The following is a 144,179-nucleotide window of genomic DNA, read 5'->3' on the forward strand; positions in this document are numbered from 1 at the left end:
CCAGTATGTCTCATTATTGCACCACAGGGGGCTGAAACACACACATCAGGATGGTGAAATACACACACACATGCAAATCATAGATAATTAAAGTGAGTAATAATGACAGGCACGCACAAGCAAATCAAATATCTTGTTGTTCACGTGTATCTACACACGCACACGCACACACACACACACACACACACACACACACACACACACACACACACACACACACGCAGCTGCACAGGATTGATGACTGACAGGAAAACTCTGGAGGAAAAAAAGGTCTAAAAAGTGAGACAGCATGAAGGCTTTGTAGATTTATGTATGAAGACAGACACAAAAACAGAGAACATGGAATCTGCAGCAAAATGGAAACTAAATAAATAGGAAACAGTGACATATCAGATTAGCTTTAAAGTTTGTTTGCATGTGGTCAGAAATCTCAAAATGATTCCCATGATGTTATTGACAGAGCTCTTTTTCTGCTTCACACATAAATGCAAATAACTTAAACTGCATAATCAATTTTTCATGAGTAAATTTCTTCTTTAAGACATTTACTAATAATACTTTTATTATTTATGTGTGCTGAAATCACCAAAATAACCCAATGAAAATACATAAATAAATGGCCTGTATTTGTATAGCGCTTTTCTAGTCCCTAAGGACCCCAAAGCGCTTTACACAACCAGTCATCCACCCATTCACACACTGGTGATGGCAAGCTACATTGTAGCCACAGCCACCCTGGGGCGCACTGACAGAGGCGAGGCTGCCGGACACTGGTGCCACCGGGCCCTCTGACCACCACCAGTAGGCAACGGGTGAAGTGTCTTGCCCAAGGACACAACGACCAAGACTGTCCGAGCCGGGGCTCGAACCGGCAATCTTCCGATTACAAGGTGAACTCCCAACTCTTGAACCACAATCGTAAATAAAAGAACACTTTTTAATCAGAGTGTAGCATCAAGCCAGTTACACTTCTGGGATATTGATTGATAATTACTGTATTTGTCTCAAATTTCCTTGAGATTGGTCCGCCCATTAAGGAGAAGATTGGGTACATACAGATATGTATACATACAATCATGATAGCAAAAGATAATTATTACTTATACTAGTTATTGCTTATTATTAATCATAACCCAGAATGACTTTCTTCACATTGTAGCTGCATTTGCACTGCAATCTTTCCCACTGCTTTAAAACTTTCCACTGTTAAAGCACACACAGGGGTTCGTTGTGGGTTTCAGTTAAAATGTGGACTGAGAAACAACACAAACCTTAATGATTTTATTAAATGTAAGGATTCAGTTGCAAGATTTCATCAACTCAAACATTTCCTCTGATTGACAGCTAAAAACAAGTACATGCAAAATCATTGTGACTGTAGCTGTCATGGTCTAGGCTGTGCCTCTTCCTCTTTCCTGTTTCCTATTTTCCCTGTTTGTCTTGTTTTCTCTGTCCTGTTTGTCTCTCTTGCGCTTTCTCATATTTGAGCCATTCTCCAGTCAAGCCCTGCTGTATTTATACAAAGCTTTACTGTTTATTCCCTTCAAGAGCTCTCATTGCCTGCCAGCCTGGTTGTAGCACACTGGCTAACTTTATCTTATTTGGAGCTGTGTTTTATATACCAGTCCTGAAATCCACTGGTTCTCTGTGTTTAGTGCTTCAGTGTTTGCCTTGCTCTACCCAGTTTGCCAGCCATCAGCCAGGCTGACACCACACCTCATTTCTACCTTGAAAAAATGTTCTAAACCTCTTAACTCTACCTTTCAATAACATTATTTTTTGAGGTGTTAGTGGTCCAAAAGTATTAACTACACTTAACAGTAAATTTTTATTTTATTCTTCTTCTATCATTTATTTGTTTCTACCAATGCACAAAGTGTAGCACACAGCACATCCCTTTTAATACAGCATTTTCCAGCATCAGCTAGGAACAAAGGGACTAATATTCATCCAAGTAAAGAAACTTGAGGATGCATGCATCCTTAGCAGTTGATGCTCCGAAAACTTGGCATACCACTAGCTTTTGATTTTTTTTCCATGCAAGAAAGGAATGATGTATGGATGAACAGCTTGCCAAGCTATTCAATCCATTTAGATACAATGACGTGAAAGATCCCAGCACATTATCAAGGTGGAAAACTAATTTAACCATGCAATTCTGACTGTGCTGCCTGAGACCTAATGTGGTTTTCGCATGTCATATATCATATCATGGCTACTCTCCTGGTGCTAACAAACTGCTTTCCTGTCATCCAGCTGTTGCTAGTCTTGTGAAATATTCAGATATTTTTTGTTAAATTGTTAAAGTAGATTTAATTTGAAAATATATATATATTTGTAATTTCTGTTAATTTCTTCTCTTGTGGCATTTTTTCCAGTCACATATAAGGATACTACTTTGGCACCAGTGAGAGACACATGAAAGATAAAAAAAAAGAACTGGGACAGTCAATCAAATGTTTTCACACTTCACAAGCATACAGCTAAAGATAAAATGGCGTAAAAGCATACAGGCTTTGATGTGACCATACTGTACTGGCTCTAAAGTCCTGGTGTGGGGGTGGAGATGGGGTCACTGTCAGAGGTAGAGCTTGTGTTCACACGATGACAAATTGTCTCTCCAGCACACTGCGTGTTCATGCAGTGTCACTCATTTGTCTCCTGAACGCTGCCCACACAGACACACGCCCATGCTGTTAGGTCCCGAGACAGCCTTGATTGTGTGTGTGGGTGCATGTGTATGTGTGTCACTATAATCTAATGGCTATATCGACCTAAAGGCCAAGGACACCGCAGCTCTCCCCACCTAAACCAAATGGCTTCTTAATAGGTGGTACTTTTCCTTCTTCCTTTCATCCAGAGCCGTTACCTCTCTCCTTTCCATCTACCGATGATCTCCTCTCATTTTAAGATTAAAGAAAAGAGGATTGCCCCTCCTTTTCTTAATCTCCTCAATTTCTGCATAATCGTCTCTTCTTAAAGTTCTGTATAAGTTAAAAAGGAAAGACGTGGGGAGTGAAAGCTGGAGATCTCCATGTTGTTAAGGTACTAAAGCACACACTCCTACACAAACATTCACACCATACACGCAATTTAAAGAAGTGTCCGGTCAAATCTGCACTTCCTTTATGCGGGAGATAAAACAAGGGCTGAACTTTTTAAGCTTAACCCGACAGAGCTGCACGACAACACAAAATATGCAAATCTATCTGATCAGTCACCAAACCTGCTGGATCCTAGGAACGATGTAAGAATAGCAGAGGTAACTGTCCTGTGGATACACCACGAGTGAGTGGGTGCAGTTTATCCTGCCTTGGGCACACTTCACTCAGCCTTCTCCCTGGGCTAAACCAAATGGAGTATTTTCAGTACGGTAAGAAACCATCAGGCAGGGGCAGACAACTGCCTGTGATCCCAAGTCAGTGTGTGGCCCCGGAGGGCTGATAGAATTTAAACTGAAGCAGTGACAATGTGCAAAATTTGCAATGACACAAGGAGAGACCTGACCTAGCCAAAGAGTCACATCTGATTCTACACACTCCCATTGCAAGTGGCTATAATGATTCTGTTTAAATACGCTTAATGATAACAATGAAAGCCACTCAGTGAAAATATATGGGAGCAATGGGAGTTAAAAAAAGGAAGAAGAAAAAAAGAAGAGGAGGAAACAAAGCAACACAGTGCTGAATGGAGCCGATAACAATGATTAAATATAATGCTAAATGCTAAATTGCTGCTGCTCTGGTTTTAAATGTGGTGACACAACGGACATCACTTTACTTCTTTTGTATACTCTGATGTTTAACATTACTTGAGTGAGCCCAGCTCTGCTGGCCGTGACTTGACCGAGTTGAGAGCACAGTATTTTTGTTTGTGTTAGATTATTTCTGACATAATGGTGATGACATTGGTTGGAGGGAGCCCCTGTGAAATTTTGCCCTTGGACTATAGAGAATTGCCGCTGACTAGACTGTCAGAGATGATAATTATGGAAATATTCATGTGTACAAAATGGTTTGTGTGAGTCGTCTGTATGAACCCTACAGTGCATGCTTGTAGTTTCTTAATGAGACCGCTGGAGTTGGTTTTATATTTCTTGACAGCCTAGGAATATTTCTAGATATACTGTACAGTGAAGCAGTGCTGAAAATTATAATACTGCAGGCCACAAGCAAAACCACAAATTGATGTGCAAGGTCTGATGTGCCTTATTGGCTTATAGGTCTTATGTTTTCCTTTATAATAGCAATTTGCTCCAACACAGCAGAACTCTGGTTTGACAGATGAACATGCATAACCACGTGTTGCTCCCGACCTGAGGTACCACCTTGGATTTTGTACATTATGGACCCTTCCTCTAAAAACTTCTGTTTGCTTGTAGCCAATAGCTAGTAGCTGGTAATTTCTCATCACCAGAAATGATCCTCAACATGAAAGTTGGATCAGTTTGACACAGAAATTGATATTTGCTTATTGCCCAAGTCTGAGATGAAAGTGGCTCAGAGATGCAAACAGAGATAAGCTGGAAGGGGAAATCAGACTAATTTTGTCTTTTACAACTTCAGAAAGAATTTACTTACAGTTGTATATTTTAGTGTCTGTGTTTCAGTAACTACAATATAAAGTGCTGCAAAAAGATATTAGCCCTTTACATGATATATTAGCTTTTTTGCATATTTGATGATTTTTTGATACCTAATTGTTTTCAGATCAAACAAATGTTAATATAAAACAAAGATAACCAGAGTAAATGATGAATTCTGTTTTCAAAGGCAAAAAGCTACCAACCAAAAGAGTAATTGCCCTCTAAACCTAATAACTGGTTGAGCCGCCCTTAGCAGCAAGAACTACAATAAAGTATTTGTGATAACTGCCAATGAGTCTTTCACATCACTCCTCTTTGCTAAATTGTTTTAATTCAGCCACACTGGAGGGGGTTTTGAGCGCGAACAGCTTGTTTAAGGTCACACCAAAACTAATCAATTGAAATTAAGTCTGAGTTTTGAATAGGTCACTCCAAAACCTTTATTTTGTTTTGGCTTTTTTTGAGTCCATCTTCTTTTTGGTTACCAGTGGTTTTGTTCTTGAGCTTTTTGTTCAGTCTCTTATTGTCGTATCATGAAAAAGTGACCTTAACTGAGGCAAGTTAATGGTAAATGGACTGGTTCTTATATAGTGATTTTCTACTCTACCATGTCTCATTTACTAATTCATACACACACTCGTACAATCACTTCTTTCCAAAAGTGCTTTCTGTCAGTTGGATGAATGAATCAGGAGAAATCAGCCCAGACTAGAGCAGCCAGGGATCAAACTGTCAACCTTCCAGTAAGTAGATGACCTGATCTATCTCCAGAGCTACAGCCACCCAAAGTGAGGCCTGCAATTCTTTTGAAACTCATTTTTTACATAGAGCCATGTAGATAATAAATGAAATCATCATTTAAAAATCATGTTTTTCAGTTACCTTTATTATCTTTGTTTCTTTGATGATCGGAAACATCAAGTGGGACAAATGTGCAAAAGAAAGGGGGCGAGTACTTTTTCACTATATTGATATGGTGTAGCTGTCTGTACCCTACAGACCAGCTTTCATCATATTTATACTGGCAACTTGAAGAAAGTCTCTGAAGTCCTCCAACCACCATCAGCGGCTAGGTGCTGCACCACCAGAGGAAAACAGTCATCTGTTGTCTTCACAGGTTGTTAATTAATTTCAGGATGGGGTCTAATCAGTAAAGTCTCCTGCGTAAATTCTTCACTCTCATGCATTTTCACTCACACACTAACAAACTTTGGTGTGACATCTCGAGGATGTGAAAATCTCATTTATACAACTTTGGTTTTAATAGCACAGTACTTATTTTTCCTTCTGAATTTTCTGCACCAGGACACACGGATCAATGAACTGAAATTTTGATCATGTTTTTTGTGACATGTTCAAGTCCAGGGCCTTACGGTGCTTTACTACAAAACAATTTATAAAGCGATAAGCTATAAAGTGAAAAGTGGTGTTTTTGTTGCGATAAATAACTGGCGGGCAATAACTTACAAGAAAATTGCTCTGTCAAAAATCCATCATAGATAAGCAGGAAAGGAATTGTTTTAAAGGATTTCATTTAGCAGGGTAGGAAAACAGAAGAATAACATTGCGCAGAAACACTTCTCAGATACTGAGTCCTGTCCACCACTGCACAACAGCCCGCACAGATGAAAGGTTACACAAAATGAAGAGATGGTAGTTTGCAACAGACAAATGTAGCTTAGGTTGAGCTCCTCGAAACGAAGCCCTATTTAAACTGGTAAGTTATACTTAGCGACTGTTTCTTAGCAGGCTAATGATAGCTCATGTTTATTTATCTCTTTTCTCTGGAATCTATTCATCTACAGAAGGCTGTTGTTTTACTGTGAAAGAGACTGTTTGGTGAAAGATTAAAACAGGTGGCACAACCACAACTGCTATCACATTTCCTAAAACCTGTGATTTTTTTCATCTCCTTATCTCCATTTTTGTCTTTTAAATTGCAATTATATGCCTAGATGTGTTTTATTAATGTGAGAGCAGGCCTCTCTTTCTTTGTATCAGTGGAAAGCTGCCATGTGCCTGCTTGGACAGAGCACTAGCTAACGACTCCATGTGTGGGCCTCTTAGGCACTGTGCAAAGCTGGAGAGAACCTTTTAGAGCACCTGGTGTCTGAAAGGCTCAAAAGTCTCATCCAGAGCTTGGAAAAAGTGTAAATACACTCAAGACGCACTCAAAGAGGATTGAGGCGCAAAGTAGGGTAAAATCCATTCAATCAGATGGTGAAAAGCTTCTTTTTCTGTACTGTAACTACGTCAGGAAGTGGCTGCTTGGAAGCACCATCTGTGGGGTTTGGCTCATCGGTCCCCTGTGATACTGGTAGATGAAATTAGTTGCTGTTCTACCTGTCTCGTTAAAGTGACAGGACTGAAAAAGCCCCTAGTGATTTCAGCACGAACATACAGATAGCAGACAACCCGCTGTAGCCTTAATGATCTCAGTGGGATCTGCATGGCTGAGAGAACAGTGTGAATGGCAGCAGAGGATAGTGTGAAACCTTTGTAGCAATGATTAATTTATCAGTTAGTTCACAGACACTTGTTGGATTTCTACCTGTTACTGCTAATTGTCCTACTTTTGCAAATAAACTCTAAGTCATTCTTTTTCACAACTTTCAAAATGATGACACAGATGCATTAATGCCACCTCTGGAAATAAGATGGGCCAACTCTCATTTAAATGTAGCCTAGAAACAAAAAGTAAAGTATGGACTTTGCCTAATTCTCCCATCTTTAGCTGTTTTCAGGCATGTCATGAGAATCGAGTCTGCATTTTAGCCCAGGGAAGTTTAACTACACATTTAATCCCTGTGATAGTTTAATATAAGAAAAAAAAGTGCAGTTCCAGCAGTCTGCCCCTGATTTTTTCCTTCACATTGTCTAAAGCTGTCTAAGGGGCCAAATTGGAGTTTTAGGAAGGCTAATTCTGTCCCCCGAGCCTCATGTTTAGGGTGAAGGGTGGTGTCTATAGGGTGCAGGAGCTAAGATAAGATGCATTGCTCCCACAAATTTGTTGTCAGTCCTGTTCATTACAGAAGAGGATTAGGGTGACTGAAAAAAAAATGTGGTGGTAGGGGTGGCTGTGATCATTAGGAATTTCATTTTCAGGATTCTGATTAAAAAAATTCCAAATTCAGACTTTTTTCTGAGAAAATTTTCCAAAAGACCCCACTGGCCCAAATCCTCTTCCGCAGTTCTTACATCTCCTGTATCTAATGCCTATAGAAGTTTAGGGATGCGATGGATGCTTACTGACTGCTCACCTGTAACTGACAAAGAAAGCAACAGCAACATCCTTAAATGGGAACTCTGGTTCATTTCAGCCACATCACTGCAACCATTTCTCAGCTTTTGAGGTTTGCACAAAAGTAAAAGGAAAAAGGTTACACGAGGTCTTTCTTTTGACTTTCCTTGTTTTTTCTTGCTGTTGATGAAGTCATCACAGGCCAACCTAGATCCAGCCTTAGTGTTAATCTAGACTGTACAAACACTGGAAATACTACATGCAACTGTTGCAGTTTATGTCAAACAACAAGGCAAGTCTTTACAAATTCAGTCACACTGCCTTTAATGCATCCGTAACCTGTTCGCTCGGACAGCTGATTCCTGCAAATTACACCAGGTGGACCTCGACTGTGTTCAATTCATGTTTCGCACCGAGCACCGATTCCACTAATAGTTTATCGACTGTGATGACGTGACTTCAGGCTACACATACAACCTTGAGGAGCACAGCTGTTATTAGGAAATATGGCCTACCATGTGTGACATCAGCCACCGCAGTGCTTCCCATTTCAAGGACATTGTAGGACAAGTGGGGTGTTTCTGGGTTTTTTGGGTTTTGTTTGGTTTTTTTTAGGTGTTTTGCTCCCAAAAAAGAAACAAAGAAAAAATGGAAGGAAGGATAAGCCAACCACCTGAGAGAGGAGGGGAGATTGTCATTCAGCAGGCGTCTGATGACTGTCAGGCAGTTCTCCTCCACTGCAGATGTGACGCAAACATACACTCCTCTTTCTCTTCTCTCCGCTGTGTCATCCTCCTCCCCGTCCTCCCCTCTGCTCCCTCTTCCTCTCCTTTCCTCTCCTCATTTCCTCTCCTTGTCTCGCCTGCTGTTTTCTTACCCTGCACGCCTCTGCTTACTCTCTGGGCATTTCTCTTCCTCTTTCTCCTTTTATTTATTTATTTATTTACCTCTCTGGCCTCCCACATTCCAGTTTTAGCCCTTCTTTTTTTTTCCTCTTTCCATCCTCTCAGTGGAGATGAGTGGGTGGAGTGAAGCATTGTGCCCTGGAGATTGTTGTGCCATCCGCTTTTCAGACGGGCCAGACTTTGTGTGCATGAGTGTGTGTACTTGAAGAGCCCTCACACAACAAGAAAAATGGACATTCCCTTTTATTCAGGCTTAAATAAACGATCTGAGTTATTGCTTCATCACTGTTGTCCTACAAATATATAAATCTTATTTAGACAATGACAGCTTATTTTCTGTTTCTCTGCCTCTCCCGCAATTCTTGATTTTGTGTCCAGACATTTTTCTTTTTGTTTTCTTTTCGTTTCGGACCTAATTATTGCTCACGACCGGCCTTTTTCTCCTCACACTTCTTTCCATGTCAGCTCGGAATGAAAAATATCGCTCTCTCGCTCTCTACATTTCCTCGTATTTTCTCACTTACTCCTCATCTTCAACCCCTCCTCCTCCTCCTCTTTGGCCATTTTTAGACAGCAAATCCCATCCTCTGCTACACTACATCTCTGAGTGCCTGAGTATGTCTAAGTTCTACATGTTTTTTCAGAGATAGTAAAAGACACACACATTAAAAAACAAAACACAACAAAACATCATCCACCAAATCAAGATCACGGTAGCCTCCTCAATAAATATTTAACCTCAAGTCTTATTTACACATCTGGAAAAGGGAAAAAGGTAAGCGATGCCCATTTTCCAGCGGAATAATTGGTTTTACACAGTGGTTAGCTTATTGGTAGAGGGAAAAATAGATGGAATATGGGAAATTGTAGGGAGAACTGTACCCACTTAGCAGTTTTTCGTAACCGTATGAAAGATTTGTTTTGCTGTTTTTCAGGTCACTGGGCTTGTTTAGTGTGTGAGCCTGAAGGCGAGTTTGTTGTCTTTTTTTTTTCTTCAGGTGAGCTGCTTTATTTGTTTTTGATTTTTTTGTTTTTTTTAGAGAGATGCCTTCAAGACACATCAGAAGTCTCACCTTGGAGGATGAACTGTTGCTTCACAGCTTCTTGGATTTTTATATGAGTCTGTGTTTCTGTTGGAGTTTTATTATTGCACAGTTTGAAGGTCTGAAGTGCTTCATTCCTGTTTTGAGCTCGGAGTTTGATTTCAGGTGATACTGTGGAGCTCTAATTTTTGCTCTGTTCTCATGTCTGGTATTGAATCTTTGGTCTGTGTTCAGTTTCTATTTTGAGCTCCATGTTTTTTCCCAAGTTGAATCCCTCTTTGCTCATTACTCTGTCGCATGTTTATGCCTTTGTCCTCTGGTGTTCCCTTGTCTCTGTGTTCATGATTAGTGGAGATCTTTTTATCCTTTTTTAGTTATATGTCTTTAGGCTTGTTTCCTGTTTTACTTTGACAGATGGTTTCTCTAGGGTCTCGCTTCCTGTCTGTCTTCCCCTGATGGTTCAGATTGTGAGCACCTGTGTCTTATTCCTCCAGCTGTATCCCTAATCAGCCTTCTGTGTCTGTATATACGGCATCCTCCCCGCGTCTTATGTTGTAGCATCTGTTGAGTTACCCTCAGTGTGTGCTGTCCTGAGGGGTACACTACAAACAAAGTTCAACACAGCCTCAAAGTTCAACAAAACCCTTGCAGGTTTTTGAACAAATCCATGAGCGCTTCTTACTAGAGAAATTATCACATTATGATGATGATAAAATGGCAATAAACTAACATAAAAATATATGCAGGCAAGAGGTTAATACAGCAGAAAATTGTTAATGTCAGGATTTAGCACATAGAGCAGTACGATAAACATTTCATGTCTCAGAGCTGCTGTTATTTCTAATGTGATGGCTACATATTAGAGCTCTGAAACTGGTTACATTTAAACTTGTTACAGTCCCATATAACGGAGCTGTGGAAACCAGTTTGTCGCAGCTCAAAGTAGAAAAATAAAAGCTGCTGCACTAGCAGCTGCTGTAAAAGAGACTTAACTACAGATTAGGACCAGGTATGAAAATATTTGTACATTTTCTGCATCACCAACTGAATACATACACATTCAAGTGTTAATGTGATACACAGTTTGCACATATAAATTCATATAAATATATAAATACCTATAGGACAGAATCAACATCACAGTTAAAATAGGCTGTAAATAAAAGAATGAAAATGTGGCTCTTTCCACAGATTTTAAATCAAAACTCTAAACATAACCTGTTATTGACCAGGTTGTGTGTTTTGCATAAGTTACCATGGCGATTTAGCCAATATTTTCAAAGCACAGATTTCACAAAAATCTCTAACTTTAAGCCATTAATCTCACTTTGTAGTTCCACCCTCTGTTCGCTTTTCTTTTTTACAACACCTTGAGTGTTAAAAAAGAAGTGACATGAATGTTCCTGAAGAAAACACACTGTGAACTCTAACTGCTGAAAACTTTTATGATGGGTCACAGCTAGCTACACACACACCAGTGTGATCTTACACACACAAGTTGGCTCAGTTGGATATAAATAAAAGCTTCAGCTCTATGAGACAATAATCTTGAAAAGCAGCAAGATTTAAATTAGGATTGAGCAGGAACTAAACAAAAAGCAGCAAGAGGACATTCACGTTTGAGAAAGTGCTGGAAACATAGATAAGGCAGGTATAGTTGCTATAGCTCACAAAGCGCAAATAGACTGTTATGTATGTATGACACAGCTGACACTGAAGCCAAGACTGTAGAGAAGACATCACTATTTATACATATAAGGGTAATCAGGAATAGGACACAGCAGTGTAACAAGACGCAGGTGAAAATAATCAAGGACAATGAAACAGGAAGAGGACGTGAAACTCAGAAAGTACCAAAATAAAACAGGAAGCGAGAACTGTAGCTAAATGAGCAGTTTACACAAGAGGAAGTGACAGTAGATATGGAGAGAATAAAATACCATATATTAAAATCACCGCCAATCATTGCCATACATGACAGCGGCACAGCTCCATGACTGTCATACATAGCTTGCCGAAGTGTTATAAAATGTCATAAAAAATTAGGGATTACTTTTTCTTGAACGCACATTTAAACACATATAAGTTTAAAGATTCTTTTGTTTTCAGCAGGCATGAATTCATATTTTCTCTTTTAAAAATATACAATGGGCATTTATTTGCTGGGTGTATATTGTCATAAGAATCAGATACAAGAACTGAAGCTACAACACGCAGATGCAGAATTCAGAATGGCACCTTAATACATATATTTATGTCATTACTTTCTAGTTAAAGTGCAACTAATATAACATTTTATCTAGGCCCAAATATGTCATACAATCTGAGATGAAGATCAAATGTACGCATGGTAGAAAATCATTTTACACTGAAATATCACTGATGTAAAAAATAGGTTTTCTTTGAAGTATTGTAATGATCTCTACTGGCCTCATAACAGGGGGCAGTCACACACCAGAGTCCAAACTAAGTCAGTCTGACTGCACAATTAGTGAGTCCAGAATGGTTTGTAATTAAAAATAAATTAAATGAGATACGTGTAAACAAAGCAGCTTCACACTATGAAAAACTGAGCAAAGGGAGCCCTGCTGTACAGTAAGGTGATAAATGCAGTTTTAATGTAACTCTGAAAAATAAACCACAAGCTGGTGCACAGAAAAGATGGTTATTAGAGGATGCATCACTGCATGAAGTGGTGTTTCTTTATTTTACATTGTAAATACTATCATGTGCTCCTAAATAGTCAGGGTACTGTTAGGGCTGACATACCAATTATCACCTATCACAGACCGTATTGGTCAGGTGTAGTGGGCATGTGTGAGTCTTTGTCTTCTCATTCATCCCTCCATCAGGAGTCTTGACAAGGTCCATGTATCACTTAGCCCCAGGTTGTCAGGCCCTTCCCATAAGCCACTGCTGCCTGGAAGATTAATGACTGTCGTAATCTTACACTTAGATACTGCTAATAGGTGAGACTGCAGATAGTGTTTTGCCCCACACTGACGAGGTAATGAATTCTTCATTGTTTTGGAACATTTTAGAGGCAAATTAGACACCTGTAACTAACAGGTTCCCTTTATCTGCTGATTTCATTTGTTTTTGCTGTCTAATTGAAAAAAGGAAAAATGTTAAAGTTATGAATAAATGATAAATACTTCATCTTGACTCCTGACTCAATAAACATTTTGGTTTTAGATACATTCAATACTTTGTGTGTTATCCAAAGAAATGTCATTCTCTTTTCCCTTCAAGTCAGAAAGAAAATTAATGAGTCCATCGACAGACGGACATCTGTTGGACACATCTGTTCAGCACGCTGACCTCAGAGATGGAAGAAAAAGTCCTTCAAAGAATTTTGAGCAAAACTTGTGAACAGGTTTGGGATGCACTTGTGATTAGAGGCTCGGTGGGTTGCATCTTTAAAAAATAAATGCGGAAAAGAGTGAATATGCTCGTCTTTCCCTCAAATGCATCTGTCAAGGTTCCACATGGCAACACATTCAAAGCTAATCTGTTTCAGAGGCAGTGGGTCATAACAAAAAACTCTGTATTGCATGAAGATAATATGGTGATTCTGTACCTTTCAGAAACAAATTCACATTTTATTTCCTGAAATAAAGTAGCCTCTACTCTTTACTCACAACAGTAAGCTTTTATTCTTTTTTATCACCAGTTCCAGCAGGTTTATGTTTAGTGTTCTTGAGTTGTAATGATTTTTTTTTAGCCATGCTACTGGAATGTTTCTGTGAAGGGCAATGTAGGTTTAGAACTGAATATATTGACAGCTATGGGGTGGACTGCCAGAATATTTTGTGTATATAAGAAAAATGAAACTTATATTGCAGTGCTTTGAACTTGCATTTTTTTCCCTCTAATGGCTAACAGACAGCAGCTCCTTGAGTGTGCAAAAAAAGTCTGATTGACTTGGCTAACCTGCAGTTTTTACCAATACTAACACCTCAAGTAAAAATGTGTTCTCTTTTCAAAAAGGAGATCAGAGTGGGCGCGAATGATGACACAAGCATCGCACTTTTTGGCCTTACAGGAAAGGGTGTTGAAAAGGAGGCTCTGGCTGACAGTTGGACTTCAGATAGAGGAGAAATATGCAGGCTCCATCTTGGCCATGGAACAGTGGGCAAGGTTTTCACAGTCTCCCAGATGACTGAGGAGGCATGGGAGTTCACCAGGCCAGTCTACACGTGTTTTGTGGACTCAGAGCAAAACCTATGACTGTGCTCCCAGAGATATTTGAGGAATCTGAGGCGTCTGCACAAACAAAGTGTGCCAACCTGTTCCGACCTGAATATGAGCAATAGTGTCTTCTCAGTTATTTGGAGGTAATCACATAAATGAATACTTATTAGACACTTACTAAGTTAAGCATTTGGATGCAATGAGCTCATTAGTTATTCCATAAGGACTTTTATGCTGGGAGCGCTGACACTCGGTGGTTCAATATGAAGCTATTAAGCATGTTTATGATGCTGTGGATTATACTCATTGTTAGAAACCATAATCTCTCCAGTATGAGCGCCAATTACCTTGACATAAATGAGGATGGCCATTTTGCCATTTTAGGTTACTCTTTCTTTCCGTTTTCTGCTCGAGTGAACTCAGACAGCACTCAATTAAGCGCAGACATGCTATATGTGTGCTGGTAGTACAGAGAGCTGTGTCAGATAGTAATTCTAAGAAATAGACATATACATGATGTAACTCTCCTCTCCTGCCATTCAGATGCGCTGTCAAACGTGCTGGGGGTTTGATTTACCTTTGATTCTTCTTACTTTTCTTTAAGGCAAGAAAACACCTGCTCTTCAGTGCCTCCTCTAATTGAAAGTCTATTGTCACATGCGCACGCAGACAGATGTCACACTTTTACTGGGTTTACAATATATGAATATATTTAGGCAGGATCAGTGGTAAGAGGGATTCTTGACTTTTCCTCATGGTTTTGTGGGTGCGTTTGATTTCCTCAAAAAAGCTATTAATTAACTAATTAATTTGAAATAGTTTTTGCAGGGTTCATATTAAAAGGTATAAGTTTATCATAACCCACAAATAACCACAAATAACCAAGGACCTGCTGAGGTTGTGCTTGACTCACAGATTGCAGGTTGCAAAGTACTGATCGTACCAGAGCATTCAGCTATGAAGTGGCGTGATGGTGAAAGCCTAAATTGCAGTTCTTCACAGAAAAACTTCAGAAGAGGTTTATGTTGTCTGAAGGTCTCCAGTCTGCTGTGTGCACTGAAGTATATATTCTCTTTGAACCCTCAGTTTTTTACCACGACGAATAACAGCACGTCACTGACTTTGTTTTATTATTGACAAACTAAAGGTGAACTGAGGCTGTCTCTAGTTAATATTTCTGTAACATTGTTTGTACTTTCATTAATTTAATTAGAAAAATTTCAAAGGAGGCCAATTCTCCACAGAAGCATCTGAAAACAACCTGTGTGTATTAAAAAATATCAGATGCAGGTTCTCCTACAAACAAACAACAACAACAAAAAAACAGGCATAAATTGTTGTTTTCAAAGTTCTGAGCAAGAAGCAGGTTGCACACTAAAGTAGACTGTTGCTGCATCCATAGGAAATAAGAGTGTAATGAAAAACACATGATTACATCAGAAAGTGTGACAAAAGTGTGTGCATTCACACAATGCCATAGAAGGAAATACTTCAGCAGTGGTCTTAGAGAGACAATTGTTGCTGTCCAATCTGGGAAAGGTTATGAAGCCATTTCTAAACAATTTGAAATCCATCATCCTACTGTGTGAAAGATTATTCACAAGTGGAAGGCATTCAAGACAGCTGCCTATCTTGCCAGGAGTGGACATTTCAGCAAATTCACTCTAAACTCTGACCATGAAATGCTCAGAGAAACTACAAAAAAAGGAAAAGAAAAAAAAGAGTATAAAAAGCCCAAGAGCTACATCTCAGACTGTACCGGCCTCAGATTGGATGTTAAATGTTAAACTTCGTGGCAGTAAAATTAGAAAAAGACTGGAAGGAAGGAGGAGCTCCCAGTGTTGCAATAGTCCAAAGTCCAGACCTCGACCCCAATGAAATGCTGTGGTGACCCTGAAGAAAATGCTTGCAGATCTCTACGAGTTGAAACAACATTGTAAAGAAGAGTGGGCGAAAACGCCTCAACGGTGTTGTAAGAGACTGATAAAGTGCAGCTTAAAGTGGTTCTGTGTCTACTGAATCATAGGCTGTACTTAATTTCCAGACACTGCATCTGATTTTTGGCTTTGCTGTTAAATACTGTAAATAATGTGTAATATCACATGTTGCTCTTCATCTGAATTTTGCTCATTTTTATCATAGTTTAGAATACAGGGTGCAAGACATGAAGCAGAAAACCACTCTGAAATCACACAGACTGTAACTTCAGGTTGCTTTGGATAGTAATGTGCCAAATTAATGCTATATAAGAGTCATTGCATTACTACTGCTTACTAGTAGGTAACAGGAAGAAATAAACGTGAGAACTTGCATTGTTTTCACTGTGGTTGCAAAAAACCTATTTATACTGTGAGGCTCTAAAAATCATTCAATTTTAGGGTAAACGTGAGATTAAAGTTAAGATCAGGCAGGCACTGCAAGTCTAAAGAAAAACAATTTAAGTGAATGCAATGTCCTCTGTTGTAATGGAAAAATGACCGTGTGTGTGTGTGTGTGTGTGTGTGTGTGTGTGTGTGTGTGTGTGTGTACGTTTCACTGATGGATCTGAGAATGTCTCAAAAGTTCAGACAGTGCTCGAGGCTCGCTGTCTCATGTCGAGCAACATCAGACTGACGGTTTCTCACTCACACACTGGGAAGAAGGATGGAGAGCAAATGGCACAATGATATGTTTATTGAGAGGCTTTGGATAATAGAAAAGGTGACGGCTGCTGCTGGAATGTCACAATAATTGACCAAAAAAACCCCAAAAAATTTAAAAAAAAAAGAAGAAAAAAAAGATCATAGACATCAACACCCTTATCTAGAGACGCACGCGCACGCACGCACAGTCATTCATACACAAACATTCTTCACCTCCACTCCAATCACTCCAGAGAGAGAGAGAGAGAGAGAGAGAGAAATCTTATCAATGCACAGGACAAGACGGTATCACAAGTTCTACGAGTTAATTTCTACATGAAAAAATTCACAGTTAACACATCGGCGAGGGAGTTTTCTTTTTTAGGCACAGCAAAAGCAATAAGATGTTCATCTCAACAACAACGAAATAATGATAAAAATAAAACATTCCACACATTTCAATAAAAACTCAGGGGGCCCAGGTGCACTGAATGTTTACAATGGATTTGAGGTGGGAAATGTCTTCGATTTGCAGCCTCCAGGGGCTCAATTGAAAGGTCACTCTCACAACAAAGGAGAAAACAGTTTAGGGGTGTATGCAATAAAGGATAAACGACACTAGAATGTGGCTTCTTTTAACTGGAATAGTACCAGAGTAAGGACTCAGTTCATCTGGTTTTACCCCCTGTTTACATCTTTATATCACGTCATATAGAGTGGTGTGAAAAAGTGCCTGCTTTCTGATTTCTGATTTTTTGGTATGCTCATCATACTTAAATGTTTCAGATCATCAAACAAATTGAAATATTAGACCAAGATAATAATAATAATGTATACTTTATTGATCTCCATGGGGAAATTCCTCTCTGCATTTAACCCGTTCACTCAGTGAAGCAGTGGGCAGGCACTGGGCGCTCGGGGAGCAGTGTGTAGGGACGGTACCTTGCTCAGGGTAGCCGTTCAGTGGATTCGAATCCTCAACCTTCTGATCATGGGGCCACCAATCTACCTACTGAGCTATCCCTGCCCCCCCCCCCAAGATGATACAAGTAAACACAAAATGTAGTTTCTAAATGAAGGTGTTTATTAAGGGAAAAAAAATCCAAACCTACATGGTCCTGTGTGAAAAAGTGATTGCCCCACCTTGTTAAATCACGATTTAGCTGTAATTAACCACGTTTTACAAAGTTGAGTGTAGTTTCACTGCTAGACTAAGGCTTATTTACTGCCAGACCTGGTGAATCAAGAAATCCCTTAGATTGAACCTGTCTGACAAATGGTGAGAGCCATTATCCACACCTGGAGAAAACCTGGAACTGGGGGGGATTTCCCAGGAGTGGCCAGCCTACCACAGTTACACCATCCAGGAGGTCACAAAAGAACCCGGAACAAGAACCAAAGAACTGCAGACCTCACTTGCCTCAGTTAAAGTCAGTGGTCATGACTCCACCATAAGAAAGAGACTGGGCAAAAATGGTCTGCATAGAGTTCCAAGACGAAAACCACTCCTGAGGAAAAGGAACATAAATGGGTTCTGCAGCAGGACAATGATCCAAAACACACCAGCTCCACCTCTGAATAGCTTAAGAAAGACAAAATGAAAACTTTGGAGTGGCCCAGTCAAAGCCCTGACTGAATCCGATTGAGATGCTGCGGCATGACCTTAAAAAAGCAGCTTGTGCTTGAACTACAAATGTTCAAAATTCAAAATTCCTCCACAGCGTTGTAAAATTCTCATTACCAGTTATCGCAAACGTTTGACTGTAGATTGCTGCTGCTAAGGGTTATTATGTTTAGGGGGCAATCACTTTTTCACACAGGGCCATGTAGGTTTGGAATTTTTTCCCTTTAATAATAAAACACTTTCATTAGGAAACTGCATTTTGTGTTTACTTGTGTTAACTTTGTCTACTATTTAAATTTGTTTGATTATCTAAAACATTTAAGTGTGACAAACATACAAAAACATTGGAAATCAGCAAGGGAAAAAACACTTTTTCACACCAGTGCAAATATACACATTTAAGATTTTGCAGAACTTGGGACTGGAACATTTAATATAAATGTGATCCCAGGTTGTTCAGAGGAATGGCTATTTTTAATCTACAAATGTCTTCACTGGTCTCCTCCAACGCTTTGAAACGATCATATACGAGTAAATAACACACAGATAATATCACAGACAGTTACTGGAGCTGTTGTTCTTTTTCTATATTTGCAAATCAAGTTCAGAAAGTTCACCGTGTTGTCGTGTCTGTGTAGAATGCTTCAGGAGGACGCTAAATACCGTATATAACCGGGTAATCAGTGATAATTTAGCAGTCACTTCTGCACGTCGACACGATAAGCACACTGAGACAGATCCGTGCGTGTTTTCTCCTTTCGTCTTTGGAAAACCTTGTGCTGAGATAGAAGGGAGAGTCTGTGACATTCCCCCACTCGCCCTTTCCAGCTAAAATACATCTACTGTAGCAGCTGGACTGAGAAAAACACGGTAGCTCTTTGACAGGATGTATGTCATATTGTAGCCTTGAATTCTTTCAATGAGCGCCACTGAGTGGATAGGCTGGTGTTTTTATTTGTGTGAACGGAAGCATGTGCATTTTATATCTATATATCTATATATAGAGAGCTATATAGATGTATAGATATGCACTAGGTTTGGCTGTTTGTTATTTACCTTACAGTGGCCAAAGGCAACCACACAGTCAAACAAAGGAAGCACTGAGGCAATAAACTGTTTTCAAGCAGCCTGAAAAACAATACAACACTCAAAAGACTGAGCAATATTGCTGGTATTTAGAGTCAGCTCACACACAATTGCTAATCTAGAAAAAAAAAACCCTGTGATGTTTGCTTTAAAATTATATTTTAATTTCTAATCAGAATAAGCCTCTCTTATGGGATGTAAACTTTGATGAGTTGTCTTGGAGTTATGGTGCCTTCACATCATATCAGAGTCCGTGTCACACCCTGATAGTTATAATAACTACGACCGGAAGGCGTTCCTTTTATTTTTTCTGTCATTTTTTCATCCCCTCAAAATTTTTCTCCCACAATTCAGCGTATTTGACTTGGCACCGGATAATAATAGATACTGAATACCTGGAAGCCAGATGAATACAGATGGCTTCCTCATCTCAGCCAAATGTATCAGTCAAAACTAATAAATTCCAAATGTAACGGCTTCAGTATTATACCGTCAGTATTTGTGATGCTCATAGGGCCGACTGCCACGAGATTGTGAATCCTCGCAAAGTCCTGGGAATCTTAAAGAGGGTTTTTTAGCATAATGCCTCCCTTCAAAGTGCAGGTTCCTGCGCATTTTTGCAACCTTTGTCAACTCATATATTCAAATATTCATAAGATATTAGGCAGATATTTGGGTTAGGGTGACACATCATCGGTAGATATATCACATGAAACAAAAAGCCCAACACACTTATGAATAACATAAACCAAAAATGACTTTATAAGATGACAAGGATGGGGCAAATACGCCTTTATTTTTTCCCCTTGTAAATTTAGACTGTCGTCTGATTTAGCGGTGGCGGCAGCGGGGGTCAGTCTGTCCTACAAATTCTCTGAAGGACGATTTTTTCGTCTCTGAATTGAGACAAATACTTAAACTTCTTGATAAAACAGCGAGAATCACATTAAATTTAACCATTTAAGCAATGAGTGCCTTAAAGCTGATGTCTTTTTCCTTTATGCATTTTCTTCCATTACACTTTGTTCCTATTCTTCATGTCTGACTCTGTACCACTGGCTGAATTAGCTACCACAGTGATACTATTGCTTCACATGCGGCAGATCATAATGAATGCTGGATGCGAACTGGCTTTATTCAAAGCAACAACGTACACATACACTACAGCGATGACTTGTGGTTAAGGATTTTAGCCAAAACTTAATTAATTTGAGATAACACTTTTCATCCCCACAGCTAAAACATGTTAATCACAGTGGAGATGGCATTAAGTGTGTCTTTGTATGTGTGTGTAAGAGTGTGTGAGCATGTTCCTGCATCACAGACAGACGTGTTTATTTGCTGTGCGCTTGTTTGGATAAGCCTATGCCTGGATGTACTGCTTCCAATGTTTCTGAGTGAGTGTCTGTGTGTGTGTGTCAGCTCAGCAGATGGAGTTTGATTCTCACTACTGGGAAATCTCAATCCCACAATGCACTGGGAGCGGCGCCAAATGAGGAAGAGGCAGTAGCAGCAGCAATGAGGAACTAATCACAGTTTGAATGCTGAAAAAATGTGCTTTCCCCTCTCTCGCATTCCTTCTCGTTGCAGTTCCTCCGGGGTTAGCCATTGTTGTGCTATCCATCAGCATGAATTGGGTCTATACATGAGTTAATTCTTAGCTTGTGTGCATAATACATGCACACGTATCACAGACACAGAAAAAAGCGATTAGCACAGATCACAAAGGAAAACGGTGACAAAATGAATTTGAGGTCGGTTCCCAAACCTTTTTTTTTTCTCATTTTTTTGAGCAGACAACCAGAAACAGCTGGAAATTCCGCTTTAGAAATAACAGCATAAAAATTCACAGCAACTCAACCAAACGTTTCATCACTCTTGGGTCGAAGGGGAATCATTCCAAATTTAGGCTTACTTTTATCTGAAATATCTCACTTTTTTTTAAACCTCTTCCCAAATCCCCCTAGCAGTCAAAAGGAACATCTTTTGTTGGGTTACTGCGCGCCGGAGAGAGGAAAGAGGAGACGATGATGGATTCTTAGCTTTTCAGCTAAATTCACGTCTGTAAAAACATCTACTCATGCAACTACAACCAGCAGTTAACATGATGATTCAATAGTAACCAATAAAAACAAAGTGCTCCCAGTAAAAGAGGCCGGATGGCAATACGATCTGAGAAATCGCAGTGATGTGTCAACGCAAACTGATGACATCACATTCCCTTGCCACAGCAAGGCAGGATCAGATCAGATCATTGTCGTGGTGTATAAATGTGTGTGTACTGTATGTGCGCGTATGCTAGGGTTTGACCAATATGTTATTTTGTTGCCAAAATTAAGCTTTTGGATTATTTTACTGGAATTTTTTGTTGATGTGAAAAAGCTTCCAAGAGGAATTTAGTTATTGTGGGCCGGACTAATTGAAAAATCCAAGTAAGGTTTGTATCATAGCAGATGACTGATTCTCTGATACGCGATCAGGGAATCAAACTCGTCATATCATTGGTGGGTGCCATTAACTGATATCTGACTAGATGGCGCCAACAGCGACTCCCTGCTATCCATGACAGCAAAATGACATATAGCTACAACCCTAGAGTGTGGTTGTGTGTGTGTGCAAATATGTTTGCTTGCTCACAGTGAAAAGCAAAAAAAGCATCTTCCATCCCCTGTAGCCCTTCTTTGGCAGGTCTGGAAAATACGAAAAATAAAAATAAAAAAAACCCTAAAAGAAAGAGGTCTTTGCTCTCTAAACCACCAATCACAGTCCAGCACTGGATTATGACACTCGTAACAAATTGCTAGCAACGCCCTGATGTGAAGTATGAAAAAAAAAAAAGGGAGGAGAGAATGGCTGGCCACCCTGAATATAGGGTCTTTTTTATCTGATGTTGTCAAATGGGTTTAGTCCTGTTGGTCATCCTTGTGTCATGCTAGTGGAGGTTCAGCAACTGGAGGCTGATTTCCCATAGGCTCACTTGCAGCTGGGGATCAAAGGTCAGCGGTGTTGTCATCTCCCTGCACCCATTGGCCCAGTAACCTCCTCCACAATCTCCCTCCAGAGCAGGTGACAGAGCAGCAGAGAGCACAGTGGTAGCGCCCTCTTCAGGAGTCTAGGGACAAACACATAAACACAATTAAAAATGTAAAGAGCTCCTGCATATAAAATATATAAAGAAAAAAACTGGAATGGATGACAAGATCAACAACAACCTATCCTTACGAAGACAAAAAAATGTGCCTAAGTGTGTGTGTGGGCACGGATGAAAGAGTAGGGCTAATGTCACTGTGTGTTAGCATCACTGAAAGGAAGGCTCAGGGTAAGTGCATGTGTGTGTGTGTGTGTGTGTTTTCATGGGTGAGCGTACGCTTGAGAGCGCTGGTGTTGATGCATTTTAACAATGATCTCAGTGTCAGCAGTGAGACCAGCAGCAGGTTTCTGAGCAGAGAGAGGATCACAACCTGAAAGCTTTAACAGCACACTTGAATACTTGTGTATGCAGTACGTGAATGCTGTCTGTGATGTGTGTATGCTGTACTACTGTGCAATAATTTCAGACATCAATTTTAATTGTTCTTCTAAATGAATTATCATTTTGCTTGAAGGGCTGAATTTTTAAGTACAAAAAAAAGGGGGGGGGGGGGGGGGTATTGGCAAGCAAAACGTGTTCTTCATAATTCATTTTGCTGTCTGTAGTTAAAAAGTCTCTCCATCCACGTAGGAGTTTTAGTACAGAAAGACAACAGCAACAACAAAAACCCCCAACTCTTTCTGTGATTGGGGGGAGGGGCAATGGTTTCCATGGCAGTAGGATGCTTGATGGTAGGGCCATTTTAAAGTATGCAGATGACACGGTCATTGACAGTCTTTTACATACACGGAAAGGAAAACCAGCCATAAACATGCTATTGAGCACTTTGTCAGGTGGTGTAAAGATTGTTATCTCCAGCTCAACATATTGAAAACCCAGAAAATAATTGCGGATTTCAGGAAAAAATTCCAGGACATCTGATTCCACAAACATTAAGGGTCAAACCAAGGAATGTGTCCCTACAAATATCTGGGGACTATTATTGATTCAAGCTTGAATTTGACAATAAACTTCTTGAACCTCGAATCTTGAAAAAGGGTCATCAAGGTCCTTCTTTCATATTGATAAGACCATTATCACAATATTTTTTTAAAATCTTTTATTGAGTCAGTTTTATCTTTTTCTTTGGTGTCATGGTGACCTGTCTTTGAAGGACAGGAACAAACTGAGTCAAACTGTAAACTGGTCAGGGCAGCTGATTGGTAAATTGCAGCTTAGCCTAGAGTCGATGTATACCAGACAGTTGCAGAGGATGGCTGTTACGGCCCTAGCTGGGCCTCCTCCTGAAGGTGCCTGTGTGGGTGTGTCCCACCACCTCTTCTGCCTGAGGTGCCACCTTTCCCTGTTACACAGCTGACTCACATCAGTAATTAAAAGTATTTAAGCCCAGGGAAAGGTGAGCTCTGGGCCAGAGTGCAGTTGCAGCTAGTGAGCTGTGTGTGGTTGTGGTGTTTGCAGCTAGTGAGCTGTGTGTGGTTGTGGTGTTTGCAGCTAGTGAGCTGTGTGTGTTTGTGAGTGGTTACAGCTAGTGAGCTGTGTTATTGTGGTTTGCAGCTAGTGAGCTACTCTCTTTCTTTTTGGCTTACGTTTTACTTTATTGACCAACGCCTGAGTTTTGTTTGTTTTCTTAAATGGTGATAGCGGCTTGTCATGTACACTGCTCTTAAATGATGATTCCCATCCCCTGTGGGATTTTCAGCTTTTCCAGAGGGAAAAAGCTGAAAAGCTATTGCAAATTGTGCACTTAATTTGAATGTATTTATTAATTTATTACATTTTTTGGCCTTTTTATAGTATTATATATTATTAGTTTAGGAGTTTGAAGGGTTATTATTAGTTTGGGGGTTTGAAGGTGTGGTTTTATTGAAGCCTGGAGAATGCTCTCTTTCCCTCTGTATGTGGAGCCAGTGTGTCCAGTGTCTGCGTTTGATGTCTGGTTGATGGGTTGCCTGCTCTTTTAACTGCAAAAGAAATCTACCTAAGGGCATCAATAAAGGAACCTGAACCTTCTCATACCAGCTCATCTATTGCTTTGTTGTTCACCACTTCACTGCTTTACTCTCATGGATGCTGCATTTTTGTTGCCATTATTACTTCCTCTGAATATTGATTGTGCCGCACTCTCAGAAATTGTACTAGGTTCATTGACTTTCAATATGGGAAATGGGAAATAGGTACAGCAATTTACTGAAAGATGGAAATACAGTATAAAATGCAAAAACAGACTTTGCACAATTCTAATGAACTCAAAAGTCAGTATTTGCAAACTCTATCTTCATTCTTTAATATACAACTGAATTTTTGTGAATACGCCAAGTATTCGTTAATAGTCTATCTACCAGAATTCTAAGAAAAAAGTCCGAATTCTGAGATTAAGGTCAGTATTCTGGTAAAAAAGAATTTTGAGGAAAAAAGTCAGAATTCTGAGATTAAAGTTAGAATTCTGACTTTTTTCTCAGAATTCTGGAAAAGAAAAAAAAAAAGATGTGCCCACTTTTTTTTTTTTTTTTTTTTTTTTTTTTTTTCCCGGTGGCCCTAATCCTCTTCTGTGGGTATAAGGTCTGGCCAGCGTTCAAAGAAAAACTCTGAAAAACCTTCAGAAAGCCTAGAGAACTATTGCTCAAGACCACTCAAACCTGTATATTTTTTTCAATAGTCAGCAGGGGGCACCTCCTCTTGTTTCAAAAAGACTTCCAACTAAATAAATGCCTATTAGAAAATGACCCACGGTTCCTTTCCTCTGTGACCTCCATGGATCTGACTTTGTTTTTGTGATTTAGGATCAAGTACGCTGTCCTCTTTCAATGTTATATGTTATAAAGCAGGGGCTAAAGTGGGCTATTAATTAAATCAGTTTAATATAAAATACTCTCTACTGACTTTTCATATGCTGCAACCTGCCATTGCTTCCAGCTAACGACGTGGAGATAGTTAAATACGAGGAAAATCATGACACCTGACAGTTTGTCTACACCCTCAAAACATCCATTTTCCTTTTCCTCCTTGGGATGAATTCATGGTGTAGATTGCTGTCATGGTACCTAAACATCCTACTAGTGCTAAAAAAGAGAACCGTGCATAAACAGTGGCAGATAATTTAAAATGCAACTTTTCAAACAGCTCAACAAATATCAACAGACACAGTTTGCAACACTGAGACGGATGTTTCAGACGGGTGTTTTTTAAAATAAGACATTGGCTGTACACCTGATGTGATGCTGATCAGAATATCACAAAGTTAAATTCAGTTGGCTAAATCAACAAAGAGCAGTAAAGTAGCACCTGTCAGCTGATCACAGCCTCTACACAAAGAAAAATCTAATAGTGGTCAAATAAAGTGACGTATTTCTACATCACACTGTGCTCTTCATTTAACAACCTGCTTCTACGTATTTTCCCGATGTGGCACCATTACACCCAATCTTAGGGCAAAATCCAACTTTAATCCCCGAGTTTAAAATAAAAAGGTGTTGTAAAAGGCAAAATAAAAGTGTGTGTGTTAGTTAATAATTACATGGACTATTTCACATGATAATAAGTTTGCATACTGTATGTGGGGCAAAACTATTCCAAAGGTTGTGCTCACAGGCAAATGTGACAACTGTGGCTTGGGGCTCAAACATGCACACATATCTTCTTCCATTAAATCTCAGGGACATTAACAGCAGCCTGGGGTCAGTGCTTTAAGTTATGCAAAGAAGGCTTTAAAATGTAACACAATGTGAAGAGGCTGGAGTTTTAGTAGCACTTCCACTTTTCAGCAGGGTGGATGGACTGTGTGTGTGTGTGTGTGTCTGTTTCATCTCATAATAAAATCTGTAGAGTGCCCACAGTCAAGTTTGTAGGTTCACATCTAACAGTTTTAACGTTTACAGATTTCCAGTTCCAAAACCTCACAACGCAGAATAAACTGCAACTCAAGAGTTGAGGAAACACTTAAATTATCCAGGGTTGCTATCTTGTTGTTACAAGCTATTCTTCTAACAATAAAATAATTTGAAGATCAATCACTGTGATCATTCTGTGATACAGTGTGAACAGTATAAAATGCATTTACATTATGCACATGTCAACTATATTTGATCTGAACCGTACATTGTGTGCTACTTCTCTACAAGGTGAATATTACAGTTGGGACACAACAGAAAATGCAGAGCCGTGTTTTACCCTGAAGAGCAGGCGAGCGATGACACTTTGTGCCAGATGGAGGGGTGTCCAGAGGTGGCGGTAGAGTGTGGTATCCACCATGCCGGGATCCACGGCACATGAACTCACTTGGAAACCTCCACTCTGCATCTCTTGGTGGAGGTGGAAACTGAATAACACCTGGGCCAGCTTGCTCTGACAGTAAGCAGCATGTGAGGAGTAAGATTGGCTGAATACAGAGAGAGCAAGAAAGAATGTCAATTATTATCCTCCCTATGAAAAAGCCCCTTATTAAAGTAAGAAACTTTTAACACAGCTTTTCCAAAAATCTGATTAAATTATATTAATTCACTTACAAATTACTAACAAACTACATTCCTCAAAACAAAAAAACGTAATTAATTAATAAAATATTAATAATTCTGTCCTCAACTATATAATGTGTGTAGTATGATAGAAGCTTAAAATTATTATTTAAATAACATAATATATTTATAATGTCCCCGAAACTTAACAAGGGTATTATAAATGTTATGCTAGGCTTTTGGACTAAAAGAAGTCTGTACTGAGTTAAATCAGCATTTGAGTTTAAGACCTTGGATATTAAACACCAATATGTCTATGTAACGACATGATGACGATATTCAGGCTGTTAATACATCTTGACAGCAGTGTTGAGAGCTGGAGCGATACTGAGCCAACTGGAACCAACAGTTGTCCACTTGTGCCAAACTGAGATGTGTAATACTGATCTCAGCATAAAGAAGGCAGGTGAGCACAATACACAAGGATGTGAACCGCTCTTCTTAAAGAATATCGAAGGACTGACTTTATCTTTTTTAATAAAGCGCTTAATGTGAATGTCACACATCATTAAATATGGTTGTGGCTCAATAGTAAATGGCTGATAACCACCAAACACTAAAGTGTAAAATTAATGACCACTGTGACAATAGCAATTACATGAAATGACTCAGTTTGCATCTGAAGCAAGCATTTTTAAAGTCTATATATCATTTTAACTATTTATTAGTTTATTATTTGTTATTAACTTCAGGTATTGTGTGCATCAGATGCATGTCTTTGGACATGTGCGTCTTTGTGTTTGTGTGTACCTACCGGCTATTCAGGTCATTTAGTCTGATCTGTCCGATGCAGTGAGCTGAGGATGAGACATTGACCACACGAGAGACATGACCCGATTTCCCAGAATCCTTCAGTGTATCCAGGAGTAGCCAGGTCAAAAGGAAGTGTCCCAGGTAGTTCACACCGAAGTGCTGCTCAAATCCATCCTCCGTACGCCCCTCAGGAACCAGCATAACACCCGCTTGACACACACATCCACACAAACACACACAAATATTTGATACACAAAAAAATGCATTTTAGTATTTCAAATGTGAATTTAATTCAAATGCTACAAGACTAATTTAACATTTTACATAAAAAAGTAATAGAGATAAAACACAAAAAACGCAAAGGTTAAAGTGAAACCCATACATCAGTCAGTAATTTCTCTAACTAGTCTCTGTAAAGCAGCGTGTGCTCTTCATTTAACAACCTGCTTCTGTTTCACTAGTGCATAAATGTGAACTGCAGCAAACACCCTCTTTAGGCTATATTTCTTAAAAAAATAAAAAGAAGCTGACAGCAGAGCATACCTGTGAGCTGTTGAGGGTTTAAAAAATAGTTCTATCAATATCAAATATGGCTTATATCATTAATAGTCCAAAGTTACATTCATTTAAGTTTAATCAGACACACCTGGAACATGACAGCTGTTTTCAATGAGGGAATACTTGAGCTTAGTATATACAGTATCCAAGGATGCGTGCAGAACATTTCACAGTGTGACTGGATCTGTGTGTAATTCTCCCTTTAAATTTAGCCAGGTGACTGCGTTGAAATTACACAGCTGCGCAGAGGCTTTCTACTTCTCTCAATAAATATTTGATAAACTTTGTGCAGAGTCCGGCTGCACGCTCACAGAACACAAGGACAGAACACAAAGACTCACCATTATTGACCAAAATATTTAGCGGCAGGTCCCGTTCTCTGAAGCTCTGGGCGAACTGACGTACAGACTGCAATGAAGCCAAGTCCAGTTTCTTGAACTCCACTGCAATGGACACACACACACACACACACACACACACACACACACACACACACACGCATCAGAGCCATTATAAATGGATTAATCCTCCACGACACTTTGCCGGTAAGACATCAAAGAGTGTATTAATCATCTTCTCCAGCGGGCTTGGTGGATTCCTACACTGCAACACTAACAGCACTTCCATTGCTCCATCACATTATAACAAACCTAATATTCCCACCAGAACTCTATCAAAGCTCAGCACATTGTTATATCAGATCTAATATGTGATAAGACACAGGTAAGAGATCAGCTTGTCTCATCAGAACATGAAGGGGGACTGCTGGCTTTAGTAAGCTCAAGTGTCTGCACGCTCACAGAAACACTGATTTAAAAAAGCTTGACAAACCGAGCTTTCCTGGAATATATAAAATTTTAAGTAATAAAATAATAATAAAATTCTCAAATCTGTTCATCAAAAAGGGATATGTCATTCTGTTTGGGGTTTGATCAACGAGACCTACTTTTTCCACGGTCAAAGCTCTGTGGCTCCAAACACAAAGTTACCTCAGCATCCCTTACTAAATGGCCAGCCAGGTAACAAACCTGTGACATCACACCTTAACTAAACCACTGAGATACCCAAGGTGCTGCAGGGTTTATTGTAAAATAGTAACAGACTGGTGACAAATTAAAGGAACAAGAGCCCCTCCAATGAGAGCATCTTGTGGCTCTGCTATGCTGTGAGGGATATTTTGCTTGCACAGTTTAGGTCCACTTGTCCTTTAGAGGGAAATCAATACAAATCTGTTCTGACTGATCACCTTTCTCCCATGCTGAAGCCTTCTATTCTGATGGGAGAAGGATCATTTTTTCCCAGGATGACAATATATTCCACGGGGTATTAAAGGTCATTGAACGTGTTGATTACGAAAAAAATGTCAAATGTATGATATGACTTTGAAAGCCCACAGGTGTCAACCCAAGTGAGCACTATGCAGGAGAATTTGAAATATATTAGACAACATTTTCCACCACCATCAACATCAAAATGCCAAATGAGCTGTTTTGATCTGCACAGTACCATGAAAATGTTCATCAAATATGCATTCAAGAATCTCTTCAGGCTAAAGAAGCCATTTAACTGCCCTGATTAAAAGTTCTACTGCTTTTTATTCTGCACTTGAACAGATACCATAATGAGGCATATATGACTGTCATGCAATGTATTAAATAGTGCAAAATCTCTGTATAGTAACACCTTTTTAAAGGTGGGTAATATAGAAGTGACCCCTAGTGGTCACTTCTCTTGTTTATCGGGAACAGTTTTATGTTGTCTTTCCCAGTTTTTGTGGTGCTTCTGCTTCATTTAATGGTGCAAAAACAAAAAAATAAATAAACTTTCTTCTTTTTTACAGACTCTACATTTGTAGAATGACCTTCCCACTGCAGACACGACTGCTGACTCACTTCTAATCTTCAGCAGCAAATTGAAATCTCATTCCAGCAAGAAATGTTTTAAATTGTTCTTTAACCCTCCAACATCCTCTGTGTGCATTTCTCAGCACTTCTAGATGGGAAATATTCTTGAAAAGTAAACAATCCTGTTCTATTAAATGCTAAAACAGAAATCCTATTTTGGGTTCACTGGCTTAAAGCAACAGAGAAATGAGTTGATCACAGAAATGTGACACCCAAAATATACACAAAAACGAATACATTACTCTAATAGCAAAGTAATATATACTAGTGCTCCCATCACATTATTGTTTTTCTTACTCTGCAGACTCATAACTCTACATGGCTGAAATTGTTTTGCATTTTTTGTTGCCAGTGGAATCCATCATGTCTCTTTTTATCTTTGTGTAAACGTAAATTTTAAAAAATGACCCTCTATTAATTTTAAGGTATTAATGCAAAATTATCAGGAAATATGTCGTCCTTAGCAGGTCTTTATTTTAGGTAAATACCTAACCTTAACACATGGCATATTACTGTGTGTCATTCATTTGAACAAACTAAGCCAAAATGCAGAAGCAGTGTGCGGAAAAACTAAGTTAACCCCCTGATTCAAAAGCCTGCAGAACATCTTTAGCAGCAATAACTTAAGGTCATTGTTTTCTGGACTTTACAACGCTGTTTTATGTCATTGAGGTTTGCAGGCATTTATTAGGTTTTTAAGCTCCCACCATAGCAAACAGCAGATGAGCAAAATAGTAAAACATCTTCTTTCATTGAGGTGATCACATTTTCTGCTCATCAATTAATTAAGTGCATCTGATTAGAAGTGCCTGGCTGCTACTTACCTTCTTAATTTGGATGGAAACAGAATCGGGGTTAGATAATAAATAAATCATGACATGGTGTAACAGGCCGTCTTTTATACTTCATTTGAGGTTGTATTGATCTAATTTTAAGACTAGCTAAGGACAGATTGTGTTTTTATTATATCTTGAGATATATAAGATATATAAGCCTATGATTACAGTGAGAATTTGAAAGTAGAAGCTTACACATTCTGACAAGCAAGACTCAAGCTGCATGAAGCCTCAGGATTATTCACATGGTTTGGCCTTGCATTTTTTAATAGCACTGTCAAATTATATCCCTCAATTCAAAGTAAAGCCTTGTGCCTTTCAAATATCTATAAAATAATATATTGTTTCCTTTAGAACTCAAGTAAGCCTCTAACGTCTCAAATATAATGGACAAAGACAGGAGGAGGACAGAGAGAGCACAGGGAGGACGAGTTGATGGAACTGATAAAGAAAAGGGCTGCTGAGACAGATGAGAGTGCAGCTGTTCCTGATGAAGGTCTGATAGCAGTCTTATCTCCAAGCCACGCTACTCACCTCCTGCTGACTGTGTGTGTCTGAGAGAAAAAAAACGAAAGAAAGGAAGAGAAAATAATAAGAACAAACCCGGTGTGTGCATCAGAGTGACCGTGAGCACAAATTTGACTTAGTAAGAGTGTGTGCTTATGTGTACCTGAAAACAGGTGCACGTGTTGCAGGAGAATTGTGTGTACGTATGTCTGTGTGTGTGCCATGCCCGTCAGTCCTCTCTTGTCATCTTGAATGGGGCCTCTCGAGACTGAGCCCTTTCAGAAAACCCAGTCGTATTTAGAAAGCCCACTGGGAGTGAAATGCCATTGATCATGCGTGGGCCTGCACCTCAGGATTTTCTATAACACTCAGGCTCCTTGACTAAATCGCTCAACACTGTGATTGTATTTTATGTCTTAAAACACGACGCGATGAAAAACCTTTGGAGGCGTTGTACCGGATCTACTCACTGACTCATTCACTGTTTATCTTAAATGAGCTGCAACTTGTCAAATGTGGAGGAACCAAACTAAGTAAAGTGGTTTTAGTGAGATAATAAAGTGGTTGTTAATTTTGTATTACTCCTGAATAGTAGATGACAAAGATAATAAATAAATAAATCAAGAAAAGATGACATAACAGTTTGTTTCTGAGCAAAAAGTCATGAAAATAACCATGAAAGTCCTCCATGAAGAGCGATTACCAAGGTTTGTGATTCTGCCTATGAAAAGCAAACACCTTACCTGGTTTAAATTCACTCTCTTTGCCCTTCAGGGATGTCTCCTTGTGCCGTTTCACTATCGACCTGTACTTGTGCAGAGAGCAAACATGACTTCTTTGTTGAACTAAACTACAGCTGTGGGGGAAAAAAGTTTTCACAGGACTCTATGTAATCATGTGAAAAACTAAGTTTACCCTTACTACTTCCATAATTGATTAACTGATCAACTGACCATAAGCTGAGTTTTGGCAGTTTGCTGGTCTGAAGTATTCAGCTCTGTCAAAACAATCTTTCAGTGAGTGGACCGACTATACAGGCCTCAGTTAGTTTTTAAATGTTAAAGTTCATGACAGTTGAAGTAAAAAAAGACTGAACAAGTGCAGCTTGTTTGGAAGAGTTCCCAGAACAAAGCCTCTTCTCTCTAAAAAGAACACGGCAGCACGGCTTAGGTTTGCAAGCTGGCACCCGAAAAAACCCACAAGGCTCCTAAACAATGTCCTTTCGGCGGCATTGCCATAATACACAGCACCACGTCTGGCCAAAAACAAACAGCATATGAGTTCCTGCTTGCTGGATTTGACTCCCAAATCTTAATCCTCTTCCTAAATATGAAATTGAAGTTGGCAATTTTACACAGTGGAACAGAACATATATGGTAATCAAGTACAAGCAGTAAGATTGGGACATCCAGAGAGTTATTCAAATGTAGTAGGAGCAGCAGAAGTGGTCCACAGGTGGACATTGAAACGACCCTGTCTTTCAAGGTGACAACACTCTAATTTAAATTAGATGAAGTTGTACTTTTTATATGTGGAGGTACATTGTACATTACTATATTCTAAAATTAGAATATTTATTCAATGCAGATAATCTGTATTTTATCTCTACATTTTCTGGCTTTGCATAATTTAGCCTCTTATCCGTTCCATTAATGTAATTTGCAATTTCAAAGTATGAAATTGTCCCTCATTTTAATCTTTTCTTTTGGATTAACTCACTAAAACTGCTGCTCTACAATACTTCTATTTTCAGTTTAATGAGATTGCCTCAGTTATCTAAACAGACGAGCATGTGGCCATACAGCGAGCTGGTCATATAGCATGACACTGGTGCAGAATTGGTGCATGTGCATAACTAAAAACCAAAAAAGTATTGAAAACAGTCAACTTCGCTATGAGAATAAGGTTGGAAGACGATGACAGGACTCAGTTCCAGTAAAAGCTGCCAAAGCTGACACAGGCAGGTCTAAAATAATTAGTAAAGTAATTTTAATGCTGATTTTAAATGTGACAAAATGCCTTAAATCACAATCTCAGACCTTTTTAAAATAAAGACATTTCCACATGTTAAAGCAGGGAAAGCACAAGTGTAAATAAGTAAAAGATAATAATAACAGCTGACTTCTAGTTATTCACAGCCAAGAATTACTGTAACTTTAAAAAACCCCATAAATAATTTATATCTGCATATGAAATAGTTCTGAAACAAGATGAAGGCATTACTTACAATTAGTTTCATACAAACAGTAACACATTTGTACTATGCTTCATTTTTGCCAACAAAAAACACACAACGACCCTTGAACGTTAGGTTTCACGTTTATGAATTGAAGTCTTAAGGGGATCAAAAGTCAAAGGATGGTTTCATGGCAGAGCAGCCATTTCTAACACTGCTTTTAAAGCTTGTGAACTGTCACCTTCCCTTTCCCCTTTTTCATCTCAACCAGCTGCTCTTAGAGTCCCAAGTGGATGGAAAGGCACAACTGTGTCTGTAATTTTGAACACTAAATGTGATTAGAAATGGGTTCTGCCACATCAGTGCACAATCAGAGTAACTACAGTAGCATAAGAGCTACCGAAAAAAATAAAACCCTTTCTGATTGAAAGCCCTTTGGTAACATTTTAAACTGAATTTCCTCAGTTTTTACCAAAGGTGGAAAGTAACGAATTACATTTACTTGCGTTACTGTAATTGAGTAGTTTTTTTGTGTATTTGTACTTTTTAAAGTCATTTTTCAAGTCGGTAATTTTACTTTTACTTAAGTATATTTTTTAAAAAGTACTGTACTTCGCTACATTTTCAATCACACCCGTTACTGAGTAAATTAAAAGAACAAACAAAAAAAAAAACCCAACATTGCGCTTCGGAAATACTGCAGGGAATGATGGGTAGTAGAACAAATTGGCGTTGGGTCACGATAAAGATGGAATCTGACATCGGTGGTACGGATCCAGCGAAAAAAGAAACCCCGTCGAATTCTGCTGACCCTGAACTCGAAGAAGATGTGAACCCCTGGCCGTATTTAAGGGACCATTTCGGCTTCAAGTGCAAGAAAGGCAACAGCTTTATTATGTAGTGTAAGCTGTGTTTGCCCAGAGAGACCGAGTTAGCAGCTTTTAAAAATTCCACATCAAACCTGCGCAAGCATGTAGAGGTAAGTTAAATGAAACTTGTACATTTATTTTAGCAAAAAGGCTGTGCTCAAGTTAATCACATTAAGTAAAGACATAAGCTGTTATTGGGCACGTTGTTGTCCACACAACTTAATTATTATTTTTTTTTACTGGATTGGTAAATTGCCAAAAGAAAATGTGTTTACTTACATTTTTCCTGTTTGTTAATAATAATCATTTATTTAAAAAAAAAAAGTTAAATTAGACAGAAGACAGAAGAGGCTACTTTCTTACTTAACCCACATATGTTCACACTGCAGGCAAAAGAATAACATGTGCTATGTGCAGAGGTGTTTTTTTCTGTTCTCAAACTGATCTCCCTGTTGGAGCTCAGTCTGGGGGAAGTTATTTTTTTCTCCTTATCTTTCCTCATGTTGTGCATTTTCCATTGTTATACCTCTCTGACCTGTCTTCCCCATGTGATGTTTGTGTAATGTATATATGGTCAGAAGGGTAAGATGGCGCTGGCAAAGGTCGGCAGCCTTAACCCAATTTCCTTCGGGGTCAACCTTCAGGATCAATAAAGTTTTATTGAATTGAATTGAATTGAATTGCTCCTCAAAATTAACAGAGCAGGGCCAAGTTTAAAAAATTAAAACACATTTTTATAGCAGCTGCCGTACAGCTCAATTCAGTACTTGTTCTCTTATTTGACGGTTAGGAACACATTCTCATGTAAAAGAATTATATGGTTTTGACAGTTTGGTTGGTTGGTTTGGTGACCATTATCCATTTTGATGTATAGACTTGCAGTTTAACTGCCACTGCGCTTTAATTTGTAAAGTTTTTCTTTTAATTAAAAAACAACTACTTTGAGATTTATCCCACTGTCTTTTTTGCACTACTCAGAAGAGGCTGTCCTCCTGCTGACAAAAAAGTAACTATGTAACTTTTACTCTGAGTACATTTTAAATGAGCTACTTTTTACTTTTACTTTAGACAGGTAATTTTACTTGTACTTGAGTAAAATTTCAGCAAAGTAATAGTACTTTTACTTGAGTAAAATATTTTAGTACTCTTTCCACCTCTGGTTTTTACAAACACAACCTGCTCTTACTAAAAAAAAAAACCCAACTGTTTAGCAGAGATGCTTTTTTATGTTAATTATATTTTTTGCGATTTATTTATTTATTATTTATTTTAGGATGAGCGTAATCTAAAATTACAAAATTAAAGGGAAATTCAAAGCATCTTTTTTTTTTTTTTACCACCCATCACTATAGTGGTCATATCAGCCAACAAACAAACAAACCAGGAAAAAAAATGTTGAGTCTAATGGATCCAAATTGGACTGAAAATGAGGTATATGCCTGACCTACATGTATTTGAGAAGAGCAGGCTGCCCTCCTCAAAATGTAGGTTAATTTGTAAAGGTAATGTGATTCATGCTGTTGTTTGGAGACACCGCTATCAATATATCTCCATATCTGTTATAGCCGTATATATTTAGCAATATTAAGCGATAGCAACATCAGGAAGAATGAACATGAGTAGCTTGAGAAATACCAAGGGAGGAGCCAGAGCAGCTACTGCAGATCGGGAAGGTGAAGGCTACAGTGGTCCCTGTGATCCCCAAACTGAGAGAGGAGCTCCAGTAGATTCCAGGAACAACATCCAAGATATCTCTCCAGGAGAGAGCTGTTCTAGGAACAGCAAAGATGGTGCACAGGGTATATCTGTGGTCTGACACATCAGACGTTTTCTTCACTCGCAGCTTTTACCTTTAACAACACTCTAAATTACTCCAAAGGGCCCAATCCCTAAAAGTGAAGGTTGGGTCCGTAGCGCTAGCTTACCACTATCAGAAAATTACATCAGCAACACAAAAAACTGAAACAAAAGGTGCTAGTTCTTTGGAGTTTCTGTAGTAATTGCAAACGGCTGAAGGAAGCACTATCTTCATGTGGCTTGTGGTTAATGTAGATTACAAGTAACTTGTGACACCAGTATACAGAGAATCTAAGAGATTTTGTACCTAAAACCTAAAACTAACATCGTATATTTTTAAGGGACTAATACAGAAAACAAAAACAGTGTTTATACTATTGATTTAGCCTGAATCAAATCATGACAAGCAATTGAAAAGCTGTTCAGTTTAACTTAAACTTATACTGGAAAGGAGACAAAAAATTAGTGAATTAAAAACGTCCAAAAATTTCTTATGCTTTCATTTAACGTGAGTATTGTTAGGCTAGCTGCTCCAAACTCAAAGTGATTTTGCTCTAATTAATCCTGTCTGAACTAGCGTGCTCCAACTGTGATTAGAATATGTAGGCTAGGCATGCAATAGAAATGTCCATTCAAATTTCATTCTGACATGCTCTGCTGCAAAGCTACAGTCAACACAGTATGTCTGGAGTGGCTAAATTGCATTGTCATATCAATCCAGGAAATTATAGAGGATCTGGGGGTTCTGGTTGCCATTTTTCTGCAAAACATTGCAGAAATGTGTGTATATATGTATATGTGTGTATATATATATATATATATACATATGTCCTACAAACACTAATTCCAGTCTATATCATGATCGGCAGGTAATGATTATGTGATTCACCTCATGCCCAACTTGCAATATCACAGTAAACCTCCCTCCATTCCCAAGCATATTCTTAATTGTCATTTTTCATTCAGTTTCTTGGCCAAACAACTCTAAAAGAGCAACACAGTGAAAAAGAAAAAAATTATGTCAGGACAGCCTGTTTCTCTTACCCCAAATCCTCCCTTTCCACCTGGCTCTAACATGCATCTTGTGTCCCGATTTTGACTACAGTAGATTTGATTAAGCTGGATTACACCTAAATCTGATATTAAAATGCATCAGTGGCAAACACATTAAATTTCTCTTCTGCTCGTCAACAGGCCGGAGATCTTGCATTACTCAATGCTTTAAAGGTGACAGTAAATACCTTGGTATGAAAAGCCTGATTTTTGCATTGCACTCGTTAGTTTCATTATTTATTTAAAATATTTTGTTCTTAATATACCACAGTATAGTGTCAAGTCATAAATTCCCTTGAGTTTCTAACCAATCAGCTCTACCCATCAACAATATTTTCTGACTAAAAAGATAAATGAACTATCTTCCCCGAAGGATACATCTTACGGGACCCAGGGGGTGAAATATAAATAGTTTGACTTTAAATCTGATAAACAACAAAGTGAAATTCAAGAGTATTAGGACTGGGCAGCCTGCCAGTCTTAGCTCCTCCGCAGACGTTTTTATTCGGCTGATGTAGGAGAGAGGATGCTGGCTGGTCGAGTCCAGCGTGCAGCGCTAATGAGACGTTGCTTTTCAAGACAGCTGTAAATGTGAATATGTGGCTACTGTGAGTCAGTTTCACACGGACCAAAAAAGAAATCACAGAAATGCTCAAAACTAATTGCTGTTCAAAATTATTCACAATATCACGCTTATAACCACGTAACAATCCCTGAGGTACAAACGTGCACTAACAAGGTCAACCTTGTATGAACATCCCATTGCACTTAAATTCTGTTTAGAGTTAAAGAGCTTAGGTAAAACAACAATGTTTTTTCTAAGAAGGCAGCAGCTGCGTTACCTAAGCTGGAAGAAATTTGAATGTGTGCTAAGCAGACAGACAAACACACATAGGTTCCCCTGTTTCACACTGCTAATCTAGGCCTTTGGTTTGAGGCACAATGTGTTACTTTCAAGTGCACCGTGACTAAAGTTAGTGGGCAGACAGCGCTGCCTGTGGCAAAACACAGAAATACCCTGCATCTCCCAGTGTGTGTGTGTGTACGCATGTTCATAATTTAAAGTAAAAGCCTCTAAGCTTCATTGTCTCGCACCCAGGTGCAGTCCAAAATCATTAGCATATTTCACAGGATTTTGCTAGAGGTTTCCAAGGGACATTACCTCTTTAGAGTGCACAATGTACTGCTACATGATTCCCAATAGACCAAAAACACCTTTACACATTAAAACAAATGTTAAAAATCCCTCAGCTTACAAACACTCGAATAACATCACTGAATAGTGAAATGCATGGTCCTAAGGCTGTGTGACACCTTTCAAAAGAGCAGACAGTTAATAATACATAAACTTTACTGAAGAACAATGCTTTTTTCGTCTTGGTCGTGGAACACTCGCCAGCTCTTTAACCTCTTAAGTATACTCGAGGGTGTGTGGGAATTTGCCAAGCAACTCTACAAGTATTTTGTAGACTTGAAAGCATTTAACTATATCCCTCGGGGTGTCCTCTGGTGGATTTCTCTGAAGTATGAAGTATCATGCCCATTGTTACAATCGCTCACAGGGGGGCAGGGGTACCTGGACCTGGGATATAGAGTATGTTTGGGGAGTGCGACTGTCTGTGCAGTGTCTATTTGTGTCTGTCTACACGTTGGGTGAGTGCCGAGTATTTGGTTGTGCATATGGGGGTGGGAATGCACGTTTGTGTCCGCGTGTGCCTGTTTGTCTGTGTCTATATGTCAGGTTGGGTCTTAGACTCAACCTCTCTGGGTACATCTCAGGCCTCCGTACTTTGGAGGGCCTATCTCCCCTCACCACACTTCCTGCCGGTGGCTGATGCCCTCAGACGTTGGTGTGTTGGTGGTCCTTGTCGTCTGGGGCTGGGCGCTCATGCATGTACCGGCTCACTCCTGGTGGCCGATTGGCGGGGCTGGGCGCCTGTGGCCCGGCTGGGCTCCTTTCGGGGGGTGGGATGCCCTCAGGCCTCTGGCCTCTGGGCCTGAAGCTCGGTCCTCTCTGGCACAGCTGGCTGCCGGCAGAGCCCGCGGGCACGCCACTGCAACCCCCTCTGGCCTCTGCTCCGTAGCTCTGGATATCTGGGGCCTGGATCTCCCCCATACCTGCTTCATACCCTGGTGGACGGGGCTATGGCTCCCCACACTCCCTAGCAGATCGTTACATGGAGAAACCTTTGGAATACAAGCATGCTGATCCACACAGGTATGCACACAGGTGTACACACGGGTGTTCACAGACGCGGACTACACCTTTCTTGGCTGCTGCCTCAAAGCACATTGTGCGCTGTCTATCTTGCGTGCTGCACAATATCGTTTATTATTTAGTATCTACTGTTATCTACTGCTAGCTAGTTTATTGTGATGGTGCTGTTTTTTATTATGTTGCTCTTTGTTGTTTTCTTTCTCTTCTGTTTTTTTTCTCCATACAGGTGATCCAGGTGTTTTGTTTGTTTGTTTGTTTGTTTTTTCCTTTCTTCCCCCCCTTCTCACCATCTCTTCTCCCCTTTGGTTTTCTTTCTCTCCCTCTCTTTCTTTCATTCTTTCTCCCTGTCCTATCCCCCAGTCATGTCTGTCCCGTTTGTAGCAACCGAAAATAAAATAAATTCATAATTATAATAAAGGTCAATCAAATGGACCAATATGGCAAGGCCATGATGATCCACTTGGTAAAATAAATCCGCTTGGCATCTTTCTTGGCCTTAAGACAACAACTCTGATGGCTAAAGATCCAAACGGGACACAAAAAAAAAACAAAAAAAAACTATATCCCTCAGGGTGTCCTCTGGTGGATTTCTCTGAAGTATGAAGTATCATGCCCATTGTTACAATCGCTCACAGTCAGAGCCTGGTCTGCATTGCCGGCAACAAGTCAAACTTGTTTATGGCAGAATTTCTATACGCACCCAAAATTCCTAGGATGCACTTTTTTGGTGGCCTTAGACTCACGTTTGCTTTTTACAGATGATTTGGTAATCAGTCGGGTCGATCTAGAACATTCCCACCCTCACCTTTGCCCACCAATGGCACGTAGTAACCAAATAAATTAGACTGCAGATACAAGCAGCAGAAACAAGCTTCCTGTGAAGTGGTCTGGGCTCTCCCTTTAGAGGTAGGATGAGGAGCTCAGTCATCCAGGAGGGACTTAGAGTAGGGCCACTGCTCCTTTGCATTGAAAGAAGCCTGTTGAGGTGGTTTGGGCATTTGGCCAGGATGCCTCTGGGTGCCTCCTAGGCGAGGTGTTTTGGGTATATCTAACCAAGAGGAGAATCTGGAGCAGACCCATGAAACGCCTGGGAGATTATGTCTCTCAGCCAGAATTGGAACATTTTAATGTCCCCCCAGAAGAGCTGGAGGCAGTGGCCAGGGAGAGAAAGATCTGGACATCTCTGCTCAGACTGCTCCCCTCAGAATCCGTACCCAGTAAGTCGTAGAAAATGGATGGACTGACCTATAATATACTGTCATTTATGGAAACCTGTTTCTTCAGTAGAATTGTTTCAGTGTTTTAAAAAATGGATTAACAACCAGAATGTGTTATCTACATTTAGGGTGCTTTTTGTGTAACAGGAATTTTGCTTTTATAAAGATGGCATGAAAAAGACTGCTCACCACGACCCCATAAAAAACAGCTTTTTAAACGGTCAATTACATTATATATCTATATATAAAATCTGAGGGCATCAAGTAATTCTACAATAATGTGCAAAAATCTTGAGCCACTCATCATTTCTTTATATTTTTATAGGAAAATTGGAAAAATATACAGTGATTTATTGAGATTTATTGAAAACCTGAACTCTTGTAGGCAATCCTTGACTGATATTGTTCCATTTATATAGATGGATGGAGGATCCCCAACACCACAGACTAAATAACCACAGCCCCACCCCACGACAGAACCTCCACCGTGTTTTACAGATGATGCACATCCTCACTGTTGTACCTCTGTCTCCTGACCTCCTCTGTTCATACTGACGACGATTTGAACCAAAAATTTCGGATTTATGCCTCAGCCATTTCTTCCCGTTTCTTTTCTTTACAAATGGCTTCTTAAAAGCCATTCTCCCACTAAGACCATTTTTGATGAGTCTTCAGCAAACAGTAGATGGATCAACTGAAGTGCCAACTGCTTTTTTCTTAAGCACAAGACTTTGAAATATTGTTCACATGCTGTAGAAAATGTTTTAGGCCTGCCACATCTTCTTTTTACATTCATTTGTCCAGTTTCCTGATATTTTTTAAGGACATAGTACACATGATGCCAAGACATGACAAGTTTTCAGCAAATAGCTCTTAAGGAATTATCCCGTTGGTCACATTGTGCAAAAATACAAATTTAAGCCTGTCCAACTATGTTTTGCCATTTTTCGTTAGATTCAACTGAAGAAACTATGTGTTTATGTGACAGGCTTCTAGTAACAAAGTAAGTGTTAAGTGGCTTAACAAACAAACAAAAAAAATCCTCTGAGAATTAGGTACAGGGACTGCACGGAAAATGAGCGAAAAAGCAGCCAATGTCAAAAAGCATGAAGAACAGTTTTTTTTAAATACAAGAAAAATCTGTCTCCTTGGAAGCAAAATATAAAGTAATGAAGGGTGGCTCAAGACTTTTGCGCAGTGCTCTACATTGAGATTGTGAAATAAAACACTTTGCCACTCGTGACACCTTGAAACACCCTAAGGGACCTGGACTTGTCTAGCCAAGTCCCCAGTTAGAGAATCACCTCCACAGCCTATGTATTATGAGCTGTCTCCCATTTCTCATAACAGACAAATGTACACACGCTGGGAAGGATGCCAAAGGGCGTTTGGACAGAGATGTTTAAAGCTCCTGCCTCACATACTAATGAGAATCCATTACTGTCTCATTCAAATAGTCTCAAACACACACATACGCATACACAATCAGCACATTCTCATTCAGTGCATAAGCATCTGGCTACAGACACCCCCTTGTCCCCTATGCTTCAGTGCCTGCCAATTACAAAAGAAGTAATCAATTCCACCACGGCTCCGTCCCGGGAAATCGACTTCAATGACACCGGCTACATGGCCGCTGTCTCTGTACCTGACAGCCACTTACACACAAGCAGGGACCCAGTCAACCAGCCTTCTGTTGCTCTTCAGTGCAAGGCCAAGCAAGATAAACCAGATCCCCCTTCCCAACTGGAAGCATTACCTCTAAATACTGTACCATATTTCATGGTCATCGTGAACTACAATTTACAACAGTATGTCTAAAGAAGTGTTTTACCCATTGGAATCTGACAAAAAGGACATTTTCACCTGCACACACGCTTATTGCTTTGCAACTGAAGGCCGGCCGTTTGCAGGCAATCCAGGGTCTGGTTGCCTAGGTAACCCTCTAATGTATTTACTGCCAGATCATAAGTCAAACAGCAAAATTCTTCATTCGCATTGTTACGACTTGTTTCAATTGCTTGCCTGGAATTACTGGCCCATTTCCCGTCACCAGCAGTTATTTAGTGGAATGTCATTTACTTTCTATGGTGTCTCGTTGTGGCATCGTTTCACGCATGGGCACGGTTTTAATATTAGTTTTCATGTGCTACATGTCCATGTCCTCTACAAAGTGTTCACGATTTACCTTAGAAGCATCTCAAGAATAAATGAAGAAACACAGGATAAACCTGTAAATGTATTTTTTATACAAATCCTATAAAGTTTGTTGTTGACAGGACAAACAGCGTACAGCTTTTTTCTGCTAACTCGAGGTCCCAAAAGCTTAAAACTCACAGTAAGTGCAGCAAATAAGCATGAACGTATCATCAATGATCAGGTACTGGAAAAACTGGAAACATTTGAACATACAGTATCATTACACAGTGTAATGGTGTAGCTAACCCAAAGTGTTTTTAATAGCTTTGGACAAATGTGGCACTACCACACACATTCTGGATCCAAAAACAAGTAAAATGACTACATTGTTTTAGTTTTTAAGAAGATTTTTTTTATAATAAAAATATTAAAAAACTGTAGATTTATAAAGGAAAACATAAGTAGTTCTAGTATGCCCCAAATATTACAGCCAGTATCTAAAACCTGATTTTGCAAGCGTACCAATCTTGGAACACCTCTTTAATGGTGGTAAAATCTCAAGGCTATTTCGTACAGTCTTCTTAGTCACGGCACTATAGTGGAATTTATGGTGATGTGAAGGTCAGCCGAATCAATTTCTCAACATGGGATTTAAAAAGAGAACCCTGTAAGCTGTTGTCGATGAAGTGATAAATCTCTACTATTATTTGTCTCTTCCCATTTTCATCACCATCTCTGTGTTTCCCATCTTCTTCCACCTCCGCATTCTTTTTTTCCTATTTTATTTAGAAAAAAGCTGGTACAGCTAATGATTTAGCACTTTTTATCATTATCTTCACATCCTTTTGCATCATTTTCCTCTTCATTTTCGTTACAGTGGATCTACAACACTCCTGACACTGTATGTATGTGTGGTTGTGTGTGTTCAGGTTTACCTGCAACTGTGAAATCACGTGTGTATGTTTGGTAAAGACTGGAAAAAAGCCTACGGGGCAGACTACAGCAGCTCTTTCCTTTATCTTCAAACAGCGGCTTGCTAAAACAACAACATTTGTGCATACGCATGCGTGTGTCTGCCTGCGTGTGCATGCGTTTAATGTTTGCAATGTTACCTTTGGCCTCTTTGTAGTGTTCACAGATCCTTCTGACAGCTGCAAGACCCTCCTGCTCATCTCTCCCACCTCAAAGAGAAGGAAACACACACAAACACACACAAATGAATACAATATATGACGAGACCTTGGAGGCTTTTTATAAAAAAATACAGGTTTTCTTTTTTTGTCAGTCTTTCATCTTATAAAAACACATTTCCAAGAAAGGTTCTTTGAATGGAAAAACACTCAGTGCAAAAATTTAGCCCTTCAGGAATTAGGAATATTAACAAGGCTTCTGATTCAATACATCTACTTTTTCAGTAAAGACTTTAAATGCAAGCCTGTAAAGAAAGTACAACATTATTAAAAGTATTATTATGAAAGTACCATCTAACTTCAAACAAGCTATATGAGGACACTTCACCAAAGAGATTTTAGCCAAAGAAAAATTACCTTAAAAAAGGTGATTTTTCTTTGGCTAAAATCTTTTAATGCTTGTAAAGTCAAACAGCAAAATTCTGAATATGAAATCAGTCAAAAGACACTTTTTTGCACCATCACTGGATCCAGGCAGCATAGCCAGACAGGAAAGTGGGGAGCACACTTTTATAATAATAAGTATTTTGATCCCAAAAATATCAGAAGAAATATCAGAGTGCCGCATATTTTAAAAAGCTATTTGGTAGAAGCAAAATAAATGGGTAAAATATGGTGCTTAAGGAATTTATTAGACCACAATCCAATATAATGTTTATACCACAGCTGCCCCAAAGTTTCTACAATGTTTCTGCAATGATTTATCAACCAGGATGCACAAGCTCCTCATTCTTGTTATCCAGGAATTTTCCAATTCAGTGTTTTACAAAAAATAGCAGAAAATATAGTGATGCACATTATTACTTTTTGCTTAAGATGCCAAATTACTGTAATTTACTTGCATTCCTGAAAACCAAAATGAGTTTTAGTATATGAATGTAATGCTTGACTAATTTCTGACTTGTCAGAGAATTCCACTCTGCCTCAAATTTAAGCAAAAAATGAAAACTGGGTTTGTTATTTGCCTGATAAACAATGACGTCATTTTGTGTTCTGAATATTTCTTTATTTGAAAATATTTGTGTTTTCTTGTTCTATGACAGCTGGTCTAATAAATTTGTTAAGCATCCTACCTGTTTTATTGTACTTGGTGGGGGAAAATGAGATTCATACAGTGCTCAGTGACAACTGAAAATGGCGTGTAATACCATCTACAACATCAGATCTGAGTTATAAACTCATAAACACAAGACCTTTAAACACACTGATCCACAGCTCTCTATTTTGTTTCCATATTGAATGTACTGTTCAGATTAATTTACATGCTCCAGCAGCACAAGACAAAATATGCAGAGAGATACATATCATGTGCTGCCTTCTAAGATCATTGTGATAAATATATTATCGCCATATGAACAATATCATTTTGAAAAAGTCCCTGACATGCTCCTATCATAGCAGTCTTTAAAGTCATTTTCCTTTCACATTGCAACAGGAGCAAGGGGCTTTAACAGCTCTTTCATAAAAATAATTTACCACACACCCTATGCCGAACGTAGGGTAAATTAAGGAACTTAATGTCCTGTCATTCAGCTCAATTCAATTTCCACGGTGTTAAAAAGATGACTGTTGCTATCGTTAGATGTAGTACACAAGATATGCTTAACACAAGTAAATGTTCTGAAGAATAAAAAATGCAGTCACTGATGCAGACTCGGGATAGATTTGCTGTTTGAGGACATTTGCATATAAATGAACGACTTCTCTTTGTTAGGTAATAAAGAAATAACTAAAATAGAAAGTGTAAGCAAATCACACAAAGGAGAGAAACATGAAGCTGGTGTAATTCACTGACTCAATATTTCTAAAAAATAAATCATTCCAAAGCCCAGTTAGTTGCACAAACACAGGCTCTGACAAATAAAAGGACAAAGACACAATTATACTCTCAGTGCAAACAATTAGTGCCAACAATTAGTTGCTTAATTGATTAGCCTATTGACAAAATATTGATCAACAAAACACTGTGAACATACGCTGGTTTCCATTTGTCAAATGTCAGGACTTGCCGCATATTGACATACAAGCCGCATGACTAGACACGCACACACACAAACTTGTACACACAAATAGCCTATTTGCACACGCTCATTTCCGCTTTGCTCACACACATAGACACACTTATCTTGGATTATCACGTAGACCTTTTCAAGGGCACAGCATCATTTACCCTGATGCACCGCTGTTCAGGCAGGGCTGAAGGATGCAGCTTCTCTGAGTGACGTGCCACATGGCTCACACAAACACTCACATTCAGGACAGGAACAGCCTGATCTCACACAAACAGATTTTTTTTTTTCAAACGCACTAGTGCCCCTCTAGCAGGCTTCTCTGCCCATTTGCCAACACTCACTAAGAACGCTGCATATAATTGAATACACATCTCTTCACAACTGCTTCTGGACAAAGCTCTTCTTTAAAATAGCTACTGATTAAAAGACGTGCCCCAAGGAAATAAGTTTGCCTACTAAATATTTTGGGATGAGTGTTGAAAAAGTAACCTAATTAATTCACAGACATATTCTTGCTGCAACTCAACAAATGGATAAACTGAGCAAGACCTGGAATAATAGTTAACCGTAAACTGCCAACTACTGACAATCTCATGCAAGCATGGGGACCTGTTGTGCTTTCCCCATAAACATTATAAAAGATGGACATAGAGTCTGGGTCTGAAAACTGAAACCAATGTGGAAGTGCTTTAAATCTGTAATTTATTTAATGGCCTCCAAGGAGCAACACCTGTGGTTATACAGACTTGTCATCCTATAGAACTCTATAGAAAAACAGCTTTCTGACACGACCTTTTCTGCTGAGTTTATGGGCTCAGTCACTCAATTTGGGTCAAACTTAATAAAAAATTATGGTCCATTTTGTAAATCTCAGAGACACTATGGAGGATAATCTGGATAGCAACAAGTTTGATGAAATTCTAACCAATACTCTAGAAGAAGTTGCAATTTTTATGAATTGGGAATGGATGTACAGACGCTTAATCACAGCATAAACTAAAAATACTTGTTAGCCAAAGCTCTGTCACGGCACGGTGCGCCGGTGTGTTAGAGCAGCGCCCAAGAGCAGACACAGGCAAGGAGACATGACATGACTTTAACAAAAGGTGAGCCTTTATTATGGCTGAACAGAGGGCAAAACAAAAGCTAAGACGAGTGCTGGCAAGACAACTAAACTGACTGTGAAAACCTATGACACTGAACACTATACGAGACTATGAAACTGTGATAAAGCTATGAAACTTCGAAAACTAATTCTATGACTGTGACTATGAGAACTGTGACGACTATGACAAGCCATAACTGGGAAGGTTACACAGACGACGCGACAAAGACTGACTGAAACACAGAGACTAAATACCCACAGGGATGATTAGGGGAAGTGGAAACACGAGGGAGAACAGCTGACACACAGTGTTGGGTAAGTTACTTTAAATTAGTAACTTAGTTACATTACTAGTTACTTCCATCAAAAGTAACTCAGTTACTTCAAGTTACTCGTTACTTTCAAAGTAACTAGTTACTAGGGAAAGTAACTTTGGTTTTACTCAGACTTCTCTTGTTAATGTGTTGCTAACTGGATACCCAGCAAGAGTGCCAGTCTTCTAGCTTGCTTACTTGCCACAAGTGCACTGTGCCACCTACCAAAGGAAAAAATAATGTGCATATTTCCACGAGAGAAATCCCACGCCTGGACCGTCGTTGACCACCGCCATGATTCTAGCCTACGTTACAGCGTCATGTGCGCTTTTTACATCCAACACAAAAACTGCAGTCGTGGTGCTTTTGATTGTACTCAGAACTTGGAAATTCTGCCTTCCGAATAGGAAGATGTAGGCAACACCAGACTGCAGATGAGTTGCATACAGGGCTGGACTGGGACAAAAAATCAGCCCGGGCATTTTGACTAGAGACCGGCCCACCATTATAGCAAAAATCATAAAGCCTTTGAATGAAAACAAACACTGTTGTGACAGTGATGTACACTGTCTTGATGGTATATATGTATCAATCTATCAATCGTTTGTTGTAAGACTCAGATAATTATTTATTAAAAGCTAGACATTTTAAATGAGAATAAGAAAGTATTTCTTTGTGCCCCCCTCTCCCTGTTAATGCCCTACCTGCCCCCCTGGCAAAACTTTGCTAGACCCGCCCCTGCACAGTTACCAGCTGTCAGCTACATAGAAAAGGATCCTGGTGTTATTTATCTCTCAGAAACAGTTCATAACTTCTCTTCAACTCATTCATGTCACCTAAAAGGTAAACCTGTTTCTCCATCACCTGTTCAGCTCTGATGATTCAGTAAGGACATCTCCTGGTTTCATCTTCATGTTTCCCACTCACCACATAACTAAACCGATATCATGACCAGCAGCTTTACAGCTGTGGCTCCAGCAAACATCAGCTGATACTAGAAAGTAATATTAAATAAATTCTAACAACAGCTGATCAAACGTGCTGCTGTTGTTTAACGTGACATCCGGTGGTTTCCTCTTTCTGGCGCAAAGCGGACGATAAATAAACAAGAGGGAAAAGCCAATCAGCTGATCATTGATCAGTTTCATGATTAAAGTAGCAACAGGAGAGGGAGGGGAGAATGAGAGAAGAAGAGGCAGCTGTGCAGCAAAGACACAGAATAACTCCAGCTTTGTGTCTTTTTCATTGTAGCTGAAGTCCGGGACAAACTGTGTTCCTTTTCACCTCAATAAGAAACGCGTAATAATTTCTCTGAATACGAGACGATTCCGTTTTTTAGGGAATGGTTGGCAACTCTAATAATTAACCGTATGAACAAAATAAAGTTCAACATCAGTAACATAGCACCCACCCAGCTGTATAGAAACCCCGTCATGCTAGCTAGCACGCAGTACGAAAAAATCAGCACAACGAAAATAAACTCCAACTAAACTTGGTTTATATCTGACCCAGATGGACTGCAGGTTATAACTTCTTACCTGAAGTTCAGTTCACCTGACATTCGGACGGGCGGCCGCTTCGGGTCTCTCCTCCTGCCTCCCTTTTCCCTCATCCACCTGCTGCCTCCACCACTTGCTAATGTTACTGAATCTGTGGAAGCTCCGCGATGCCACCACACGAAGTAACGAATAACGAGCCTATCTAAATCCCAGCAACGAGTAACGCGTTCCTGATTTTGGCATAATAACTAGTTACCGTGCTCGTTACCACAATAATAACGTAGTTACTGTAACGCGTTACTTAATAACGCGTTAGTCCCAACACTGCTGACACACATGAACCTAATGACAGGACAGGGGAAGTGAAACTAAATACAATAAGCAATGAACACCGGACTTTTTCAAAGTAAAACAGGAAACATGGAGACTTAGACATGATGCAAACCTGATAACAAGAACCACACAGACATGAAGCATGACAGGTAGACACACGAACCAGGGAGGCTTAGTACAGGGGAGATGACAAAAGGAACTAAGAAACAAAGGACTAAACAGCAACCTAGAAATTAACTAGATGAGCTACACTAGAACACAAATGAATACAAAAGAAACATAAAAACTCAAACACTGGGTCACACGACCCAGTGTTGTGACAAGCTCAGACTTTATGCTGCTTTAAATGCTCAGTTTCCAAGTTTTCCTTTCTTCTGCTCTTGGATCTGTATGATGATACAGAGAAGGATTAACCTTAATATGTCACCTCAGGCAGACAGCTCTGGATTTAAGCGGCAATTCAAGTGGCTCCATTCACCTGCCATTCAAACCTTCTGTTAGTGAGTAACAGCCAATCACAAAGGGATTTCTCACTTAAAGGTAGGATAGGTGTCAATAAAATGAGAGACGGTAAAATGGCTCACAGTACAGAGGCTGCATCCAATCCTGGTATACGAAACTGTTATTCTGAGCTGCAGTTCAGGCAAATTAGTAGTTGGGAATGAGCGTACTAGGGGAGACAGAGTAAAATATTTTATTTGTTTAACCTGCAAACTGATTTGTGCATCATGTGCTACGTATGAGCCAGATTTTGTCTTTGTTACCGGCACAGTGGTATCAAAACCTTCAGTCTGCTTTAGTCAGTTATTCTATTCGATATATTTTGATATAAGTCATCCGTTTCAACCACCTCCTCCAACTATAAAGAAATTATAAAAACCTTTCCAAGAAGCAAAGTCTTCCATGGCAAAGATTAATTTAAATTTCATTATCTTATCTTAAAAAATGCTCTGGACTGCATCATTTTAATTAATTACCTAGTGAAATGTATTTTAAGCACAAGTGCATGCTTTTAATACCCAACTCCGGTGTTTGACAGTTCAAAGGCTTAAGCCATTAACTGGCTTCACACAGATACTATGCTACCACTCCACCTGAAATATGCATCCACTACATAACTAGAGAGGGATCCACTTTACCATAAATACTCTCACTTCATGAATTACCTCAAAGAGTTGGCATATTTGAAATGGAGATACACTCAGAGTCATCAGCTGTGGGATCAACTTCGGTACACATAGGATTGTCTGGGACTACAACAGACACTTATCCGAGTTCTGGTATGATTGATTTTGTGAGTGTAATCCCACACACATGGTGCTCACATCTAATTTATGTTCTGCTCAAACCGTCTCCAAGGATACTCTGACATTGACTTTGCGCTATACACTCTGAATGAATAAAGCAGAGTTTTCTTCAAAGTTTTTAAACTCGTGGACAGAATAGAAAATGTAGTCTCATGTAGTCTGTAGATTTTGCTGTTCTGTGCACAGAATCTCAAATGTGTTTAACTTCGGCACCTAATATAGGTTTGAAATGTAAAAAAGAAAGAAAAAAGCACCAATTCAACTAAATAATTTCATGATTTATGACCAGTCTTTGAAGAGTGAGTTGAAATCGAACCCCATAACATTCTGTCAAGATATTCCCACACTGCTTCAATAATGTTGAGGTCCAGGCTCTGGATTCCAAACCATGACTTATAGTGTTCCATTGTATTTTTTTCTATGCAGATATCCATTTCCCACATTGATAGTCTGTTTGGGATCATAATTATGATGAAAAATAAAGCAGATGCTAATCTGACCATTTCCAGATGGTACTGCATGGTTGATCGAAGTCTTTCCTATATTTATAATTAGATAGATTTTAAAAAGATCTCGAACACCACGGCTGAAATGCAGCCTTAAACCATAACAGCATCTCCACTGTGTTTTACCGATAACTGTAGACATTGACAGTTGGACATCCCTCCTGACCTCCTTCATATGTACTGATGACAATTTAAATCAGAAAATGTAAAATATAGATTTAATACTCCATAAAACTCACTTATTGTTTTTTTGGTCCTGTAGTTTTTGTGTAATTTAGTATACGTCAGCCTTTTCTCCCTGTTTCCCTGTTTAAGAATAGCTTCTTGACAGCATCCTTCCACGAGACCATTTCTGATGAGGCTTCAGCAAAGAGTAGATGAACTGAACTAATCTCTCAGTTCCTGTTTCAGGTCTTGAGACATGATTTTAAGAAACAGTTTATCTGCTTTAAATACCTTTTAAGGACTGCCATTTTTTCCATCTGTCCTCAACTTGCGCAGTTTACAAATTTTATTTAAGAATAGGGCTGCCACGATTACGTCGACTATCAAAATCGTCGACGACTGATTTAATAGTCGACGCGTCGTTTGAAGCTTTGTAAGATCTCAAAAGACGCAGGAATAAGTAGTAGGATTTAAGAGTGTAATAACGGACCGAAACAGAAGATGGCAGCACTGCATGTACAAGGATGCCAGCTGCCGTTAAACCCCGAAGAAGAAGAAGCTGTGTCCCAGAATTCATAGCGCGGCCCAGCTCAGTTTCCAACAATGGCGGCAGCTAGTTAGTTTTAATATTACTCTTATTATTCTTTCTGGGTCACAAAATAAACGTTTAACATATTTTCAGGCGAGAATGTAGCTGTGTAAACCTCAAATATCTGCTCAGTTTATCAAGACACCGCATATTTTCAAAAGCACTCCGACGTTTTCGGAGACGTCTGTTACCCACTAGCTCGATAGCTAGCCGGGGTTCAAGGGTCACTAGAGCCGTGAGAACACCGGACTCCCGGCAAATCGTTTTCAAACCCACCGCTGTCTTTCGCTACTCAGGTTAAACATGATATATAAGTCACTTTGATAACTTAAAAATGTTATTGTTTGGCTTTTTTCAGTATTTTATTTGTTCCTGAGTAAATCGGTTTGGCTGAGATTAAAGTTATAGTTTTTACACAGCTGAATAAACGTCAAGCAGACAGCTGATTATCAGAAGTGTGAGATGCTCGAGAATATACTCCGGTGTCCTGTTATATTTTAGATAGCAAGGAGTTTATTAAACTTCACCGAAACAATCTGCAAATTTCATTAAAATTTAATAAACTATCATCTTGTCTTTATGTTTAGTTAGCACATACCTTAAAAACTCTTAAAGCTGTAAGCTAATGATAGTTATATAAGAGCAGATGCTGCTGGTGCAATAAACTGTAGTTTTACGTCCAATGGATGCATGATCTGATTAGTCGACTAATCGCAAAAATAATCGGTGACTAGTCGACTATCAAAATAATCGTTTGTGGCAGCCCTATTTAAGAACACAGTGAAGTCCATGGACGAAAGGCCCAAACGCATAGAAAAACCTGCTAAAAGCTGGGGGAATCAAAAATACTCGTGTAGGTGTGGACGTAGCATAAAAGAGTTAATAGCTTGATCTATTGCTGCCCGTAACTTATTGCAGTTTTCTCGTATTTGTTTAATTGTTTACAAAAGGTTTGAGGTTTGAAATGTGTGTGTAGTTGGAGGATGTGTGTGTGTGTGTGTCTGTGTGTGTGTGTGTCTGGTGGGGGGGGGAGGCAAGATTTTCTTGTAAAACAAAGGGAGGCCTAGCGAAAAAGTTTGGGAGTCACTGCTCTAGCAAGTGGTTCTAGGCAGGTAGAGCAGGAGTGGCATGGGACATGTGGCACATGAAATGAAAAAAGAGACATCCCACATGATAGAAAACCTGGAATTGATTACTTATATAGAGTACACATAAATACACAGACTTCTAAATTGCTATTATCTCACAGCCTTTATCTGTTTTTTCCCCCAAACCTTTGATGGTAGCTAAAATTAGAACAACGCACATCATTTGTTATGTTAAACTATATTCAGTTAAATAAACTACTTCTGGAATTACATTCTTTTGCATATTTTGCCTTGCCTACACGTTCAAATTCACTTTTGTATTTTTTGCATGAAATACATTTTTACATAGACATTTAAAGAAGCTGTAACGTGAAGCATTTCATTTTTTAACATTTGGTTTTACTGCATTTACCTTCCCACAATAAATATAGCTAAATGAATAATGGAACAATAGCAGACCTTGTTTATGCAAAAAGGCCTGTCATAATCCTTGAATTTGCATTTTAACACCCAATTTGATAACAGCCCTTTAATCCCAGTGAAGCTCTGAAAGTCTTTAAATCTCCTCACAGTGAAGAATCACACACATTTCCTAATGATGAAAACAAACTGTTTTGAAGCTATTCCAACCCTTAGCATGAATCAATGAGGTGTCAAGAGGGTTTCTGACAATAGTACGCTTTTAAGTAGACAAACAGAGGATGCCTTGGGTATTATACAGCTGTTGATCAGTCTATAATAGATTTTATGTTATCATGGACACCTCATCATTCAGCTTCACTGGTGCTTTGGGATGATGGTGAAGACAGAACACTGACCATAATGTCTGCCCTTCTGTTTTCAGACCAAAGGTTAAGCAAAGTTTCATTTGAGAACTACAAACTTCTAACTGGGCTCAAATACTAATATTCTCAGAACGTACCCAGACTTTCTGTAAATTTGCTTATTTTTCTTAGTTTCCTCCTTTTCAATATAAAAAGCTCTCAGCTCACAATTGGCTAGTTCTCCTTTTCTGATTTTCTGTGGAGTGAAGAAAATCCAGTCTGTGAGAGATTATTAGCCAGGAGGCTTTTGCAACACAATGCGAGACAGATTTTTTGTGGAAACTTAAATCGTCTTGATGCATTCTCAATCATCCAGGAAAGTAAATCCCCAAAAGTTGATTCTGTTCATCTGGACGTAGCATTTTGTGGGAGAAACGTTTCGTCCCACAAAACGATACGTCCAGATGAACAGAATCAACTTTTGGAGATGGAAACTTAAATATTTTCAACTTACACACATGCACATTTGCCTCTAATTGATTCATGTGCAACAGCCATGTATGCGATCTCAGTATGTATATGCAGTTTGTGGTCCACAGTAGAATATGTTATGCTGAAATCAATATGTGGTACTTGCTAAAAGTCAATATAATCCTTTGCTATCACTGCGGTGCCTTGTTCAGAATTTGCCAAGATTAACAGAGACTCAACTAAAAAATACTGACATTTCCTCCTCTACACCAGTCATTTTCAAACTATTTTTTGTTGCCCAAAGTACACCAAAGGGCAAACCAAACTTTCAAAGTGCTCTTGTAGTCATATCTGTCATCGGTTCTTCTTTTGATTGGAATGCAAGGTGAAGACACTTTGACAGCTCATTTGCAGCAGCTGGACCTAGTATGTGTATCATCCCATCCATTAGCATACCTTACCTCAATCTAACAAATGGTGAGTCCATTTGGATTCACTGCTCTAGACTTTTACGTTCACCCTACGTTTGTGCTGCACAGCAATTTAAAAACTAGTTAAAGTCTGTTTAGCGGTGACTACGGTATTCTCACCATCTTATGTGGTTAGACAAGGTTATCGTGCCAGCACTTTACCACCTGCAGACTGACCTATCCAGTTTGTTGTTGCACACAGCTACACACCCTACACACAATGTACTTTTTGTGTAATTGTGTGATATGTAAAATAAAAGTACATTTCAAAGGAACTGATATTGGTGCATGTTTTAACAGATATTAACAGAGGTTTATAGACCACATTGGGTATTTGTTCCTGCATTGTAATAGAGATTCTGGAAAGCTGAGGCATATATAATGTGACATATCCCAAGTTTTGGGCCTGACAAAGTTCATAAAGTGCAAAGAAGAAAAGAATTTTCAAAATGAAGAAAATCAAGGACCAACAGAGAAAGCGATCAGAATTTTTAAAGGAGTGTGTGAATCAAGAAATTAAGTGAGCCTGCGGTTTGAATACTCTTTAACACTGAGGTTAATCTTTTGAAACATCATTTTTTTGTCTTACTTTCTCCAGTATTAGGCCACATCTCTTATAGCTATTTGTGCAGTTAATGTTTATGTATGTGAACAAGCCAGCCTATAGGGAAATCATGTGTGTTTGTGCTGTTTGCATATCAGTGTTGACGTGCTTCATACAGTACCTATGATAACATGTGCCCCGAGTCTGACCAAGTGGCGCGCTACTTCATAACCAATTCCCCTGCCTCCTCCTGTCACTATGGCAACGTTGCCATCTTGTCTGGGCATCACTGGCAGAAGCAGAAGAGGAGACAAAGATATCAGAGAGAATGTCACTTGATAAGGAAGCTTCTTCAGGACAGGTTGATGTTTCTATAGATGACAACTCAGTAAAAAACACATGGGCTTTTTGTAGAATTTTTTTCTTTTTATTTCCATTGTACTGAATAACAAGTTTTCTTTACTTTCTTTCATTACTAAAGTTACTTTATGGGTTCAGTAGCAACAAAATAATAACAGAAAGGGACCTTAATTAAATGCAAAATAGAAGAAAAGTTCAATAAATTTAAAAAAAAAAAAAGCATTTTATGAAATGTGTGAAAGCCATCAGATTTTGATTTATTTTAATCAGAAACGCAAAACACTGATATAACACTCAAATTAACAGAGTTAAATATCAGAAAACAACTGACAGCAGATATTGTTCACCTTATACTCCACTAGTAACATATGATATATTATGTAGTTACAGTTCATATTCCAGAGAACACATGAGTTCTTCCTATACCTTTTCCTGTCAATTTTCAAGAAGACTGAAAGAGTCTGCCACATTGGATGTGATACAACCACTAGATGCTGGGGAAAAATATGTATTTCTGGATTGGTTGGCAGTGGTTTCTGGAGGTTGCTGTTTCTTGCTAGGTGAAACTGACTGCAAAGAAGGGTCTGCATATGCTGTATCACTAAAACATCAGGTTTGTATCACAATTCTGGCACTTTGCAGTTTAGTTTGAGTTTTTAAAAATGTTCAGTTTTAAGTAAATTTTAATGGTTTCAGTGTTAGTTTTTATTTATTGTGCAGTGAGCAGTATTTATCCAGAGCAACAAGTTTTCAGAACTCATTCAGAAAGCTCAGTCTGAATAAATCATTGCACCAGTGCCTCCTGAGCTTATGTTAACCACATTGAAAAAGAACAAAAATAAATTAGATAAATAAATTATTTTTTAAAAAACAATGTATTTTTTTAATTTATTTTTTATTCTAGTTATTTTTCTAAGTTAGCAATATAATTTCAGTTTGGATTATTTCTGACGTCTCTTTTTTTGTTTTTATTTCAGTAAGATAATAATAATAATAATAATAATAATAATAATAATCCTAAAATAAAAACATGGTTATAGTTTTGGTGTAGTTAACCAGGTGTCTGCAACAAAATTAAGTTGCGCTGTCTCTGGGCGACGAGCGGACTAGCCCAGACAGCATTATGAAAAGTGCACATTTAACCTCACAAAGCTTGGTGGCAATCGTAGAAACTTTGGAAAGGACACGTTGATGTTCTACGCAATCGTTAATTATTCGGCTGAATTCGGCATAAACAAGACGACAGATGATCATTTTTTTCGCTAATGTTTTGAGCTTAACACAAACTAGCTAACATAGCTAGCATCGTGTTAACATGTGCAAGTGCAACATAGTAAATGACCGCTACATGTACTAATGAACAATGATAACTGACTATAATGCACCCACGTTCTTTGGTTACAACTTGGTTGCTCGTGCTGTCACTTACAACTTAATTACAACTTGTCTAACTAACGTACGCTAAAGTTAAACCGACCTGGCAGCCTCAAAGGTCCGTTTAGCAGTTGAAGCAAAAGCACCTTTAAACCAAGCAGGTAAAGCTTTATAGCTGACAGAAGATGACAACAAAAAGCAGACAACATCTCTGCGAGGATGTGTAACGCTGGTATCCGAAAGAGCCGTCAGTGCAGAGGCAGAGCAAACCACCACAACGCAGTTACGTCTGTGGGACGCGTTCCAATATGAAGTTGTCCAACCTCGCTTTCTTCCTTAACACATCTTCTAACAACTCATGTTCCATTTTTAGATGACTAGATTAGACGACTAACAATTCCCTGGCATATCTATTTTAAAATCTTGACTTTTCAAATGATTTTCCCCGTAGAGCCGCTATTTGAAATCACGATCCCTTAAAGTCATCTGTCACATGGCTGTAAAGCTGAAATAAGTGTATGATGGAGGGGACACGTTCTCCTCGCTGCTCCTTGGCTGCTTGATGTGCCGTATGATCCTTATCTGTAGATCCAGCATATTGCACCCTTCAGCTCACTGACTCCCTGATTAACTGCTGCCAGCCAGGTCACACGCGACAAAAATCAACTGAGGGATGACACATAGTAGTCTGATCCATAATTTCCCAAGTTACACTTAAAAGAACAAGTTTCTAGAGCAGGGTTAGTCTGAACTAACAGTGAATTCTGGTCTGCCTGTCAGTTTTTCTTCCCAAGGGATGGCTTGATTCCACACCAGCCTACTTTTATTGGCGGCTGCTGTGATGGTGAAATGTAGGAATTCAGCTGTGAAAATCCTGATTGCACTAACTAAAAAAGAATCAAAATATGGTATTTTATTTATTTTAGATAGGTGACAAACTATGATATAACCGAAGTTGGCTGCACACTAACAGGCTGTATGAATTTATGATTTAATAAATTAGTCATCATAATTTCTCATAAATATTTATAGCACCTATCATGATAGTGAGGATTACAGCTTCAGAGAAATTATTTTTCCACTTCTAGAGATAAGCTACTGGCACTTTTGTGTGACACCCCATGACTTCTAATCAGGACCAATACCCCCTGCTTACAGCAGATACTGAACATCTTTGGCCATTTCACTGGGCTCAGAGAATCAAATGTCAAGAAGATATTTTCAGACATTATCGGATGAGTTTCAGCGACATTTTGTGTCACCTGCCACTTTGGAGTACAGTGATTCTGAGTTTGTGTGATACTTAGAGGTCACAAGCACCAACTTATTTAAGCAGCTATCAAATATAGAGGACAACAACACAAAGCATGATGACATAATGAATTATTAAAGCTTAACTAAATGATTCCTTGTGACTTGTCTGAGACAAAAGATTAGAGTTTAAAAAATAAATGTATCCTCCTGAGACCCCGTGACCTCAGAGGGGTATTACATTTTGACTTTTCTGCACCTTCATTCTTCTAAATAAGTGTTTCATACATGGTTCAACAATGGCAACTTCATTCTATTATGGTGTAAATTAACCCCACAATTCCCTTATGGGCATTTTTCAAACATTCTTATAAGATCCCAAATAGTTAGGTGAAAACTGGAGGTTAATTTCTTGCAAAATGTTTTTATTTACTCTTGTTTTTATTTATTCTTAACCTTTAATCATTCTTTATTTGTCTGATTTTTTTTTTCTCAAGCCTGGCTCCAGTGTGACCACAACAGTAAAGTGCAGCAATATTGACAACCTCATGTGTTCTTTTTCTCTCCACATTGGATCATCTGCCTCCATCTCACCCGATCCCTAGCATCCTCACCCCCACCCTGTCGCGGCAGATGGCTGCCCCTCCCTGAGCCTGGTTCTGCCGACGGTTTCTTCCTGTTAAAAGGGAGTTTTCCCTTGCCATTGTCACCAAAGTGCTTGCTCATAGGGGATTGCCTGTTTGTTGGGGGTGGGGTCTCTGAAATATTGTATATATTAGAGTCTTTACCTTACAATATTATGTGCCCTGATGCGACCGTTCTTGTGATTTGGCGCTATATAATTAAAATCTATTGAACTGAATTGAACTGAAAATCCTCCTCTGTCCCTACTAACCCTCAGGATGTCCTCCCTCACTATCCACGGATCTTCTTTGTGGTCTTCCTGTTTTCCTCCTGCCTGCCAGCTCCATCTTCAGCAATATCTTCAACAGTATATTTGTCCACTATATTGATGTCTGATATAGTCTTTTCTAATCCCCAGTAGAGACTCTGAGCATCTCCACCTCTGCCACATCCACTCCTGTCTTTTTATCAGGACTACTCTCACCAAACCACATGTCCCAGCTGAATATACGGTTAGGAGGTGATGGCAGAGGGGCACGATCATTTTTATAATGTGACAGACAATAATACTCTAAATGTGTCATAGATAATATTTTTACAAGCAGACCTGTAATTTTACTTCCATAGATTTTTAACACAAGATTTCTCCTTGTAATGGACTATGCAATTTCTCTACTTCTGCATTGGAAAGAACACCGTTTGTGTAAATCTAATAATTTGTTAGAAAAAGTGTAGTATTTGATTGACACCTGACTGACAAATACCACCAAGGATTGAGTGGTTGTCCCAAAAGGTGAAATTAAAGTTTCTTTAAAAACATAAATGACTGCCCATTTTCATCTATAATCTACACATCTGAACAGATTACCTACTACAGTGACGGACAGGCTAACAAGCGAGGAGTGAGCTGAATCATCACTGGCACTCAAAGTAGGCCAACCAGTCTGTCCCTCATTTCAATAAAATTACAACCATTTGTGTTAAAGACAGGTCTGGGGCATTCACGATAACTTCCCTTTTTTTCCCTCTTGGCAGGAAAATCATTAGTATTAGTTCGCTTCTTGCCCAGTATGCAGTGGTTAAGGCTACTGCTGCAGTGACATGCAGTTGGCCTCGGTTATTAAAGTCAGCTCAGGAAGGCAGTTAAATGAGCATCAACATAAAGAAACTGTGTCATCACCACTACCCTGATGGAGGCTGAGCTGCGGAGGCTGTGTGTGTAGTCAAAAGTGCATGTGTTGCTGTGAATTCAAGCTGAGAGGATGAGTTGCGCGCACATACGAGTGTTTGTTCACCCGCAGCCTGAGAGGTTGTGGGTCAGTAAGGCGAGCCGGCCTGCTATTGTTTAATGGAAATCGCATCTCACGCATGACTGTGGGATGATTATTTGGGATGATGGGAAATCAGGCAGACACATGAATACACAGTCGCACACGCGCACAAAAATTCCCACATACGTTTGAACGCATGCGAGACATGTTGGGAACAATACGTGACAGGAGGGTGTGTGAAGCAAATAACATGTGAACAGCATCAAAATAGCTCCAACTAACAGTCACCTAGTCTTGATGACAAGCACTGGCTGCCTGCAAAGCCCAACTTGTCTTATTTTGTAAATCCAGGCTGACAACAGCTCTGCGGGATCTGTCTCTGTGTGTGTGTGTGTGTGCGTGCGCGCATGTGTGTGTGCTAGTTAAAATGCAGTTTTTATTTCATTTTTTTCATAGACTTATTCTGGGTAAGAAGATGGTATTGGATATTTTTAGCAGAAAATGGCCCTAACTGTTTTTATATACTGATTCGATGCGCTCTTCCTTAACACTCTACTCCCCTGCTTGTATTTGTTCCTGATCAACTGCTACCCACGAGAGATGGGAGGTGAAGTGTCATATTGTGAAGAAAGGGAATTTTCTGGGTGTGTCATGGGCAATTTGGGCTCCGGAGTGCAACAGCTTGTGTGAATTGATGTTAGCTTTTTCTCTGGCTTTGAGTTGCCTCTTTTGTAGCTTTTCCTCAGAAGTCTTTGCCATGCGAGAGGCAGACAATCCAGGTTAGATTCAAAGTGTAGACTTATCCAGAGCTGCAGGGTGTAAAGCCTGTAATGACACGTGTACATGTATATGCAGAAAAAAGAAAAAAAGACAGACAAATCCAAGGGGAACTGCTTGTCTTGCAAACTAAAGCACAGGTCTATGTATACTTATTCTTGAGTTTGTTTAAATAGCAGATTGTGCGTCTGTCTTCTGCTGACCAGTTCACAGCATATTTCTATTGGTGTGTTCTTGGTGTCACGTTTTGTGAAAGGAGAGAAGGAACCAGTCACATCAAATTTCTGGTAAAGCTGGAAAGTGCACTTCATTTAATACTAAACCTGAGTGTGTTTTTAGGGGCAATGTTTTGCATACTATTTTTCCACAGTTAATAGGTGTGACTGTAGCGGTTTCCCTAACAAGTGAAGGATCCTGGGTTTGATTCGAGCAAGACAAAAGACACAAATCCCTTTGGGGGTTATGTAAAAATCTGCCAAATCAAACATGCTACCTGCTGTGGCAACGCTTTGTGAATAAGAACGCAGCTGAAAGTAACTTTTAATAGAAGGTTGTGATAAGGATGCATAAGGATTAGAAATTGAGCTGGAGCACACAGATCTATAGGTTTTCTCTAATTAAAACCTATTTGTTTTTTCAATACATGCAAAAACTGTGTACAGTGTAAAAATATATACTGACTTTTATGCCCAGCTTCAAATGATGTTGCTTAGAAAAATATGAGAGTTGTAAATCTCTTGACAAGGAAGCATATAAGTGTACTTTCTAAAGTGTTAAACTATCCCTGTCTTTGAGTTCAGTACTTTAACATTTAATGTTTAGATTTTAGTGCTTTACCCCACTTGTTTGCGGTTGTTTGCAGAGCCCAGCGTGTCTCAAAGGGCACAGCAGCGTGGGCTTCCAACCCAGCCTCAGCTCCCTATGAAGACACGAAAAAACTTACTGAAAGAAACACTTTTATTGTAACTAACAAGGAAAAATGAGAAGAAACCCCAGGAGAGGCAATTCAGAAGGAGAACCCCTCCACGGATGGCCAAATGTGTCCTTGGAGCTATGGGTGGGAAAAGGCAGTAGACTATGTGGGCAGAATTGGTAATAGCTGTGTCACTTCAACTGTAGCCACTACAGGTTTTCTATGGGGAGAAAAGCCAAAGGCCAGCTTGTAAACATGAAAGTGAAACCTGAGATTTTTGCACTTGTTTGCAGTGGATCTACAGACATCATAGACCAACTACATGGCTTCACATTAGATGTAGAACATTTTTTGAATATTGACACTCACTCTGTTTTACATGCATTTCAATGTCTTTACTAATAACTCAAAAGTTGACTGTGTCCTAAAATCTTTTGCGTTTTCATTACTGGATCACCAACATGACCATAGCTGGATGGCTAAATAATCAGGAACAGACAGGTCAAATCATTGTCTGTTAAATCGCTCATTTTTAGCATGTTTCAAACAACATGCTGAACTTCAACAAGCTTCAGACAGCTGATCAGCATTAGAGTAAATTCCTCTCACATGATAACTTGACCGTATAATAACTTGAACTATAACTCTTTCCAGTTTCCAGGAAAGATAAGCATAACTCTAAAGCCATCCTATCTCACAAGCTTTCAACAACTTCCCAAATTAAACTCGGGCCAAGCAATCCCTCTATTTATGGTACCTGCCTAAAAGGTGGAACCTAGGGCAGTCTTTCAAAATATGTAAGAGTCTATTACTGCGTGTTTTGGCTGTGGAGGCTTAAGTGTAAAGATGTTAATAATGCATGCAAGATGTGCACAATGAGTTCATCAGAATGCAAGAGACAAAAATCTGTGTATATGTGTGTGTGCGCACATTCATGTTTATCAAATACATCCCACCACCATTATTGCTAACTGTCTTAAGGGAGTGAATGTCTTTCTATTAGTAGATGTAGAATGAGGAACAGTGGGAGGGATATTTGCCTGCACCAATTAAGACTGTCATTAACTCTGTACACCGAACACTCACACTCACACACACACACAGTGAGACAGACACGCACACACAGTATTTAACACATTCAATTTAACAGTCTGTGAGTCAGTGTGTGCCTCTCTTTCTGTCTGTCTGAGACCTGTTGTCACTGAGACGGGATACGAGGAGACTCTTTCATCTCTCGCTCTCTCTCTGCTTTTTTCTCTTCCTGTCTCACACTCCAGGATTATGTGAACACGGAAAACCTTCAAGGATGTTTATGTGTACTGCTTTCTTGGCTTCAAGGGCGTCAGCTACCCCTCTGTTAAACCCCAAAACCCCACTTCAGCTCGGTCAAGCAGTCCGGTCTAGCATTATGAAATGGGATCTGAATAACTGTTTGGTATTTTTTTAGGTCATTTAGAAGATATCACAGTGCTTATTTGCTTTCCTGTATGTCTAACCCTTTTTAAAAGACATTTTAAATGTTGAAAATGTACAGACATGTAAAAGGAAATGTGCCTGAAGTAGGGTCAAATGTTATCACAAATAACCAGGAATGGTCCTGGCTCATTGTTTTTTTTAAAAGTCTTAAGCTCTGTTTATCATTACTTACATTCAGTCTGATTCTTACTTTTTGCATTTTCAGCTTTGTACTTGTTTATTGCAGTTACAGTTGTGTTTGTGGTATTCCTCCTATCAGTTCACGTTACATTCCTTGTTCCCCGTATATAGTGAGATACTCTCTGTTTCGTTACTTCCTGTGTTATTTTGATAGTCATGTATCTTTTTGCCAAATTTACCTCCCAGAGTGTTGTTATCAGATGTAGTTCAGCTGTGTGTAGTTCCCAAGTTGTTTCCATTCTGCCCTCATCACTTCTTGTGTATTTATACCCTCAAATTGTTTTGGTTCTTTGGCATGTCATACTGTTACCTGACTTTATTATTTTGTAGCCTTTCAGACTACTCAAATGGCTTTAATAAAGGTTCTCATTTGATCACTGCCTTCTTGCGAATCTGCATTTGGGGTCCAACCATCATTACATGCAAACCCGTTTTTCCTAATGTCTTAGAGTGGATGGGAATCATTAAAGCAAAGATACAGTAAGCAAAAGGTGTGGTGGCGTGAGGATAAGGAATGGGGATGGTGACAAGAGGCCATTACTACTCTCAACAATTGTGTTTATGATTATGTGTTTATGGCTGGTCAGCAGAACTTTCAGATAAATTCGGATCTTTAAATATGACCTCCCCAAACACTCATTGCACACTTTGCTGATGATACAAAACTCTCTGAACCAGTGTAGAGGTCTATATTCACACCCAGGATAATAAGGAAGGAAACATAGATGGAAGCTGATTAAAATGTCTCACTATAATTAAGACCGCCCAGGTTTTCTCATAGGGGACCAGTACAGTTGATAAATATATAACCAAATTCCCAGTATAACATATTTTCTGCGGCGGAATCTGATTTGATGTTTAATAAAAACAAAATCAAGTTAATCTACAGTCATACTCTAGATTTAAGTCCACAGTTGCTAATGTTTACCAGTACTGATTGAGCTGCCTAACTGACCAGAGGGATGGTGGATCTGAATCATGTCTAACGTGGTGTTTCCGTCCCAGTCTGCGCTAAAATGCTAATAACGTAGTCTGTTTGGGCTGCAGGGAGTCTATTACGCTGACTATATCACATCCTTGTCCATTGGGGGACACACGCTGGGGAATGCAGAGAGGAAAGAAGACTGAGAGGAAGAGAGGATCACACGTATGTTCTGGGAAAAGTGTGTGTGTGTGCGCGTGTGTGTGGCTCTGTGAATGTGTGTTGAAGCTCGGACACAGCAGACATGTGTCACCTCAGCTCTAGTGCCGTCAAGCTAAACTGACATAAACAGCCCCAGGCGGCCCTATCAGAGATGGACTTTACATAACGGCTGAGTCACTCACAATCTATTTTTATGGCTTTGAGGTGTGTGTATGTTTATGTGTGTGTGTGTGTATGCGTGTTCCAGTGCATCTGCATTATTTCTGAGAGCCAATTTCTGAAGGTCTACAATTTTAGTTGTAGACCTTCACAATGAGGAATTTTACCCCTTTTACAGTGAGATCATCGTAAAAAGATGCTCAGAAATGAGCAGTAGGGGAGGGCAATTAATTTTCCCAAGAGGCCACAATTAGGGCTTAATTGTAACATCTACTCTTGGCAGTTGCAGTTTATACAGTTTAAAAAGAAATACATTTAAAATTGAGCCGAACTGAGTTCAACTTCTTGGCGCAGACCTCGACAAAAGTCCCAGTTTCTCATGTGCCCCTTTGGGAAAATAAATTTCCCACCCCTGCTCTACAGCGTTCACTCACACAGGCAAAAAAATGCTGAGATTAGTTTTAATCCTTTGTCCCTCCTTAAATTAACCCCTATGGAAATCTTAACCTGAATACAAAGTACTTGCCCTCAGACAGCTGAAGCTGTCTCAGGATGACCCAGCGTCACAAATATGATATTCCACAGGATGTCCCAGACATACAGCCTTGTACTGATGGCAGTGAATAATAAGATGGCACACGAGTGAAGCAACTAATCATTTCTCAAACAGGAGCGTGTTTTCTGTCTCATTACTAACTTCTTTTTTTGGTTTTGTAAGCACATCCTTAGCAATAATGAACCGTTGATGCTACTGCAATATACAGCTTAATGCACAGGACATTAAAAAAAGACTTTCTCTATAATTTCAGTCGGACAAACTAAGATAAAAACAGTACAGTAACTCTGGGGTCTCATAGTTGCTGTTCCAGAGCCATATGTCGCTCTTTTTTTTCTATCTCCAGTGACTCAATGTGACTCTGAAAAAAAAAAGGACTTATCCCCTTAATTTTGCTGTACTTACCCTGCAATAGTTAGCATTGATGGTTCATATTTACTATGGATTCTAATGTAACAAAGGAAAATTCTTTGTTTTATGTCCGACATTACTGGCTCTGCTGCTGAACATTACTTCAAATCAAATTGAACACATTTTTGTTTACATTGACTATATTGAGAGCTATATTATTTTTTTCTTTTTTCTTTTTAAATTACACCCATTAATAACAATAACATTAATAACATCACCCTCATTAAGGTAAAATAAGAGAAATGCACTTTATTTAACCTGAAAAGTTAAACTTCTCTGGTTATACCAAGTAAAAATGTTATTTAAACACTAGAAATACATAACAAATGGCTTAAATAAGTTATTATAAGACTCATTTTGCTGCTCCATAAAGATTTTTGGTGTCAAGAATTGCTTAAAATTAGCTCTGTGGAGTTTGCCATCCCCTGTTCTACATCAAAACATCTTTAGTATGTTTGACTTGAGATTGTGATTCCAGTTGTAAATTTTAATCTGTATTTAAAAAGCCTTTATTAAACTTCTTTTTTTTTTTTTTGTAGCCTTTGGTGAGACAGTCAGGATTTGATTAAAGTCGAAGCATTTTTATATGAGATATTCTCATTATTACCAAACTATACAGCATGACCAAAACCAACAAAACCTCAAGGTAACATCGCAACTTAACAGCCACAAAATGTGTTATTTTTGATGTCATGAAGTTAATTAAACTCATTTCACTTCAGTGACCGCATTGCTATGGGGTATGTATTAGTGTCTGTGTGAATGGATGGATTCACTCGAGGGTTAATGAGACAGATACACGCACAGGCATAAACACACACACCCATGTTACATTTGTTAAAGCATTCACCTTAAAGTAATTTCAAGTCAAAGCAGTTTGTTAGCTTTTTAATTTTTAAATGTAACTTGGTAATTTCATGACCCAAACATGAAGGTTTTACATTTTTCTAAAAATCAGATGATCTCAAAACAAAGACCAGTTCTTTCAAAGTCAGGCAACGCACCTTTTTTTTGGCAGAGTGATTGTGAGTAGCAATGGAGCAGAAAATAATAATGAGTTCATCAAGGGGTAAAGGTTATTGTTAATTACACATGATTTTGATAAATTAGTTAAGCAGATAGAGCTTGTGCATGTCCTGGGAATTATCTTGTTGATGGACATCCAGAATGTTTATAAATAAATTAACAATATGGTGTGCAACACCTGAAAAGCAAATGTTAAAAACTGAAATATACATAAGTATTAATTATTTACAGTAAATGCCAAACAACAGGATCATTAAATATCCCTCTTTAGCCATCAGATTTTCATGGAGCTTCTGTGCTCTTTGACAAACACCACATTTTTCCATCCCAGATAAAAAATTCTGACTATTTACATTCATATTTATGATCTGGTCATCTGGTCTGCATACTATATTTATGGGGGGGGGGGCGGGGGGGAGTATTATGCAGGGCTGAAGATTTTTTTTTACATGTCTGCAGCAACACACACACACACTTTGTCATATACAGTTTGCGCACATTGTGAGGCTTGAATATGTTAACAAATCCCTTCTCCTCTTCAAGTTTCAATAATTTACTTTTATCCCTACATATTTTATAACTTCAATCTCAATTGAACCTGGATCTATCAAAACGTATTAAAATTCAAGCAGGCTGAACAAATCCTTTCCATCTTTGTCGACGTCCTCCTTAAAAAATTAATATGCAAACAAAGAGAAGAAGAAGAAGATTACCTTTTTTATAGTCTAACTGACCTGGGTACAGGTGATGCAAACACGGCTAGAGTGCTTGGTTTAAAAGGTGCAGCCATGGTTCACGGTTTATAACAGAAGAGATGCTAAATTTAAAACACACACACACACACACGCACACACTGGCCAAGCCTTTAAACAAATGATGAAAGACCATCTGTTTGTCACTCAACGTAACAGCACCCCTAATCAGCCAAGTTCCAGTAGAATTTAAAGAAAAGTGTAACAGAGATTCAGCGTGGTTGTTCGCAAGAAGATCCTGAATTTCAACCCACTGACCTGCTGGGGCCTTTCTGTGTGGAATTTCTATGTTCTGTGTGTTCCTGAGTGGGTTCTCTCCAGGAATCTGGCTTCCTCCCACAGTCCATGCATGTTAGCATTAATGGTGAACTGGTCTTAGGTGTGAATGGTTCTTTGTCTAGCAACCTGTCAAGAGTGCACCTTGCTGCATGACCCACGGAAAATGACTTGATGAATGCACTCGATTTGGAGCCAGCCTCAAGTGGTCATTTGAGGAACTGCAGTCTTTAGCACTTCCGCGCTACCTTCACTTTTCAATTGCAGAGGTTTTCACTGGTGCAGAACAAATAAAATTTCACAAAACTGATTTTTGTGAAATTTAATTTATGTCCAGGCTGAATGTTGCAAAATGTTTTTGTAGACATGGAATCACTGAATATAAAACAAATAATGAAGCAGTCTAAAAGTTTCAGATGTTCAATTTTACTGATGAGTAATAATTTTTAAAAAAATGTTGTTATTTGGTGCTTTGGTTTCCAAATGTATGTTGTCATTTTCAGGTTACATTCATTCACATTTCCTGAACAGCAGATGAGTGTGTGTCATTTTATCTATCTTAGCATTGATTACTTTGCATCTAAACAGCAAGTTGCCTTCATCTGCGGCTATAAGAACAGTAGACTTAAGTACTATTTTGACATGCTGAATAACGAGAAAAACAATATTTCTCTCAATGGAAGTTGGAACTTTTAGAGGTGGCAACAATAACATGAACCAAAATTTTGTATTTAAACAGGAGCTTGGAAGGTTGTGTCCACCCCTTTTTTTTGGAGTGGGGCAGAAGTCAAACTTTCGGGTTATTATCTCTTTGTTTTTTTCATGGCGGAAAGATGCTTCCATACTAAAGTGACTGTTTTTAAAAAGGGAACGATAAACACAATGGAAAATATATTCTAGAACTAGCTGCTTCTCCCATTTCAATATTAAAATGAAGCAGAAGAGAACAAGATCAGTGTTTGCTGTGTTGGTGTACCCGAGAACATCGGCAAGGATAATAAAAACACACCTTAGTGAGGAACATTTGACAAATTTTATACAGTCACCACAAAGATACATTTTTTTTACAATCAGGGATTGAGTTATGATATATTTTCATCTCTTACAGTGTATTTGTTTAATTTAGGTGTAACAAAACTGGTATTAATCTGCTGTGTTGTTTCCAAATGATGCTTATGATTCATCTCATTCTCATTAAAGAAACAGCTGGACAATGTAGGAAGGATTCTGTTCTTTTTTTAATAATCAGAGTGTGTATGATAAGGGTTGTTTAACAATTTGCCAACACAGACACACACACACAAACACACTACATAAACTGCTTATGCCCTTACACAGTTGGCACACTACAGTATTACAGTTTACACATGTATTCAATGAATGAACACATTTTCAATAAACTTGAGTGAATTTCATACTCATGCATGTGTGCACTCCTACTGTACACACACACACACACAACCTGTCTCCCTCACTGACACTACCGCTGAGCCTTCCCTGCTCCACTTTTTTTGTATCTGTCATCCAGGAGCATGTCAGTGTTTAACCCCCTCCCACGCTGTGACACACACATATGCACACATGCAGCCATTTTCCTTTATAAAAAAAAAAAAAAACTGCACAAAGTCACTCAAACATTTTTTTACCCTTCTTCCTGTGTAGAAACACACATACACAAACCAGGACACTAGTTTAGACAGACACAGACAGCTGGAGCAGGTATTATAAGTACCTTTCCATTCCTTCTCTTTCCCTTGTTATGCCATTACTGAGGCTGATAGAGTCGGAGCTGTCGTTTTCAGCCTGTGTGTGTGGCCACGTATATGTGTGTGCGTGTGTGTGTGTTGAGAGGTGTCACAGGCTCGCTGCATATTTGCTTTCGGCTCGCAGAAATCATTTAGTTGTCCGGTCAAAAAGGGCATCTGCCATCCAGCCACTCTCCTTTTCTCCGCAGGAGAGCACTCACAACAGTTTAAGAGGCTGCGGGGTTTCTTCCTCATGACTGCATCCAGCATTTAGGCTGCTCTTGGATATTTAAATACTCAAGTGTTGCAACCGTAGCTCAAAATAAGAAGGTTTAAAAATTTTAAGTCTAAACTTGCACTTTCCTGGTGAGTTGGGCTGAGGAGATGCTCAGGCTTTTTTTTAATCCCCTGTGGTGTTTATGGAAGAAATAGTGATGTGGTCTAGCAAGTGCCGAAACAAGAGTGTCAGCTGCAGTCAGCGATTATCTCTCAGTAATCACTGCTCTGTTATATTTCAAAGTATCAAGTCATGCGTTTTCTTTGTCCTTTTGTTGTGTCAGGATGTGTAAGATATATTTATGTTGCAAAGATATGAAGAAAACAAATCAACTCCACTCTGCAGGTGATTGAAAAAATAAATAACACGAATCTTTCTCTATGCATTCACACTTAAAAAATCAACATGTCCTTGGTGTGTCCTTCAAATCCTTCACTTTGAAACATCCAAAATGTGTTAATTTTCACAGTTGAATGTTGGTTAAGGTAACATAAAATGCTTTGGACCATGATGAAAATGGCAGGCATCTCACATGTGTAATAGCTTTATGGGGCATGTGATAGTCTGCATGCACGGGGGGCCAAGGTGCCTGCAATAGGGACAAGTGCTTGGCCAATTTGCAGCGTGTTTATTTATGTGTGTGGGTGTAAGAGTAAATATCAGTACACCTTCCTAAACCAAGACTGGCCATAGAACAATGAAATAAGCTCACAGTTGTCTGGGGGAATTAAAAAATGCGCTATGCGTAAAAGAATTAGCGGAACATATATGATAAGGACGCAGAAACATGGCACTAGACAGATTAGGAATAAGACGCACAGGAGCCAGTGGAGATAATCCCGTTATCTCGTTGGACGTAAAATGCCAATGTGAAGCATCCTCGGAGACCAGGATGAACTGAACATGAACTAATGCTGCGGATATACGGCAGGAGGAGTGGGGGCAATCAATACTGGGAAACTGAGGTAAACACTGTTATTCCTGACCTTAAGGAACATCCACGCAGTTTACCGCAATGTCACTGACTCCACTCATTGCGATCCCACACACGCGCGCACGCTCCGTGTTCCGTTTGACACCAGTTCGATGTCCCCCCCCCCCCCCGCGCTAATGACATTGTTTCACCTTTGAGAATTCCCAATCAGTACCAAGAGCGCGTCTCCAATACATAAGAGATTATTGATGAATGGTCGCTGTCAAGTTGAGGAGAAAGGAAGCCGGGGTTCTGCTCATTAAAGGCTCGGGATAACCGAGTGCCTGTGGAGACGCACGCCGGTCATCACCTTTTAACCAGAGCGCATTTAACATTACGCGCGACAGGAATGCGCGCGTGTACACACGCAGACACGGACACAAGAGATACACAGATAACCACGAATTAAAAAAGCAAAAATACAACACGAGTATAACTCAAATGACAAAAAGGAAGACAAGCAGACTTACAAAATGACCCTGGGCTCTGTTGGTTCCTCTGTGCGACCCATTGTGATATTTCCGTTACTCCGTTTTAACGGAATCCTCAAATGCCGTGGTCGCAGTCCACGTCTCTGCAAATGTACCAAAGGATCACATAGAGAATGAGGAGAATGGCGAAGATGAAGAGCGCTACTAGGATGGCCTTGGTCACCGGAGAGATGAGCGACTGCATGTCAGGAGCAGAGCCGGGCAGAGCGGCGTGGAGCTCCGCGTCCCTCCGTACTCAGTCTGCTATCTCTCTCGCTCTCCTCCTCTCCTCTCCGCCGCTCCGGTGGCAACTGTTGAGGATGGAGCCTGGGGCTTTGCCGTGCTCAAGTACACACATTTATAACCTGACGCGCATGCACACGCACTCCGCCACGCGAATAGCCTCTCTACCGGCGATCCGGGCGCGCAACGCGTGGGGGCTTCCCTTGCTAGAAGCGGCACAGCAGTGGGTTGTATTTCCCCGGATCCACACTCCCTCACTCCCTGTCGCACATCAGAAGACGCAGCGACAGGTGAGACTGGACTGATAACACCCGCGCTTCCCGCAAAGAGGACGGCAAAAAACAACAACAAAAACACTTGAAATTCACCAATACAATACAATAAAATAAAAGCCCGCACAGATGTTTCCAGACACAGAATGGAAAAGTGCTAAGTTGCGCGTCGAGCTGCTGCACTTGTCGGCAAACAGGTTGATTAGTATTCCTCACAGCGGCGTGTGTGAGTGTGCATGCGTATGTGTGAGATGGCTGGGGATGACAGGCTATCATCTTATCACGACCCTTCGAACCCCCCTTTTTGGCCAAGCTGTCAGTCCAAGGATTAAAATATAATTCTACATTTTTAATGTTTCCATTTCCACCTGATGCGCGCTTTATTCCTATTTTGTTGTATTACTAATCAGACTAGCCTATGCGGTTGGTACGTCTTGCGCATCTTTTTATAAGTATTAATCCTATAATAAAAAGAAGATGGTGTGCAAATGCCATCAAAAACTCTTGTCACGTATACTCCATCTGGGCTAATTAAGACAAGGTCGTAACTGATAAGGCTAGAGGATATGCGCCTTTCCTCACATAAAATGCGAGATATCCATGTTTAAACCTATATGACCGATATACGTTAAGAAATTGGGAGTCTGTTTTATTCAGAAAATACAAACACTACATGACAGAAGAGATGACTGCATTAAACAGCTTTTTAATGTGAGCAACAGTTAATAACCCCCGAAAAAGGTCGTGTATTTCTGCATGATATTCCTATCAGATCATCACGGTTACCCACCACCCAAGCGATTCAAAGACATTAAATCACTGAAAAAAACGCGCGCTTATTTTAAGTTGCCATTTCCAAAAACGGTGCAAAACAATAATGGGATCAAAGTCTAGAAATAACTGGGCTATTAAGGCATCACTGATGAACATTTAGGCTGCAGAAGTAGGGCACCGAAAGGACATTATCAGTTGCATGATGAGAAGCGCAGCGTTCACCTCGAATACCACCGTGCACCACTAGATGGCGACAGATTTAAATTTCCATGTCCTGATGATGGTGTATTTGATTATTCCGCACACCATCACTGCACTGTAGTCTTGGATAAGAATCATGACAGCTAAACGGGCTTAATACGCGTAGGTAAGGAGAAATAAAATTAAGTTTTCAATTATTTTCATATCAAATATGCACTACTCACGCGTATTATTGTTTGTCGTGGTAGAGAACAAGGTGGTTAGCGAACGTTAGCTTGTGAAGATTGTGGCCTATTTAGCAGAGTGGCTGAGGAAGCTAAAGCCAGTTATCACTGCTAATAAGTAAGGGAAAGTTGTGTTATGTGTCACATGTGTCGTTTAGTGTGAGCTTAAATTTGCTGTTGAATGTCACATATAAGGAGGTACCGCAGCTATGAAGATGCAGTTGCAAACGAATGTTATATCAAAAGAGAAAGACCAATGTTTGCAGCAAATTGCTAGTGGTTAGCTCACTAGCTTCAAATAGGCCGTAAATGCTCGCGAAGTAGGTGCGTGCATATTGGAACTTCCGTTCTGGGCCTTCAAGGTAAAGTCCCAAGTAATGCGCTTTATATTGCAAGGTTGTGGAAAAATACGAGTTCGTAAGGTTCAGACGAACTACACAGTTTGTTTTTCAATGAGAATGGTAAATACCTAAAAGCCTGTTCCGGTATTGTTTACTTAAAGCGTTGAGGAAGCTTTTAATTTGAAGACGCCGTCGCCCGTCTTCCTGTGTTTTCTCCTGCTGTTGTTATGAATGTTTTTGAGGTTTGACGAGCGCAGCTAGCTAGCTAGCTAGCTTGCTGCCTATCTAGCAAGCGACTTAAAGCCACTTAACCAAAGCGACACAGAGAGTGTGTTTGCATATGGTACTGAGTGGCTGTCAGTGTGTGTTAAAGCCCTGACAGATATTTATCGGCCCCGCTGTTTCATTGTTCAGTTTGTGTTAGGAACAGCGTCAAACCTGTAACCAAACGGTCCACAAGTCCAGCGGTAGCTAGCTTTTTGCCAGGTTGAGCTCAAGTGATTTTCACATTAGTCAGCCATCTAATCAGAGTGCAATGTAACTCCGAATATAGGCAACATCGGTGTAATACAACAGTATAATGTACTGTGGTGGCTGATTGAAATAATCTATTCTCGATATGTAGCTGTGTTTGTAAGAAATATGCTAATCTTATGGTTTGACGATTTAGGTTTATCACTTTACATATACTTGTAGTTCTTTTAAAACATTAGAAAACAGAGTTTAGAGTTTAAATTAGAATATATACAATCATAACTGCTACACTTGCATGAAGGCAAAAAAAAATGGAGGAAGAAGGGCAGAATGCAAGCGTACCTGTGCACGTCAAAACACAAGCATGTAAACATACAGACGGCGGCATGCTTCATGTGTTCACATGCTCAGAAACAAAAGAGACAGAAAATAAGCACAACAACTTTGAACTGAGACGCTAAACTGGCCAATTTCTACAGATCAGTAAACATACAGCTTATCTGACTTGGTATGCAAGACTTTTCTTTATGTACATAGATTTAAATAGTCTATTGTTCGTGGTGTAGTGTAAATCTTTCTTCTCATGGTTTCATAGTTTCACTCCGCAATTGGAAATACACGTTTTTTAAGGTAGTCAGACACACACACACCCCCCCCCCCCCCACACACACACACACCCACAATCGCTCTTCTTAATTAAATTTAAGGTCATAAGTCTTAAATTTGGTGAGGTAGCTGTTAATTTTAAAGAGCTTGGTTAGGCGTGTGTGTGTTTTTTAGTGAATAAAAACCAGTGGGATCTGAAATATAAGTGACTATGTAGAACAACAGTCTTGCTACCTATCCTCAGGCTTAATATGCAAACATGTTTTTTAAATTAATGTTGATTTTTTTGGATCATTCCTAATAGTGAACTAATGTCTGATTCATAAAAGATGCTTAACACAAAAAGCCTTGCTTAAGCAGTTTCTAATAAACCCATAAGTAACTCATTTTCTTCTGTAATCTATGAAACTGAAGTCATCTTAAATTACCAGCAGTGGCCTGGGGGGAGGGGGGGGGGTCTCCTATTACAAATATCAGAGACAGCCGTGAAGCAAAAGGTAAAAGCAAACTCTTTGGAGAACAGGCTCATAGTGGTGGTTAAGGAGAGTGAATCCAGACAACAAATATTATCCAGTGGACTAAATAGCGGGTGGAGGAATCCAAACAAGCAGCCTGGAAATGTGTTGCTCCTACACTGACTGGGGTTGGATAGAATCACAGAACTGTAAAGTACACCAGTGGCTTTGAAAATCGCTCCAGTCTAGACTTAAGATTTGAGGTATGGTCACTTCTGTGCGTGGTAAGGTTTTGTTTTTAACAGGTTTTTCTCTTTAAGCATACTTAAGATAGTTTTATATGTTTTATAAATGGGGCCCTAAAGCTCGTTTTGTTGGTTGCCAGGCTTCATACCACCATGGGTGTTTGTTTTTATATTCTTTCATATTTATTTTTGGTTCAGTGTTGTGGGGATTGAAAAGAGCTGCCGATTTGCTCGTTTAAAAATAAGTAACCATGACTTATGGGAAACTCAGTTAAAAGTTACTCACATGCAGCAAGTTCTAATCTGTAAATAGACTTAATCCATGCTTGGGAAAGTGAGCCTTCATGGCCACAAAAGGGATCTTGGTGAATATAATTATTTCATCCATGATAGTTTACAGTTGTATTATGTCCCTTTTTGGGGGGGGGGTTTAAATACATTTTACTCAATTTGTACATTTTACATTTGTTTTTTTGTAACAGTGTTTCTTTGTTTTTATGTTATAGACTCAAGAGCTACTCTATGTAAGATGAACACTGAGGACAAACTGGAAGGCATGCTGCTGAAGTGCAGCAGCGGAGGAATAGACGGAGGAGGAAGAGTTGGCCTGGGCAGCGGAGGAGGACTGGTGGTGATGACACTCGGGGAACGATCGCTGGCTAACCACCCTCTGCTGGCTGAGGATGACGACGACGAAGACGACGACGAGGACTTGACTCGAAGCTCGCTGGTCACTCACGACCTGGTCCCTCCAGAGCAGCTGATGATGCAGGAGGAGATGACGAAGAATAGCGGTGGAGGAGAAGAGGAGGGAGGAGCCGAGGTGGGAGAGCATTTCCCCCTAAAACTCACGAATAAGTTTCCCTGCTTGCTTCATATGCCAGTGAGTTCACGCTGGTTTAGAAGTAGATCAGATTTTGATAAGCTCATTTCTGTGAGTGCATCTACAGTCTCCACTTGATCAGAGTGAGTTTGCTTTTATGCATGTTATGTTGACTTAGCCTGACATTTTGGACTGTTCAGTGCAATCAGTTCTTTTAACACACAAAAAGTACTGTTAGGCAGCTGCTAATACTGCAAACTACTTTCACACTAGTTATTTTTATGTGCCGGAATTTTCTTAAAAATTGGTCAAAAATAGGGAGCTCGCATTAGTGTTTTGTTTTTTTTAATGAATGACAGAGATTTTAATTAAATTTTTTTCTGTCACTTTGACCCACTTGTTCATATTCAGAAACAATATATTTGTACACTCTGATCTTCTGAATCAGAATAAACTTGCAGCAAATGTGAACTTTAAAATAGTAATTTCTATTCTAAGAATACAGCATAATGAGGATAATCTGAATTCACCCTCAGGGACAGGTTTAAAGCATTGCTTCTCCTTGGGAACTTTAAGAGCTGGAATTGTATGGTTTGTGTTGTTTGTCTGTCTGTAGTTATTACAGCCGGGTTATTTTCAGAAAGCTGAAAAGTGGCTACATACATTTTAAAATGCCAGTCAGAGGATTTGAAAACGCTGTCCCTGGCCACCTGGCAGATGTAATCTCTCAGCCTGTTCTGGGTTGTAAGGGGCTGAGGCTTCCCTCTGGTATTTTATGCCTGAGGCAACTGTATGGTGAGATGCCCTCACATTGGTTGATTATGCTCTGTTTGCCCAGTTGCACCTGTCTGACCTGGATAAAGTGGTAGCTGGCTGGGTGGCCCTTAAAGTAGGTCATGTGCGATATTCAATGTATAAATGACTATGGTCCTACTTTTACAGTTGAGCATCAAGCAGGAGCTGAAGTTGTCTGAGCCAGCGGTCTATATAAAGAAAGACAAAAAGGCAATCAAGGATCTGACGATGTGTCCCAAGAAGAAAAAAAGGAAGCAGCGATCACCAGCAAAGGTGAATTCCATCTGTGGAATTTTTATATTTTTAAAATACCAGGGACGGTTGTGAAAATTCAACACTACATGTGTTCTTTTTTACCCCCTTTGTAGATTCTCAGCATCAATGACGATGGCTCATTGGGCATACCAAACCCCAAGTGTCACGTCTGTACTCACTGTAATGCTGCGTTCAGAACCAACTACCATCTACAGAGGCATGTCTTCATTCACACTGGTATGAATAAGCCTGGCATGTATACAAATATGTAAAACATGTTGCTGTGAAATTAGATATGTTGACAGCAGGGGATCTTTTAGTCATCAAAGGAAGCTAAAAATTAAAAACAACTGGTTTTCATATATGTTACTGAAAACCTAGGTGAGAAGCCGTTTCAGTGCAGCCAGTGTGACATGCGCTTTATTCAGAAGTATCTTCTCCAGAGACATGAGAAGATCCACACCGGTGAGTAACAAACAGTTTGGCAAAATTCTCAATCGTTTTTATAATCATTGTTATGTTAGCCTGAACTTTTTCTTTTTAAATACTTGTCTCTAGGTGAGAAGCCTTTTCGCTGTGATGAGTGTGGGATGAGGTTCATCCAGAAGTACCACATGGAGAGGCACAAAAGGACTCACAGTGGAGAGAAGCCCTACCAATGTGACTATTGTCACCAGGTACTATTCTTTTGATTGCTTGTAAATTAGTGTATTTGTAAGCTCCAAAATTGGTAAATATTTTAATTAGAAAGACATGAAAGGTCTATTTCAAACCTTTAGTTGAGTCATTTTGGTTCAGACAAAGGGGAATTAAAATGTGTTGGGTTTTTTTGGTCTTCTGTTCACTAACTTTGAAAAAGAAATTTGTGAACTAGTTTTCTTTGGGTTATTTCACAACGACACTGTGGTCCCTTTAAATTGAGCTCTGGCTCATTTTCCCCTTTAGTGCGGTTCATTTGTGCAGATGTCAAGATGTGTGCTCGGCTGCTGACAACCACACCGAGACCCTTTGAAAAGGGTGGTCAGTGGGAGGTTCTAGCTAAATACCTTCTTGCATTCTGGGATGTGGCAGAGTACACAATCTGTACAATATTGCCATTTCCATGCAACCCAAACTTCAGGTGGATTTCAAAACAGTATAATAGGGATGACAACTTGACCATCTCATATAATCATGGCTTTAGGAGTAAATTTTCAGTGTAGTCCAGTTGTCCAGACCTTAAGCACCTTCCTGTGTTTCTGGCCAGTAAGTGGACTGATCATTCTCACGTAGTTTTTAGTATTGCGTTTTAGTTAATTTGGAGCTAGCTTGTAATTTTCTTTGAAAAGAAAGCAGAATATGTGAACATATCAAACTCATCAGTTGAACAGATGAACTACAAGTGTGAAGATCTCCTGTGTGTGGATGTATTTGTGTATTTGAATAGTATGTGGTACAGTGGTTGGCTGTAATATAAAACATGTACGAATATGTGTTGAAAAAGGATGAGGATTGTAAAGCGCTTTCAGTGGTCAGTAAGACTATAAATGCACTATGTAAACGCCACCCTATTTCAAGAAAACACAGGTAGAGACAGGATGATCTTCTGTCTTTTATTTTGACTCTGTGAACTGACTTATCACAAAAGAATACAAACACTAAATATTGCAGTGTAAACTGTCATTGATTGCTTAGTCAGGCTAAAATCTTTTGCTGACATGTTAACAATTTGCTTTTAAGGATAGGAATGCCTGCTAAACAGTTATTACACAAGATATTTTTTTAAGTAGTTCGGCTTCTGTGAATTTGTTGAGTGCATTAAACCTCTAAATGCTGTTAGACTAAAAAGAGTCTGCTTAAAACTTAGTCTGGTTAAATGGTGTTTTTGGCATTCAGCTTTTTTTGCCATCCTAAAAAGATTGTGTGATTAAAAACACATTTGGTGTGAAAACACTGTCACTAGTGCTCATATTAAAGATCTTTATGGCTGTAGAGAGTAGACAGGAAGAGTAAAATTGTGAACTCAATATTAGAGCCAGTAATGAAGGTTCAGCTGTTTGTGTGCACTGGTTAAATAGTTAATGAAAGTACAGAAAGTGGAAAGTGCTTTAATAAATTGTGATGTTTTTTTTGTCGTGTAACATGTATAAAATAAATGCATTGTGTCCTCTTTCTGCAGTACTTTTCCAGAACAGACCGGGTTTTAAAGCACAGAAGAATGTGTCACGAGAACAGAGAGCGAAAGGCAAACAAGACTGCCGGTAAAGTCGGACCTTTACGTGAAGCAGACTCTTTAGGGCCCCCCTTTGTTGCCAAAGAGTGCTCACTGCCCAAGAAAAAGCGCCAAAAGTGTACAGACAAGAGTTCAGGAGCTTCCACTACTGCCCAGACAGAAGGGCACACTTTTACCGTGGTAGAAACAGAAGAGAAAGAGGAGCAAAAGGGAAGTCTTTCTCTATATGCTGTGTCCTCCAAAGTCAAACATGAGTACGTGATTGCTGACTACTCTGTGGACCTTCCTGAAGAAACGGCTAACCAACACCAAGATGGCGACGTCTCTTCGGAAGAAACAACTTCTCCTAAGCTACTTCTGAAGAAAGTCCCCAAGCGGAGTCTTAAGCAGTCGACTGAACAAACTCCTCCTTGCTTGTCCACTTTACCCTCCTTTGAGGAAAATACTAAGGTGGCACAGTACACCTTTGAGATCGTGGACAAGCAAGGCCTCCTAGACGTAGAAGGCAACAGTGAACTCGAGTCAGTTGAAACTCTTCAAGGAGGACAAACAAAACCAGCAGCCAGCAGCACAAACTATGACGACGCGATGCAGTTTCTCAAGAAGAAACGTTACCTTCAAGCTGCAATGGCTAACAACAGCCGGGATTATGGCCTGAACACGAGCAGCATCTCCTCTCAGCCACCTGTTACACAAACTGTGGTGTCAACAGTCATCGACGAAACTGTTCCCGCCACCATCCTGGAGCCCCAACCCATGAACACAGAGATTAAGACTCCTCATGACAAGAATGTTTTGCCTGATGAGGTTCTTCAGACACTGTTGGACCACTACTCCAACAAAGCCAATGGGCAATCAGACATTTCTTTCAGTGTGGCTGACACAGAGGTTACCTCAAGTATATCTATCAATTCCTCCGATGTTTCTGACAGCAGTCCGGTCGAGAGCCTCGGAGCATCTAGCGCTCAGGCTCAGCCACCTGCTGAGAAAGTGAGTCTCTTGCAAGAATACTCCAAATTTCTCCAGCAAGCACTGGAGAGGACCAGTCAGAATGACAGCTACCTGACCAGCCAGAGCCTCAGCTTGGTCTCTGAAAACCCCACATTAGCTGGACAGCCTCTGTTCTCCACAGAGAAACAGTTTCCTTCCCCCAGCAGGTTCAAATCAGGGATGAGCTCTCCACTAAGGTCCACCTTAGAGAAACCTCACTATGGGTTGCTGGTCGGGGACTCCCAGCACTCGTTTTCCTTTTCAGGCGACGAGACCACCCCTCCCTCTGCGGTGTCCCCAGCTGAGGAGGACTTTCTGGAGCAGGTCTCGCCCTCAAAAAAGACTGACTCTTCACAAGGGATACTACAGACTTTTCAAATAAGCTCCTTTGAACAGAACTTCAAATCTCATTTCCAGACGTCAAGATCTGCAGCCTCCTCGCAGTTTACGGTTGCCAATGGACAAGTGAGTGTTCGAGGACACAGCACAGAATTCTCAGAGTTCCCTTTAGTCCGAGTCACTGAGACCAGGTCTCAACTGAACTCATCCCCTGACGTTTCGACCAGTGAATCGTTTGGCTGAAGAAATGGAGGCGGGAGCGTTCATTTCTGTTCATCATTTCTGTGGCACTTTATCTCGTCTTTCCTGTGTTTTTGCCAAATCAAATCCCACTGCAAACGAGGGGTCTTTCTTTTTTTTCTTTTTTTCTTTGTGTAAAGCAGTTATAATTTTGTGTTTTTACGTTCTAAACTTCTTAAACAGGAATATTGAAAAATGATAATCATACTATAATTAGCATTTCCCCTTTTGGAAAAAAAGTCAAACTTCCTCCAGAATGTACATTATGAGATTAAGCGACCAAAGTGTAATGCAGGAGATTAATATTCTCTAATTCCATTGCCATTATTTTTAATGTTTGTGTCAATCATTTTGCCTTGCACACTTAACGATCAAGTCACACTTGCTGCTTAATGCAATATTTAGACTTATTAAAATGTAGTTTGCATCTATGTACACTCCCCCCCCCCCCCCCCCCCCCCTGAGTTTTTCGACTGCACTGGGGGTTGGGTGGTCCAGAGCTGCACAAACCTACTGTTATTGATACTTTTTCCTTATGAATGCATTAATTTTTTTCTGCATTTGAAGATCAAAATCTGTGATTCAACTGAGCTGAAATGAATTGGGGCCACATAAGTTTGTCCTGCTCCCAAAAATCATGCCCCCTTCCCCCATGGCGGTGGTAGATTTTTTATTTTTTGCTTTAGCTACTTCCCCTTGCTCTTTGTTTTGTTTTTTGTTTTTTCAAAAAATATCACTTAGAGCTTTTTTCTTTATTCCAGCGGTTAAACTGTCTGCTGACACGCATGGTGACACAAAGTTGCGTTACCTATTAAGGGTATTTCTGCAGGATGTGTGTAATGAACGGTACAGGATAGATTTGACTGATTGTGTTTGTGCTACCTGGGATCGAGCTCACTATCCATTTTGCAGATTTGAATAATAGGTATATGAAATTAAATTTAACATTATGTGAATTAATGTATTCCCTTTTGGAATGGTTGGATTTCTGGTCACTGATTTTACAAACATGACTAGTGCAGGATAGACTGACTGCACTATTTGGGAAATGTTTTGGGGTTTTGTTTTTTTTTTCCTCCATGCCCCCCTCTCCCCCAAACAAAAAAGTTTTGGCCATCAAATAGCTGCACACATTTAATGGTTGCAGGATCATTCTTAGCTTCTGTTGTTAAAATGCATAAAGATTCAGGGTTGTGCTTTGTGTTCACACAGTTTGGACGTTTTTCACGTGTACATTTATATTAGATTATCACAGTATGTATAAGTCACTTTTTGTTAAGAGATTAGTGAGACTAACCACTTAATTAGTTTAAGTAGAAATTCAAACTAATTCACTTTTTCTTTGATCACTTAAAAAGACGTAGCTCTTATAAGGGAAACAAACTTAAAGTTCACGATCCCTTGTATTCAAGAGAATTTGATTAAAATGAGCAGTTTATTATTTTGTGCCTTCTTTTAAAAGAAATATTACAATTTCCTTTAGTCATTCCTGCACAATGCATTTATTTCTACTTGGTCTACGCTCTAAGGCTACTAGTTCCACTTGCACAATACAGACAAGCACATAAGCTATCAACATGTTCACACCTTCATACGTTAAGAACTGGGAGCTTTATTTAGTTTTGCCTTTTAATATTGTATTATTTTAAAAATTTTTAGCAGAGACGTATCACCAAACTTAATAATCAACATATTATCTGTAGTTGGGAGGAGTTAACGTGTCATGGACTCTTCTCCAGTATGTGTGTAAGTACAGATTTAAGTTGTAGATGTCTAGATTTGCTGATAATCACTGATTTGCTGGAATTTTCTGGTCAGACTCATCTGTACGGGCCTTGTTGAAACCATGCAGTTTTAAACGGGAGTGGCAATGAGTTAAGTCTTTTCTGTACTTCATTACACTGTTGATTGTCGTTCACGTCTTAGGTGCTATTGTGTTAAACAATGTTTTTATCTTTTTGTTTTTCGTGCACCATCCAGTTTAGGTTTGAAACCAATGTTGAGCTCCCTCTTGTTACAGCTCCTCTGACAATCAGGGACACACAGAACCACGTTAATCATCGAATACTTTATTCTTCCTCAATGATCATTCCCTCTAGAATGTATAGAAGATATCCTGCTGTAAATACATTGTATATTTTTATGCTCTGAGAAGTACTGTTAGGTTTTATTTTGGTCCATAGAAAGACAAGGCGTGTGCAAGAAACACTTTTGTCAGTGAATTTGGCAAGTTAATTTGTTTTTAAGCATTTATGAGATTCAATAATGAAACGGTCCACCTTCCTGAGAAAATGTGGCTTTTGCAGAAATCTCACCACTGTATCAATATTATATTTTCAGTTTAATTGGTGATTGATCAAAGTGAATTTAGATTTTTGTGAATGTTCATTATGATGGGTTTTACTGTATAACTATCATCCGTATGATATATTGAAATAATTCCTTTTCAACATATTTAAAGTAAAAGAAAAATGTTCTTAGTGGTGGAAACAATCCTCCATTCAACAGCTATTAGCGTCTTGAATTTGTGTTAAAATATCACTTAAAAGTTAGTGTGGTTGAAATACCTCACTGGCTGCCCTTTTTTTTTTTTTTTTTTTTTTTTATTGTAAGCAATCTTTAAAAGCACAGTGCAGATAGAAATGATGGTTTTGTAAATTGTACCCCATTTAGTTCTTTGAATTTTGAATTCAGTTAAAGTGGAAACCTATTGGAGATTAATGAAGTATGTGAGCAGTACGATGAATATTTCCTTTTAATTAACTATTGTCAGTAACCTGACCATAAGTGTCCTTGTATAAGCTAGAGAAATCTCATTTGTGTGCGTGTGTGTGTGTAAAAAGATCTGAATTTTTTGATAAAAAGCTATTTTTGAAACATGTCATTTAAAGCACTGATATGTACAGTATATCATATGCAGTCATTCTCGCTACCCTCATTTATCTCTGTATAAGTCGTTTGTGTCAAGGTTTTTCAAATACAGATGGGAATCTGAACTTTTTCTTGATTTTAAAGAATTTGCTTCACAGTAAGGTTGGTCTTACGTTAGGTTTATTCTGCATGGTCTCTGACTTGTTGGGTCAAGTGAACTTGTTTTATGGATAATGTGCAGCTTTAATTGTAGCTGATTATTTTCAGTCAAGTAACCCATATGATTAGACTTTTGCAATATACAATGATTTGTAAGCAATCTGATTAAATTGTTTTTGATTGTTGTGTGTCATGTCCTTATAAATAAATAATTCACAGCATGTGATCTTGAATTGTTGTTGATGTACAGAAGGCGTGCAGCTGCTGGTGAAACTGAGTGTGGGTGGGTAAATGTGTTTCCTGCTGGAAAGCAGCCAGAAAAGACATAAAGAGACCCTGGGATATTTGTTTTGGTGTGTTAGGGGAATTCGAGGAGAGAAGAAGTGCTGCAGAAGACTGTTTTCATAGGTTCACACTCGTACAGTAACAAATTGAAAATCTTTCACCATATCGTGGTACACGGTGACATCTTTTTCAGCAGGTCCAAAACCTGAAGATATATTCCGTTTACAGTGATATAAAAGTGCAAAGCATAGAATTCTCACATTGGAGAGCGTTGGAAAAAGAACTACTGATGTTTATCGTGGAAAAATGTATATCAGAATAGTTCGGTCTTAATTTTCTGACAAACTGTTTGTCCAAGCACTGTAAGCCTTTATCACAGCCCAGTAAACCATGAAGGTCAACCAGCATGCACAACAACAGGACCTCCCCCCCAAGTGAAATGCAGCTATCAAATACACCTGTGCTTTCCTGCTACCATACAGTACTGTGGGAAAACCTTCAGCTACCCCTCATTTCGTTATATTTTTCTTCCATTTAGCCTGTCTTTCTTGTAATTTTGAAAGTGTTTAGCAGGTGTTCTCCAGACTTTCTGAAAGTTCTGTGGACATAGCTACTTTTATACTCTATTTAAGCATAAAAGGGCACCTAACTCAAAGGATGAACCAGTGTTGTGTCTACATATAACAGAAAACTGAGCAAAGAAGTGTGTTTAAATTGTATCTTTAGGCATTTTAATATTAGCAGTCTGTCCCAAAAACATTTCTTTAGCCGAATCTACAAAAAATCCCAAAGCTAACACAGACTGGCATAAAAAACACCAAGAATGTTATTCCTTAAAATATGGGATCCAGAAAAGATCTGACACAGGACCTGAGAGATTCATCTGGTCCTTCAGTTGAATTTCAGTTGTTCACTGAGGCCTCATTAGAAATTGTCTTGGTGGAAGGGTGGCTGTCAGGAAGCCATTTTTTAAGGAAGAGGAAACTGGAGGGAAAGGGTGATGTAGTGATGAACCCAGATATTCAATTTTTGGTTCAAATCATCGTCAGTATGTGTAGAGAGGGCCAGGAGAAAGGTAAAACAGTGTATATAGCCATCTGTGAGATGCAATGGAGTCTCTGCCCTGGCAGGATTTCAGCCAGTAGTGTTGGGGACTTTGATCTTTAATGGGAAACAGCTGATTGGTAATGACTTTATTTCTCACCATGGCAATGATCCAAAACACAGTCTTCATGCAGTAAAAGAATACTTGGATGACAAATTGGACTGGCCTCCCCAGATCACAGAGAGCCAGCCAACATCCAAAGAAGAGCTTTTAATGTCCTTTAAGAATCCCAGAGAACTATTCCTGAAGGTTATTAAAAGAATTTACAACAAAGTTTGCCTAAGAGAGTTCAGACTGTGATGAAAGATGGCCATACCAATGCCTGGCATAATCATCTTAAACCATGAAAATGTAAAATATTTTCATTGTGTTATTGTACAGGGAAACTCTTCCAAGTTTTGTTTTCTCTTATTTATTTATTTTTGAATATGTGTTTAGACTGATGTGTTTTCTGATCTGATTGGTAACTTATTGACTGGAATAAGACTCAGAAAACATCCCCACAGTCTGAAATTCAAACGCGTTTCAGGAAATAACTCCATAAAAAAGGATCAAATCCATGTGGATGCATTTTTCAGCTAATCATTACTAGCATTACCTGCCGCAGGACTTGCCAAAGCAAACACGAGATCCTTGTGCAAATGCTCCAACACATCCCGGAAAGGTGAGCAGTAACCGCATGCCTAAGTTGCCTGCTGGCAGCTGACGTATCCATATGACGAACACGTTGTAATACTGAGAGGATTTAAAGAAAAGTGGGAAAGTGGAATGGATTTATTTTTCTTTAATTTTTAAAAAAAATTACAAGCAGTGGATGAAATGAGATTGTGAAAGGTAAGGTGTCGCTGAGTTAATCTAGCTAAGAAGCTGTTTGAAAGAAGACCGCCACTCACACCAAACTCTATTGAGAAAACTGCCAATTTTAAGACTAGAGCACATCTCGGTTTTCATAATAGCGTATATCACCAGGAGCTTATTTTGAACTTTTAAATTGATTACACTTTCTGATATGCTGTCTTTCCATAAACATAACTATTATTATTGTTATCATTCATTTCAACATTTTGTTTTCTAACTAGGAAACAATGAATTCACATGTTTGTTATAATTCTTCGTTTATTTATCTGGAAACAGAAGCCTCTGAGGTAAAAGCAGTGATGCTAACAACTATTTACTGTTTGTCGCATCGCAGAGGAGCACACCCTGCTGCATCCGGGTGTCCTCAAGCTGCACCTGTTGCTGTTTAACCAGGATAAACAGTGCTATTCTTTCCAAGACGACCGCTACAAATGCCTGTGCTACCGTACTGTTTACTATGCCAGGAAAAACCGTATGCTCCAATCATAGATTACATATCTTCACAATTATGAGTGTTTTGAATGCGGCATGCCAGAATTACCCAGTAACATGCTGTGATATTTCAAATTCTCAATAGTTTCTGAACGGAAATGTATTAGACTAGTAAGTAAGAAGGAAATCCAGTTTTATCGGATGTTTTAATTGGGATATTATACATGTTTTATCCTCTTATTCCTTTTTCTAGTTTTAAGTCTAGACTTTACGATATTTGCCGAGGAAAAATCATATACATGATAGTACATCATTATGTAAAATATGTTTGGGGGGTATTTTCTGTTTTGGGGTGGGTTTTTTGTCTTCTCAGGGGATTACTTCTTATAAAATACACGTTTAAGACAGAAATGTTCTAAAATATAAATTAGAATATTTGACAAATCTGTCACAAACGTGTTTAAATTTAAAGATATATTGTTATTTAAAACAAACTGTATTGACTTTTTTTTCCCCAGATGTGAAATCCTCGACTTTAAACCTCTAAAACTTTTTTTTTTATTCAGGAGTGCCGGGAATTAACTGTAAGTTGGAAAATTTGTAAATTTCAAAACTCATGGATAACATTATAATGATATTTTAGCTTTAAAAATGCGGATGGGTTAACCATTATTGAAACTGATTTTTGGTTCTTAACAATATTGTTATTTTAGGGCACAGACCTTACATTGGGTGGTGATGTAATACATTTGTTAAGCACTGTACCTCTAGCATCCAGTAACTCACTAAGACCATTATTTTGGTACACTATATGTCTTTTAGAGTGAATCTAGTAGTATGTGATCAAAAAAGTTTTTCAATATTAAAATGCAGATTTTATTTTGTTGTTTTACATCCAGCCTGTAAATATAAACACTGTAACTCTCCAGGCTGTAATGGAAACCCTGCCAGCCGGTTGGACGGTGTACACCTGTGAGCAGGAAAGAGCTGAGACAGGCCTGTTGAAGGGAGAATCTGATGATACTAAAGCAAACACACATGTTCAAGATCTGTTCCATGAAGACGCAAAGGCAAGATGTTCAGTGTGTCAGCTCAAATGAAACAATTTGTAGGATCATTGCAGGCTGTTGTTAAAGTGACTTCAGATAAGCCAGTGCTGCTACAGTTGTATTTCTGTGTTTAGGGTTTTCAGCAGTCTAATCAGCCATGGTGGAGGATCAAAGTATTTGTGTGGGAGCCGGTGCTTTTTGGCACCTGGGATGGAGTCTTCACCACCTGCATGATCAACATCTTTGGTGTGGTTCTGTTCCTGCGTACTGGCTACCTGGTGGTTAGTAAACAGACTATCTTTCACTTTGTGTATTGTAGGTAATAGAACAGCTAATCCACTTTAAACTCTCCCCACGCTAATAAAATGCTAAAAGGCTGATTTCTGTTAAATGCAACTGCCATAATGGGGCTTTAAATATGAGTCTAATAACCGTGCATGGTGGATACACTACAGTGAAAAAGGATTTTTCACTTCCTGATTTCTTATTTTTGCGTATTTGTCATGTTTAAATATTTCAGCTCAGACAAAATACCTGGGTGAAAATAAATGCAGTTCTTAAGGTTTTTTTTTTTCCTCATGGCCCTTTGTGATAAAGTAATTTCCCCTAAACCTAATAACTGGTTGTGCCATCCTTGGTAGCAAGAACTGCAATCAAGCATTTGTGATAACTGGCAATAAGTCTTTGGCATCACTACGGAGGAATTGTTGTCTCAGCCTTCTTTGCAGAATTTTAATTCAGCTGCCCTGAATGTTTTCAAGCATGACCGGACATGCTAAAGCATGAATCACACTACCACCACTATCTTTGGCTGTTGGTATGAGGTTGTTTTTATGAAATGCTGTGTTAGTTTGACATCAGATGTAACAGGACTCAAACTTTCCAAAGAGTTCTGCTTTTGCCTTATCAGTCCGCAGAATATTTTTCCATCAAGATTTTTTCTGGCAAGCACAAGACGAGCCTTTGTGGTTTTATTGCTCGGCTGTGGTTTTCTCCTTGGAACTCTTCATGGATGCCATTTTTTGCCCACTTTTTTCTTATTGACCTTAACAGAGGCTAGTGAGGCAGTTCTTTAAATGTTGTTCTGGGTTCTTTTGTGACCTCCTGGATGAGTCATCGATGCTCTCTTAGACTAATTGTGGTCAGCTGGCCCCTCCTGACACAGAATACCACTGATCCAAATATCCAAATGATCTGTCTTTGTGGATAATTGCTTTGACCGTGGTTCCACTGGAGTCCCAAATTCACTCCATAAGACTTACAGATGTCAGTGACTTGGTTTCTCATCTGTTCTTGAGTTTCTTTAGATTATGCCAAAGATTATGCCATAATGCTCCAGTAACCACTGTCTAAAATTTATCTGATTATGTGAAACATTTAAGTGTGACAAATATGCAAAACACAGACATCTAGGAAGAGGGTAAATACTTTTCACAGCACTGTAGTAGCAGACTAAAGAGTCAAAAAGAAATCACTAATCACCAAATTTTATTTGTATATTTTCATTTTTATACTTTATAATGGCTTAGCTTCATGTTTGGCTTTCTGCTTTCAGCTCATCCACATTTTTTAGCACTGTTTTTAGCTTCACATATAGTTAAGTATGTGTCATCATGACGATTGATCCAGAACACTGTAATAGCCATGTGTCATCACAGGACACAGCTACAAAGAGACCCAGTGATTGTAATTGCTACATCCGTTTGGCCTTAGCTTGACAGCTAAAATATAGTTTGCTGTGTGGAAAACAGGGTTTCTCTTTCAGAGAGAGACGCATCTTATCAGAAATGTCTGAGCAAATAAAAAAAAAAAAAAAGTGCTGGTCCATCACACCTGTATAGCATCTGCATGTCTCTTTTTTTTCTATTAGATAGAAAATACAAGGAGGAGAAAAGAGGAGTGATTAAAAAAATGCGAGAGAATGGAGAAAAAGGTGAAGACAGGATTATTTAAATGAACTGAATACAAAGCACTAAACAGAGCAGGATGTCATGTGCAGAAGATGTGTATAATACAGGTGGTATATTGGCCCAAAATATATCCAGTTCACAACTGCAGATGCATATTGTGGTGTAGTTTGTGCAGTGATCACTCAGTACTTTGGATCTTTGCTGTTTCCTAACATTATCCAGGGGAACACAGGAGTGCTGCTTGGGATGGTTCTCGTCTCCATGGTTGTGTTGGTTGCTTTAGTGACAGTTATGTCAGGAATCGGAGTGTCTGAACACTGTGGTGTTGGGAGTGGAGGAATCTACTCCATGATCTCTACCATCCTAGGGGGAAGGGTCGGGGGCACTGTTGGCCTCCTTTATGTGTTTGGGCAGGTGAGTAAATTTGAACACCGCTAAAATTGTTTGTTTGTAGGGTTAGGGACCCTTCCTTCTATCTCGTGTCACTATTAATGCTCTCCACCACTCTGCAGTGCGTCGCTGGGGCGATGTACATCACGGGGTTCTCCGAGTCAGTGGCAGAACTGCTGGGTCTTCAGACTCAGTGGGCGGTGCGCTGCATGTCAGCAGCAGTGCTGCTAGGTCTGCTTGGAATCAACTTGGCTGGTGTCAAGTGGATTGTCAGACTTCAGCTGCTCCTCCTGGCTGTTCTGGCCATCTCTACCCTGGACTTTGTCATTGGCACATTCACACACCTTGATCCAGGTAACAACCGTCACTATGATCACGATGAAAACGAGAAACAAAAAAAATCAACAATCGGTTACTGTATCAAAGACGAGAGAGACAGTCACAGTTATAGTTACATTTTTTCATGCATTAGGAAGATTTGTGTGAAAATTAGGAGGCTAGGATGGCTGCTGGTCAGAAGTAGTTGTAGTGTAGTCTTTAATTTGACTCTTAATTTCTGTAAGAATCCAACATGGCTTTTAAGTATTGTTTGCTGTTAATAAACACCTACTGTATAATATTTGATACATACAATTTTTTGTGAGTTTTTGAGACTCTTACATCATCAGTGTCATTTTTCCCCCACCCTGAAAAACACCTAAATAAATTGCATAATACATTTTTAAGCAATTTGAAAACATGCCAGATGCAGGAAATATAATGCAGACTAAAAGTCTTGTGTGGAAATTAAAATTTAATTAATTATTTTTAAAGAAATTTGTTAAATAGCTCAATAAATTCAGAATCTTCTGGCAATTATGTGATGATTCAGGCTTTAAAGGTTTAAAAAGCATTAGTACACAAAAAATCTAGAGCTGAAGCTGTCTTTGACTCTTTGAGTGTTTGAGTATCAGATCTCTAGTAGAATATAAAGAGAAGCCTGGCTCATGTTGCAGGGAACACTAGTGTTTTGTATAAGGCTTTCCAGTTATAAATACCAATACTTTATTATGCTGTATTTGTTTTTGTTATATGTCATTGTCCTTAACTCACTATTAAATTTTCGGGGGGGGGGGGGGCTTCCAAAGAGGCAGTGTGATGGAAGGAGTGTGGGAACCTGTTGTGACCTGTTTTAGTCAGTAGGTGTAGCTGCAGTATCACTTATTTTACTTATTTTACAGACATTCCTCTGTCCATTAACATGTTTATTTCTTTCACACTTTAGCGATTAGTTAATGTGTATTGTTATGTTGTATTTTGAGATTTTAAGTTTGAAAATTATTTTATTTTATTTTTTTGATTTTATTATTATTGTGAGTAATTTTTTGGAGGGGGTATTTTTTTTGTTGACCTCCAGGAAGTCCTTCCCTACATTTCCTGTTCTCACTGATTATCAACTTCCTGCCGAGTAGGAAGAAAAAAGTGTTCCAGGAGTCAAATCAGTCTGTGAACAACACATTTCACACAAGACCCAAGAGTTCTCACACACATGATAAAACATTCATACATTTTTTTTTTTTTAAACAGAGAGATTACCTTACCTGTCTTGTTAGTTTTTGTTGGATTTAGCTCGACTACTTCAGGTGAAATTAAAACCAGACTGCCTACTGCTCTACACCTCCCAACTCCCAGTCTTGTTTAAAGCACACTTGGTACAGACCAGTTTTCAGCCCTTGAGATCTGTACAACCAGCCATAATGACCACTCCAGATTTTTCCAATTAAGAGCAGCTCTGTGTGTGTTTTGGTGACCTAATGGTTGGCAGAGGACCAGCAGGTCTCCATGCTAGCTGAAACGGCCCAGATTAGCATGAACTCACTGAACACTGAGACACATCCTGGAGGAAAGGAGCCACCGCCAAAAGCATGTGGTCATAGTTTGATAACATGTCCCCAATTTTCACACGCCATTGTATAGCTCTATCACAGCTTAGGCATGTCTGGTTAACCACATATTCCATCAAAATTTCACTTTCTATGGACATGATTGCTAATATGTTTGGCAGATATTGCCATTGTAAACACTGCAATCAGTATTTTCCACCTCTGTCATGATCAGAAAGGCAAAGTTTAGAGTTCACAGATTGTCAATCAGCAGAAAATGATCAGAGTTGGTTTTAATTCTAATGTTTTGCCCGTGTAATGTTTCACTAACTTTTATCCCTAGCAACAAAAATCACAGATATCGGGTGCTGGCTTTGACCATCCCATGTTAATTGTTAGTAATCATTAAGATGAATTTAGGAGTGTTTCTATCTATTTAAGTATCTATGAATATGAACTCTTGACTTACAAACCTGGTTTTCCCATTCACTAAAATGTCAAAGAAGTGGATTGCAGCAAGTCCTTTTTGCAGCACTGTAAGAGTTGGAGTTAAAATTAAAGTGTTGCATAACTGCAGCATGTAACACAGTCCTGAATAGTTCACAAGTCCGTAAGCACAGTAAATTATTCTGACAGTAATGCCGCCCATGTATTGTCTCTGCAACCAAACAGTTTAACCACAAACCCTTCTGATTGTGGTGCATCGTTGAATTACGCTCTGACACGCCTCACCCTGTCCTTATACTTAAAGTCTATTCCCCACAGAAAAGGAAGCCATAATGTGCTCCTTGGGTCTGGGGTTTAGGGTGTTAACCAGACTCACCCACATTTTTGGAAAATGACAAAGAGAGAGAGCCGGAACTGAGATCTGAAGCCTGCTGCTACTCCAGAGACCGCCACATCATCTCTCCCTGTGATCCTTACTATAATATATAGTTCTCGATCATCCCAGCAGGACCTGCTCCACCTCTGTAAACTCACAGCCTGGCCTATGCAACATGCACGGCAATTTATGTAAGTTAGTGTGGGAGTGTAAGAGGTCATTCAGACTGAGGGAGAGGCCTCAGATGTTCATGTAATCTAACTACACATTCAGAGGCATGGTTAACTCAGAAATGAGCCCCACTCTGCCTGTAAACTTGCTCAATACAGAATAAGTAAACTGGAATGAAGACATTCTTGCCTTAGCTCGAGCTGGAAACATAGTAAATAGGCTTATAAAGCTCTACATCTCTACAAAATGCTATGGATCAAATTGAAGACATGTCAGTACAAGTCTTCTAGCTGTGTATTAAAAAGGATCATCAGCCTAGTGGGAGTTACCTTCTGATTCAGTATTATATAGGAAGCACTTAGATTGGATTCTTTGATGAATAAATATTAGGGGTAATAATGGTTGCTTACATGCTGCAAACTTCATAAAGAAGGCCCCACATAAAGCAAGCAATCAAGTTTGTCAGTTAATTATGGTAATTAGATGACTTTACTTATTTGGAAACTGGGAAAGCTCCGGGGTATAATATTATATATTGTGCACATCTATGGTCAAAGTTTCCTTCATACACATTTTAATATTAGTTTTACAATACTATGCAAAAGTCTTGAGTCACCTCTTATGGATAAATAGGTGGATGGTCTTGAGAAATAGTTTTCCAGGTTTTCTAAAGGACTTTTAGAGTTGTTCTTCAGACAATTCATTGCTTTTTCACTCATATTTACTCCAGTCCTTGTACCTGACCATTTTCAGAAGAATGATTTAACATGGACCTTGTAGGAAATGGTTTCAGTGGAAGGGCAGCTGTCAAGAAGTCATTTTTTAAGGAAAAGAAATGGGGAAGAAAGGCTAAAGTATGCAAAATTGCACAAGAACTGGATTTATGTGTGAAACCTGAATCCAAATTTGAAATCTTTGGTTGAAATCATTATCGGCATGTATGGAGGAGGTCAGGAGAGATGAACAACAGTGAGTGTCTACAGCCATCTGTAAAACGCAGAGGAGGCTCTGTCATAGTTTGGGTCTTTATTTCAGGTAGTGGTGTTGAGGATCTTGTAGATACATAATTAACGAATGCAGAAAAGTACCATCAGATTTTTAATCCACCTTGTGTAAAGCTTCTGCTTGGCAACTTCATTTTTCAACTTGACAATGATCTCAAACACACTGCCAATGCAATGAAAGTAATACACAATGGCTTAAACGGGGTTTCTGGATCTTGTGTGAAGTCTTATGATGCTGTAGTTTTTAAAATGAGGTGTAGTTTGCAACAGGGCCCAACACAAATCTTTGCCAGCCTATCATTGTTATTATTCCTAGAGAAAATGAGGGGACAATTTGCAGTGAATGTAGTACATATAAGGATTTTATATTGAAGTGTAATGAATATGTGAATGCTCCAAAATAAGTACTTGGAGGGCTTAGCCGTGAGAGCTGGCAGAGTTGAGCCCACTTGGATGTTGGACTATGATGTTGTAATATGGGTGGGGTGCTCTTGATGCAGTTTGACACTGGCTGCCCTGGATTTGTTAGATCATGATTGTTTGGATAGAGGGCGATCCTAGTGGGTCACAAAGTGAACAGGAGTTTGAGCTTTTTTGACCTCATTAAGCGCATATGCTAGAGATCATACAAAGCTGGAACAGAGAGTGTATCCAGGCCTTTTCTTTTGGCCTTTTGTAAAACAAAAGGAAAAAAATGAGCATTCTTTCCTCTCTCTCTCTCTCTCTCTCTCTCTCTCTCTCTCTCTCTCGCTATGTGTCTCTCCCTTTCTCGCTCTTTCCTCCCGCTCTCTGTCTCCCTCTCTTGCTCACTTTCATTCTTTCTCCCAAACTTGGAAGCTGCTGAGCTTCTGAAAAGGGTGGTAACTTCCTTTTGGATAAACATGTCATTAATCTGAGAGAACACATTCTTTCCCATCACAAGATAACCAAGGGGGAAATGTCCGGTTTTGTAACATAGGCGGGTCCTTCAGACTGCGTGGTTTGAATGGCCCCCTTCACACATTCAGCAAACTGACCTGACCTAGAGCCATCCCGGCATGTCTGTAGATTTGAAAGGTGTCACCGGTTGTTGTTGCCATTTATTTTGACTGAAATAGACTTTGCAGCATTTATTTACTTGGTGTTATATTGCTGACTATGATGCAGATGTTGTTGAGTTATGGAGGGCTCTAATGACTATGCAGATGTAATGCTGTACTGTTCAAACACCTGGTATATAGTGCTGTATGTTTTTCCTTTCTGTATGCTGTGATTTCTTATACAGTTGATCTAATTTTCTGCACAAAGCGTAGCTTAAAAAGTCAGGAAAAGGCCAAATATGGTGACTGCTTATTAATCTAAGAACACATTATTAATCAATTTGTGAGAGTGATGTGTTTTAAAATCATAAGGTAACTGCTGGCCCTATGTAGCAGCTAAAAACATTTTAAGATTGGACTAGACTGCAACATTTGTTGGGTTGTATTAATAGGAAGTGAGAAATAGAAACTCATTATTATAATTGTTCCTTAAACATGTTAAAGAAGCAAATGTTTCTTCTTCTTTATTTTTAAACCAGTTTATTCCCTTATGCACTAGAGAAATAACCATCATTATTCCAGGTGGAACTGCTATGTGTCCCTTCATGAACTGATTTCAAACAGATGAATGTTACATAAGATAGAAAGTTAAGTATTCTTGTTATGAGTCATTTACAGCCTGGGATTGTGTGTTTGTTGCCTAAAATATTGATACATAAGTAAAAGCCTAACAGAGAGCTGACTTTTCATGTCTAAAGAAAGACCTGAAACTAATTTTCATACCTCTAGCTAATGGAGTTTGCATAGTTTCTTCCTCCTTCATCATCATTTAATGTTCACAACTGTTTACTCAGTGAAGAAATGCTGGTAATTCTCACATGCCTTTCTGTATTGATGTGCTTTATGTGAGTTTGTCTCCACTTTCAGAGCATGGTTTCATTGGTTATTCAGCTGGGCTGCTCAGCAGCAACACTATGCCAGATTATACCACTGGGGAAAACTTCTTTACAGTATTTGGGGTTTTCTTCCCTGCTGCTACAGGTGAGTAGATCCTCAACAACTTCTTTTAGATTTCTGTATTTCACACAAAAAGAACATCCCAGAATAGGAAAAGCATGCAAACATTCAAATCCTGCTTATCATTCTTTGCTTCATATGCAATATAAAAATGAAGTTTGCATTGACAAGCACCTTGTGTACATTTTGCGGTTTGCCCATCTTTGTGTGTGTTGTAGGGGTTATGGCAGGCTTCAACATGAGCTCAGACCTTCAGCGACCTGAGCACAACATCCCCGTGGGAACACTAGCAGCTGTCTTCACCTCGTACGACAACACCCCAAATCCACTAAAACATACACATATCTATACAGTGCTGTCAAACAGTATTTACCCTCTGCACGAGTTCTTGTTTTTTTCATATCTATCAAATTCACATTTAAATGTTTCAGATCATCAAACAAAGTTTAACATTAGGCAAAAATAACCCGAGTAAATACATGCAGTTCAATCCTACCTGCCCTGTGTGAAAAAGTAATTTCCCCCTAAACCTAATAGTTGGTTGTGTCATCCTTAGTTGCAATAACTGCAATCAAGCATTTGTGATAACTGGCAGTGAGTCTTTGATATCACTGTGGAAGAATTTTGTCCCGCTTTTTTTTGCAGAACTGCTGTGATTCAACAACATTGGAGGATTTTTGGTACAGATGGATTGTATAAGGTCATGTCAAAGCATTTCAATTGGATATAAGTCAGAACTTTGGGTAGACCTTTCCACAACTTTCATTTTTGTCTTGTGAGACCGTGTTTGGCTTATGGTCCTGGGAAAGGCGACTCAAACCCAAAATGTTATACTTTTGTTTTCATCAGTCCACAGAAAATTTTCTCCAAAGTCTTGGGGATCATGATTTTTGGCAAATGTGAGACAAGCCTTTGTGTTCTATTTGGCCAGCAGTGGTTTTCTTATTGTTGAATCATAAACACTGACCATAACTAGGCAAGTGAGGCCTGAAGTTTTTTTGATGTTGTTCTGGGTTGTCTTATGACCACCCCCGGGCCTCGGACCGGTACCGGTCCGTGAGTCGTGAGGTACTGGGCCGCGAGAGTTGAGGCTCCGGTGTGAAATGTATGGTTTTCGGGGTTTTTATCAGTTTTCAGCGTTATTTTGTTATCGTTTTTATCGTTAACTCGGTTTTCCTGGGTCTTTTTACGTGTGTTATGAATAAATCTTCTTTTTTTCGGTACCGGTATTAGTTTTATTTTGTTGTATTTATCCGCGACACCTTAAAGGAAAATATTGTCGGGCATAAACCGGTCCGTGGCGCAAAAAAGGTTGGGGACCGCTGGTTTAGGAGATCTCAGAGTAATTGTAGTAGGTCCGCCTCTTCTGGGAAGATGCACCACTGTTCTCAGTTTTCTACAGTTGTGGATAACGGCTCTCTCTGTGGTTCACCGGAGAACCACAGACAGTCTTAGAAAATGACTTTGAAACTCTTTCTGGATGAACAGATGTCGCTGACTTTGTTTCTCATTTGTTCTTGAGTTTCTTTAGCTCGTGGCATGATGTTCTGCTTTTTGAGATCTTTTAATCTAATTCATTTTGCCTATTGAATTTGATCTCAACTTTCCAAAAAATGTGGTTAATCACAGGTAATTCTTGATTTAAGAGGGGGGGGGGGGGCAATTATTTTTTGCACACACAGCCAGGTAGGTTTGGCTCGCTTTTTCCTCTTAATAAATAAAATCATCATTTAAAAACTGCAATTTGTATTTACTTTGATTATCTTTTTCTAATATTAAAACTTGTTTGATGATCTGAAACACTGAGATTTGATAAATGTGAAAAAGCAACAACTCAGGAAGGGGTGAGAAATACTCTTTAATGGCACTGTATAGTTACATACAAAAACACAATAGAAAAATTTATACACAACAGTACGCAATACTTAAACTAGATTAACTATGACTACAGTGATTGTACATTAAGAAATAGAAAGTACAGGAAAAACCTTTGTTAGATTCGGTGGATTGATCTTTCAGAAAGGTTTAATCCTATAAGTTTAGATTTTACTCTTGTGGTTTTCTCGGTACACTGAGTGGGTTTTTCTTTTTCATTCACTGGAAAACAAAAGTAACCTGCTCTAAAAACACATCGCTATCAGACATTCACTTGTTGTGACTCAGTAGTTGTTAGTAATTCTGCGCTGTACTTTTGGTGACCCACAGGTGGTTCCTGTATCTGGTCTTTGTCTTTCTCCTGGGGGCCATCTGCACCAGAGAAGCTCTACGCTGTGACTTCTTGATAGCTGAAAAGGTAAACTCCTCTCTGTGTTTCCATTCGGCTTTGTGAGGGGGGGCCTTCCAACAAAAGGGGAGAGGTAAGGGGACTTCCCATGGTGTCTCACTATGTTAGTGGTGTGGTTAGTTTGTGTTCTGACTATATAATACTGCATAGCAACATTATATTCATATTATATTCAAATGTGGAAATAATTATCAATTTTAGACTTATAAGTGGGGATTTTTGGGAGTGGGGGTGGCAGCAATAATTTTCAAAAGTTGGGGGAGGATTTCCACTGTGTCGTCTAGTCTATCAACCATAAGTGTTTCAGAACTGGGAGGACCACTATAGTGCTAAAAGATTTAGTCTCATTTTTGCTTAATGTAGAAAATGTGCAGCTTAATATTTCAGGTTTTTCAGTATAGGAATATGTTGGGCATGCAGATCCCCCCATTTAGCACCTCTTTTTCCACAGAGCCATGCCGCTGTCATATGTGCAGTTGGTGGTTTGGCATTGTCTGACCAAAAAAAAGCAAAGTCTTCTCTTGCCTTCCCTGTTGCAATAACATGTGTTTCGCCAAAGCCTCCACTATACAGCTTTAATAGGCCTTTGATGCCTTGTGCACTTCTAACAAATCGGTCATATACAGTGTTTTGTTTTGAGGACAGGGAATGAGAAATCAATGCATAAATGTCTTCAGAAAGTGTTGCCCAGCTCCAAACAAATAAACTGATCATTTGTCTCTTGGTGTAGCAAACATTCAGCATAGCATTACTGCAAAATAGTAAAAATCTCAAATTCATTATAAAATGATCGCACATGAGTTAGACGTTTTAATAAAATACGACCATTAGATGTTGCTTTGACCAAGTCCTTGACTTGCCCATCAGTGGTGATTTCTCATTGTTTTTATAAGGGGCTGGCTGTAGCGGAACTGGATTGGGCGTAGCTGTTGTGAGCTCTCATCCCCACCCCATCCTTTTTCACCCTCTGTTTGTTTTCCTTCTTCCTCCAGGTCTCCTTGGTGGGTTTCCTCTTTCTGCTGGGCCTCTACATCTCCTCCCTGGCTTCCTGCATGGGCGGCCTGTATGGAGCACCCAGGATCCTTCAGTGCATCGCCCAGGAGAGGGTCATTCCCTGTCTGGCCTTTCTGGGAAGAGGGGTGGGTGGATAGAGCCACGAAGGGATGAATGTGTGAACTGAAAACTATTAGCTAGAGTGTTTTTGATGTCAATTGATATTACTGAGGTGTATTCATCAGCTACTAAATTCACTTACATGCAGAATAACATCCAATACTATGACATCTAAAACTGATGCCTGCCTTACTTAAAGATTCACAAAAGACTCATTATTAAAGGATGATTTATGAATCTAAGGATTGGTTTTCAGTGTCAGTGTGCATATCGTGAGGGAGGATAAACTTGAGAGTAGCTTGAAGTCACCATAACTAGTCAAAGATCAATTTCAGGGTGCTAGTTGATTAAAACAGATACCTGCAGACTGAATTAAAATGAGGGCATCATCATTCTGTATATCTTCACACCACATGTAGACACAAAATGACTGTGAATAAGTTTGACACAGTGAAATTCCCCTAGAACTGAACTATAACATATTGCATTTTGACTGCAGTACTCTGTAACTGCATGCTTACTGTATTATTCTGTGGCTCAAATACAAGTTGTATAGAGTTTGGGATTGAAGTTGGTTTCTCTGATTGCCCAAAGTAACACACGCATACATTGTAAATGGTTAAGTGTGCTAAGTCTGGCTCTAAAGGGGGCTGTGGTGTATGGATTCAGAAGGACACGGTCACAGGTCTGCCTAATTATAGAGCAAGCACTCCACAGAAGTGAGTGGACTGACTTTATTGCATCAAAGAGTTACGACGCATTGCTGCAAAACACATGCACACATAGTCACGTTAACAACCTGACCTCTTCCACCCCAGTTTTCCTCAGACTTCTCTGGATGGCAGCAGTATCTGACCTCTCTCAGCAGGCTGGAATGAGGCCCTAGACATCTTGGCCCAAATCAAAGCCCCAGAACAAACGCAGGAAGGGAGACGGGCAGGGCCCTGCTCCGCTGTATGCTCTGGAGGCCCTCCAGCACACAGCAGTGCTCCTTAAACAGTGAGATAGGACCTGGGAAATAAAAGCAAACTAGTTAACAAACCACATGTTAAAGCCATTTTTCCATTTTGAGAAAAGCGATTATTGTTGGGGGCATTGTTTTATTCCATTCATTTAACTGTGAATGCTGAACACTATTTAAGTTGTAAACACAAACATATTCTTTATTTATGCTGTGTGTGTTTGATTTAATTAAATGTAATGTAGGCATACTCATGGAAAAATAGCACCAGAACCTTTCTAAAAGTCGAAATAGCTTTCTCATGGGCGTCACAGCTATCTCATGTCAGACTGGCCAGAAGAAGTCCAGATGAAGTCATAGGAAGATTTTGTGTAATGGATTTTTTTTTTTTTAATTTACTCAATACGACCCACATTTTTCAAGCTATAAAGCTTACTTTTGTCAGCAACATGAATAAGTAATCATCTGATTGTTACATTTTTGGTAAATCAAACACTGAACATGAACTTTTGAAAACTCAGTGGACAACAGCAGGAAAAGATCACTCATCGGGGTTTTATTTAACTCAGATTCAGCTTTATGTTCATTTTCATTGTGTCTCTGTTCCTCTGGATTGGTGTTTTCCCCCCTTTGCTCAAAACTAACATCGATTTTACTTGGCAAAGGGTTAGCTGTGGCAAATGTACAAAATCCCAGGAAGAATAAGACATTTTTCTTTGTCACACAAAATGTGTTGAGTTAGAGGCACACAATACGTGCATTTGGTACATTGTAACAGGAATCGCTAATATCGTGTGACCTTTTCTCCCTGACAGAAAGGCCCAAACAAGACCCCGGTGGCGGCTATCTTTCTGACGAGCCTGGTGACGATGGCCTTCATTTTCATCGGCCAAGTTAACGTACTGGCGCCCATCGTCACCATCAACTTCATGCTCACCTACAGCTTTGTCGACTACTCCTACTTCAGCGTGGCCATGACCTCCCACCTTCAGAATAAAGATAAGAGGGACACCGCCATAGTGGGCAAAAGAAACCAGCGCAGGTCCACCAGGCACAGCAGCACGTCACTGATTCAAGCCAATCTTCCAAACTATGGCAGTGATGGCGGGAGTCCGCAGAGTAAAGGCACTCTGCTGGAGTTCAGTAGGGACATGGACCAGATATTTCCACCTGTTTCAAATGTGGACTCTGGAGCTGAGAAGACCTCCTGCATGCAAGACATGAACAACACATCCAAGAACAGAAAGGCTACTGCTAAGCAGAAGCTAATGGACAGCTTTGGTTTGGACTCGAACTCCAGTGTTTCCTCAGAAGAGAAAGAAGAGAGGACAAGTTCTGCTTCACTAGCAGAGGAAGACCAGGGGCCAGGTGGAGGAGGAGAGCTCAAGGCTGGAGAGGAGCCTCAAATCACGGGCTATACAAATGTTGGTCACGTTGAGCAGGATTTGCCTGCTGAGACTCACAATTACAGCACAGGTGATCAGATTTACCTATCAAACATTAGAATAGATTAAGGTATATATTGTATCATAGAAGCTACCTACCTGTTTGACCCTTTCTTAAATCTTTCAGGCACTGGAGGTAAAGCAGAACACCAAAGCTTTGAAATCCAACCCAAGCACAATTCCTTCTATGCAAAGTTTTGTAACCGCTGGATCGCTCTCATTGGGGTATGACAGACATTATTTGCTGTACAATATTTTGATTTTGTTCTCATGACTTTCTTGATATTTTTGGAATAATGTGAACATATCCTTTGTTTTCTTTCAGGCATTGAGCTCCATATTGATTATGTTTGTTATTCAATGGGTTTATGCCTTAACAAACATAATATTTGCCTTGCTGCTCTTCTTCTACATCGGGAAAACAAGTCCTGGACTACCAAGAGGTGATTTCCACATGTTTATTTTCTTTTTAGAACAACTAAGTGGATTCAGGATAAATTCATCTCCACTTAATCTTTGTACTTGATCTTGAAACTTCAGAGATTAAAGTGCTTTTTTGAGCGCTTCATAGACTAAAATTATAAATTATTGTATTATTAAAAAATGAACATGAATACAAGCATAATGAGTCGTATGAGGAAAACAAAGCACAAAAAGAACAAAAGACACCAAAGTGGGAAAAAAGGATTTAATCTTGATACCTAATGGCAGTTAGGGTGACAATGCTAGCGTGTAGACATTTGTGTGTTCCTCCAGGGACATACTTCCCTAGACTATCACTGACCCACCATCCAACCCCTCAGGCTAAATGATGCTACAGGCAAACATAATGTTCTCCACAACTTCTCCAGAGTCTTTCACGTCTGTCACATGTGTTCAGGCAGAATTTGCTCGATTGGTGGTTCTGTCAATTCTGGTATTCTATGGCAATTGCTAATTGGTCTCCAGAGTGCCAGACACTGAACACAGGGTACACTAGATGATGTCGACCACTTAGGCCACCCTCGTAAAGTCTCTTTCTGATTGTTTGGTCAGAGACATTCACAATAATGGCCTGCTGGAAGTCATTTTGTAGGGCTCTGGCAGTGCTCATCTTGGTCCTCCTTGCACAAAAAAATACATACCAGTCCTACTGATTGGTTAAGGATCTTCTACAGCCCTGTTCAGCTCTCCTATAGTAACTGCCTGTCTTCTGAAATCTCCTTCATGCTCTTGAGACTGTGCTGGGAAACATAGTGAGCCCTTTGCGATCCTGGAGGAGCTGGACTGGGCAATCTCTCCAGGTATCACCTCATGCTGTCAGTGGTGACAAATTCAAAAACGTGGAAAAAAAAAACCCTCTAGTGCTCCTCCTTTTAATTTCATTAACACCAAAGCAGCTGAAACTGGTTAACAACGCCCTCTGCTACTTAACTGACCTGATCAATATCCCAGACGTTTAGCAGACTTGATGCTATACTCAGATTAAAAAGTATTCCTTTAATTTTTTTTTTTGAGCAGTGTACATACTGGAAGAATAGTAAGAATAGGCTGATTTAAAGGGAACCAAATAACTTTTCCTGTATCTTGAGTTGTTTAATAAGGCCTTTGAAATATTTTTTAAAAATATTTTAAAGCTGTAGTCTTATTTAAAGACTTATGTCACTCTTTAAAGGAAGTGAAGCACTGAAATAATTTCCATTTATCATTTATCTAAAGCAAAAGCAATCTATAAGTAATGTGTTACAAAACTGAACTTGCTGATCCTGTATTTATTTAATTATTTTTGGGGGGATTGTGTGTCATTCGATCGTTGACTTTTATTTCATTATGTGCAACCAAATCCTTCCTAAACTGCAATCTCACATTTACTGATTTAGATTTGGTTACCATACCATATGTCGTTACGTGACCCAGTAGCATAGTCGGCTGGGAGGTTCACTTGCAGCCTCTTTGCCTGGCAGCTGTTGTGGCTTAGGATTTCTTGAATAGCTGGATGTGACACCCTGCATCTGTGCAATAAACTCACCACATCAGTACGTGCCTCAGCCGTCTGACTCACGACATTTTTGAACACAAGCGTCAAACAAGTGTCAGGTCAAGTTAAGTGTCAGACATTTGTTCCACAAATGGAGATGTTTCCAATGCCACAGCGCAGTTACTAACTCCTGTGTAGTGGCAGAGCTTCAGATACTCACAGCAGAAAAAGGTGTAAAATTTTAGCAACATTGAATGCAAAATTATTACAGCAGAAAATTATGTATTTTTTCCTGGTAGAAACGTAACGGTCTGGATTTTGATTAATTTGCAGGAATTGCAGCTCAGTTCAGCTTTTTCACGTGGTTCAAATCAACACTGAGTAGCATTTGCAGGTATTTATGATTTTATTTATGCACTGAAAAATCTTGCATCATTGATGTCTATTAAATAATGAAGAAGGCAATTTGAGTTTTATATGTGAGTTTAATTTGCTAAAAGTTATTTCTATGGCTGAATCATAATCCGACAGTGCTTTTATTATAAAATTGCAATGAAATCCCAAACCTCATAAGTTTTAAACTGTAAATGGTGTTGATTTCAGTTTTTGATTATTTTCTACATCGTTACGCCTGAAATTAATTTTTCTGTGTACTCTTCTCTTTCAGTAGAAAAGGATCACCCCGGGATGAGATCGTAGTGACGCCCTCTTTGTCTGGGACTCTGGGGCTGAAAACCAAGCAGCTGACGGAGGAAAATGCTGACTTTGCCTCTCGTCACCGCTATCATCAATCGTCGTTCATCAGGGCCAACAATATGGTCCAACCACCATTTCACTGACCGAATTAAACACTGCCTCAGTTATGCATCGCAGCTGACAGCCTGAATACCACATTTTCTGCCTCAAACGGTGTCTCATGTTGCACTACGGGCAGAATACTGCTCACATGTTAAGAATCTCAGTGGCTCGAATTGTTTTCCTGTGGTGGTTCAAGGAAATCAAAGCTTTGCACAAAGGTTATGTGGAAGAATAAGATACATCAGAGAAAGGCGATAGCTAAAATGTGCAAGTTTTCATGCAAACAGACAAATGCAGAGATTTATTATTTCCTCTTAATATAAACTTCAACTTTAACTCTTTAATTTTCAACTGTTTTTTGTTTTTTTTTGCCATTCCATTACTCTAAAATGTCCTTTTAAGATGCAAAACTTTTAAAACATAGTGTATAGTTTATAGATGACAAATACTTTATCTTATATATGGGACTTTTTTTTTGTCACAGCTGTTGAAATAATAATAACAATAATGAAAAACTAATCTCTGCCCCACTAACCTGTCCAGTTAGTGGTCCAGAGGTTGGTGAGGATGATTGATAATCCACAATCACTTTATTCAGTCTGTTGCTGTCACGAACTCTGATGCTGCTAACCCAGCAGAGCACAGCAAAGTACTTTACACTCACTACAGCTCATTGATAGAATATCTCTATCATTTTGCTGCATACACAGAACAAGGAGCTGTGTGGGCTGTAAAACTGCAAAAGTCTTCTATAAATGCCGGTCTATTTCCAATCAAACCTAAAGCTAATTTCAGCCGCTCCCTTCTCATAAGGGATTGCCACAGCCACAAATGGGATTTGCATCTCCATATCTTTTTGCACATAATAATCAAAAATCATAAGCAATAACTTTGTTTTAATGTATTCTATCTGGACAAAAGTACTGGACCACTTACACATTATATCTACAGGATCTTGCTCGGCCTTAGTAACCCATGCCGCGAAGCTCTCGGTGCACAGCTTTTGTGCTGATGTTAATGCCAGAGGAAGTTCGGAGCTCTGCAGTCACTGAGTCTGTAAGGCGTCGGTGACTTTCATGCCCTTCACACCTCAGAACGCAGTAACCCTGCTCTTACCTTGCATGGTCTACCACTATGTGCCTGAATTGTTTTAGCTCCTAAATGCTTTTGCTTTGCAATAATAATATTGAGACATTTTAAAAAGTACTTGTTGTGATAGTGATATCTATTACGCTACCATACTCAAATTCAGAGAGCTCTTTACAATCAGTTTTTTTGAAAAAAAATGTTTTTAAAGGTAGACTGCATGGATAGGTGCTTGGTGTTATACACCTGTGACAATGGGACTAAAAATACTTGAATTCCAAGTCTGTATAATGTGTTCATAGCATATCTGAAAGTATCAAATAATGAGTTTTTTTTCCCCATGTGTGTAAAGCACTTTAACAGCTCTCCTGGTTAAAAAAAGAAAGAAACAAAAACCTTTGAAGACACTATATGGTGTGAATTAAATGCATGCTAAATGTTTTTGGGGTGTTTTTTTTTTCAGTTACAAGTATGATCTGCAAGTATCACAAAGTTCAAGAGTCAGTGTTTGAGCAAAGCTGTGAAAACCACTTCCTCTTATCCTGTTTCTGTGAAAGCAACGGCCCGCTAGCAGGCACACAAGTCTGTAAACCTACTGATTACTTATTTTCTTATCACTGGGCTGAGCTGTAGAAGGGTTGGTGTGCTTTGTGCCTTTGCAGTGACTAAGAACCTGTGCGGTTGGAAAAGTTATTGACTTTCAGTTGAGGCACAATGGCTTGAAATGTGAGCAGTGGGAATTAAATACACGATGGAGACAGGACTAAACTCTACTCACTTTTGGACCTACAGGATGTTTGGGCTTTGTGTCATGCAGGAATGAGATTAGAGCAAAATGTCTGCAGAAGATAAAAAATAATAATAATAACAATGTGGTTTGGTGAAAGTGCATTAAATTACAATCTTTCATTTGTTTGCTTGCTTTGTTTGCACCAACCACCAAAGTCACTGAAGCAAAAGTTCCAACAATGTGTGTTGCACAGCGCTGGTTTGAGAGGCTGATTATGTTTACAATCAGTTATGTGTCAAGACAAATTTATGCATGTTTCTCTCTTTTTTTTTGTTGCGTAATAGCCTAAAAATGAACAAATGAACTGCAGAATAGTACATATTAATTACAGTTTCCCTTGGAATAAAATGTGCTAGAAATAATGTTTGTCACCTAAAGAGTTATCTGTTATTCTACCCATAAAACGAACTCCAATTCCCCCAGATGTTCCTCTAATCCCAACCAGAGCACACGGACGTCTGCCTGGTAGTTCAGTCTGGCTCTACCTAAAATAGAAATATTTAATGTCTGGAAAAGTGGAATGTGCTGTGGATATGTATATACAAGCTCATTCTACAGCTTGACAATGACTACAAACATACAGTCTGAGTCACAAAAGAGTAACTAAGCAGTAAACATGAAGACCAAGGATTCTTGCAGCAGATGGACTGACCTACTGAGAGAATTCCACATGATTTTATCACTTTTTTAAAACCTGCTGTGAGAAAAGGGAAAAAACTCTTTTTACTTCACTCCCAACTGGAAAGCCAACATATGAGGGTTTTGAATGATGAAAAGCAAAGTTCTGTGGGGAAATAAATCTCAAGATACGAACTAATAAACAATAAAATAATATTTTAAAAGAGAGCGAGAGAGAGATGGGTATCTTTGTGGTTAAAACTCTATATAACAACAGAAGTGATTTTTACAACTATAGCCTGTGATTACAGGTTATTATCAGCAGGTAATGATAGGCTACCGTAACACTCAGAGTAGAGGGATTATTCGGTGATGTGAGTAACTAACAGCTCTTAAAAACTTCACGTCTTCTGTGGCTTGAAAAGGAAAATATTTATGGGCAAAGCTTCCGACACCTGCAGACAACACAGGCGCTACTGGGCTCAGTAACGGGACTCTCAGTGTGTGTGTGTGTGTGCGGGGAGGAGGAGGAGCCCGGGCTGAGATAACAGGCTGCTGCCTCGGCTCTGTTATCTTCCGCTCCCCGCCGTCTGAGCTGCGGATCTCCTCCGGACCTTTACCAGGATTTATTCATTTCCCATTAAAACTTCACTAAACGCCGAAGCGCTCCTCTCATGGTGTCCCCGGGAGACTCTCCGACATTCACTCGACTTCACGGAAACTATCGGCGACCGTTTTGGGGGGTCTTGAAAAAATCATGGAAACGTGGTTTTTGAATCACGTCCTCGGTTTGTCTCTTCTGGTCCTCCATCTGGGTCTGCCGGGGCCCCTCCGGGCTGGGACCCCCAGTAACAACAGCACGAATGCGGCAACTCCACGACTGGATGACTCGGTGGCCACGGATGAAGTCAGAAGCATGGAAAACAGCGCAACTTCAAATTCATACTCCAGCGAGACTTTAACACCATCACAGAGAAACCTCCTGCTCAGGCACGCTGCAGAAACTCACGCTGCTACTGCTGGAAACTTCGGTAAGAGCTCCGAGTGTGAGGCCTGCAGTGGCAAGTGCTGCACAATGATTGAAAAGATCTCCTTTTCATTTCGGCCTGTTGAAGTGAGGTAACATAAAAGGATCCATAAAAGTTCATTTGAGATCCTCCAACATTATTTTGTAAGTTAGTGGTCTTCTATTATTGACAAGTATGATTTTAAAAGAAAAATGTCTAAACACAACGTTTCCATTTCGGTTATTTGTGACTGTGTTGTGTATTGTTTTATTTTTGAAAATGAAATAATAACACGTGCTTAGTTTCATCGTGCATGTGTGCCAGATTTAGCCAGGTGTGCAGTATTCCAGCCATATGCCTCACTATAACTGTCCCAAAGCCTATTTTCTAATCCCATCCTGAAATGGCTCTTGTAGATGTGTTTATGACCATCAAAACTTTTACACACATGCAAGTTAGATGCTTTTCCCACTTTAAGAAATGGTATTTGGTAAATAGTAAATGGCCTGTATTTGTATAGCGCTTTACTTAGTCCCTATGGACCCCAAAGCACTTTACACTACATTCAGTCATCCACCCATTCAAACACACATTCACACACTTATATTTATATGTATTTTGTGAAATTGTGTTTAGAAAGGCTGCTAAAATTAATTTTCTTAAGCTGCTTTGCCAACGCCAAACAGTATAGAGCTGAAGTAATGTATATCTATTGACTGGTGTTATAACGGTTTAAAAAACAAAAACAATTTTACCACATTTACTTTCATTTCAAGTTCCCTGTTGTGTACAACCACTGGTTCAAAACCCAAAGATCTTGAGATTAGTGTTATCAGGAATGAGGCCCTAAAGCTAATAGTTTGGGGCTCATATTGAACTCCTGGAGCTCCTTCAGACCATTACACAAGTTCAAGTCTCACCAGTGTAGGTAAACAGAGTATTTGCCATGAACTGTGACAGCTTTAAAAATTCACTCGTCACATCTTATCTGCATTCGAACTTGACGTAATACTACAGGTGCCGGCTTCCTGTTTAGCAGGAGGTGTTGAAAGCCGTAACATTTGTTCATCGGCTTATACCCACCTGGACCCGAGCATCCAGTGGTTAAACTGCTGTATGACACTCAAACAATCCTAAACATGCGGTTCGTCTGGACAGGAATGAGAGCATGAGAGCTGAAGCGTGATTCTTTTTGCTTGGCAGAGACGTTACTAATACAGAGGAACCTGCAGTTGAAGTATTTAGAGCATTTGGTGCAAGAAGAGGAGGGAATCCACATCCTAAGCACTCCATGACTACCTTCAGAAGTTTGGATGAAAGAACTGGATTTTGGGTCTGATTTCCTGTGCACAAAGCCAAACATCATCCATCATACTATAAGAAGAAAAGCATGCCTCATAAAATTCCTGAACTATTGCCATACTGACTCAAAGCAATAAAAGATAGAGAAAGGACTTTAACTTCTGATATTTCTACTTTGCAGAGCAGATAACACTCTTATCCCTTAAATGAAGGGTTTAGGCATAACGCTGCTGTGCTGGAAGAACATTTCTTCTCTACCACAGCTGGTTTAAGCTACACTCCTACCAGCGGGAAGAAGGAGGGTTTTGATGCTGGGGCATATGTGAAAATAATATTTAATATCACAGCCAGTATCACGCATAATAATGTACCATAAAACATCTAGTAATGGCTGGACCGATGACTACGTCATTTTATTTTGATAGTTTTGCCCTTAAACTTCAACAAACTTTCAACTTTACTACTAGAAATGCAACTTTTGCTTAATTACTATATAAACTACTATATATAGTGTACAAAGTAAGAATCAGCAATTACACACTGTGTAATAAACACTTAAAAGATTTGTCTCCATGGTAATAGGATACCTCAAATGTTGCACTATAGCGCACGTGCTTCTTTGAATTTAAGAGATATTTTTCATCATTATGTTGATAAAATTCTTGATTCTTAAAGTTGCACACACTTCCATTTTGCAGTATAAATAAAGTTCAGGATTTTCGTAGATGCTGCAAAGGAAAGATGAGGCTGAAATGATTCACTTTCCTCACTTAATGTTTATTCAATGACCCTAGCAAGATCATCTTGGCTGCCCTCTTTGGCCTGCATAATGAGTATAAGCCAGTCTATTCAAAGCACTACTGTGGTGTCATCTGAGGGTCTTTAATATGCAAAATGCATTGCATTTGCTTGAATTAATATGCGAGCCATAGAGCTTCTGAAGTGGAACAGATGTTAAAAGACTGCAGTTTCAACTGTGTTAACAGTTAAGAGATAGATAGTAGCTGAGGATCTGGGAGTGACTGTCATTTGCTGCCAACACCACGTTCCTGTCTGAGTTTTGTTGCCCAGACGGTATCCAGAGAGAGAAAATGAAATAATAAGAGAGACACATGCAGAGGAAGTGAGAGGGAAAAATAGAGTCTGGTGGCCCAGTTCTCCCCCTAGACTCCCAGTGGACTGGCTCTTTAGCTGTTGAACCCTCCCTTTCATTGGTTCTGGATGTTGTCTGCTGGTGGCACTGACACTCATCTCAAGAGTGGTGTTGTTCCAGTCCAGGACAGCAGCCAGATAAGCTGTAAGACAGCACTGCACAAAGATAGGCAAAAAAGACCTCTCTCACTCTTTATCCCTATCTGTCTCACATTTGATGCTTAAGTACTTCTGATGCTTTAACTCTTCTATCCATCTTTGGGATTCAAGTTGAGCAACTCTAAGCTTTTCAGAATCAAAACATTCTCAAATAGGGGGGAAAAAAACCTACCTGCTCCCAAAATAGGCAATCCTTTGAGAGTATTTTCTGCAAGGGAAACAAAGGTTTAACCGCTGCCAAGCAGCAGGCAAAGTCAGTGACAAACATGGAAACCCAGTTCAGCCGTCATCTTATCAAGCAGTTGGTGCTAAAAATAATTTTAAGCCCCCGTGTGTTGGATGTGTAAATAGATAACTGAATGCTGAAATGTTTGACATGTGTTGAACATAAATTATTTACATGTGGCCAGAGGTGCTGGACAAGCTCAGATTATCTTGGATGTTTGGAAACTGTAACCTTGCGAGAATTATTCAAGCTGGAGACTTTGCTGGATGTCATCCCGCCTGCTCTCTGCTGTTAGTTCCTTTCTGTCTCAACTGTCAGCTGTAAAAAGGACATGCCTGGGGAAAAAAAGTGTTTAAAACAACAGTCACTACTTTAAAAGTCATTCTCTTCCCCTTTAGTGGTAGTGTTTTGGGAGTTTTTATGACTTAACAGTTTTCACACGGACTAAAAAAGACTCTGAATATGAGCACACACCCAGATCCACTGTGACAGCTTTCTGCCAGTTCCTTGTGCTCACTCAGCTTTAGGAAGGAAATGGCTGATTCCCAACAGAGACAGTCCCCACCATATTTAGGACTTCAAGCCATTGTTAGAGTAGACAAGTTGGCTGCCAGTTGTTCTCCACCCAAAAGCATTGCCCATGCTGCAAGTGAAATTCTGACAGCATTTTGTCTCTGACTATAGACTGTACAGGCGAGACGGGGATAACACCCTCTGGTGGAGGTAAAGTACAACATATAGGCGAGTACAGCAACACTCTTTTGAGTCTAGTGATGAAGGATGCTGGCATATATTTTTAAAAAAAAAAGATTGCCTTTAAATTTTTAGGTGGCTGCAGCAGTGCAAAGCCAAATTTCATGAAGTTACCAGCTGTATATGGTAGAAAAGGAGAAAGCCAGTGCATATTCATTTCTCAAGAGTTGGCGTATGTGGCACAACAGACTTTATTTTGTCCTGTGACTACCAATAAATCACTACCAGATCATTTAAAACAGGGATGTCAAACTTATTTTACATGGTGGGCTGCATACAGCCCACAAATTTCAATAGTTATTGGTGAAAAAAGAACTTTTTGTCATTTTATTGTCCTAATTTTAACTCTAATAATTAATTACTTTGTTGTTGTATATTGGCTATTGGATAGGTTATAATCAGTAGGAAAAGCTGTAAAACTTGTACAAATACAGTCAAAAGTCCAAGGTTTATGCCAAATTGAAGTCATTCTGGCCCCCAGGCCTTATATTTGACACCCCTGATTTAAAGTAACATTTTAACATGCCTTAACTGGACCTCTTTAATGATAGAAAATCTTTAAAAATGTTCATAACTGATTCAAAAGTGTATGATTTTATATTGGTGAATATTTACTAATGTGATTTTTTTTCTCTATTGCTAGGCACAGACCAGACACAGTCCATTACAGAAACAAGCAGTGGGTCTATAGAGACTGCAAATCCACTGTCTACTGAGCCACTTACCTCCAACTTTGTAACTGCCACTGAGGCCAGCAGCAGCAGCAGCAACAGCGACAGCAACAGCAGGGACTGGAAGGACAGCAGCATCAGCAACAGCAGCGACAGCAACAGCAGGGACTGGAAGGACATGACTTACACAGACAAGACGCCAGGTATCTCTTATGTTGTGTCAGAGGAGGATAGGACCCAGGTGTTTACAGAGGAGGGCCACCTACTCCAAGACAACCCAGACACTACTCTCCAAATGGGGGATGCCACAGCCTCCCACACAGACGTCCTCACCGACAGCACCTACACCACCACCAGCCGAGCTGGGGAGAGGACCTTGCTATCTGTTACCTCCTCCTCCAGCAACACCACCTCATCTGCCTTTACAGAAGACTCCAACTCCCGTCAGCCTCCTTCCACTTGGGGTATTTCTCCTAAGTCGACAGAGACTGAGAACTACACCCACAGTGCCCCGTCCACAGGGATTACTGGAAGGGACGTGACCGACTCATTCAAAGGAGTGTTTTCAGAGACTGGGAGCCCAGCAAGTTCCAGTGGAACCCAGAGTATTACTGGACATCCCAATGCCACCGAACAACAGCACACGTCGACATCAGAAGAGCCGTCCGACTCAACGTCATCTATCAGGGTGACAGAGCCCAGCACTGACCAATCTCAAATGTCATTTTCCTCTACGCCTCCTTTCACCTCACCTGCAGGAGGTCCCACCAATATTTCAGGAACAGAGCAAGGCTTGGGCTCTAGTTCTGGAGCGTCTACAGAGTTTTCAACTGGAGACCACAGTTCTAGCACTCAGAGTGGCACTGAGGGGCTTTCATCGCAGACCAGAGAGGGAAATGTCGACTTGGGTCTGACTGCAGTCCCCTCTACTGTCAGTAGTAGCACGTCTGAAACGAATCAGTCTCTGACAGATATGCCACCACTGGGTACTAACGTCTTCCTCACCACCTCACCTGCCACTGTTACAGAAAGGTATGCTAAAAAAAAAAGAATATTGATGAATATTAATAATAATTTGAAGTTTTTAAAGTCTATACCTTTAAAGAAGGCTTTAAGTGTCTGGAACATTCACAAGCTTGCATCAGTGGCTTTAGTGCCCCCTGCTGGCATGTCAGCCTTCACTTCTGTGAATCCATTTGTACTTAACTCTGGATTTTTGCAGATATTACCCATTACCTGTCTGTGAGGATCAGTAGAAGCAGAACTTGATTTCATTTGACTTGAGGTTTAATTTTTCTCTTCGTCAGATCGCAGATAACAGAAGAAAACCCTACCATATCAACTGCTTTCAGCACCACCACCACCACCACAACCTCCACCGAGGCTATTACCACACCTCCTCTAGTTCCAACTTCATCCGCAAGGTTGACTAGCACCGTGACTAGCTCTCCTCTACAGTCCCCTACCAGTGCCACTGTCCTATACAGTTCGTCCTCCACGGTAGCCTCCACTCTGGCAGCGCAACCGACCCAACGTGTGCCACCCAGGCACACGGAGGGCCCCGTGACTGGGATGTCTGACCCCACTAATGTCACCACCCTGCAGATCGAAACGAGCACGGGAACTAGCAGAGACACCACAGCTCACAGCCAGTCCATCACTACAACCTACACCCACAGTACCCCAACCAAGAGTACGGAAGCTCTGCACACCACTAGGAATCAGACAGACAGAGGTCCTACAGAGCTGGTGGTCACAACACTGCCCCCTGATTTTCAGCACACCAGTCCACCACCATCACCACCTCCAAGTGAGTTAGTCAGCTTCTTTCTCTTCAAATGACGGGACTTATTATTCAGTTTTCAGAGCAGAAATGTGTGTTTATCGTGTTCTTGTATGAGTTGCTCTTCATATTTGCATGTTTTCTTCTTACTATAACTAATAGAGGATTGTGCAATAACGATTCAGCGTATCACAGGTTCTAATATTCCCCAAACACTGTGCTTCCTGGTCATGAACATGACTAATAATCTGAGTAGATGACATTAGCTGATTTCTTGCATGTTGCAATAAAGCAAAAAAGAGTTCAACCTTAATTTATTGACAGATTAATTTACTGAAAATCAGTCTTTACTTTTCTGTGGGGCAGTTAGAGGATTGCAGCAATAAAATAAAAAGTACTCCTGACATAATAATGATGAATACACATAACTTGGACTCTTCTTCACAATGAGATGCTGTTAAATGGATTTGTTCTCTCTTGTCTCAAGAATTTGCTGATGAATTTTCAAGTGATGCACTTGTGTGAAATGCTTTTAACGTGCAGCTCCCAGTGAACGGGTCTGGTATTCTGCACTGATCTTTCTTTCTGATTGGATGAATTCACTACTTGGAACAATGAATCTTTTACAGAAGCAGAAAAATATGGAAATTAGTTGTAGAAGTCTAAAAAAATCATCTATCAAATATAATAGACTTTGTATAACAGAGATAAAACTGCACATAGGAGGATGGATGACAGGTCAGAGTGAAACCGCATGCCCTAAAAGGTCAAACCGAAGCTTTTTTAAGGATGCTATTTTCCCTGATTAATGCTAACACACCCTCTATCCACTCGTACATTTTAGGAAACCCCTGTGTGTCTAACCCTTGTAACAATGAAGGGATGTGTGTGGGTGATGAACCGGATGACTTCAGGTGTAGCTGTCAGCAAGGATGGACGGGACGGACCTGCAACAAGGGTGAGCTCTTCTGCTCTTCTACCCAACAGTTTAAAAACAATATTGGTACTATGTGTGTTTTTCCATGTTTTGTCTTTCAAAATACAAAATGCATGAAATGTTGCATCAACCCCTTTTTAGAGAGTGTGATACGGGTGTAAAAGTTTGGTGAAATCCTTCCCAAATATAATATTGTTACACCTGTGTGTTTTAGATATTGATGAGTGCAAGCAAAAGCAAGAACCCTGCCCCAAAGGCTCCACGTGCGTTAACACGAATGGCTCATTCAGCTGTGAATGCCCGCTGGGCTTTGACCTTGAAGATGGACGCACATGTAGCCAAGGTAATACCGATGTAAAGAAAAAGGACATTAGAGTTTGTTTTTTTCTCCAGTCAAAGTTATTTTCTCAGAGGCCTTTTCAGCCTTTAATTCCCACTTTTTTTCCCCCTTAGTAGCTAAGACATTTCTCTGCACTATCAGTGCCAACGGATCACTACATAACTCTGATATCCAAAGACAGATCATCAAGCTGGTGAGAGGCAGTTCGCGTCACTGCATATTCTGTGCTTCACTAAGCTTACGTGCATTATATCTTATACATGCTCCTGTTTTTGTCTTTCCTGCAGTTCAATGTTTCACTCTCTGACTACCCAGGTTACAGGCGCTCAACAGTGACCAAGCAGTACGTTTTTGCATTGAATTTCTGCACATTTTCTGTATTTTTTGATATATATTTAAAATATGCAATTAAAGAAAGTGGTTGTAATTATTGTTAGTAACCTCAGAAAAAACTAATCTTTCAATTACAATCCTATAAGGTAATGTTTCCAGTGCAAGTCTACTTGTTTCTCAGTTTTTCGTCATTCTACTTCAAAGATCTGCATTTTTGGCATTTCTTCTTCTTTTGATGATGCTAAAACTTAGCTAGTTAAAAGGGATCTCTCTTATCTATTAGAACCTTGTTTTCTTGTTATTTACAACACCAACAAATTCTCCATATTGACCTCAGATCTCCTCCCCATAGAGAGAAGGATGGTGTTAGTGTCATGGTTGCTAACACGTTTTCCATCTCCGCTAATGTGACAACCGCTGAGGTCAACAACAGAATCCAGATGTCTCTCAAAAACTGCAGCTCTGCATTAGCCCACTGCCAGGTGGTCCTGAAATACAAGCTCACTTACCACGGTGAGTGTAATAGCCAGAAATCTCAGTGGAAATCATTAACTGTGTTTGTTTTAATTGATTAAATCGTTTTTCCAACTGCTCTTATTGTAAACTTTATTTAGGGCAGTCTCATTTCAACCACCAGAGGGCAGAATTTAGCCATAAAAACATTTAATGAACTGTGGCGTGATATATTTGTAAAAAGCTTTGCATGTGTATTAGCCAGAAACTTCAAAGCATCATATAACAGCTTCATTTCACAACATGACAATACCGGTAATCGTATAATCATGTCACAGGACACTGGTGCTGTGCCTCTAAATGCTAAAATATACTGTACAAGCTCTGCATGTCAAAATTATTCATTTTTCAATGAAACAAAGGGGAACTATTAACAAAAAGTGTGTTTTATGATTAGATTTTTATAGCTGAGATTAATTCTGTCCGCACTGTGTTCCAGCGGAGAGTCTTTGTGCGGCTCAGAATACCCAGTGTGATAAAGAGCGCTCCAGCTGCACGGACACCAGTGGTATCGTGGACTGCCAGTGCCGTGAGGGATACTACAAACACAATCCTGACGATTTGTCCTGCTTAGGTAAGCCAAAATGCCACATATGCATTTTTGTTTGAGTCACCAACCTGAGAGAAGTCAAATTAAAAAGTTAAATCAAGGAAATTAATGTCTCAAAATATCTCCAGTTTCCCCTAAAATTTGACTGCTACACGTTATATGAGAATTTGACTGAGGAAGCCAAAAATGAATAAAACAGCACTGGCCAGGCCTTTGAAACCTATTTACCAAACGGTGTTGTTTCAAGTCACTGAACAAAATGTCTTGTTTCAGAATGTGGAGATGGCTACAAACTAGAAAATGGCACCTGTGTCCCGTAAGTTTGCTTCCTTTTGTTTCTTGTCAGTACTGTTTTCTGAAAATGTTCAAGGCAACTGAAGGTTCCATTTCTGTATTTCAGATGCATGTTTGGTTTTGGAGGATTCAACTGCGGAAATTGTAAGTGAAGCCCACCGATCGTATTCATCTTAAATAGAATTTCTTATATCTTTAAATGTGCTAAATTTCTTAAGTGTAATTTTGTGTTATTTTTTTTAACTGTAATAAGAATAATATTTAAGGTGTTTCTATTTGCAATTGCAGTTTACAAGCTGATTGCAGTGGTAGTGTCACCTGCAGGGGGCGCCCTGCTCCTCATCCTTGTCATTGCTCTCATTGTCACTTGCTGCAAGTAAGTTTGCTTTATTGTTAATTCAAGAAAGTAAATGTAATGAATATTGCCCGATAATATTATTTTATATTATAAACCCAATCTGTATGTAAAAGATGGGCTTAATGTGGAAGTGCCATAAAATAACGCTCTTATTTCAAAAGGTCTTTCTGCTCAATTTATAACCTCAGCAGGTATATTCTTGATGAATTTATGGTGAAATTCACATGTTTCAAGCCTTATGTACAACATGATGTTTGCTGGCCCCATTTAGAGTCAGAAAAGCACAAAATTCAGGGAATACTAGATCCACATTTGACTCATGACATCTGAGTTTAAAAAAAAAGGAAAAATACTCAAGTAGAGACTTCCATCATGGTGGCTACATCCATCTTTTATATACAGGCTATATTTATAAACAAAAAAACCATCAAGTTTAAGTTTTTTCAATGTGGAATCTTTCAGGAAAGACAAAAATGACATCAACAAGATCATCTTTAAAAGTGGAGACTTGCAGATGTCCCCGTACGCAGACTTCCCTAAAAATAACCGGATATCCATGGAGTGGGGGAGAGAGACAATAGAGATGCAAGAGAACGGCAGCACAAAAAACCTGCTACAGATGACTGATATCTACTACTCTGTAAGGGAACATGTCATTTCTCGCTTCTCACACGTCTCTGTCTCTTGTTTAAGTTAAGGCTTAGTTTCTCTGTGTGTGTGGTTGATGATAAAGTCCTTTTTTTTGGTTTCCTCTGTTATTTCCCTCAGCCTGCCTTGCGTAACTCAGACCTGGACAGAAATGGCCTGTACCCCTTCCCGGGTCTCCCAGGCTCTCGCCATTCATGCATCTACCCAGCCCAGTGGAACCCATCTTTCATCAGTGATGATTCAAGGAGAAGAGACTACTTCTGAGTGGGCCACTGTGAACACGCAAACTATTAGAAACGTACCATTTTTTTCATACTAACAGTTGGGATTTGTCAGGATGGGTTTTCTGTCACTGTGTGCAAACCCTATTTGCACACTAAATACGCGTTTGTGTGTGTCAGCACATTATAAACGTACACATTTTCTCGAGTAAAATGTGTTTCAGTGTTTTTGCATGGCCCATTCATGTTAACGCGTGCATTTTCCACCGTGCTGATGTTGTATTTAATGTGTTTTTCCTGCCTTACATACAACCACCAATACTAATTTGCTCCAGTGTGTAGGTCGGTGATCCATTACAGTTAACATCGTGTCTGCCTCTCTTGCTGCCAGAGTTATGCTGTTGCTGGCTGGTAATGCATTGCAGCTTTGCTTGAACAAAATTGCTTAATGATAAATAAAAGCATTCACGATGTTCCCATTGTGCTCACCTGATATGGGGAAAAACGCAATAAAAAAAATAATGCAGCATCCTTTGGAGGGATAAACCACAAATAAAATGTAGCAAGCAGACATGCAAAAACACAGATAATGTAGTTTCTGTAAGTGAACGTTTAACATGTGTGTGCCAATGCTGTGATCTTCTTATGTAAAGTATTGATTCAACATGACAACAGCAAACCACTGAAGGGTGAACAAAGTTTAGCTTCATGCCAGTAGAAACTTAGGAATGACTTTGTAGTCTGTTGCCAACATTTATTTATTCCTTGTATGTCCAAATCAATGACATGTAGCATAACATCTCGTACATACACACTGACTTTAGAGGGATAAACCTGTGGCTTTAAATAAGTATGTGTGTGTGCCTGTGCGTGTGTATGCGTGTGTATGTTAAAGAATGAAAGTGTGTGAGGAATAATAATCTGTATCGTTACTGTTGTTAAATATTTGAATGTAAAGATGTATCATGATTAGCTATTTCTGTCGTGGATTATTATTTTTATTTGAATATTTTCTAACTTGGTGTTGATTCTGGCGTTTTAGTCAGATGAGCTTATTTAAATAAAAATGTTACAAAGCATTTTCTCTGGGACTCCATTCTTTAAACCTTTAAATCCTATATGTTTGGGATAAATGGCACGCTTTATATTATTCAACTGTAGGTTAATTTCTGTTTCTTATGCTGCCAAAAAGTAATGATCATTGCATCGTTTTAGTACAATATTGTGCCATGAACCAAGAAGAACAAATTAACAATTTAACCTTGAAAGAATATGGGATGATTGGAAATTCAATACTAAAACAGTACATTTAACACTGGCTGGATATTGTCATGCATACCTTCATTTTCACCTTCAAGTCACTGTCCTGTTATTTGCACTAAACTTTTTGGTGCTTAGACCTTTATCATGTAAAACTCAGAAGTTTACATACACTCATTATGGGCATAGATGTCATAATACCTTAAGGTGAAGATCTAACAAGGAGAATTGTAGATTTACGCAAGTTGGGAACGTCTCTTGGAGCCATTTCTAAACAACTGTAAATTCTAAGATAATCAGTTCAAACAACTGTACATAAATACGAGTGTTTTGAATGTGTCTCCACTTTGCCAAGGTCTGGTAGACTGTCAGCCTCAAATGATTTTCAGGAACCACCAATGCTTAACCCTGCCACGAAATGCTGGAACACCAATGTCACTGTCCGCAGCAAGTGATTTTTCACCATGGACAAAAGGGTGGCGACCAAGAAAGTAACCCTTGCTCCAAAACTGACACTTTCAAATTTGACTGAAACTGCGTCTAAATTCAGATAAAAAGTGAGATTACTGTACTCAGCCCCCAAAACTGTGTCAAACCAGATACCTTGGATGACACGACCTTGGCCCCCAGTAACAATGTGAGGAATCCTGGAGTTATTTTTGACCAGAATACAGTTCAATGTGCATATTAAACAAATATGTAGGACTGCTTTCTTGCATTTGTGCAATATCTCCAAAATTAGAAACATCCTGAATCAGAGTGATGCTGAAAAATTGGTTCATGCATTTATTACTTCTAAGCTAGACTGCTATGGACCATTATTATTGGGCTGTTCTAAAAGCCTTCAGTTCGTCCAAAATGTGTACAGAAAGGGTACTGGAAAGAGAACATATTTCTCCCAGTTTGGGTTCAGAGACAAAAATTTGCTCTACTTTTAAGGTTAGGCTTAAGACTTTTCTTTTTGCTGAAGCATATAGTTACAGTTGGATCAGGTTACCCTGAATCCCCCTTTAGTTACGCTGCAGTAGGCCTAGACTGCTTGGGGGAGTGAGTGTTTCCTCTTAATTCACCTTTTTCTTTCACTATGTGTTTATAAACCACTCTGCATTTATTCATTAGTTATTATTAATTAATTTGCATACAGTGCAATTTTACCAAAACATCTGAATTTAACCTCAAAATCAAAATTTTAGCTATATGAGCAGTTGAAAAACATGTAAATTCTGAGAATGTAATTTAGAACATCTTCTAAGAATGTATGAATCTGGTGCTTCTTATGAAGAAGGTCAAAAACAGACTGATCTGCTGCCTCCACTGTTTTCATTAAGATAATTTTTCTAATAATGATTAATGGACCTTTTTGCTGTTTTCAGCATTGCAAGAAATGTAACTGGTTTGTTTGCTTTGTACAGATTATAGAAAAAAGATCAAAAAGCTTCTCAGGCTTCAAGTAACAACTTGAGTTTCATAATAGCCTTGATTTTGGTGTTTGCTTGAAGATTTTCTGTTGCGTTTGGCAGTATCAGTTACAACCTCACAATATGTCATGACATTTTTACCACCATCTCTGCGCAAGTTGCAAAGTACTATGTATACCATTGCAGTTTCCATACTTCAGTTGTTATTCCAGTGGTACTGCCATGCAAACACATAGGGAAAATAGCAGCAAATGGAAATTTCCCTCTCCTTTCAAAGGTCCAGCAGTTAGGTGAGAGTCACTGGCTTTGCTAAAGGAGTCCTTTATGTGTTCTGTGCTGTGTGGTCTGCGCATGTTTTTCTTAGCACATACTCATTTCTGGATGTCGTTGACTTACATATAGCTGGGAGCACATTAAACCTAGTAGCTTGTCAGGCTTAAATTGTGAACTTTGTAAACAAACTGCTGTCAATCTTTACTATTTTATATATATATATATATATATATATATATATTATTGTTAAATTGTTGAATTTTCGAAATGTCTAAAAAAAACTGTGTATGAGGGTGTAGTTTTTAATCTCACATGTAAACAGAACTGTGTTTTACGATGTTATGGTGAAATATTTGCTGAGAGGATATCTTTTCATATTTAAACTTACCTCTCTTCAGCATTTATAAGCAGCAAACTAAATGCGTTTAACAGTCTAGCAGGTACACAGGTATCTAGCATTTGTTGATGTATTTCTTTATGATAATTTTCTAGTGGGAACCTATAAAGTGAGGCTGGTTTATGAAATGAACAACAATATAATAAGACTTGCTGTTAATAATATATATTTGTATTAGAGAAGTTAGCTGTAAAACATCAAGTACAAAAATTGCCTTTGCTGTGATTGATTTTTACCCTTTGATGCAAGCAGAGGTTAAATAATCTCAGAAGTCACCTTCAGGTCCTGTCGGAAATTTGGGAAAGGTATAATGGTAGGCATAATAATCATCAAATAATAACATTGATTAATAAATTATGACTACTACACCTATAACTAAATCACGTTCTAATCTTCAAATCATACAAATATATATGTATATAGGCATGGTATGTACAGGAATGTTGCATCTTATAATGAGAAGAGAACTTGATTAGCCTACAATACATCAGGAATAATGGATGTCATAAAATTGAAATCCTTTATCTTATATTTATATTATAAATAAGATGTTTTTACAGTAGTGTAAAGTCTGAATTATTATTCAACGCTACAATAAGTATTATAAGCGATACGTGTTTTTTTTTTTTTTCAATTGATGATCAAATGTAACTTTTCTTAAAGTGTTTGCCACATTTTTCTTAATACATTTGATCATCAATGAAAAACTGCATTTTGTATTTATTCAGGTTTTTATTGTCCAATATGAAAATTTGTTTGATGATGTGGAAGGAGGAAAACACTTTCTCATGGCACTGTATGTGCAAGTTTTCACTTTGAGTTGTGAGAGATCTGAGCTTCTTAGATGGCATTGAAGGCATCAGGTCCAGCCCCTTCTCTCAGGATAGTTCAGATGTGTTTCGTCCTCTCGGCAGTTGGTGAAGGAGGAGGAGAAGGAGCTGAACGGTTAATGTACAAGAGAACCACCGCGCCGAAAGTCTGGGAAAAGACAAGTGCCACCGTTTGATAAGCTGTTGGAAAGCCATAGAAGCTCGCCTGATTATATTTTTCTGCTTTCTAAATGCTCAGAAAGATCAGATGTCATTTTCCGAAGCACATAAGCGATGTTAAAGTCAACGGTTTACCTTGTGTTCAGGTGAGTGTAGATCCACCTCAAAGAGACTTCATGGAGTGTTAACGTTACCGTTATAGCTCAGCTAGCCTTGGTGGTTACAGTCCGCCGTTATATTTGTATGTTTACCGTTACCTTTGACCTGTGATGGACGAGTACAAGGACCGGGGGCTCACTTCGTAACTTCGTACTGGGTTGGTATTTTTTCTGTATTTTCTTCCAATCACGTCCGCGGCAGGACTTTTCGTTTGGTCGTCATAAGTGGAAAACGCGGAAAGAGGCTGTAAAGGAATCATGCGACCAAAATTATGAGTCGATCATCCCAAATGTGTCTGGCACTGCTATTACTACCATATTCAATATATATATATATATACCCCTTAATTATAAAAATGTGTCAACGTAAACTAGTTGACTTTGAAGTGCATTTTATTTGGTGTCTGCGCTTTCAGTTTATCCCTTATTATCTAAAAAAGTGACTTTTTTTAGCGATACTGTGGCTTTTGTGATCTCAGTGTTGTCAGTTGCCAACGTGTTTTTGCTGCTGTCAGGTCATTTCAGGCACAGCCTGTGAAGTCTGCACCCTTGGCTTTCTAGCGCATCAGTGGTTCAGAGAAGGGTATGGCCCCAGCTCTGACAAAAATCCTTAAAAATGGCCACGGGATCCACTTGTCCTCACCCCCTGCCACTGTCAGAACTGACTCAGATGGGAGAGCCATGTGCAGTATAGAGCTACAGCCTCACATGAGACCCATAGATGATGATGACAATGACCTCCAGCAGAAGATGTGGAACCTTTCTTCATTTCACTTCCTGGACTCCTGCCTACCTTTCAGCCTCTTGGACGCTCCTTCCAACCCTCCGCTTTCGCCATGCCCGCAGACATCCGACAGCCAATGTGAGACGATGTCCCTGCCCAGTCCAAACTCCCTTGTCAAGCTCCTGTCCTTCAATAAAGGCTCCAGAGATTCCCATCACGTGGCCTCAGTCTTCCCAGATGTACCGGACATGTTTTTAGTTCCTGGGCCTGAACACAATAGACAACACATTTGTCTGCCACATGGATGGAGTGCTGCTCCTGAATGCCAGCCATATGGTGGTGATGTGTACCACTCCTCTCTTAACCTTACCAGTGTTTGTCCTCCATATCCCCAAGGGGAGTTAACATCCCCGGGCCACACACATTTGTTTGCACCTCCACCTTCGCTGAGACAGGAGAAAGCAGCAGGGATGGTCTGCCCTCCCCCAGTTTCAGCGCAGCCTTGCATTGACAGGGTAAGCCCTGACCAGCTGACGTCCAGAGCTGTGCTAGAGGAAGCTGTGAAGGCGCAGTTCTCGCGGCAGACAGACCTGCGCAGCCGGGCTTTGAAACTGCGAAAGAGACTGCAGATCCTGCTAGGAGAGCAGACTGTGCGGCACTGCAACCAGCAGCTGGAGGGGCTGGCAAAACACAGTCAACATGGAGATTTGTCTTTTGACTGCCTCAACTCTGCACAAGAAGGCAGTAAACTAAGTTTTCCTTGGCTAGAGTTGCCAATAGCCTCGTCATCCTTCTCAGAGGTCGGAGAGTTCAGCCACTCCAGTCAGGTGGTACTGAGAGGTCTGCAGGAGGCCTTGGACTCTGAGGCTACAGCCAGCAGCAGCTCAGATGAGGAGCCAGTGGAGGAAAAGATTCGTAGCAGGATTTCATCCATGTGAGTATCCAGGTCTGTTTTTGTTTATTCAACCAGTGCCACAGTGAGCGTGTGGCTATTACAGCTGCTGATTACAGCTAAATAAACCAGCAAGAGTGCTCAGACTTTAAAAGTCCACAGAACGGCACAGCTTAACCATTTATTCAGCTAAAGCCATATCAACAGTATATGAAAACAGGTTCCAAAACTCAGCTGTAGTGTCACTGGCAAACTGTTCTGGGATCTGGTTACCAGAAAGCAGCTGTTCTTCACAGTAAAAATCACTGCTCTTTTCTTAATTACTGTTGAAAGTTCACAGAGGTTGGCTCTGGCACTGGGCGTCTGGTCAGTTAAAAACCCGACGAGAGCAGCTTTTTAACTTCGACTGATGTAAAAGTGGAGAGAATGGATTGTCAAGTTTGCTTGACAATATGGGAAGGGCATATTAAGTCAGTATTAAGTCATGCACGGTTACAAATGCCAAGAATGACATAAGAAATCCACTCCTTGTTTTAGAATAACAGTGCGAGTTTTGGAAAAAGTCATCTAAAGTGTTACGAGGTCCACCGTGCTGTTTACTTGGCCTTCAGTGAGGTTTACAGTGTGGTTGTCATAAGTGCAAGTTTTGTCCTCCCAGATGTGGGGGAGTGTTATGACATTTTTTTACCATGCACACACACACACAAGCGCGCGCGTTCCTCTTTCCATGCTGCAGTCATAACAGATTCAACAGAGCAGCCAGCTCTTTTTACCCACAGGGTAGGAAATAAACACAGTCTTTCCAACAAGGCAGCAACTTGCCAGCCATTCTGTGTGCACATTCCTCAGCTCCTCCTCTTTCTAGTGAAAAAATACTTTAAAGCGTGTGTCTAGATTCAAGGTTGAGATGTTTGTGGTGGCCTTGTTTTTTTTTTTTTTAATGGCTTATATTGACTGAATGTGTAAAATATCAAATGCAATCTTTTTAAAGCTTTAACATCTAGAAAAACTACACTTAAAAATGAAATTGCTGCTTAGTCTAGTTCCTGATTGCCCTTTTGTTTTGTTTACCTGAATTCAGGTTTTGGGCTTGGTTTGCAAGTTTGTTTGCTTTTTTATTTTAGTAGCTATAACTGTTCAAAAAAAAAAACTAAGCGAATCAGGGAGATCTGTCTTGCCTACTAGGATGTTTAAAAAAAAAAAAAAATAAATAAAAAAAGCATTACGGTCACTTGGGATGATGATTCAGATGATAAATATGCATTTTAGATGACAGGCAGTCTTTGCAGCCGGAGCTCTTGCACAGATGGGGTTAAGGGTTTATTTCAGGTCTAGAGAATAAGCGCGTGATCCTAGCCTGTGCAGTAGTTATTGAAATCTCAATATAGTTCACAAACCTTTCATCAATAAGATTCAACCTTGTTGACCCCTTAAGTTGTTTCCCGTGAGCCTGGATTCAGTCCAGAACACTAACTAAAATAATGGTTGCTGGGTCTGACAACAGTACTGAGAGAGTATTGTTTGTGTGTCTGCGCGTGTGCTTTTATTTGGCCAGCTTGTGTCATCTCAGGAGTGTCAGCTTGTCCTTTGTAGAGACTGCTCTCCTCCTGCATGGAACAATGCTCCGTTCTTCATCTGTAAACCTTGCCTGGGGATTTTTTCAAACATTTTTTATGGTTGATTCCTTCTCAAAGAGGATAGGACGCTGCAGGGGAGGGGATGGGTCACTGCTCTCTTTTAGAAATGTTAAATAGTAAAGACTTTTATCATTCGACGTATGAACTTGTGAAGCGCAGATATAGTTTGACTTAAAAGAAAAAAATCACTTCCAGATGTTGCTCTGTTTTCATTTTCAAACATGCTGCACAGCAGTATTTTTCAGAGTCTAAGTGGTCAAGTTTAAATGCCAGGCACACCCTAAAATCTTGATCCTTCTGCAAGAGCCAAGAGCCTCAAATTGGGGGGAGGGGGTCTTCTTTCTGGCGCTCCCCTCTAAAGCAGCCAGGATTCAAATATGCAATATAGAAGTATGGATGTAATGGATGCAGTCTGTGAACAAGCACAGTAACAGGTATGAAGCAGCCGTTCCCATTCTGTCCTTTCCTCTTCTCCTAATGCTCCGCAAATATTCCTGGAATTTTCTCATTATACAGTTGGAGTGAGCTGCAGGGCTGCCAGGTCTGGCCATTGTCTGTGAAGGAAAAAGAGCGCCTACTGCTCAACAAAGAGACACTAGCTTAGGATTGAGTGAAACTTATTGGAGAAATAAGCCATTTTGGACATTTAATGGACTGTTTGGCTGTTTTTTTTTTTTTTCTTTCTTTGTTTTTGTATTGACCATAAAGTGAGGGTAACTGTGTTCATTGAAGCAAACAGCATTTAGGGTATTTGATTAATCAGGGTAACAGTGAAATAGCTAACTCATAATATCAAAGGGTATTTGCCAGGTGCACTGTGTGTAGCTGCTTGCTGACTAGCCTAACCTTTTCCTCTCCTGTTTGAAGTGGGGGAGTCTCTGTCTATCCTAGCCAAGGTCCAAGAGCAATGCCATAGCAACTATTGCCCTGCTGAAGTCAGCCAACCACACACACACACACACACACACACACACACACACACACACACACACACACACACACACACACACACACACAAGATAAATGCTAACTGAACAGCCTAGTGCCATGGAAACATGCTATAGACACACACCACACAAGTCAACTGTGCTTTATTCTGTGGCCTAGATAGGCTTTTGTGCTTGAGCAAAATTCTCCCCCCCCATGCTGTTTGGATGCTAAACAGTTTACATGCCTGTATAAAATAGGTCAGGTAGACAGAGCTGCAGTACAAAATTGCAGATTGATTAATCATCTTGTTCTCAGACCGACATACCTGGTTTTCATGATTGTATTCAGCGCGATGAAATAAAAATCCAAGGCTTACAGCTTTACACTCGTCTTTCTTCTTGTGGGGTTGAATGGGGGGTATAAAGCCTTTGACAGGGATGAATATAATATTAAAGTGCTTTTGTACGGGTGTAACTGTCCCCCCCTGTCATCCATCACCCTGTCCCTCCTGCCAGCAGCAGCAGCAGCAGCAGCAGCAGCAGCTGTGAGAAGCAGTGGCTGGAAGAGAGAGCAGAGCTGAGCAGCCGATGGACTTGGTTGGAACTGCGCTTGGCTGAACTAGAAGGGAGGATACTACAACTGGAGGGGGTCCACAAGCATATACGCTCTATGAAGGTATGACAAAAGGTGTCTGTACCATCAGGCAATCCAAACTTTCATGGATTGCCTGAGCTACAAAAAGTAGTATGTTTTAATCAGTGTTTGGATCCTCTCTTCTCTCTCTTTCTGTGGATCTCTGTGTGTCTCAGGGTCGGGTGGTGCTTGCAGACTCCCAGCCGCTGACTGACAGGCAGATTCAGCAGACCCTGCTGAAGGAAATGGCAGGTTTATCCTGCACAGCTTCTGATCCGGACAACGAACCCTGCAGCCCTACACGCCTTCTGCACAATATAGAGAGACAGGTAGGAGGGAGGGATTATTACTTGCACCTCTGATACCAGGCATGAGTTTAAAATAAAGAGGATTAGTAATCTAGAATTATAGATGCTGTTTTAGGAGATTACCCTTTTCTGTCTTGTGATCTTCCATATCCCAATGTCAGGTTGAGAGGATTAAACTAATTAATTATGGGACGCTTACTTTCTGACCTTTGTGGTAATATGCTAAATTAGAGGCTGCAGGTCAAATGAATGAATTTGTGCTTTATGAAGTCGACCGTTAAGTAATAAGTCTGTAACTATGAAATTGCTTATTTATTTTTTGCAGCTGTTGAAGCTCAGATAGTAGCTGACATCTGGCTATGTATTTAAGGTGGTGCACACTCTTGATTAGGGATGGGTATCGTTTAGGTTTTATCCGATACCAGTACCATACCGGTACTTTTGAAATGGTGCCGGTGCTTAAACGGTGCTCGAACCGGTGCTTAAAGAATGGAGAACACACACTTTGTCCAAAAACCTCTCATGTTTAGCTGTTTTTTTTGTAAAAAGATAACAATGTTAGCCTTTTCTGCAGCTATAGAGCATATATGGTATCACTCTTGGCTGGAAGCAGTGCTTAAACAATGGAAAAAAACACCAATTTTGTCCAAAAACCTCTCATGTTTAGCTGTTTTCCACTTTTTCTTTGGTCATTTTAGCCTTTTTGGCCAGGGTGAAGGGAGTATCTGCCATCAAACAAGAAGACAGCCGCATGTAACTACGACGGTGTTTGCTAGTTCACCTTACGTGCATTAATGTAATAACGTGGTTAGCCTACTTAACGTAAATTACACACGAACAACATTAAGCTACTCACGCAGAGAAGAACGGCTGCTGCTGCCATCATCATCCGTCATCATTTCTGCTACACTGGCAGGGCTAGGGGCCAGGACTCTCGTCTTCGGGTTCTTGGGGGATGTTGCTAACTCCGGGTCCGATAACAGGCACCACTCCCACAGTAGATGTGCTCGGTGTGAGGTCTCGCAGCAAGCTATCAAATACGGTGCATTTCTCGGCTTTTAAAAAAAACGCTATGCGTCGCCAGGTGTTTCATCAGATTCGAGGTGTTACCTCCTTTGTACAGTATCGCCTTAAAGCACTTGTTGCAGGCTGCTGAGTTTGCATCTTTTGCTGTGAAGTACAGCCAGACTTTTTATTCTGTAGCTCTGCTCTAAAAGAACGTACGTACCTGGGCCCGCCTACTATCCTCGGAAAGGTAAAATGATTGGCTAGAATCCAAAGTGTATGACGTCTCAGGAAAAAAAGCACCGAAATGTGCGCTGCTTTTCGGTCTGGTTACTACCGTTTATGTCAGAACCGGTGCCATAATGGCACCAGATACCGGTACCCATCCCTACTCTTGATAGCTTTAAAGCTGTACTTATGTGCACACGAGAATCAAATTTAGTAAAAAAAACACAAAAGTACTGATTCACAACCCACACCGAGACATGTTGTGATTTAAGTTTATGACCTAGAGCTGGGTAATCTGTTGAAAAGATCATCAATTGGTCCTTTTTAGATTCATGATCCTTGATTTTAATCACATTGATTTGAGCCATGTGACCATATGATTAGTTAGGACACAAAACCTGTCACTTCAACTCCAGGCTAAAACTCGCATATCGTTGCTTTCTGTTTTGGTTCTGATTTTATTTTGACACTTTTTACCTTCTACCTAAGACGCATAGTATGTTCAGTGAGCACCGACCTTACTCGTTTGCTTATCCTTGCAATCCATATGATTCGTATGGAAAGAAAACCACATGCCAACCTTAGGCGATCCATTATATAAAGTCATTAACACGCCCCCAGCATGCTCACCCACCCAAGAAAAACAACTTCTATTTGTATTTCCATTTACACTTGCTTTAGAAGTGGTATGTACCTAAATACCAAAATATGTGTTTTGCCTCAACATGTTTTCTGAGCTCATTCAACGTGGGACTTTCTATTCGCTCTCGGTTCCTACTCTTTTTATTCGCCTCGGTAGAAAGTTCTCATATGTGTACTGTGCTCCTTTTTAAGATTACAAGGCTTGCTTATATTTATCAGCCTGATACCAATTAATAAGAATCAGCCAAGGCTAAAGACATCTAACTCGATGTGTTCTTTCTGTGAAGCAAATGCTTCAGGGGAAGTCTGAACGGCTGGATTGTATCTCACTCTTATGTGCATTATTTGGCTGATGTCTTCATTGCAGAGTGCTCAGCTTAGCCAGATCGTCAACAGTCTGATGCCCCCTCTGAGCTTTTCACCGCTCTCAAAACAGTCCCAGACCTGTAAAGACAGGAGAACCCTCCCAAGGTAGAGGGCACGCACGCACACACACACACACACACACACACACACACACACACACACACACACACACACACACACAAGTAGTCAGATTGTGTTAATACCTATATTATCCTGTGTGCTTTTTACAAGTTGCAGTTAAATGACACATTTACAAAAAACGTCTTTAAAAACTGTTAATTTATGTGAAAATCTGACATATTTCAGACTCTAATGGTGATAGAAGTTTGTCTGTTATCTCTTTAAAGTCTAGGCGATAGGGTGAAAGCACGTCCCAGCTTGTCGTAAAACCCACTGAACCCACTTCGGTCTCTTCATGGAGTCTGACTTCAGTAATCCCTTCATGTCTCCCCTTCCTGTTGCCTTTTTAACTCTCTGCCTGCCTGTGAAGATGAAAGCCCCATAATAAATGAAAGGCATTCTGTTTCTTTTATTCATGTACAGTAACAAGTGGGTATAAGTAGGGATTGATGAACAAGATCTAAGGAATCAACACCTTGAAAGAAGTTGCTTTTCGAGCATTGTGATCTTGCTACGAAGCACAAACCTAACATGTGACCTTATCTGGTTGTGTTTCTGCAGCGGCCAGAGAGGAGATGTTTTCTTGCCTGTGAGCTCCAAGAGAAAGAGACTAGGGACTAGGCGGCTCTTTAAAGCTGATGCGTCATGCGTGTGTGCCCGAACCCGACCCCTGGTCACCTACCACAAGCCCAGGCTGTTCACTTTCAACTCGTACGGCTCTGGCAGTCCACTGGTAAGCCATATGTCGACCCCCTTCTTCTTCTAGTCTGTTTAACCATTTACATGCTGTATATAATTGTCAAATTGTGCCTCTTATTACCCTGCAAGCATATCAAATACATTGATTTATGTACTTCTTAAAACAGTTCAGAGATTCTTATGAAATGTAGCTTTAAAGCAGTGCCTTTGAGACCTATTTTAGCTTCAGTAGTGGAGTGCCATCACTAAAATAGGTCTCCAAATTAAATAGGAATTATTGTTCAAAGCCGAACACCTGCTTTTAATTAAGAAATAATATCTCTAATTCAGATAAACAAATGCAGGGTGCTATTTTAAAAGCTCAAGCCTTTATTTAGCCTGCGGGGCCAGTACATTATGCTGTCCTCTTACTGCAGATAAAAGATTGCAGTGGCGGTGTGTGTCGAGTGCTTCTTAGCTTCACACTGTTGCGGTAATGAGGATGTGTACAGCATTGGAATCTATAAATCAGCTTAACTATTTAATTTCTCATTCACATGTTCTTGACCTTGAAGGACTTTTAAGCATCGGCATGTCTCACTCAGTGCCGGGATATTTATAGAGTTTCTGCATCTTTCTGATTCTGAACACTACAATTGTAGCTGCTATAATAAGCAGCGCTGAGCCATCATCATTGTGACATTGTTCAATAACAAAAAGAGCGTTTAACAGATTAATGACTTTAATCAGTGCACTCCATCAGAGATCAGCTTCCTTACATCCATATCACTTATATCCTAAGAGAAAGGAAAGGTAAACTGTAAAGAAATTCTTTCCTGTTGCTAATCTTGGTCTGCCTATCTTGAGCATTTTTTTTAAGTAATCTTTTTAATCTCTTGTTCTCTTTTCCTTTTGCTCCAGCACTCAAGAAAGTCCACGGCTACCTTCTCCTCCTCGCTGTCCTCACCTTCCTGTTCATGCTACTCCTCTTGTGATCCCATAGTCTCGTGCTCTGATCCCGACTGCAGCTCCAGCGGGGTCTCCTCCGACACCTTCAGCTTTCGGCGTCACCCTGTGTCGTCTCTGTCGTTTGGTAAGAGAAACGTAGCTACATTACATTGGTCAGCATGAGCAAACTTTGTGAGCTAATCAAGATTTTTAGATCATTTGATTACAATGTTGTTTTTGAACTGCAGTCAGCAAGAGTAAATATTAGGCTTCCTGTCTGACATGGTAGACCGACTCTGAAGGGTCACACACCCTGGCCATGTATTTGTCATCTCAGGCCTGTAGAGCAAAAAAAAAAAAAAACAAGATTTGCTAAAGTAGGGGGCAGTTGAGATATGTTTGTAGGGTTATAATAAACTATAAGGTATAAAAGGTAGATGGTTTTTAGTTATACGTCTTGTCATATCAGCTTACTATAGTGTGATCAGTCAGAATTTTAAAAAGACCCCACTGCACACAGCAGATGAGACAGCCAAAACTTAACGAACTGGTCCACAGAGCCAAGAACACAGGTTAGGTTACATGCAATATTTTAAAACAGGCATCGCAATAATTAAACCTTAAAATGAAAGCACACGTCCTGTCATGATGGACCGTAACCACATTTTTAATCGCACTTTGGAGAACGATCACTCAGATGAAGTCAACATAGGGACAAGTCCAAATGTTTTCAGGGGGATAAAGCTCCTTAATCTCCTGGTCTTCTGTTGTGCTCTTTTGCAATGATAATATTTTTAACTACTGTTGACTACTAATGTAATTTGATCGTGATTCTTAGTGTTATTTAAACGTTTTTTTTTAATTCAATTCAGTTTTATGTATACAGCGCCAAATCACAACAACAGTTACCTTAAGGCGCTTTATATTGTAAGGTAGACCCTAGTAGGGCTGTGCGATATGACCAAAATCTCATATCCCGATATAAGAATTCTATCGTCCTGATAACGATATAAATCACAAAAATGTAACATTTTCTGTAAATTCTGTGAATCTCGGGCAGCTCGTCTTGCGTGAAGTGTTTCCAGCTGCGCATCATGTAGCTGGAGTCGAGTGTTTTAACCGATGCATGAAACGATACATTTTTAGACATAAGTTGTAACCGCCGCCGTTTTCTTTGTGAGTATTTATTACACGGCGTGCTGCGGGGAAAAGCCTGTTCTAACGTTTGAGTCTAAGGTTTATTTTTTAGCACCTGGCGGCTCTTTTTTACTTCTCATCCGTAAACAATCTGCTCTTTCACGTGATTCAGTTTATTTTGAAAAGTCTCAACAGGATCTTGAGCTTTATTGTGAAAGGTTTATGTGGAACATAAACAAGCGGACACGCGTGACGCGATGCTGTTACCGTCGTTGTTGCTAACCACAACACATAAAAACAGGTGCTTGTCCATCCGTAGTGTGGTTATATTAAATATAAGAGAAAGAGAGAACTTTAAGAAATTAATATAGCCACTACAGTGACCATCAAAACGATGAAAAAATATTGCCGTAAACAGTTTATTTTGCGACACCACGAAACAAACAATAGCGTAAAATGAAACGATAGACGTTTTTATATCGTCATCCGATATATATCGTTATATCGAACAGCCCTAGACCCTAGAATAATATATTCAGAGAAAAACTCAACAACCCCCTATGAGCAAACACTTTGGTGACAGTGGGAAGGAAAATCTCCCTATTAACAGGAAGAAACTTCTGTCAGAACCATTCTTAAATACATGGCAGCAGGGATGGTGTGTAAAGAATTTTTTAAAACTTTTTAAAATGTATTTTTCTTTTTGTTTTAGTATGCATAGATTCTGTACAACTAGGGCGACGCGTGTTGAGATGCTGCTGTTTAAACTGTGTGCTGAATTGAATTTGCAAAAGGTGTTGTATTCTTGTGTCCCCACACTTAAAAATGGTCATATTCTTCCAGGCACACCTACGAGCCACCACGTAAAGAGGGTGCCAGGCAGAGAAGTATGGTCCCAAAGACCTTTAGTTGTCAACAGTCCAGCAAACTACAAGCAACACAGCTCCACGCTGCTGCACAACAGTAAGATCACTCTGTATACTCGTACTGATTACAAATTATGCCTCATTGTGGTGCTCTCTTTCATTCTGCTGGTCTCCTTTGTTTTTCTTCTCTTCATGTTCACCATACTGATATTTAGGCCCAAAACATGCTTGCAGCTTACTTTAGTGTGATCAGTCATTCAGCGATTAAGAAGAACGAAGGATAGAGGTGCACTTTAAAAAGCCGTGCATGTGCTCTTAATACCGATATCAAAGCGACTGGATCAGATTGTTTTTGCTAAAGTAATATAATCTATAACAGGCAAGCAAAAGTTACTTTAATTGTAATTGTAGCTAAATCAGTGGTAGCATTCATGTCTTTATATTCTAAGCAGCCACTCGGATTCATTAATGCAACAGTTCAGGTAATAAATGCAGTCTTTCAGTTTTTCTAAAGAATAATTTGTGCATAATTAAAAATGAAATGACAGTTCATCATATCCAGACAGCTCACCCATTTGCTTGTATTCAGTGAAGGCAAACAATAACCGGCTACTTCAAAGTCATCCGCTCACTCTGCTTGTTTTCTCCCCGTCGACTATCATAATTCATTCCTAGCGTGTCAGATATCCCACTGGGGCTGTAAGAGGCATCCAACTGAGCAGTAGATGGAAATAAAATCATTTGGCATTTCACCTATGTCTGTAAGCACCTTGGTATGTTAGTCTGAAGCTAATGAATGATCATTTCCTGTAACATTTACGCTGCATACCTTTGGCAGCCTGGAAGGTTAACGATTTAAGAGGATCTTGCATACGTGGTTTTCCATATTGTAGATGGATGATTCAAAGTTTAGATTTTCCACTATTTCTCTGGTAAAGGTTGAGGAAATGTGGAGTGATATAGATGAGAGGGGGAGAGCGTAAAGGAGAAGACACAAAGGAAGCAGACTGACCACGGATGAAGGCATCAGACCGGGCAATGCTCGTCGATTTTGTGTCAGCTTGAATGATCTTATTGTCGTTTGTCAATACCTGAAGAAGGCAGTCTGTCAGGTAAATGCCAGCTCAGATAATAGCCACATGGAAGCAGATTTCTTATCAAAGCTGATCTCAGCTGGAATGGGATGAGATTACATAAACCGTCAAATCAAGGAAGATGCAGAAATGTGGACGGATGACGTGGAGACTGATCATAAATGACTTTCAACTGTGGTATATTTTACAGTGTAACAAGTGTGTTTAAAGACAAATTAATTGCTATAGCCATATTAAAAAAAACGATCCACTTACTCCTGTGTCCTGTTCCTTTAAAGTAATTAGAAGCAGCAGTTTGGTGAGTAAAACTCATATAAATAATGATTGGGGATTAATGTTTTCACTGATTGGTAGTAGATTGGAATAAAAATGAAAAACTCGAAATCATTCTGACAGTCTATTAATTCAGTTTCTTGTGTTTGTCTCTGTGTTTCGCTGTAGGTCACGAATACAAGCAGAACGCCAGGCATCGTAAAAGCAGAGTTATGGGTTTGTCACCCATCAGGTTGTTAGTCTCTGCTCGGAGTCGACACAGCAAAGCCAGTCAGAGGAGAAGGAAGAGAAGACGCATCCGCAGGCTGCTGGAAGGTGTGTATATGCAGTGAAAGCTCATACTTGGGTTTCATTACTTCTTCCACAGCTTATGTTTTTGGTCGTGTGTGCGTGTCGTCATTCTGTCTGCAAACACAATAGCTCAAAACGTTTTGATTGAATTCTGGTTAAGCGCTGTAGGGGTGTAGAGCGCTGTCATGTTAACAGTACATCAAAATTTGTCTTTCATCCAAAAAAGCCTTAGAACTCAAAAACGAAACATAGATGAATCTGTATCATCAACATAGTCAACATATAGGGATTCTAAGTATCATTTTATTATTATTTTGTTATTTACAGTAGCTGTATGTCATTTACACATAGAATGTCCTCATAAATAAAACCAAATTGTATTTAAAATCCTGTGAAATATATTAAAATGGGTTTCAGTGGGGCAAATAACAAAAGCCTGCACTTTCCACTTGTTTTTACTCGTATGCTAACACCTTAAAATACTTTCAAAAGAACAAAGAAAATTAAATGAATATATAGAAAATCCAAAACTATTCCCTAAATGTAAATACGACCCAGAGTGAGCTGCCTTAGTGGAAATTTGTGCTCTTGATGTTTCTTGTTAGAGCTGTTTTAACAATGTAACTGCTGGTTTTAGTGTACAGCATGTCTGTGTTTGTATACCCAGATGAGGAGGATGCCCTGTACCAGCTCTGTGATCCAGCAGAAAGTTCAGATGATGTGCTAGAGGAGAGCTACTCACGTGCATCACACAAGCAGGCTTCTCAGGTAACACAATATGTTATTATTAAAAACTAAAGAGCCAAGAAAATGATAGAGGTGAAATGTAAGAAGTAGCAGATTTAATTCAGATTAGGATGAAGCGCGGTTAGGATAGGATGGATATGACAGGATAGGGTAGATCCACCTACATCACTTAATATGCGCATATATGTAGAATGTAAAGAAAGATGACCACAAAAGTTTTGTCAGGACATCTGAAGATTTAGAATGACTTTGAATATGTAAACTCTTCTGAACGATTGGTAAGCTCTTGATTCAACCTGGGAACGTTTCCTTCTAGGGCTTTGTTCGCAAACGCCAGGGAGAGAACGTGTACAACATCAACAACATTGTCATTCCCATGCCACTGGCTAAAGTAGAAAAGCTGCAATACAAAGAAATTCTAATACCCAGGTATGAAATGGAAACGCCCCTGAAAGTGTTACAATGTATTACAATGAACCATAACTCCTTTAGGAAGACTAATGACCAGTCTTATTGACTGGTTTTACAGTAGTTGTGATTCTGCATAATTGTATTTTGCAACTTATTTATTATAAACAATCACTTTTACCAGAGTGATGTCTGATTTGTAAAGCTATTGTTTAAAAATGACATAAAAGTAAATGGAAGTTGTCCATTATCATTATTATAATGATTAGTTTATCTTTATTGCAGTTGGCGAGTAGTTGACATCCAGCCTCTGATGGAGATGGAGCCAGAGAAGGTGGAGGGGCATGAAACAGAGCATTTCTTTTCTTTGAACATGAGCAGTTTATTTTCATTTGTGAACAATCCAGCATCTTAATGTCTGTCTGTCTATCTGTCTGCGTGTTGTGTTGTGTTCAGGCTGAGGATCTCAGTGATGCAGTCTTTGCTCAGCAGCACCTGGCTTTGGAGCAAAAAGAGAAGTTACGCTGGTCGTCCTGGGATAAGAGGAAACACTGTAGGCGCCCTACAAGGTGTGGACACCCACACAAACTCATAAATGTAGCAATAATGAGGGTGTCTCATCAGTAATGCAAAATCTAAGGTGAACCACAATGTTAGAAAATGTTAGAATGTTTTTAAAGGGCCTACAGAAATAAAACAATTTTGTAAAAATACACAATAAACCTCAATAACTGAGGAAGTTAATCCAGCTAGATAATGAGCAGACAGAAGAATGTGTTATAACCTCAGATCTTCCAATAGATGTTACCTGAATGTGGATTAATGCCACCACTAATCATTGTATTACATTTGGAAAGCTTTAAATAGTGAACTCTCAAAGACGTGCAGCTGGTTTCAGACTTGTTTTGTTTGTGTGCATGTAAAAACCTGGAAATTTGAGAGAGTGTTTCATGGGGTGTGTTTGTTTTCTCATTCCAGATCTGGCAGCAGGCTTTTAGGCAGTGGGGGTGGGATGTACACATCAGGAGAGGAGAGTTCTGTGGAGTGGAGTTGCGCTCAGCTGGATCTTGATGATTCGCTGAGGTCAGAGGAGTGGCTGGTAAGATCAAAAGCACCACAGCTGAAACCTGAAGACAAACCCCAAGACAAACTGAGAATATCACAGGATGGTTGATCAAGGTGACACGGGAGGCAGCTCATGTGGAGTCATGCATATTTACGCTGTTCTGTCCCCAATATGCTGTTTACCGTATTTACGCTTGACTGTTGTTTCCAACACAAGGCGTTGTAAATCATTTAAAGGAAAATCAGCAGACTGCAGCACTTTCACCCATACATTGCTGTAAGGATATTTTCTGTAACATTCCTGTGAAAAAATGAAGCAGTTTCACGTGCCCTTCAGCAGAGACAAAGAATATAAAGCAGCAGCATTCATCTCATTCAGTCACCATTCATCTTGTGTGAGCTATGGAGCCTTGGTGGGTTCTTGAGAGCCTACACAGATACTTGTTTCCACTCTTGTTTCCTGTGATGATGCCCTGATTGCAGTCCTCTATTCCACTTTGCTTTGATTGGAGAGCGAATGAGTTGTCCCTAAACCAGACTTACCCAATCAACCTTCTCCACTTTACAAATAACCCCTACTTCACTGCGTTGCACATCTTATGCACTCCAGAGGCCATACAAACCATGATTAAAGCACAACCATTATTTATTTATTTTTAAACAGACCTCTGAGCCATGCACAGATGTATTATAGCCCTCAATGTGCATATTCACTGAAGGGACTGTTATGAAAAAAAGGACAAATAAAAAGCTTTCTGCAGTTTTATTTTACACTTAATGTCTGCCTTGCAGGAAATGTATGTAGCCAGTTGTGACTACTTACAAAAACGCTCTCCCCTGTCATATTCAATTTACAAATAAAGATAATATTCAATTTTTTTCTGAATGACATTGATTTGTCTTCCTTGTCAGCCTCAGACACCCTGGGAGCCTCGAGTCTTTCCTTTGGATGAGGATGAGGAAGGTGCTCTGCTCTCTGATGAACAAGAAAAAGTCCCGTATGGGTGCTTAGAGATTAGTTCAGCCTCTTCCACATCAAAGAACTCAAACTCCCAACCAGCTCCATCTCAGGCTTCTTATGCTACACTGCCCTCTGGGGGACAAAGCAAGAACAGCAGCTGATACTGCCGTGCCTTCTTTTTTTTGTCTTTGAATGTAAGTTCATTAAAAATTTTACATGTATGTCATATATGTGTGTGTATTTTCTCAATTTTAAGCAAGTTTAATTTGTTTATTCCACATCAGTCATACACTGAATTGTCTGTGCTTTGATTAATCTATCCAGTATGTCATTCATAACATAAAATTATTATTACTATTATTGTGATTGGACTTTAACAGACTTTAACATTCATAAAGAGTACAAAGAGTATTTTAGAAGGTTAAGCCTCTGAAAAACATCCTTCAGTATTTTATCACTTAATTTAATATTTGCATCATTTCTTTTCCAGATCTCCTCTCATCAGGGACAACGAGCAGAACATGTGCCCTAGGAACCTTACCGGGAATATTTAATACATTCCACGAGCATTGTGATCTGATGTAATTAAAAAAAACAACATTTTTTAGGCAAAAGTGATTATTTTGTTAGGGTTGTGACTTGTAGTCACAGTAGTTTTAACTTCTGCAACGGTTTCAGGTTTTAATGTAAAAGTGGTACTGTATGTAAAGTAATATATCTATCAGCAACTCCACTGTATTGTCACGTTTCTTTCATGTTTGTATCTGTTAACGCTATTTATTTCTACAGCTGTCTTAAAATGTAAATATAGGATGTGTTTAGTAACTTTTTATTTAATTTTTAACTTTTACTTGGTGTACTTGTGCTTTTTGTTTGAAGATGCTGTCCTTTTTGTATTTTTTTTCCACAAAAAAGAAAATGTATTTGGAAAATATAAAACTTTCCAATATAGATGCCATGCTCTACTTCCATAGTTATCTCACTGATCAGATCTGTAGCAAAGGGACATGGCTGCTATTTTTTCCTGGATTGAGAAGCTGCACTAGCGACGCCTACTGGGCTTTTGTTTTTTGGGGCCATGCTTTGATTCGGGGTCCACTCAAATCTTCATAAAAAGATATCTGTATATTCATATTCACATATCTGTAGACAGTTTGTAGTCCATTTGTGGTCTAAATTTGAGCAACTAATCACATTCAGGGAAGCTGTTTCCAGGTAAACAATGGAAAGGAAAAGAAGGATGCCACCTAACCAGGATCACCAATAAGACCCAATGAAAAGGTGAATATATGCATCATTTTGAAATGTCTCAGATTTTTACTTGTGGTACTGCAGTTGCTGAATTTTTTTTTAATTTTTTTAATTTTTTTGTTTTGTTTTGTTCTTTTAAAGCTCTGTTCTTTTTGCAGTGCCCTGTTATTTGCACACATAGGGGCAGAAGAGCAATACACCTAAAAATACTTTTTTTAATCCCCCTGAATATGTGGTCAAATTACAGGGATAATGTCTGCACATGACTGGACTGAGGTGCCCCCCAGTAATATCAGTGTTTTGAAAATCGGAAAAATTATTTCCTTTCAGGATTCTTGCAGCCCGTCACTACTGGAAAATCCAACAGGTGTGTGGAAGGATTTCAGGAGGAGTTTAACTAGGAGCAAAAATGTAAAACGACAGAAGGGAGATGAGGTAGAAAACAAGCTGCCTGTGTAATTGGGTCATGACATAGAAAATCTGAAATTAGAATATTGCACATCATTGCTTGTCAAGCTGTCAGTGCCCATTAGTCTGAAAACGAACAAGTCAAGTGAGGCGTCTCTTCAGTCGAGAGCTCCGAGGTTTTAATTTCAGTAATGTGAAGGATGTCTGCAATTCTCGCCAAGTCTACTTAAATAAGATGTAATTTATAAAAGCTGGATGGACAGAACATTGTGAGGTCATTTCAGTGATTTGGATGATTTACCTTTATGGAGGTCGTCAATTTTTAAGGCCACAGTCTTAAAGTGAAACAGCTGGTATTTTGATCCTGTATGCATAGCTTCTTCTTATAACGACCTGGGAAGGAGGCAATGGACAGATGGTGGTCAAGGTCATCCCTCTCACATACTGTATTCATGTCAGCTGCTTTATACTGGGGATTTGGTGCTAAGATTCTAGAAATCAAAACTTGGCTTTCATTAAATTAATTTACAGATTATAACTGGATGATTCCAAGTTCATAGAGGTGAATAGGGCTCATCTGTGCTTTCACATGGCTTCGGGTGTCAGCTGAGGTAAATCTTTTCATTCTTTAAGATCCCCCTCCTTGGTCCTTGGTCACACAGCACTACAACACTCTTTGTTGGAGTCAGCAGAAAAAAAACGTAAAACTATCAAGGTCGCTTGCACTCACTTCCAGTTGAGAAGTGGGAGACCTTGTCTCTCCTTGAAAACTGAAGAAGAGCTCGAAGTGTCACATCAGTGCAACAGTAGTAGGATTGTCTGATCTCGATAGCAGGCAAAAAGAACCTCTTGTATCCACATGGGGGCCATATTGCTTCTTAGAAGACTACACAAGTCAACGAACAATATAATGCATACACATAGACTGTTTCCATGAGCTCTACATCAAAGTAAAATTAACCCTAGCCCTATAAACGAATAAGCAGATTATTAACCCCATGAAAAGGGGGGAAGATGTGTGCACTGAACTATGAAAAGCAGATTGTAACTACAGCATTTGCACTCTGGGAGGCGCTCTTATATCAAAGAATATCTGAATACCGATTTACCATGTGTAAAAATAAATAAATAAATAAATAAAAAATACTTACTGTTGAACTGGGATGACCACAAATAACAGATGGGAAGTGATTCTTCATTAAGAACATTGTTTCTGGGAAGCCAAACTATTTTTCGTGCAGTATTTTTAACCCATGCCCCGAACTGCACGTGTGCCTTTATACTGATTTATTGCCATAGCAACCTAAAGAACGTAATACTTGACGAGACGACGTTTCGCCACAATTTCGCCAGCCTTATTTACTTTGTAATACCTGCTGGCGTTGTACCTTTACGTCAACACAGTAGGTTTTACACTTCCGTTTAACCTGAAACGCGTCGGTACAGTTTGTTGCTGCTCCACCTCTGTGGTAATTTCTAGCAAAGGGTACACCAGAACACCGTAATGGCTAGTTTAAACACCGACGCAGTCTATCTGCGTGACTAGTAGGATCATTACGGTAAATGTAGGTTGCGGAGCCTGTGTGTGTCCGACAGACCGGGAGTTCCTCTGGAAGACACTACGCCGAACAGGTAAAGAATTCAACACTTCTTTGCTTTTAACAGCATCGTTTTAATGCAGTATAATATATTGCGATTGGCAGCGACTTAAAAAGCATGCGACATTGAATGGCTAGAAAAAGAAGTCCTTAGACCCAGCAGTAAATTGACATTTCAGTGAGCTGAAGCTGAAATGATGAGGTGCCCCTCTGTGTCTGTGTGGATGGAAAAAGGACGCATTGTTCGTCCGAAGGAGAACTGAATCTGGGCTCCTGTGAGTCTGTGTGCTGTCTGAGCTGTGGTGTGAGCCGGTTTTAAGAAGATGAAAAATGCTGCGAAATTCATCCGATAATAAATCACATCTTAGGAATAGATCTAGAAATCAGAATCCCAAGATAGGTAGGATCCACACTGACTGACCTAATTGACTCGTCTGTTATTGATCCACTTTTAAATTTTTTGATGGGGTTCACGAATAATGTCTGCATTGTGCTACTTAAAGGCTTCACCTACTGCGGTGACTGCGGGAACTTGGCTTGCTGCGGTGGCAGTGCAAGGGTATTGGGCTTTAGTAAGCCTATAACACATTTCGGAAAGCTGTAGGTAACTGTGATAAATTCATCAGAGGGAATCCCTAGAGAAATATGACATTAATTTCCAATCACCCCAGAAAGGAAAAAGGGGGTGCAAAAGGAAAAAAACAGGTGCTGAGTCATATTGGCGGGTCCTTCCCCTGATTGATCTCACAAATTGAAGCCCTGTATGTGCATGTCTGTTGTTGTCACCGTCGCCACTGCATTTAATGTTAGATTACAGTTTTAGTTTCATTTCATTTAAAGGCATTTTGAAAGACTTGATGTCTTTATTAAACCCAGCACAACAAATAACACTTAAAAAAAAAAGAGCCAGGGCTGTTACACCTCAGAGGTCTTTTTCTTCATACTGAAATGGCTATTAAGTAAGCTCATACATGATGGGTTCCTTACACAGTACATAGGCTTCAGTCCAGTCTCATTTACATACAGGCACTGGCTATTGATTTTCCTCCATCAAGTCCATTTACAGTTTGTGCACACATACATATAAATGCCTGATGCATTCAGGATGAGGCTGCCATATATTGAGTCATGCACAGCCAGGGAGGCTGCTGTGAGCTCCTCCTTGGTGAGGGATGGGGCTCATGCTTTCATGTTCGTGAAGGACCCGGCTGATCGTTCCACCTAGGTCTACATTTTGCCTGTTGGACGTAAATTCAGCTTTCTCAAGATGCTTCAGCCATCACATCCTTTTATCTCTATGGCAAAGAGGACAAGAGGAAACATTTCAAGAGCTTACTCCATGTTTGGATCTATACTTTGACATATTCTGGAGAAAAAAAGGCCAAAAAGCAACAAAACTGGAACATATGTAACATGCCTTCTGTTTTTTCTTTGTGAAGTAAAGGTTATGATTTGCTTCCTTTAAATTGCATTAATATCGACACATTGCCTTTGCATTGGTGATTAATGATGTGTTTATTTTAGCATAAATGACTCCTTTTATATGGGCTTTATGTATTGATGAGAAGGTAAACAGTCTGAGTTTACTGATTGCGTTTCTGATTGTGTTTAGCCGGAAAGTTGACCTCTGATGCAAAATCTTTGTAGTGATAGCCCCTTTTTTTCTGAAATAACCAGTTGACGTTGAAGTATATGTATTAAAACAAACAAACAAGCACAAAAAAAAAAAAAAAAGTCTAATTGTCTTTCTATTGTCGAAATCTCAGATTAACTGAGAGTAAACTGAAGCTGAAATTATGAGGTTAATTAAGCATTTTGGCTCAAAAATGTGTAAAAAGAAGGGTTGATGGTTTCGGTATTAAATGTCACCCCTGTTTAAGTTGTTGGAAATAATATTGAAAGAATTCTAAGTAAAGTATTTGTTGTCTTACATGTGTATATTGCAGGGCTGTGGTTTGTAATCTCAGCCAATAAGTGTGCAGAAACATTCTTAAAATTGATCGGATCTAATAAGCAAAACTGAAAACTTTCATTTGGCTGTAAGAGTGACAATACCGTTTGAGGTGCCAGTTAGGATGGGAATAGCACTGCAACCTGGAAGTTCACATTCACGTGTGGCGCCTCGCATTGTGGGTCAGCTTTACATAAGCCTTGTGTGTCAGTGAGGCAACCTAATCCTGATTCCTACAAAGATACTTAGTCAGCCTGGACAGCTATGCTCACACACACACACACACACACACACACACACACACACACACACACACACACACACACACACACACACACACACACACACAGGCAGTCCTCCTTTGTCACATTCGGAGTTTGATGTAATGCTCCGTGCTTGTTTGTGTCTGTGTGAGACAGAGAAAGTGGGAAAGGCTCCCTGTATGAAAGAAGATAGACACTCAGTGGTATCTTTGGCTGC

The 144,179-nt window shown here is 39.6% G+C and overlaps 5 protein-coding genes and 1 long non-coding RNA gene across 15 annotated transcripts; 4 read left to right on the forward strand and 2 right to left on the reverse strand.

The window, feature by feature from the left end:
* Window positions 1-16,623: 16,623 nt before the first annotated feature.
* On the reverse strand, window positions 16,624-72,064 carry LOC146370472 (polyprenol dehydrogenase). 2 transcript variants are annotated; one of them, XM_084954806.1, is made up of 7 exons: window positions 71,301-72,064; window positions 55,467-55,574; window positions 44,041-44,109; window positions 28,554-28,655; window positions 27,656-27,863; window positions 26,558-26,765; window positions 16,624-22,411 (listed from the first exon to the last, which is right to left on the reverse strand). In XM_084954806.1, the coding sequence occupies exons 2-7, from the start codon at window positions 55,570-55,572 to the stop codon at window positions 22,232-22,234; spliced, it is 873 nt and encodes a 290-aa protein (XP_084810932.1). In that variant the 5' UTR covers window positions 55,573-55,574; window positions 71,301-72,064; the 3' UTR covers window positions 16,624-22,231. The 2 variants fall into 2 exon arrangements, with proteins under 2 accessions (XP_084810932.1, XP_084810931.1); XM_084954805.1 differs by lacking the exon at window positions 71,301-72,064 and adding an exon at window positions 57,123-57,336.
* Window positions 72,065-72,853: 789 nt separating this feature from the next.
* On the forward strand, window positions 72,854-84,040 carry znf148 (zinc finger protein 148). Of its 2 annotated transcripts, none has more exons than XM_084908367.1 (7): window positions 72,854-72,956; window positions 75,642-76,018; window positions 76,901-77,026; window positions 77,122-77,245; window positions 77,390-77,473; window positions 77,567-77,685; window positions 79,167-84,040. In XM_084908367.1, the coding sequence occupies exons 2-7, from the start codon at window positions 75,665-75,667 to the stop codon at window positions 80,790-80,792; spliced, it is 2,433 nt and encodes an 810-aa protein (XP_084764493.1). In that variant the 5' UTR covers window positions 72,854-72,956; window positions 75,642-75,664; the 3' UTR covers window positions 80,793-84,040. The 2 variants fall into 2 exon arrangements, with proteins under 2 accessions (XP_084764493.1, XP_084764494.1); XM_084908368.1 differs by having other exon boundaries at window positions 75,642-75,958.
* A 2,963-nt stretch (window positions 84,041-87,003) lies between these two features.
* On the forward strand, window positions 87,004-106,487 carry slc12a8 (solute carrier family 12 member 8). Of its 3 annotated transcripts, none has more exons than XM_084909030.1 (14): window positions 87,004-87,083; window positions 87,429-87,569; window positions 87,683-87,829; window positions 89,681-89,872; window positions 89,971-90,202; window positions 95,655-95,768; window positions 95,963-96,050; window positions 97,950-98,037; window positions 99,021-99,167; window positions 100,918-101,578; window positions 101,675-101,772; window positions 101,873-101,990; window positions 103,838-103,898; window positions 104,172-106,487. In XM_084909030.1, the coding sequence occupies exons 2-14, from the start codon at window positions 87,435-87,437 to the stop codon at window positions 104,341-104,343; spliced, it is 2,253 nt and encodes a 750-aa protein (XP_084765156.1). In that variant the 5' UTR covers window positions 87,004-87,083; window positions 87,429-87,434; the 3' UTR covers window positions 104,344-106,487. The 3 variants fall into 3 exon arrangements, with proteins under 3 accessions (XP_084765156.1, XP_084765158.1, XP_084765157.1); XM_084909032.1 differs by having other exon boundaries at window positions 104,175-106,487; XM_084909031.1 differs by lacking the exon at window positions 87,004-87,083 and having other exon boundaries at window positions 87,093-87,569.
* An 842-nt stretch (window positions 106,488-107,329) lies between these two features.
* On the forward strand, window positions 107,330-119,122 carry heg1 (heart development protein with EGF-like domains 1). Of its 4 annotated transcripts, none has more exons than XM_084908387.1 (14): window positions 107,330-107,827; window positions 112,039-113,098; window positions 113,374-113,876; window positions 114,694-114,807; window positions 115,001-115,129; window positions 115,240-115,319; window positions 115,414-115,469; window positions 115,797-115,972; window positions 116,412-116,546; window positions 116,796-116,838; window positions 116,923-116,960; window positions 117,105-117,192; window positions 117,637-117,814; window positions 117,943-119,122. In XM_084908387.1, exons 1-14 carry the CDS (start codon window positions 107,554-107,556, stop codon window positions 118,084-118,086), a joined length of 3,018 nt encoding a protein of 1,005 aa, XP_084764513.1. In that variant the 5' UTR covers window positions 107,330-107,553; the 3' UTR covers window positions 118,087-119,122. The 4 variants fall into 4 exon arrangements, with proteins under 4 accessions (XP_084764513.1, XP_084764514.1, XP_084764515.1 ...); XM_084908388.1 differs by having other exon boundaries at window positions 115,243-115,319; XM_084908389.1 differs by having other exon boundaries at window positions 107,331-107,827; window positions 115,812-115,972.
* A 3,161-nt stretch (window positions 119,123-122,283) lies between these two features.
* On the forward strand, window positions 122,284-141,312 carry kansl1l (KAT8 regulatory NSL complex subunit 1-like). Of its 3 annotated transcripts, none has more exons than XM_084907903.1 (16): window positions 122,284-122,526; window positions 123,054-124,196; window positions 127,237-127,396; window positions 127,531-127,683; window positions 129,905-130,008; window positions 130,585-130,756; window positions 131,623-131,794; window positions 133,630-133,749; window positions 135,188-135,334; window positions 135,978-136,078; window positions 136,374-136,486; window positions 136,751-136,799; window positions 136,922-137,034; window positions 137,444-137,564; window positions 138,443-138,685; window positions 138,982-141,312. In XM_084907903.1, the coding sequence occupies exons 2-15, from the start codon at window positions 123,124-123,126 to the stop codon at window positions 138,650-138,652; spliced, it is 2,808 nt and encodes a 935-aa protein (XP_084764029.1). In that variant the 5' UTR covers window positions 122,284-122,526; window positions 123,054-123,123; the 3' UTR covers window positions 138,653-138,685; window positions 138,982-141,312. The 3 variants fall into 3 exon arrangements, with proteins under 3 accessions (XP_084764029.1, XP_084764030.1, XP_084764031.1); XM_084907904.1 differs by having other exon boundaries at window positions 127,240-127,396; XM_084907905.1 differs by having other exon boundaries at window positions 127,243-127,396.
* Window positions 137,481-141,416, reverse strand: LOC146370477 (uncharacterized). The gene is made up of 3 exons (XR_014797133.1): window positions 141,302-141,416; window positions 140,452-140,543; window positions 137,481-137,592 (listed from the first exon to the last, which is right to left on the reverse strand). It is a non-coding gene; the product is annotated as an uncharacterized LOC146370477 (long non-coding RNA).
* Window positions 141,417-144,179: the final 2,763 nt, after the last annotated feature.

This window comes from Perissodus microlepis, chromosome 16, assembly GCF_051167445.1.
Source record: "Perissodus microlepis isolate ML-2025 ecotype Zambia chromosome 16, ASM5116744v1, whole genome shotgun sequence".
NCBI lineage: Eukaryota > Metazoa > Chordata > Actinopteri > Cichliformes > Cichlidae > Perissodus > Perissodus microlepis.

Coding starts and splice junctions, on each gene's coding strand:
- LOC146370472 (XM_084954805.1), bottom strand. CDS start 57,228: ATGTTGTCTGCTTTTTGTTGTCATCTTCTGTCAGCTATAAAGCTTTAC. Junction 55,575..57,122: donor CGGACCTTTGAGGCTGCCAG/GTCGGTTTAACT, acceptor TGCTTCTGCCAG/TGATGCCCAGACAAGATGGC. Junction 26,766..27,655: donor CTAAATGACCTGAATAGCCG/GTAGGTACACAC, acceptor CTCTGTATTCAG/CCAATCTTACTCCTCACATG.
- znf148 (XM_084908367.1), top strand. CDS start 75,665: ATGAACACTGAGGACAAACTGGAAGGCATGCTGCTGAAGTGCAGCAGC. Junction 76,019..76,900: donor CCTGCTTGCTTCATATGCCA/GTGAGTTCACGC, acceptor CTACTTTTACAG/TTGAGCATCAAGCAGGAGCT. Junction 77,027..77,121: donor AGCAGCGATCACCAGCAAAG/GTGAATTCCATC, acceptor CCCCCTTTGTAG/ATTCTCAGCATCAATGACGA.
- slc12a8 (XM_084909030.1), top strand. CDS start 87,435: ATGGAAACCCTGCCAGCCGGTTGGACGGTGTACACCTGTGAGCAGGAA. Junction 95,769..95,962: donor TTTCTTCCCTGCTGCTACAG/GTGAGTAGATCC, acceptor TGTGTGTTGTAG/GGGTTATGGCAGGCTTCAAC. Junction 101,773..101,872: donor GCTGGATCGCTCTCATTGGG/GTATGACAGACA, acceptor GTTTTCTTTCAG/GCATTGAGCTCCATATTGAT.
- heg1 (XM_084908387.1), top strand. CDS start 107,554: ATGGAAACGTGGTTTTTGAATCACGTCCTCGGTTTGTCTCTTCTGGTC. Junction 113,099..113,373: donor CCTGCCACTGTTACAGAAAG/GTATGCTAAAAA, acceptor TCTCTTCGTCAG/ATCGCAGATAACAGAAGAAA. Junction 117,815..117,942: donor TGACTGATATCTACTACTCT/GTAAGGGAACAT, acceptor TATTTCCCTCAG/CCTGCCTTGCGTAACTCAGA.
- kansl1l (XM_084907903.1), top strand. CDS start 123,124: ATGGCCCCAGCTCTGACAAAAATCCTTAAAAATGGCCACGGGATCCAC. Junction 135,335..135,977: donor CATCCGCAGGCTGCTGGAAG/GTGTGTATATGC, acceptor TTGTATACCCAG/ATGAGGAGGATGCCCTGTAC. Junction 137,035..137,443: donor CACTGTAGGCGCCCTACAAG/GTGTGGACACCC, acceptor TTCTCATTCCAG/ATCTGGCAGCAGGCTTTTAG.